The sequence below is a fragment of the Semicossyphus pulcher genome, unplaced genomic scaffold, assembly GCF_022749685.1.
Source record: "Semicossyphus pulcher isolate SPU_LCO1_2020_fin unplaced genomic scaffold, fSemPul1.0.p SCAF_20, whole genome shotgun sequence".
NCBI lineage: Eukaryota > Metazoa > Chordata > Actinopteri > Labriformes > Labridae > Semicossyphus > Semicossyphus pulcher.
This window is the reverse complement of record NW_027211694.1, coordinates 12,910,006-13,054,184: the sequence shown is the minus strand read 5'-3', so window position 1 is coordinate 13,054,184 and position 144,179 is coordinate 12,910,006. Positions and strand designations below refer to the sequence as shown.

The 144,179-nt window shown below is 41.2% G+C and overlaps 5 protein-coding genes and 1 non-coding gene across 7 annotated transcripts; 4 read left to right on the top strand and 2 right to left on the bottom strand.

Annotated features, from left to right (window-relative positions):
* The first annotated feature begins 29,338 nt into the window (after positions 1-29,338).
* Positions 29,339-33,773, top strand: LOC138599561 (serine/threonine-protein kinase pim-3-like). Its single transcript, XM_069671286.1, has 6 exons — positions 29,339-29,802; positions 30,027-30,136; positions 30,292-30,342; positions 30,495-30,858; positions 31,744-31,920; positions 32,279-33,773. The coding sequence occupies exons 1-6, from the start codon at positions 29,715-29,717 to the stop codon at positions 32,482-32,484; spliced, it is 996 nt and encodes a 331-aa protein (XP_069527387.1). The 5' UTR covers positions 29,339-29,714; the 3' UTR covers positions 32,485-33,773.
* A 49,423-nt stretch (positions 33,774-83,196) lies between these two features.
* creld2 (cysteine-rich with EGF-like domains 2) lies at positions 83,197-88,024 on the bottom strand. The gene is made up of 10 exons (XM_069671313.1): positions 87,737-88,024; positions 87,485-87,567; positions 86,970-87,080; positions 86,758-86,849; positions 86,445-86,621; positions 86,216-86,314; positions 85,773-85,856; positions 84,476-84,571; positions 83,921-84,061; positions 83,197-83,571 (listed from the first exon to the last, which is right to left on the bottom strand). Exons 1-10 carry the CDS (start codon positions 87,878-87,880, stop codon positions 83,513-83,515), a joined length of 1,086 nt encoding a protein of 361 aa, XP_069527414.1. The 5' UTR covers positions 87,881-88,024; the 3' UTR covers positions 83,197-83,512.
* Positions 88,025-88,398: 374 nt separating this feature from the next.
* On the top strand, positions 88,399-92,143 carry alg12 (ALG12 alpha-1,6-mannosyltransferase). The gene is made up of 9 exons (XM_069671397.1): positions 88,399-88,557; positions 89,301-89,433; positions 89,556-89,729; positions 89,849-90,043; positions 90,130-90,235; positions 90,383-90,604; positions 90,896-91,065; positions 91,451-91,526; positions 91,615-92,143. Exons 1-9 carry the CDS (start codon positions 88,399-88,401, stop codon positions 91,850-91,852), a joined length of 1,473 nt encoding a protein of 490 aa, XP_069527498.1. The 3' UTR covers positions 91,853-92,143.
* Positions 92,144-92,271: 128 nt separating this feature from the next.
* Positions 92,272-99,658, bottom strand: zbed4 (zinc finger, BED-type containing 4). The gene is made up of 2 exons (XM_069671577.1): positions 99,545-99,658; positions 92,272-97,048 (listed from the first exon to the last, which is right to left on the bottom strand). The coding sequence occupies exon 2, from the start codon at positions 96,853-96,855 to the stop codon at positions 93,070-93,072; it is 3,786 nt and encodes a 1,261-aa protein (XP_069527678.1). The 5' UTR covers positions 96,856-97,048; positions 99,545-99,658; the 3' UTR covers positions 92,272-93,069.
* Positions 99,659-101,218: 1,560 nt separating this feature from the next.
* brd1a (bromodomain containing 1a) lies at positions 101,219-120,809 on the top strand. Of its 2 annotated transcripts, none has more exons than XM_069671102.1 (13): positions 101,219-101,322; positions 102,457-103,870; positions 104,899-105,055; positions 105,292-105,423; positions 107,209-107,337; positions 108,150-108,462; positions 108,565-108,915; positions 113,497-114,096; positions 114,455-114,596; positions 114,708-114,841; positions 116,695-116,804; positions 117,255-117,409; positions 119,162-120,809. In XM_069671102.1, the coding sequence occupies exons 2-13, from the start codon at positions 102,474-102,476 to the stop codon at positions 119,343-119,345; spliced, it is 3,804 nt and encodes a 1,267-aa protein (XP_069527203.1). In that variant the 5' UTR covers positions 101,219-101,322; positions 102,457-102,473; the 3' UTR covers positions 119,346-120,809. The 2 variants fall into 2 exon arrangements, with proteins under 2 accessions (XP_069527203.1, XP_069527202.1); XM_069671101.1 differs by having other exon boundaries at positions 104,899-105,067.
* trnak-cuu (transfer RNA lysine (anticodon CUU)) lies at positions 107,914-107,986 on the top strand. Its single transcript has one exon. It is a non-coding gene; the product is annotated as a tRNA-Lys (tRNA).
* Positions 120,810-144,179: the final 23,370 nt, after the last annotated feature.

The window sequence follows — 144,179 nt, the reverse complement described above, 5'->3', positions numbered from 1 at the left end:
TGGCAAAGGCCCAAGTGCCCAATGGCTTTGCCTTCTGGAGCCATTTGGGGTTCAGCATCTTGCCCAAGGACACATCGACATGCAACTGTATTAGTCAGGGATCAAACCACCAACCTTCCAATTGAGAGACGACCGACTCTACAACTGAGCCACAGGGTACAGACACCTGACACTCCACTTAAGTACGCCTGCAGTAAGACAGTATTGTAACATGATCAACATTGATCACTATGTTAATTTTGTCATTGTAAGCATGCTAGCAGGCATTAACAGAAAAAATAAAGCATCGCTACATGCCACAGCAAGAGCTCCAGGTTTATTCAGGGTCTTTCTGAGTTTACTTTAGATTGGAGTTAAAGATATTTTTTTGTATTTCATGTTAAAAATGAAAACTTTGAAGTCGTCTATAGGCTTCTACAGTCTCTCTTCAATAGAGGGTTTTTTCTCCATTGACTGCCTGTGCTGAAATATAGCGACCGGAGCAACAGAGTAGAATGTGAATGCCCCTTTAAAGTTTTAACATTTAATTTCCCTTGAAGGATTCCTTTGTTAACGTGTCAGTGTAGGGGTAGAATAAAACTTCTCTGCCCTTTCGAGGAAATACTCCAGGCAAAGGTAAAAGAAAAGCTTGTCTCTTCTGTTTAGTTGTGTTCTGCTCCACTGGATCTATTTTGTACGTTGTCTGTTTTCATCTTTTGTTTTATGCATCTGTTTTTGTCTTTTAGGGGCCTCTTCCTCTGTAATTCTCTTTGTATAACTTCTTCCCTCATTTTTCTCCTCTCTTGCTGCCTCCCTCCCTCAGCCTCTCCAGACAGTGGGCCGTGTGCTCTTTACTACATGTTGACACTCTTGCTCCGCCCTGCTTTGGCCATAATTGGCCGCATGGCTTCATCCTCATGCACCGCTCAAACACACACACATAAACATACGAGAGAGAGAGAGAGAGAGAGAGAGAATGCCAGACGCAGAGAGCGAGACAGAAAAGGCTAAACAAAAAGTGAGACAGGGTGAAAGGAAGGGGAGTGGTAGCTGCCGGCGCCTGGACCTGGTCAGCGTCTACTGTTGATATTGGTTGTAGTAATATTTAGTTTAAACACTAATAGCTAACCGCATGTAAATGTCAGGCAGCCTCAAACAAGTGGCCTGTAGCGTGAGGGCGGAGAAGTGTAGCCTGAAAGTTAGGTAGTAGCAGATGGATGCAGAGATACAGACACAAAGTGCAGCTACTGTACGTGCAGATGGAGGTAAAGATGCTGCCAGCTTTAGTCCCGTGCATTGCGCCGTTACGGTTGAAATAATGCCCATGTGCTATATTTGCTTTCCATAAAGATAGCAGTGGGCAAATAACACGACAGGCGAGCTTGTAATTGCAGAGGAAATGCAACATGACAGATGGTGCTTCCTTTTTACCATCTAAGCTCAATAAATTCAATTGTGCCATAAATGCTTTTTATTGGTAGGGACTTACCATGTAGAGCAAGGCACACATTATATTCAGCATGATATATAGAAATAATGGCTTCAAATTCCATTTTAATCATCTTATTCAAATAAATGTAACCTGAAGCCATCCAACCGTGAACCTTCTATTTAACTTGTTTTGCATTGTAATGCTTTGTTACCCTCCCAAAGTGGGTCCAAGTCCAAAAGCATTTATTCCTCCTGAATTGCTCATCTCCTCTGTGGAGTAGGAGGGCTGTTTGGCCTAGATTTATCTGCCCTGGATACACTAGGGGGCTTTAATGGGAACATAATGATATCAGTGCAGATTTACCTGGGCAGAGTCCTGCAGATAAATGGGTCAGAAGGATGAAAGGATGAGGGAGCTACTCAGTGGGAAAGAGACCCGAGATGAAGGGGGGGTTAAAGTTGGCGGGTGGGAGGGATTTAAAGTTCAGCTGAAATTATAAAGCTTCTTTTTTCGCTAAGAAATAAGTATGTATGAATGAATTGTTGAAACCCACCCTTTATTATAAATTACACATACAGTCCAAAGACATGCTCATTAGGTTCATTGGTGACTCTAAAACTTACCCATAAGTGTGAATGGGAGTGTGAAAAGTTGTCTGTCCCTGTGTGTTAGCCTTGGGATTGACCGGCGATCAGTCCAGGGTGTAACCCCGCCTCTCGCCCAATGACAGCTGGGATAGGCTCCAGCCCCCCTCGGCTAACGCAGCAAGCATTGTTATGAAGTTTTTTTGTGATCATGCACGCCACTTTATTCCTTCTCTGTATGCTTAATTTTAAGCTAGGAGTGCTTCCTGTTTGCAGACTATTTTATATTGCTTCCATTTGTAACCTCACTGGCTTTGTAGGTTATGCATGTTATGTCTTTCTAAGGTAACATACTTTGTTTCAGAGCAGCTGCTCTCACACTAGATTTCAAGTTACATAAACTTGATGGATCCCATTCTTTTATTTGCCCTCAGGCCAAAAAAGTTGATGTGACTTACATTTACACTTTATGCAAATATAGTATAGAAATTTCCACCATAGCCTGCTGACTAACTCCACTGCATGCACCTGCATGTCTGCTGTATGGAACAGTCAAGAAAAGCACTCAACGCTGACCTGATTTTCATCACATTTGTTTTAAAAGTGAGAAACTGAACCTGTTACTCACTTGTTGGCATTAATACATGGGGTCAGATCAATCTAACCAGCTCTAAGCCAGACATTCAGGCAACACAGAGACTTTGTAACAACATAATTGATATGGAAATTGCAATTTTATCCAATTGAGGTTTCACTGACACTTATTTAACTACATAATCTGGTTATGCCCTCTTCTTATGCAATGGTTTTATAGCCCGTGCCTGGACGCTAGCTGCTTTTTCAAGGAACCAACCAACCCATAATGCCACAAGAGTAGTGGATGGAAATGCACAGCAGTTATTTTTTGTTGACAATCGGAAATTTGGGCTTAATTGAATGGAAACCTGCCTTATGCTGGTATTAATAATTCAACTAGTGCAATTTATGTGTCGGCATTTACAAAAATAATAACTTACCTAATATCGCTACAGATCTAACGGCCAGCTGGTCAAAAAACCCACTAACACCAGCTCACGCGCAGCTTTTTTTGCTTAATGGGAATTCAGACCCGGGTCAAATGACTCTGCAGTAGACCCAGGTAATTATCGCCTCAGCTCCAATCGGCATTGAAAACCAAATCCATGTCAACACGTTAATCTCCGCCCCCTTTCCAGCGTGATGCTATGCTCCCTCGGTAACTTCAGTGACTCCTTGTCATCTCAGCTACAAATTCTGCCCATCTCTGTCCAAGCAGCGCTTGCACATTGTTCCAAATTTGTCGCGCAGACTTTGATAAACATTAGAGGTCTTCATGGGTCCAAAGTTTTGTGCCCAAACCCTAAGAGACCATTATTGTGCGATCCGGACCCGTCTATTATTTGAAAGCTGGGACCCGTGCAGAACCGAGAAATGCAAGACCCGTACCCGGACCGATCTATTATTTGAAAGTTTGGACCCGGACGGAGTTTTGTCTGACACCGACCTCGGCCGGACCAAACAGACCCGATCAGCACCAACTTCACAGATGATTAATATTAACAAGTTACCGTTAGTCAGCTGTCAAAACAAACCTTTTTGTCCTACCTGTGTGACACAGCCTTCTCCCCTGTGCCTGTCCATGCATATAATCCGTTCATAAAACACATCCAGGTATCCTCGTCTTGTTGATAAAAACAGAGATGCTAATCCACTAATTATTAAGTAAAAGTCCTCTTGCTGTCATGCAGACGGATGACAAACGCGCGGCTTCAGAAGCCACACAAGTGTTACACGTAACTGCGCTTACTTTCCCGCACATTCTCATGGGAATGACACATTGTTGTAATACATGGACCAGAACCTGTCTGGGTCCCGGGTTGGGTCCCGGGACCTCCATTTCCGGCAGACCCGTGAAGACCTCTAATAAAAAGACTGAATGAGTAATAGATACAATTAAATTAATTTTTGTCACACACTGAATGTGAGTATTGTGTACATTTGTCTGTATTAAATTTGAATTACGGAGTAATGCACAAAGTCACAGGACTACCTGTTGCTTGCCATCACATGAACAAACAGAGGCAGCTAACGTTAGCTAGAAAATACAAGTTCTCTTTCGTGTAACGCAGAATGTGTAAAAGCTGCTAAATACGATGCCACCTCTTGTGTTAAACAGCGTCAACTTTTGCTAGCCTCAACGTCCTGAGCGGAAAATTAGCTTAGCGTGCTAGTTCAGAAACATTATGTACAAGAACTGAACTTTAAAACAAAGTCTTCCCAACACAAAATACTTTTAGTAGTTTGATTGATTTAAAAGCTCATCTTTAAGTGAGTGAATTTAGTCGTAAGGTTTCTTAGCATTTGCTTCATATATCCACACCTCCACCCTGTATGAGGAAGCTTGATTTGAATTGATTCATTACGTTTGCATGCAAAACCTTGATTCAATCCAACTTTCACTCCAGTCCAGTCCAGTCCAACTGGACTTGATTTCATTATGTGCGATTCAGTTACGCAAAAATCAATTCCACCTTTGATGGCAGCCAGAGATAGCACTGCTATAGATTCAAGCTGTGGCACACGCACCATACTTTATGCAGTACAATCACTGCCTCTGACATGTTGGCACGCCTGTAATGCAGTCCGTCCATCTGTGCTTGGCCTAGTTTTGGTTCACATTGGTGGCATTCCAGACCTCATTCTCAAAGGGGACAGACAGAGACGCACAGTGTGCCTCGCACTGGATAATTATAGCCATGACATTCAAAGCGCCTGTAGTTTGGCAAGTCGATTCATTTTGGCAGGGGCAAGATAATCAGACGCCCCAACAGTGTGTAAACTCACAAAACCAACGAACAAAGTGCTTCAGTATGGTTGGTTGCATAACACATCTAGATTGAGAAACACACACACAGACACACACACACCACGAGGTGAATGCATGTGACTCACACACATTCAGGTATGGGCCTGCCTCAGAATCCAGGGAAAAGGCAGGAATTGTTGTTCTCACCGTAAAAAAAACGACATCCCCAAACCGCCTGCTCCACTACTCCAAAGCGTCAGATTATACAAGGGTGTGTGTGTGTGTGTGTGTGTTTTAATACCAGCCATCATCAATTTAGGCTCATTTGGCACAAGATGAGAGGGAACGTTTACATCAGAATTTACGAGACAAGCAGCGGGAACAGTACGAGTACGAATAAAAAGACACCTGATAGGAAAAGCATGGGAGAGATCCTCAGGGAGAATAGGGAGGGGGTGGAGCGCTGAATGGTTTCAAAGGCCATGCATGTCCTCTGACACACACTAATGAGTGAGTGTGTGTAAGAGCACATGCTGGATTTGCACAAGACCTGTGTAAAAGAAATAAATGCATGCTTTTACAGGGGGTTTTGCAGTCTGCAAACACTTTTCCAAAGACATTTTCTAGTGAATGCATTCGCACTGTTTACCTCCCATGTGGATTTGTACGGTGTATTTGGTGCTATTACGCTTCTAAAAGTTAATAAAAAGTTGTTTCTAATATTTGCTTTCGTAAAAGAAGATTAAAAGCAGCCCTGGAAAGGTTAAATTTCTGTTCTACAACTGGTTTAACTTCATGTTCTGTCAATTCAGAGCAACTTGAAATACGTTTGGCAACAATCCAGCTTCCCTTCACTCACCCAGTTACAAGCAGCACCTTGGGGAGTCATAAAACAGCGTATAAATCCTAATACTGATTCAACTTGTCAGCTTCCACATAAATCTCTGAGAAAAATGATCCTTACTTTTGCATTTGCACTTTTATGCATGGGATAAAACCGTCATTGACAAAGAATTCGGGTTAGTGTGCTTAGGTTAGTGGGTCCCCCCCCAGTAAGGCCCAACACCCTCTCTGTGCCTGACAGTGTGTTGGAGTAAGAGGTGCTGTGAATGAATGCGCAACGTGTAATGTGAGCGGTCTGCGCCGGATTGAAGCGGCTGAGTAGCGCATGAATAATGGAAGCTGATGCAGTCGAGCCACCGCTGTAAAAGCTACCGGTGTCAGTGCGGGCTCCTTTTGAGGATGGCCTGGCATTTCAAATTCCTTCAAAGCCTCTAAAACGTGTCCTTTTGCAAAGTTTTTATCTTCTTTAACTTTGAAATTGAATCGGATTTCTTCCTTTGAAATAGCAGCCAAGCATCCTGTTGACATTTGGAAATCATAGCTGATGGGATCTACTCCGTTTTGGGGATTTGCATAGCTCTCCAAAGTGTACAGTGGCGTGTCAGTGTTGGTAAAGCAATCATAGTTACTGTATATGAGTCACTATGTGTTTACCAAGCTTAGGCCAACACTAGACAGGGATATCCCCGGGAATCAGGACACTCCTTGGGCCAACTTCTCCCCACCTTATGGCTTGACAATCTTCACTTCATCTTTATTTAACTTTAAGGTTAACTGAGCACACCCTCCACACACACACACTGTAAACACACATTTACACCTACAGCCTGCTACAGTTCACTCAGGAGAGAAGAGCTTTATTTCAGAGAGATTGCACAATATAGCAAAGGAATGTATAATTGAGGCATCTTTGGCAATTTGACCATCTTATATAATCATGTTTAATGTGGGCAGTAAATCCATGAGTCATATAGGATTATTTCCCAATGAAGTCTAGACATGGGTGTTGGTGAGGATCTGCAGAGCATAAGTCTTCATCTAAAAATCTCCATGGATGTAACCAGGAACAGATTTCCTGGTAGTTGTATAAGACATAACCAATGCTGGGCTGGTTCGAAACTTCACATGGAAACACACAGAAACCCAACAAAGACCCAACAGTTAGTCTTTGATCTTCATCCTTTGACAAAATGCTTATCTCAAATTTTAGAATCGACTGATCGATTGATTCATTTTGCAGTTCTGTTGCAATTACAATGCAATCTACACCAATTCTTTATGCTTTAAAGTTGAGAAAAATGGATTACAACCATTTACAAGTCGATATATTATTACACGACTGTGTTTAATACTTTATTCTGATTGGTTAATTCGGCATTCAGAGGTCTGCTATCGATATTATGAAGAACAGACCGTTGCTAGGGATGCTCTCATCAAATAATCCGGAGAACTAACTGTTATCATGTCAATCCGCCGAAAGATGTCCGGTTAATTTGACTTCGGTCTGTTTACAGAGGGGGGGGAAAGAAAAGAGATGAAAGCAGCAGAGAGAAAGCAATAAAGTGAAAACTGAAGGCTACGACAGAGAGATCTACAAAACTGAAGATGGCACATGAAGTCAACATTAAACAGAACACAGTATGGGATACGGCTGTGTTTAAAGACAGTGAATGGAAAAGAAAATGTCAACAGACTCTGACAGTGATGAGACGGAAAAGCTCAATCAGATGCTGCACTGATTTCCTGCAGTCCCGTTCACCTTAGTTCACCATTAGTGGAAATGTTTCCATTTAATGTGAGTAATAACAGCTAGCTTAGCTCATTTTAAGATGGTTCAAGAGTTAACGTTGCTATGGACGCAGCTCTCACCATTAGTGTAATGGACTATTTTTAAATGGAAATATCATTTTTAAATTAATAAAATAATTTCCAAATCAATATTTTGTGTCAAATTATTGATTTCGTAAGTAAATAGCAGTGTGATTAGCAGAATAATGTACAGTGAGCCGGTTATTATCGCTGAATGGAGCTCATCCTGTCGGGGTTCCTCTGCGATAACAACCTGCTTACTGTACATTATCCATTACTTAATATAAGGTGTTTTTAATTCTGACCAAAAGAGATCTGACTTGGCCATAAAACCAAACAGCAAAAGGCAAGACTGTCCTCATAAAAAAAACAATAGCATAAATAATTTCAGAAAATAAGTTTAAAAAAAAGTACATTTGATTACATTTAATAGTTAAAGACCCTGACAAGCTTTGTTAATTTTGACTCCTGATGGAAGGACAACAATGGAAACAATGGAATTGACCATTGGAGAAGCCCGTTTCTTTCCCATTTCCTATCAACAGTCAATGGTTAGATTTCTTTTCACCATGACTGCGATCATAACCTGTCCAAAAATGTTACTATTGTATCTCTGGTGTCGAAGTACCCGGGACTTGATGAAGGAATCATTTCAAATCAAGCCAATTGTAAGATCATTAAAAGATATGATGATCTTAGCGATTGTGTTGGATCAGAAACACTTGTGCGTCTTTTCCGGACTTTTCTGGATAAAATGATTCTTGTTTTTGTTCAATCTGAAGGACATGTTGGACTAATAAATTGAAGGGATAGCTGAGAAGGAAACAAACTAATTAAAAAAAGAGAGCACTAATATGTAAAGCACTGGAGTTTCCCTGACTAAGCTTAACCTGCTCCATCTTCTAGGTCAGAGGGGTCAGAGGTCAAACACATTAACAGTAACTGCTAATGGAGGAGAGAGTGCTTCTCTTTCACTTCCCCAGTGTCCCTAATTTGTATTGGCAACCTTCCAATCCTGCTTGTCCTTTAACCTCTCAGCTGTCTGACTGTCATATCGCTCAGCTGATCTTGTGCTTGATTTGTTATAATTGCTTCGCTGTGCCGCTGATTTGCTAAAGAGGAGTTTGTTAGCAAACATAAAGGAAATATGATGCTGGAGTTTTTCCATTTGCATCCGTGCGTAATTCTGTACACAAGAACTATTATGGGTCCACTCAGCAGGTCACACGTGACTGCATCGGTTATCATACCCTACGCATATTCCCGCATGTGTTTGTTGCCATATCAGAGCGCGGACTGTGTCGTATTGACATTCAACAGAGCTTGTCGTGGGCACTTGTCAACAGTGGAAGATTCTTGGGAGGGCAAAGACAAGAACCAAGATCTGACTGTCATGTAACAGAAAGGTGACAGCTTGGATGTGTGTCTACCAACAGACACATGTCCTCTCAGAGCGTCCTTGAGGAAGACGCTGAGTGCAATGTAAATCTGTCTCTGATCTCTCTTGCTATTTTACCTCTCAGCACCTCTCCTGCTGTGTAATTTTTTTCTCGAGTTCCCTCCCCTTCTACTTCATTTCTCACCTCTATCTCTCCTCATGTGTCTCTCTTCTGGTACATTTTGTACTTTAGCGCGTGAGTACCATCCCTTGAGGGTGCAGGAGATAGCAGAGGCACGCCGCAGCAGTACATTGTCTTCCCCATAACACCGTTTTAGGTGCTTGGCGTTGTTCCACGGTTGTTCACACCTCCAGTGTAGGGGCTAATGATAGCTGTGAAAGGAGGCTATAGGTTAGTATTGAGGGAAAGCCTGTTATGGATGTCCAGTGTAGCTCTATAGTTAGACATCAGGATAGCCGTAGTAGGGAGGTCACACCTGCTGCTTCTAATGTAATCATTCAAATATAGTTTTTATTTTATAAAGATAATTTTTTTCCTGGGAAAAGCTCTAATTTCAAGTTAATTTTACATGAGAATGATTGAATTTAAAGCTTCAATTATGACCATTTTAGCCTGTTTGAGCTCGTTGTTTTGATTTTGTTGAAAGTTTTTATTCACTCTCACAAGTCTCATTATCAGCATAGTTTCTAGACACAACTGGCAGCTACCTTTAGTTAAAAAAAAAAAAAACTCATCCACTGAACACGACCAGCACAGCACACAATCAAAGGTAACTACCTATTTTAGGACTAGCTGTTAGCTGCTAAGAAGTTGGTGGAGACCAAAACAGAGCTAAAAAGACAGGAAATACTGGACTTGATCTATCAGATGGAGAGAAACATAAATAAAGAGATGACAATGTTTCTCCAGGGGGGTACACTACGAAGCAGGATTTGTGGTTATCGAGGTAACTTCAGGGTTAATCAGCGAATTGAAAGTTTGAGTCAGAACATTCCGGAGCAACTTACAGTATGGTGTACAAGCTAGCAGCAGCATAAACATGGCACCCCTAGATGGTCTTACTTCCCACTAAAGTAAAACTTTTTAGACAGAAAAGTTGTTTAATGTAGTATGAAAGGGGAAATAAGCAAAACACTTGAGGAAAATTGCAGCAAAACGTTGAATTAAACGATAAATCACTGAGTAAAAGTGAAGACACTGGCGACGGTGAGCTAGCTGAGCACAAGGATTTGGAGGCTATTCAAACATCATTGCCGAAATACAGGCGGTACTAGTGCAAATGTGATTAATGTTTAACTTTATCAAGTCTCAAGTGAAAAGGAATACATTTAAAAATAGATGATCTTTAGAAAAATGAGTCTTCATAATGACTGCTATGTCAGTACAACAGACAAGCATGTATCTATATTCTGCATGACACAAGCAATGACATCAAGTTGAACGAATTTATATAGCCTCAATGTAGGGAACTTTTGGCATTTCTCTTGAGTGGTGATACTCAGATGATACTTAGTAACTGGGTCTCATTGTTCCCGGCCTTAAGCATCACATGCAGACCGGGACTCCAAGATGCAAAAGTCCATGTGCTACTGGCATGAACCACGGTACAGATGCTTATGATGCACGTTTGCCAGGGGTCGCACACACACTCACACACACACACACACACACACACACACACACACACACACACACACTGATAAATAAATATATGAAGGGAAGGAGTGAACAAACTTGCCCAATCGCACGCATGAAGAGTTCCACTCAATGATAAGCAGAGCCACTCAAGATTTTCACACCTTGCCAGCATGAACTCTGCAACCCCGTCATGACAGCACCAGAGGGCTGAGGAGGGACACACTTAGAAAGACATAAAAAGGAAAGATAGAGTATGTGTGTCCTTATCATGTGTGTGTATGTGTATGCGTATGTGTATAAGAGAGAGGTGGTGAGGGAGAGAGGTGTGGCCATGTTCTGTCACATATGTTCACACCAATGATAGCAGAGGGACACAGGAGGTAAGCAGTGTCAGACTTGTGCTAGATCGCAAGTAGCATGTCACATCTGCACAACCAGAAAACAGAGTCCAGTGCTTATTTAAAAATATCATAGTATTTACATATCTTTGTTTATTTTGGAATAGAAATGTTAAAGCTTCAATACATTACCAGTCATATATTTCTAAATAAACAAAAGATAATACAGGGCTCCTACTTTGAAATTGGTTATCTAAGGTGGTAACTGTAAGGATTCAACTTTTAAGCTAGTTTTTAAGGAGGTTACATTTTTCACTCAAAGCAAGGGCGAAAATCTGATAAGAAGTTTGGGGGGGACATTTACATGACATTTTCTCAAGAGCAATTCCTGAGGGGGACATCAAAACGTGTGCTGTAACATATAGGGGCCTAGCCTATACATTGTAATGTGCTAAATGTAGCTATAATTTCCATTTCAGTCTTTCTTATGAACATTATTGAACATTGTCAACTAGTATTTGAGATTAGGGTTGCATTTTGGTGTCTTTTTTCTGCCATGCCATTTTGATCGACAGCTTTCGGCTCAGAAAGAAGTGGCACCGAAATAAGACAGCTAAATCCTTGTTCGTGATCGGGTCTGGTCGATACCGGTCGGTTAGGAACCCATCCCTAATGTAGAGTGGTAGAAGTGAAGGAATGAAGAACATATGTTTTGTTTGAAACACTTAGGGCCCGATCAGACAGAACGCGTTTTTGCAGCTGGGGGCTTTTTTGTCATTGTTTTCAATGAGAGGCTTTTTGTGAGCTGCTTTTGCGTTGCAGAGCGCCTCGCGTTTTTTCCGCTCTGTACACCTCTTGTTTTTGAGGACACTCTGAGCGGACATGTCCCACCTGTCCCCCCCCGGGATTTCCGCCTATAACTAAAAGACATGGGCAACTATAACATACTGAATATTTTTACACCTCAGTTCCTGGGTCAGTGCTCCCTCTAACTGTATTATTTTCACCAATGGTGCCTGTAAATATATCAGCACATAGCTTCATTTGTGGCCAGTAAGCATTAGCTGCTAATGCTGCTGGTGTTACTAGCTTATGCTGCTCATCTCTGTAGCTTTAGCTTCCTCAAACAACAGAGAGGCTTAAGATGCCATAAGAGATTATCTTATGTGATAAAATTGTGAGTTTGCTATTATATTGTATAAAGCATTGTCAATGGCTGTCCATTTCTTCAGAGATGGAACACTGGGATCTTTTGAACAGGCTTATAATTAGCTAAAGCTTCAAGCTAGCAGGTTAGCAGATTATCTCTAGTATATTCCTTTTTTCCTTCCTTTTTTATGTGGATAATTTAAATTAGAATTACAAAAAAACACAAACACAATCTTTCTTCCCAGTTCTTTACATTTAACATTTTACTTCAGTTCAAGCATGTGTGCGTGTGTGTGAGCAGCCGTGTTGGGACAATGCATGAAAAAAATACAATAAAGGAAACCGTAATTTAGAGGGAAAACTAGCCTACTCTTCCTGTTAGTTGTTCATGATGTCTTTTTTATCAACAGAAAAGCATTTAGCTCATCTCTCTTTCTCATTACATCATGACATCATTATCAGGCATCAGAAATAATCAGACAATAAGATAAAAGAAATGGCTCTTCATATCATTGGGATGCTTTGCTCCATTGTATGACCATTTCTCTGATGTATTAAGTCAGTAATTTCAATGAACATTAATTGAATCGCGGTGAGAAATGAAGGTGCAGTGGAACAGAACGAAGCATATGAATAATATTTCAAGAGCTAATTATGCCTAAGGAATATTATCTAACTGGACTTTACAGTTACCATTCAACCAAGTCAAATTAGTTCTCCATGCAAATTTGCTTCATTTTCAGGAGGAAAAAAAAAAATCATAAATGAGCAATTCAACGGTGGTTGGCACTTCAATTTCTGCCTCTAGTCTTCTCTGAAGATAAGGACTGGATTTTCCACATATTGAGGTTTTGTGGTTTGCATCATCTATGTTTGCCATTTAATGTAGCATATTAAAAAGAAGGTTTAAAAAGCAAAAATATGGTTTTCATGTAATGCTTAAACATAGTTTAGTAACACAAGAAGTCATGTGATGTGTCTAAAACCTATGGTAATGGTAAAAATACAACTTTGTCTTTCTTGCTGAAAATGAAATGAGAAGATTGATACCACACTTGTATTTGTTTTGTTAATATGAAAACATGAGCTAGTGGCCTGTTAGCTTAGCATAAAAGGGAACAGGGAGGGGGGAGGGGACAGTCAGCTTGACTAATTTGTTTTCTTCATTCTGTTTTTCATATGCGTTAAACAAATAAGACATTATATGTTGATAAGTGATCTTAAAAGACGCTGTCATGACAAATGTTGTTACTTTTGAACAAAAATGATATGCCTGTTTCCCCCTCTTTCCAGATTTTGTGCTAAGGACAGCTAATCGCCTGTAGCTTCATATTTAGCATACAGACTTAAAAGATATGTTCTCCTCTAATTCTTCGCAAGTAAGTGTATTCCCAATAAGTAATTTTCAACAGGTTTTTCTGCGAGGTAAAAACATACTCTATTACTCATGTTTTTAAAGTTGTAAAGTTTAAAATATATTGTAACTTCCCTAAGCTCTAGATTGCCTCCATTGTTTTTGAAAATTGAAAATGAGAACATGATTTATTCATTCACAGCTAAACTTGATGAAGTCGAGGCCGGACAATGGGGTCAAATGGCAAGGATATAATTTCTAAAATCACCTTTATTATAGAGAAAGAATGAAAACAAAGGTAATTGGAAGTGAGATACCATGACTTCTCATATCATAATTACAGCCTTTAGCAGTTTCAGCGTCGCAAGGAATGTCTATGTAACTGTTAGTATTCTTCCCAATGTTGTTGCAGTTTCCCTGCACAGCTTTAGCTCCTGATGTCCTTAGCCAAACCCAGACAGGCCAACAGGCTGGGAACTTCCAGGGTCCTGCCTGGGTCCCTCCCCCCCTGCCCACTGGACTGCAGAGGGAGTGGAGGCCTGGTCTTTTTTAAACTGAATGGATGAAGAAATCAAAACCTCAACAGGCTCTATTGTATCAGAGCATCAAAAGGAGCGGCGGCATGGCGGGGGCTTTGATCATAGCAAACACAGACGGGGAAAGGGGCTGGTGTGAGGGGGGAGAACACCCCTGCTCGTGACCTCATAAAAAAGACACTGACACACAGGTGCAAGGATATACAGTGCAAGCGCGTGGACATACTGTGCATGCACAATCACACTCTTAAACATAGGCATGCATTGTCGAATGAAGACCATGCAGCGGCGTTTTCTTTGATGCCGATCTGTGTTTGTACCTGAGGCAAAGTCACACGATCACACAATGTTCTGGTGGCATTACTGCAGTGTTAGGTTTCACCATTTAAGTGGATTTACTAGCACTAATGTTTGGCCGATTTAGCCGTTGTTTTTGTCTAACTTAACACCACACCCAATCAAGCTATTGTTCTGAAAAACCTCACAATAACTGAAGAATACCCAGAGTTTTTCCACATTCTCTTACCCTTCTTTCCTTGGTTAAAAACCTAATAAGAGTCTACATCCATTATAGCAGATCTGGTAGCCTGTGTGTAAGCACAGTCACAATACTAACTTGCTTACCAGTCAGTTAAGCATGTAAGCTAATTAGCGCTGAGGCTTATTTTGTATAAACCACACTAATGACTAATTTTTTTGTCGCCATCTTTTTTAAAAGATGGCAACAAAAAACACTAAATGTCAAAATAAAAATGACATGTATAAGCCACAATTTCTTGTATAAACATGGTATATTGTGTCTTTAAAGGATAGTCTTTGCGATGTAAGCCCTAGTCTAAGGCTTTGGCAAATTCCTATCAATCATCACCTATTTCCTAACAGCACAGTTCAAGTTTTAATCTGCCAGCAGATGATTTTGATTACTTTTCCCGGCCTGAAACCTTGTTATGGTATTTTCTTCAATCAACTTCCTGCACAACTCCAGTCTTTCCTGACCTTTTCCACACTGCTGTGCTAATCTGTGCCCAGATACATACTGTTTATGTTGCTATGTACCACGCTAGTGCACTGGAGTGTTTGACCAGCACTATTTCCATCAGGTTTTATTTCAGGGTGTGTGCCAATACTCAAAATAGATTAACACGGAATAAGTTTAAAATTCCAAGTGTGTTTTTCCACAGGCTTTTTAAAAGGTGAGGTGGCACTAGATCAAAGGAATTTCGGTTAATGATTTCACCCACGGAAGAAAGGGCAAAATACCTGTTGACAAATGAGACATTTTGTACTAAAGTGTGACCTGTTTCTGTTAAGCAGCGTGAACAGAGGTTACTTTACCTGCCCAGGTCACATGTGGCAGAGTTCCCAGTGGGGAAAGATCAGAGGGTCATGTGGACATCCATCGGCAAGCTGGCAGTCACCTTGGAACATGGACCTCAGAGTGGTCAAACAGTGGAAAGTCACAGCCTATCTTGATCCGGGGTTAATTCTGTATGCTGATAAGGGATTAAGGGAGTGGAACCAGTAAAATAAAGCATAAGTTTGTCAGAACACACTTCACTATTGGTGTTAGGACTAGATTTGGTCAGACAAACCCATTGCCTAAAACTCAGGCTGCACTGTTTTTAGGGACTATATAAAAATTGTGGGGTAGGGATGTTTTACTTTGTAAAAACGCAACATCCTCCCAAATTCAACCCCTTTGCCCTCTGCTTGTAGCAAAATATGCATCATTGTGACATATGGCTCACATCAGTTCAACTATCTGTCCCCTTAAATGATACATTTTATAAAAATCTTTTTTTTTCAGATGATAAAGGGGTAAAAAGAAAATAAATATCATCATTTCACACGTAGGACACAAGTAGGACCACCTTTCCAGATAATTTGTGGACACTCCCTAAAATAGCTTTGCAATTAAATCTTAATTAAAACTGAACCTGTGTTTGTTCCTTCATCATAGCTGCAAGTCTCAGTCCAAACAAACACAAGAAGCAGCAATGGCCTGTGCTGTTTATATTTATTTTTAATTTATCAAAGCTTAGGAAAAGATTCCCTGTCTGTATTGAAACTCATAGCAGTGGTTGGACTGTTTTGGTGTTTCATGTTTGAAATGGAAAAGTGGACGGAGAAATGTGAGTTGGGGACTATTTACACACCAGCAGGGTGTTGATGAAGGACAAACACAGGTCGTTGAAAGTCAAGGTGTTCTCCGTTGTGGAAAGTTTGCGATAACCTTAATCATAGTTTCCTAATCAGCTGACAGGGAGGAGGCCTCTGGAAAAAGTGGACCCCAGACAGTACGGTCACACACCCCTACCGGTTTTGATGTGTTTGTGTGAGGGAGTGTGTGAGTATATGTTCATGTTTGCATGCGAATGTGGATTTGTGTTTGAGTTTGTCTGTGTGTGTGTGTGTGTGTGTGTGTGTGTGTGTGTGTATTCTGGGGTTTTGGACAAACAAAGGCAGGGGTCCTGTTGACGAACCAATTAAAGAGCAGGAAGAATGGGGGAGGACACACCGGCCCAGCATGCTTTGCCCATCACTCAAATTAGAGGTGGCAAGTGGAGTAAAAACAATCAGGTTGTTATGAAGCTGTTTCATGTTTTTAGGGAGCGCTAACAAATGTTCCAGGAAAATTATTAGGCGTTCATCCAGGCATGTAAATACCTTTGTGATTTTATCAGCTGTTTATTCACTCACATTTATTCAAGCCTTAAGTCCAGAGAAAACATTTTCCACTTGAAAGTTTTTTTTATTTGATTACTTTCAGTCACAGTGTTTGCCATGTGAAATTGTAATACCCCCACAAGTTTGTTGTTGCATTGTAAAAAGTTTGAACTTTACCGAGGAAAACCTTCAAAGATATTCAAGTCGTGTATTAAGACAAACCATAATAGAACACAGAAAAATATATGAAACTCCTACTATTTTGTTTGTCAAATACTACATTACCCATAAGCTTTAGAGCACTCCACTACACCTGCACACTATTTTTTGGAGATGTTACTTTTGACTTCAACGACTCTTTTAACTTTTGTCTTTTTCTGTAAGGTTCAAGTGTTAGCAGTGTTCAAACACATTATTCTTAATTCCATAATATTATAACTTCTTTTATATATAATCTCAAGATTTTAATCAAATACATGCCTGTTAAGTCACTATCAATTGGCGAATAAGATAACACAGAGCAGGCCCTGACCAAGTTGGTGCCCTAGGCAAGATTTCAGTTGGTGCCCACCCACCCCAGCAGTTGATTTTTGATGGAGGAGGTGTGGACAAAAAATCTGACGACTCTGCGCCAAATGAGGAAATGCCCTGGCAGGGAAAAAATACCATTCCTGGCAAAAAAACGCCCAAAGACTTTGCCCAAAACAATGGGCATAACTCATGAGCAGAAGCTTCAAATCACTTCTGCACTACTTCTTTTTAAAAAAAACACACTTTTATAGGCTGATATCCCCTATTATAGTGTAGTGAACTCTCTGTAAAGTGACATATACACATATACAGTTAGCTGAGGTTGTGCTGATTCTGGGGATGTGTGACACTTGATGATACTGTAAAAAATGATAACTTTATGAGGCGGCTGTGCGGCGCCCCATATGGATGGATGCGCCCTTAGCATTTGCCTATACTGTCTATGCCTCGGACCGGCCCCGAACACAATGCTGATTGAGCCTATGGCCCACTGATGAAAGCCTTTGCATTTGCAGTATTAGGGACTGGCCGTCTGTGACGACTGAAAAAATCACAAGTGGTTGGTCGGTCAGAGATGGTTGGCGGAGCTAACGCTTTTCCGGTCCCTGCAAGTGTTGCGAGTAAACAGTAATCTACTATGGTTGAACAAACAAAGAAAGATCGATGACTACAAATACAACTGCAAATTTCATCACACATGCAACTGAATATCTGGAACGCGTGCTCCTGCAATTACCATTTTTTCGCCATGGGTGCCGCCCAAAGAGAACAAAAGTGAGATCTTCGAGATTACCACTTTAACAAATGGTGGTTGGCTTGATTAAAATGTTGACAATGTTCATGTGGGATTTCCCAAAATTTTTATGGTGAACATTTGTGGTAGATTATAGGTACTTCCAGAAGGGCTTCTGCAGAATTTAACTTGTATTAAAATAAAATACCACAGTGTTTATCTAGTAAACAGGAACTTTAGAGACCTTGGAGCATTTTTAGAAGCACCGAAACTTCACCTTCATTTCAGAATCAGAAACCATATAACTTGCAGTTTGCCAAAAGTACACACTCCAGGGGGAGTATTCATGGCTGACATTGGTCAAAAACAAGCCTCAACACTGCTACAACCTGCTACCAGTTTTTTGGGGTTAAGGGTGTAACTTTGTTGACTTGCATTGTTGCAACTCTTATTTCACAAAATGTCTTTATTGTACCAAATAAACCTTTTTCTCAAGGCAGAATTGTTGATGCTCTGCAAGTAATATTCAAAAGAAAATTTTATTTTCGAGATGTTCTTAATTCCCTTCCCTGGATTGATTTAAAACAGGTTTCTTAGTTTGTTTAGTTTTGGTCAAAAGAGGCCAATAAGTATTTAAAAGCTCAAAGATACAAGGCACGTAGTCTAAGTTTTGTAGGATTATAGGAAAGAAGAAGTTTTAACGATTATAGGAAAGAATGTATGACACACAGTAAAATGGGTAAGACGAGGCCTCAGAGGTTAGGAATGAAGGAAATTAGAAGTGGCGACTTGAGTGAGGAACTCAAGGAAAAATGGCTGCACAAACTACAGGGACCTGTCAAAGAACTAGATGAGAGGAAAGAGCGCGGCAATAAAAGAAGAAGGTGTTTGTGTTGTGTGTGTGTGTGTGTGGTGGGTTGCTTCTACTCACAGGTGTTTCTTCCCTTTGAAGAGGGGATTCCTCCCTCGCCTTTAAAGAAGAAAATAATTAACACCTTCGCGGTTGCCATGCCAATTCGCAGTCTCTCACTCTGCTCTCAGCTGTGAGCATTCCTGGCCGTAATTACCCACAGTTCAAGGGCCCTCCATAATTACCCACAATCCATCTGCACTTCCATCTGAAGAGAAGAATGAGGAGAAGAGAGGTACAGGCTTTTATTTGCATATTATGTCCCTTAAGACGTCATAGCTTTGAAAGGTCACATGTATTCAACAGAAGGAGTCACTGCGAGCCTTAACATGACCTTTCCTTTAAAGATATGAACCTGTTACCTCAATGTGTTTCTTCATTTGCCTCCCACTACTCATTTTTTCAACACCAGCTCAAAATAAATTCAGTTTTGCTTCTTGGGAGCTAACATCAAGTCAAGCTAGGTTGTGGATCATTTTAACCAAATAAGCCTTATTAAACTTGTTTTTATATGTGAAGATAAAGGCACTGCCCCCCCAAGTGGTTCATACGTCTTCTGCCTTTGCATTCAGCAAAAGGCCAAGAAGGAAACACAGTAATTATTTCTTCACCTCTGAACACATGTAAAAGGATTGGCTAATTCTCTAGCCGGTGTGTACTTGCAGGTATAATTGGCATTAAACAAACACACATTTGGATTTTTTTCTTTGATCATCAAACAATGCAGCCATATTGTCCTCCCCATCATCCAGAGTGATAAATATTTGAATACTCTGCCGTAGCATCCTCACCGCATTATAATGAAATTACACATGCCAATATTGACATGAGAGGGGAAAGCTTATTATATTCAGAGGAAATAATTGGACATGTTGCATATAATTATTCAATAAGCACTCTGTGTTATCTTCGACAGGCACCGGCTTCGGTTGGGGAAGTTGTGATTACAACGCAAAAGCTAACCAATTACGGCTGAGGACGGGATTCTTGTATTTCAAACTGCTGAGCGTGCAAAGCCTATTGACATGCAATTAGTCGGGCCATCGTTAGGAGGGATTTCACCGCTGACGCTTCTCGATTAATTCTCATTACCCTCTATTTGTGTGTGCGTCTGTGTGTGTTTATGTGCGGTTTCACAAGGATAGGACAGAGTGGACTGTGACTTTTCAATGCAGAAGGTCATTATGCTAATCGATATCATTACCGAAGCCCCAAATGGAGGGTTTTTCGGAGACAAGGACTCCCGTCTGTTACTTTTGGATTTATCAGATGCTGTCGGGTTCTTTAAAGGGGTGATCCACTAATTTGACAGGGGGTTTTAAGTATTATCAGCCTAAGTAAAACAGTTGGATAAAGTCTTCTGTGGCGCTAAAGGGAGAGCTCCAAAATTTGAAAAATAACAATGTCATGATGATGTCATCAGGGTTGTCTCGGATGGGCTTGAGACTGAAACAGAAACCTGTTAACAAATTGGATGAGTGAGGTTTGAAAGTAATTAGCATTTTGAATGAAAGATGGTTCTTGTAATCGAGCCTTTCATATGAGGACTGTAGGATGATGGGAAATGTTACATTAAGTGTTTGTTGTGATTCTCTTTGTCTTTAAGAGGCGCAACATTCCTGCTTCGTGTTTCTTTAGGCTGAGAAAAGCAGTTAGCTTATTTCGTTCAAAAAAAGGATGGCACAGGAAGTCCACGGTGTCAGCCAGGATCAGCTCCAACCCTCCCGCGACCCTCTTAGGATAAGCGGTAAAGCTAATGGATGGTGAAAACTTTAAGGCACAAACAAGCTTTCCTCTCCTTTAACACCTTCTATCTTCTTGTTTGATAGATCACATTACCATTCATTAGACATGACATGCACGCCTGCACACACACACAAGTTATCTAACAGGGAATTGGCCTGCTGATTGTCCATTAGAGGCTAAACCTGCGCCTTTGCCTTAGACGGTAATGGTGATGAACTGCCAATCACAATCCCACCTTACACCTTTTAATTACCCTGATCATGTAAACCCGAACAGAGCCAATTGGAGTTTGAAGACCTGATAATGCGGATTCCCGTTTCCATTCTCCTCTCGGCGTTTAGTTCACTTCATTGGGCGCGCTCAGGTGTGAAGGATTTGAGCGTCGGGGGCGGGGCGGGAGGGACCTTTTTATTGTACTGGTGTCATAGGTGTCGTGGCGAGGGGGTCTGCAGCTGCTTTGCTGGCTATTGTCACTGTGTCATAACATCAGGACCCGTGGATTAGGGCCTCCTGAGGGTTCAGTTTCTGTTCAGTGTGTCACAGCTCCACGCTGACATGTGGCTATTAGCAGCGCTGGTGAATAAGTAATGATGTGACCACAGCAAAGATGAAACATAAACACTCCCTGAACGGTATAGCTGCGTATACGTGCACGTCTTACGCATAGACATGTTTTCTTCTAAACCGCCGTGGGTGATGCAAAATGGATGCTAGTGTGTGTGTGTGTGTGTGTGTCTGTGTGTGTGTGTGTGTGTGTGTGTGTGTGTGTGTGTGTGTGTGTGGGCACAGACTGCTGACCACACAGCCTGTGCCAGAGCCCTGGCCCTCACAGACACACAGTCAGCACAATGCCTGTCACAGCAGCCAGCCAATCAGATCGCTCGGAGTGCGGGCCAAAGAGCAAACAGGAACCAATTGTCGTGATAAGATCCTCTGTGCAGAGTCACAACTTGTGCCTAAGTTTAATTAGAAATACTGATGCTCTATGATTTCTTGTCTCTGTTATACAACAAAATATCAAAGGAAGTCAATGAATCACCCGTTTCCCGAACAAGCACGTTGGTAACGGTCTGTCAGCACCTGGTTGTGTGCAAAAGAGAGGAAGGTTCACCATGAAAGCTTAAATTCGGTTTCTTTGCGGGCAGGACTAGACATTTATTTAAGGGTATGAATCATAACTCAAAGGTAATTTATTCAATTTAACCTCAAACATCATCTACTTTTCCTATAATTAGTACCATAGACCTGTTTCCAGGAACTTCCTCAAAATTTGTTCAGAAATTATGGAACATTAAATAACAAGCTCCAGTCATGTTTTAAGGCATAAATGCTCTGCTTGAAATGATTCATTGTGCCTGATATGTTTTTTCTGCAAAATACGTTTAACTACCTTGTAAAAATCCTCCCAAGGCCTCTCTTCCTTCTCCCTCATTAAAAATTCCAGAATCTACATAATCCCAACCCACTATGCAAATTTCCAGCCACCCCCCTCCGTCCCAAAACGAAACAAGTCTCTGCTGTCGTTTAGTGGCAACTTGTTCAAACTTAGCTAGCTTGAAATGTTTTAATTAGTAGTAGTAACGTTAACGCTAGTTGTCAGTAGTGAGTTTACAAAAATGACGATGACACTTACAGCTGGCTCGCGCCTCGCCAAAGTGGTTGCTATAGGTTGCACATAATGATATGCATAGCGTCACCCCGTCCATTAACAGGATTGTCTCCTTAGGTTTGTGACGTCTCAAACCTGCCAATCTGAAAACGTGTTGTTCAGCCTGTCCTTGGTACACTGCAGTTTAAAAGCAGACAGGCCCAGCCATGGAGATGCCTTCTTATGTTGTCCCTGATATGTCTTGTACATGAAAAACACCACATGGAGATGTTTACAAAGTTAAACACTTGATTTTGTCTGGAGGGGGTCTTTAACATGAAGCTTGAGCATTTAAATTTCTTATTTGGCTTTCATTGTAATATGGATGAAGCAATCTGTCAATTACAAAATATTGACTATAAGGTCAAGTATCAATAAAGGTTATTTGAGTTTTGTTCAAAGTGACTCTTTACTGGAGGTCTGACGGTGACGGTTTATACTCCAAAAATATGGTAACATCCACTCTCACAAACAACAAAATGTGTAATTGCAGTTACAATCTACAGCAGGCAAGTTAAAAACCTTTGTAAATAAAATGTTTGACTTTTTACTACCTTATTTTTAAGGACATGAATTCAGTACTCTTTAAGACAGTTGCAGATATCCTGAATCCCTTGTTATGTTTACTGTGTCTGAGGACGTTGCCCCAATGTTAGATTGCTAAATGAATAATCCGGGTTTTTAATTAAAATTAGATTGAGGCTCTGTATTTGGGGCTTGACCAGTAGGCTATATCTCTACAGAGAAAAATAAATGCTCATCTGTTTCTTTGTATCCACATTCCCCCCTCTGCAATAAATGACTAATGGGAAGCAGAAAATAGATAATGGCCTTTACCTGGAATCTTCTCATTAGTGCAAAAAGTAAAGAGCCCCTACATTTTCATCATGCAAGTTACAATCAGAGAGCTCCCTGGACCAGCTCAGACCCTGTTGCCCTCCCCTCCTGGGGTCCTGGGCCTGGGGGATTTAAGGCTTTGGTCTTCATATCCTCTTAAGACAGGGATGGGCAGTTAAATGGATCAAGTCACTGAAGGGAAGTGGAGCACTTAGCTGTAACTTTCATGTATACAGCATGAGGACGGTATATACTCCAGCTCTGCCGCTGAGGATTAACTACCAGCGCGGCTGCTTGGGGGGGAGGATTTCTTAAAATGGTTTGAGCAATAGACTTCGAAAGTGATTATTGACTGGGATATTACAATCTCTTAATAAGGATGAGAGGTGAAAACTTAATTTGAAATGTAAACCATTTATGTCAACTGTTAAGTCAAACACACAACGTTGCTTTGATAGCTCAAACTGAATCCATATGGTCGCCTAAGGACACCAATTAGAGGGAAAGTAGTGAAAACAGAGCACTTGTTTTAAATTATTTCCATCAAAAGTGTGCTAATCTTTCCTACTGCAAAATGTTTACTACTTCAATTCTGAGTTGGGCAGCTTGCCAATCTTTTTTACATGGTATATTCAAAGGCCAACATAAACTCAAAACCTAAACTGACGCAATAAAAGCTTGTTCCTATCCAAATGATCAAATGGGATTTGTTTTTTATAAAATCTCCTTCACTAGCCCTGCGGCCTGTTCTGTCCCCTCCTGCAGTATTTATTTAAACACTTCAAGCGCATACACACTAACCATGTGCACACAGAAGATAGAGAGCTCAGATACCAATGAGCTAGGCTAATGTGGATGTTTTTATAATGGCAAGAAAGATGCTTGGTCGCAGAACAGAGTGTGTGCATGTGTTATTGTGTACTTTTGTGCAGAATGTGTATGCATCATTAGTTTTAGGAATTATTTGCAAGTCATAGTTTTACTGAGGTCATCAATGAGCTGGCATATAAACTGTAGCAAAAATGAAACACTAGCTGAACATTAGATCACGCTTCATCTCTCTTTCACCAAAATAGTATGACAGTATAAGCCTCTTGAATTGTGTCCTGCATGTCCAGAATGACATAAGATATGCTTATAGAAATGCAATCCAAATTGGTTACTACTATGTTTCTGTCCTCACTCTGTCCTTCTTTGACTTCCTGGCTGGCTGGTTGTACAAAAATACACACACGCCCACACATGCACACAAGTGCTACATCGCTCTGTGTTAACAGTGGAGTACATCTAGGGTAAATATTAATCTGAACATTAACAGCTGCAGAATATTCTGTATAAAATATCAGGACAAACTGTATATTTGTAAGTGTGAAAAGTAAAGGTGTAGAAAGAGCTAATGCAGTTATGCAATGTGGCTGCCAGATTACGAGACTGACTAGGGACCTGACATTGTTACATAATGCTGAGTCCAGACAGTAATCCATAAAGGGACCTGGCCGGCATGTAGCACACATAACCCACAGCCGTAACCTGTCCTGGGCAGTTATCTCAAGTGGCCACTATGTTGTCTCTCAAAGGACTGCTGGACAAATGTGTTTTAATATATTATCCAAGTGTTTAACCATTTTACTGCTAGTGACATTGTATTTAGATATAAAACTAAAAGCGTGGACTCACCATAAAGTGGCATAGAGAAACTATCCAGGTGCAATTTTAATGCTAGCTAGCTGGGACATCCTAGCTCTCAGTCTCATAGTTTCACTTGCTCCTTTTTTATAATTCTGTACTGTCATTTTCTCCCCCCTGGCATTTTGTTCTTCATTCAAAAGTTTTACTGATGGAGGACAAAGGCTGAACTAGCTAACACGTTTGGCAATTGAATGATAAAAGACAGTTAGCTCGGTAGCTAAATAGGCTTTCAGTTTAGGTGTTTTGTTCAAAATGTAGCTTTAATGCAAGGTAGCTGGGATATCCTAGCTTTAGTCAGTCTAGTGGTTTCACTTGCTCCTTTTTTATGATTCTATACTGTCGTTTTCTGCCCCCTGGCATTTTGTTCTTCTTTCAAAAGTTTTATCGAAAGATAACAAAGGCTGAACTAGCTAACACGCTTCACAAGTGCTTGCTAATAGACAGGTAGCTAAAAGTCAGGTCGATCGCTTTTTAGCTTGGTAGCTAAAGAGACATTGGGTATTGAGATATATATCTACTCCTTTGTCATGAGTGTCTGTTAACCATTCCTCTTTTGTGACACATTTTCATACAGAGGCGTTTAAATAACAGCAAATGGTGAAGATTGTAAACTCAGTTTCCTCTTTTTAGACTTTCCTTTCTCTCAAATGTTAGCACAGTCAATATGGCTTGCTGTTGAGGAATGTCGTGAATTTGTGGGCCAGGGTTCACTTAAGTTCACTAAATTAGGGACTAGTTAGCTTAGCCACAATTTTTTTCTTGTTTTAAATGCTAATGCCAATGCATCATAAATATTCAGCAGCCTAGGTCTTGCTAGGCTATATTTCTTCAGCTGTATACTCTGGCTAAAATAATACTCGGCTGAATATCGGGTTATTTAACACTGTTAAATGTATCTTCATCCATAATATCCTCCACACTCAAATTTTGGAATTTTCGCTGTAATAAATCTAACTTGTTTGTAATCCAAGAAAGATTAAAACTTGAAATTAAAGCTGAACTAACCAGTAGTTCTTCCAGGCCACCAACGTATTTTACTGAACATCAAATATCAGAAATTGTGACAGAAAACCAACAGATTTTTCAGTTTCACCAAGCTGCTCATCAAAGATACAAAGAACACTAGCTCAAGCTATATCCCAGACTTCGCCAGATAGAGACAAGGTTTAATATTGGCAAACAAACCCTTCAACAACCTCCACCTTTTATTTGTTACACATGAGTCTTTTACAAGGCGATCTCTAAGGCAGAGCACCGTCACATGAAGACACTGCTCAAGTCAGCATGCCTGCAGGAAACATAATACATGTATATCCTGAACACATGTTGAGGAATCTAACCCCGGCACCATGCATGACAAATTCCGGCCCTCAGATTTCCCTGGCAGAGAGCACCAGCTTGACCAACCTGGATCGATTTCAATCGGCGGCTTACCAAAATGATGTGGCCGCCAACGGTCTAGCGTGATGGGGCTAAAAATAACCTCGGCCGACCCCGAGGCTCTGATGTGGCCACGTACCCTCTGGTGTGTCTGGTTTTATGTGTCCCCAATGAAACCCATCAAATTACAGATGCAAACGCAGCCGGACCCCTCATCAAAACTATTTCAGCTCGCTGACACAGTTTGCTAAGGCAGTAATTAGAGCAAAGGAAAATGGGAGGCATCCCAGGCACGCGGAGAAAGAAGAGAGACGGCAGAAATGAAGACAGAGAGGAGAAGAAGATGAAGGTGTACAGTGACAACTCATCAGTGGGCCACAAGCCATTTTTCTGCTCCGTCCTGCGCCCTCCCTGCGTCGATTCTCTCTACGTCCACGGATAAAAGGATTGGTGATCATAAATAAAAGCCCTGATTATGATTTCCCATGAGAGCTGTGAACAACTGCATAGCACGTGTTCATATGAAGCCACGGGAAAACAGCTGTCTGTGCAGTCAGCACGCCTGATTGGCAAACTGCCTGACTGCTTCACTTGCAACTCAACTGGTTCACACCATCAAGAGAAAAAAATGACACAATCATGAATGCTTACATAGCTTGACTGGTCCTTGTTTAGGGCAAAGACCTTTATTTATCTCTGTATAATACAGTCAATTACCATAGATAATAGCATTTGGAGAACCATTCTGTATTTAAAAACATTACTTGGCAATTTTTCTTGGCATTTTCTGTATTTATAATATTTTTTTTCACCTCACATACAAGCATGATTATGCTGCAATTAGCCATAGTAACAGTTGTAGGTGTTTTATAATATGTAAAAGATATGATTTATATCTTAAAGTATCTTTTTTCTATCCAGGATCATATGATTGCTGGATCCTTTCCCAGCATGAGGTGCAAGGCTGTAAACACCCTGCACAGGACACTAATCTATCACGGGGCTGACACTCAATATCATTCCAGCCACTACACCTTCGCACAATCCTCTCTACCTCCACTTGTATACTCGCATGAAGAACATACCATACTGAGGGTTACCCCAAATATGTTATTGGGCACACCTGTTGCATCTGTTTATGATACATAAAGGAAAGCACATACCATTTTCATACCTTTCATGGCGATACAGAGTGCTCTCCCCAGCTGACAGTGTGTCTCCATGTGGAGTGACACTCTATGTAGGAGTGCAAATGAGGAGAGGCTGGCTTAGTGTAAGAGATGCAGACATAGAAGCTCAATATAAGTGCAACAAGTTTTCTACTTCTAATTCACCTAGCGAGCGATTACTTATAAGTATGTGTCGGAGTGCATCTTAAAATAAACCCATGACCACAAAATTAACATTCAGGAGAGGTGGAAGGTCTTTCTGCAGGGAAAAGGCCGTTGCAAACACGGGTGCAGGGTTGACCACATTTTCTTTGAAGCATAGTCCAATAAGCTACTGAACTCTGTCATTTATGCAAATGTTTTATAAGATAAAAGCAAATCAACCTTGATGTTCTCCCATAAGCCCCAACACAATCTGCATCCACATGGTAGTGTATCACTTACATGCAAATACAACACGTGAGTAGATTCAAGTGTCCCATTTTTTTTGTGGGTAGCAAAAATCTTGGTTATTTTTTCAATCTATATGCAATGTGTCCATACAGTGTTGTTATGCTAAAAAAATAACATAAAGCAATGCACCAATGTGTTGATGGCATGCATTGTTCTCTGTATATGAACGACAACGCACCAGGAACATGAAGCGGTGTAAATTATCATATGGTAAATACAGAGAACCACTGCAGGTAAGCCCACAGGCTGTCACTCTACACTTATATGTAGCCTGTGTGCGCACATTTACATAACTTTGCAGTCGGCAGGCCTATAGCAAGATAAGGTTCCCTGGAACTCTCTGATGCTTCTGTTTGGTTAGTGGTCACACACACACACACACACATACACGCACACACACACTCGCATACACATACACACACAGGTTATCACAGGTAGCAGAAGATAAAGAGAGGAAAGTTCACAGTGAGCCAAGGTCATGTCAGATGTGTAATAGTGAAACTGCAGAGTTTACCTTTTGAAATGGGACAGCTGGCTCAACAAACCTATTGCTATCTGATAGTGTTATCATGTGCTATTTTTGTTTTCATGATATGGTGCATTATTGCTTGCATACTCAATGCATACCGCAAATGCTGCATGTAATGTAGCCTTTTGTAGCGCAAACCGTGGACATTCATTATCAGAATTTGGGACTCATGCTCATGCAGCAACATGCACTGTGTCCTATCTACTGGATGCTATGTTGTTGTTGTTTTTCAAAATAAAAATGTGTTGAATTCAATAATGCATTGTTTTAGATTTGCTGTATTGAGCTATCTTTATGTTTTGATGCAGCCTAGGGGCTCTTTAAGGTGCCATTTAGATTAATTTAGGAGAATTAGTTTTTGTATAATCAATTATTTTATTTTAATTATTATTATATTTCTTGTTTGCTCTATTTTGGTATATTGTCATATGTTGTTATAAAAGTTACGATCAAAGAAATGTAAACAAAAATATAGAATTAATTGTCACCTTGTTTGATTTAAAGATCTTAAATTATAATAATGACGTTAAAGTGCTTATGTTTAGTGTAGGAATTACTGAGGGCAGTATACTCTAAGGTAAACAATAACACAAGTGGGTTAAGTCGACACAGAACCACTTGAAAGAGGTGATCAGTCGTTTGTGTTGGTTTACACTCTAAACTGAACTCCTCCCACCAGCCATAAACCCTGTGTCCGTCTCTCACTGCAGGGCTGCAGAGGAAAAGGGAGGAGAGAGGACGGCTCCGAATTGCCGCCACGTGCGCTCAAATGCCTGCTTTATTATAACAACTTTTTCTGGATTGGTCCAGATACGCAACACAGTATTTATATACGACATCCAATTGGTCGTCGCCTCCTAGTCGGTAGTGAACACAGCGCAAAGCTTCCAGACAGGGATTCTTGGGCGTCTCGTACTATGACAAAGTAGTGCACGGGGAAAAGGATCATATTAGCGATATTTTGGAATAAAAGTGTGATAGAATTACAATGTCTGCCCAGTAGATTCACGTTTATATTTAGGTAGTATTAAGATACGGATTTACACTGGAGTTAAGCAAACGTGTCGACTTGTAGTGGTGGCGGAGGGATACTTACTTCCTACTGCGCGTCAAAATATTGGCTTGGGGAGACCGCGCCAAAGCTCAGACAGCGGCCACTCTTCAGGATAACAACACACTGCGGAGGGCATTTAAACGCACTCTACTGTTGATACGGCTACCCTACACATCGGAGCGTTGAGTTTTTATTACTTAAGCGGACTGTTTTCATCTGAGGTGCTTGAGTCAAGACACAGAAGTCATTTTTCATGCCGGTTTTCGGGAAACGTTGTACGACTCCATGGTCGTGACACGACTTTGACGGGCGCGGTGCGGCGGAGTTGGCGCACTGCTGGACTGGATATATTATTCGCTTGAAGCCAAGACGGTCTGCACCATTTATACTGCGCTCGAGTTCACTTCTTCACTTACTGCATTGGTTCTTCTGACTCTTCTGGGGTGAATAGGAATCGTCTACGCCGGCTTTTCAGCTTGAATATGTTGCTGTCAAAGTTTGGTTCTTTTTCGCATATTTGCAATCCTTCAAGTATGGACCATCTACCAGTGAAAATACAGCTCCAGCCGGGTAGGTTATCGTCACTGAACGATGCTTTTTCACCGCTTTTACATTGGATTTGATACATTCACAATTGATAAGTGGTTTAGGAAACATATTTACTCGGTTGGCTTCATTACGAGTAAGCTACTACTGCTGGAGCTGACCGGCTTGTAAAGTCAACTTCACGTTGCACTAAGCAGCAGCTTGTTGTTAGAATACTGCATCTTAACATTTTTCACTTTTTCTTACAGTTAAAGCGGAAAAGGAGCCTTTCGAAAAGGTTTACCAAGTGGGATCTGTGCTTGGCAGCGGAGGATTTGGAACAGTGTACGCCGGCAGCCGGATCTCTGATGGCGCACCGGTAAGAATGTGAACGGGGATCGGGGTCTGTGTTTTGATCTTGCATGTGCCGCCATCAAAGCCGGGGCGTCCTTATTTCGTCTTTAGGCAACATAAAAGTGATTCTACCACAATTTTTGAAGCGTTTTCTAACGAATTTTCTTTTTCTTATTTCAGGTTGCTGTGAAACATGTTGCAAAGGAGAGGGTGACCGAGTGGGGCACAATTGTAAGTACTCTTCCCCGATATGTGTGCATGTTTTGTTTTGGTCCCCCCCTCCTCCCATGCCCGCTGCTGGGTGGGGGTGTTGTGATGTTAATGGATGAATAGCTGAGTATTTTCCCAACATACTTAATGATAATCCTTTATTATTTTTATAGAATGGAGCTATGGTGCCTTTGGAGATCCTGCTGCTAAAGAAGGTCAGCTCGTCGTTCCGCGGAGTTATCAAATTGCTGGACTATTATGAGCGCGCGGACGGCTGGCTGATCGTTATGGAGAGGCCGGAGCATGTGAAGGACCTCTTCGACTTCATCACGGAGAAGGGCGCCCTGGACGAGGACACTGCTCGGGGCTTTTTCCGCCAGGTTTTGGAGGCGGTCCGACACTGCTATAGCTGCGGTGTAGTACACAGAGACATCAAAGATGAAAACCTGCTTGTGGATCTACGCACCGGGGAGCTCAAGCTTATTGACTTTGGCTCAGGGGCGATTCTCAAGGACACAGTCTACACCGATTTCGATGGTAAGCAGCCGCCACCTCCCTTTGTTATTACTTTAATTGCTATTATAAGATGGTAGGATGCTGGATGTGTAATTTGTTTTGATAAATTCATATCCGTGTGGGCTGGTTGTGTTTGCCCTTGATGCTCCGCTGTGCTATATTCAGATATGGAGGCGTTCACGAGGCTGTGACGCAGTGGTCTGTTTTTGGTCGAGGGTTTTCCTTGCCTGGGGTCTCGCGGCTTATCATTACTATGGATATAAATTATTGCAGATAAATAAAAGCTTCCAGTCTTTTCGCGGGATTAGTGACGCGCATGTTATGTTTTCAGGATATGACTCACTGTTTTTTTAATCCTATATAAGGCCCTTTTTTATTGCTTATTCCTCCTCGCCATGTGAGATGGAGTGTACTTTTATGTTTCCGGTTGTTATTTTGTTGCTAAAGTTTGACTCACAGTCGCAGTTTGTGGGTATTAGGTCAGTGCCACGTAACATCTGTTTGTTGTGAAACCCGAGTCGGCGATTCACGTGATGGGCTCACATTGCCTTTTTTTGTTTGGTATCCAAGTTCCTCCTTCCAGGAGGGAGGGGGGAGGAAAAAGAAAGAAAGGAGGGAGGGAGGAGACGCAGGCAGGTCACCCAGTTTGTGTTTTGTGGCTTAGAGAAGATGGAAAGCATTTCTACCATGACTCAGCCATTTTAGATGCAGACACATGAATTATTTTCAGCTTATTTTTATTCAGAGTCTCTTTGCTGTTCCCATATTTTGAGCACCGAAGCCCTGTTTATTCCTGTGATGAATCACTTAACCCTTAAAATAAAAGATGTGTACTATTACATACAATTATCAGAACCACAATGCTCATCACTCACCTTCCCTTTTTTCTCTTCCTATTTCTTTTAGGTACAAGAGTGTACAGCCCCCCAGAGTGGATCCGCTTCCATAGATACCATGGACGCTCGGCGACGGTGTGGTCGCTAGGCGTGCTGCTGTACGACATGGTGTGTGGAGACATCCCCTTTGAGCAGGACGAGGAGATCCTCAGGGGTCGGCTCTACTTCAGGAGGAGAATTTCAGCCGGTAAGTCAACCACAACAACACACACAACACATACGTTGACTCTGTTGCCCTCTAGCCACCGTAACTGGTACAGCCCTGATTCCACCTCCCAGTTTGACTCCATAATGAGTCAGTTTAGATCTGAATAACAACTTACAATCATAATGGACTACCTGCTGAACTGGCTGGTAGATGAATCCATGATTATTAAAATTGAAATCTGGCTGTTATGATTTCCCTCAATGACAGGATGTGACCTCTCATTCTATTGGCTGTCTGTGGCCTACACACTAGGATTCAGACGAACCCCACATTAGTATATTCTCTCTTTGACTTCAGAGCCTCTTATCCTCAACCTTGTCTCTGTCTCATCCTTCAGAGTGCCAACAGCTGATCAAATGGTGCCTGGCCCTGCGGCCGTCAGACCGGCCCACCCTGGAGCAGATTTGCGACCACCCCTGGATGAGGGCGACGACGACCGAGTCTCCCAAGTCACCAGAGGAGCCGGTCACGGGCGAGATCCGCCTCAGGACCATCGACACAGACTCATCGTCAAGCACAAGCTCGAGCAAGGAGAGCCTCTGATGGCTTTGATGGACTTGAAAGACTTTCTGGGGAAAGAAGGGGTTTGGATGGAGGGAGTGAAATGTACTCATGGCCAGCAGCCTGTAGCCAAACCGGCCCGTCAGCGGCTGGGCGCTTCACTCAGCTGGTCCAGCTAGAAAATGTACTTTAATTTTCCTCTTTTGTAGGGAATTTCTAATTTATTACTTTTTGTTGATCTTATTCCCCCCCATCCCCTCTTTTTTTCTTTCAGTCGATTATATTTGTTTCCTAATCGGGAACATTTTTCTGTTTGGGCGGTCTTACCAGCACTATTTATTTCCCCCCTTTTTAACTTTATTTCACTCGTTTTGTTACTAGGCTGGTATATGCAGCTGGCAAGGCCCTCCTATTCAGACATGGCTGCTCTCATAGAGCTTGGAGAAAAACCTTTTTATTTAAATGTTTTAATTTTGATTTTGTAGTGCCTTTTTTTGGAAGCTGCTTTTCTGGGGGCTTTTGTCAACAACTCTGTTTTTTTGGATCAGCCCGTGGCCTGGTGGTGATGTTGCCTGTGCTGTGATGGAAGGAGGGTTAGGCTGTTTCCCCCCCCCCTCCTTTCCATTACTGTAGGCCAACCAGCCCCAAGCCAAGAGGGTAAGATAGCATTAGATAGGAGAGAAGGAGGTGGGGGCTCTTCCTGACAATGGAATACTTGAAAAACACTCGACTCAACTCTGTGTCGCTCTCTTTAACGCTGCTCACTCACTCTATAGCCTGAACAGGTGTTTGGAAACTGGATCCTGTCTTTTCTGAATGTCTACAAAATGTCAACACCCCCCCCCCCCCACCTTTTTCTCCCTCTCGTCTCTCATGCCTGTTGCAGGGTGTGTGGCCCTCCACACTTTTCTTTTTGCCTCCCACCATCTCACTGCTTGACACTACATGGCCCCCGCCCCTGGCCTCCCTCAGGGTTTGGGGTGTGAAATGCACAATCAATGCAATATTCATGGACTCAAATGTGTTTTTTTTTTTTCAACAAATATTGTACAGCGTGTATTTTTTTCTCTTTTTGTGTGTACATTTTTTTTTCTCCCCATTTAATTTATTTGTAAACATGTAGACATTCCACACTCTGTGGCTATTTATTTATTTATTGTCTATGCTTAAAAGCCCCCCTCAAATTTGCATATCCTACTTAGTCTTTGGTTTGCATTCCTATAACTTATTTTTACATTTCGACATGGGTTCTTTTTTTTTTTTTTTTGAGATGTGGAGGATGCACTGAAGCAGTTGTCGATGTAAAGCAGAATAAAACAAGTTTACTTAAATTTGAAAAGAGCATTTGAATGTTATTTAACTACTTTAAAAAAGTCTGTTGGTAATGTTGAATGGCTAAGTATCAGAGAAATCCATCTGATTTCTGTACTGTCAAGATTAATTTAAGTTCTATGGAAAGCTAAACAACGGGTGGAACAGCTTTCGTAGTTGTCACATAGCCTCATAATGGAGATCTTTCATTTTAGCTGTGTGATTTGTGGCTGTGAAGGATGGATATTGCTATTTTTTGATACAAAAGTTTCAATTAAACTCCCATTTTTATGTACAGAAATAAGTCTCGTGTCTTGATCATTTTGAAAATGGTGTGTTTTTGTCACATGGTTCACAACATTCAAAATTGGATGAAAGCAACACATTCATTAGCGACATTTTTAAGGTTCCTGGTGAAAACATTTAAACATATAGGTTTGAAAATATACACGTTAATGAATTCCGTGCCAATATTCTTCATCAGCCTGACGGCGCTCCCTCGGGACAGCAGCCTGGGCGAGGCTAATATACATGTCTGATGTGGCACGTGCTTCATTTACACTTCCTATAGTAATAATAGCAAGCGTCACGACTGACAGCGTGGCTGAGGAGAAACATCACAGGAGCCATTAACTGTATGACAACCTACAGCAACCACGGGGCTAATAAGAGACAGATGTGTCGAGGGGAGGGGAGGGGAGCGAGTGATGCTGGCGTGACAGAGGAGAAGAGAGAGAGGGGTGAGGATGTTGTGCATCACCACACCCATGCAGCATCTTAAATATAACCAACTTATACCTCATGCTTGCTTACCTAGTGTACATTAACATAACTCATTTTCTTATTGGATACAGGAGGGCTATGAGTAATAGGCTGATTATATTGTGTGTCTGTTTATGCGTGTGTGTCAGAGGGGTTTACAGGAAGCAGAACTGAGCAATGGGAAAGTGTGTTTTTTTTGGGTAGGTGCTGCCCCCTTTGGTAAGTCAATACCATTAGACTTTATCTGTAGTTCTTTTTCATTGATTATCTTTGAAACAGAATTACTGATACTACATCTTGTAAAGCCTCAATCATGATTATATGTAGCCTAAAAAGTTGAGTCTATAAAATGACACATTTTATATCTACAGGATAGACAGACAGATGTAGATTATTCACTTTTATGGCGGACGTCACAAACTCCAGTCGCTCATGAAAACAGCACTTTTCAGATCTCACGACTGAAATTCTCATCCTTGTGAAAAAAAAAGATATCTCAATAGTTCATCCAGAAGTCTATAAATATTCAACCGTTTTTGACTGGCTGCTTCCAATTTGAGTGGAGACATATGGTCCCTAAATCTTCTCAGTGATCTACCTCATGATGAAGAAACTGATTTAGATGCTTGGGAAGAGGAGAAGGCTTATTTTTTCAATTACCCCTCGGAATATGTGGATAAGAGTTAAGTTAAGACATTCACAGCAGCAATCCATCTTTAGAGTAAATACGTTCTCAAACAATTTGGTTTTAAAATGTAGCATTATTACAACTTTATTTGAGACTACATGCATGTCAGAATGAAGAGAATCACAATAACTCCTTACATTCTACCATCTTCAATAAAAGTGTATCAATAGCAACTTAATGTGAATTGAGACCTGTTCCTTTAATTTTAAAGGAATTGTTTAATATCTCGATATAAACTGTTTCTTTCTTTGTTTGTCAAAGATTCTTTTGCTGTGCATATGTGGCTGGAGTCAGCAGCCTTTTAGTCTAGCATAGCATAAACACTGCAAAGGGGGAAACAGGTAGCCTGTTTGTGGCCCAAACAGTTAAAAGGAACATGTGATGTTTTGCGGCAAACTAGTTCTTAGCTGGCACCAGTAACATCTTACAGTCTCAGTGGGTTGCTGGTCCTGTCTAGGACAGAGCAAAGCAGAGAACCCAGATTAATACAATAAATTGTGGTATTTACCTTTATTGTTGTATGTATAAAAAAAAAATAAAATATAAAATAAAACATATCATGTCTGAAGCTTTGGAGGTGCCAAAAGGCAGATTTTGTTACATTTAGTTATAGCAAAAGAAGCAATTTCCCTGTTTTCAGTATTTGTGCTAAGCTAAGCTAGCCATCTGCTGAAACCAGCTTTTTATTCACCACACATGTGTGGTATCAATCTTCTCAGGTAACTCTGAGCAAAACTTTATTAAGCATGTCCCAACATATGGAAGTGTTCCTGTAATGTTGTAAAGTGGATCACAAGTCTAAAAAATATCACTCAGCTCTCAGTGAATGAAAAGGGGAATCTAAGAACTGTGGATGCCTCTTTTAATCAATCTAACACTTCATTCATAAGCACCCCTGCACCACTGTTTATTAAAACACAGAGCTATAAATGATCGCTAGTGTCAGACTCAATACGTTGACATCTGTGTCCATTTACGTGCCTGTTAAATCATCTATTGTCTTTCGTGTCTCCAGGCTTTTAGACATGCAAATGACCAGCAACTTGTCTTCATCAGAATCCCTTCTGCTCATACTAAAGTCTATAGCGAGGCCTCACCCACTCTCAACGTGAAATCCTCATTAAATGTTACGGGGCATATGCCACACTGTTGTCTCCTTCAGTTGAAGTCTGACCCCAAAGGCTGGTTTATATCATCCATCACTGCCACTTAGTGTGACTCTATAAAGATTCCACTGAGATCAAATGGTATGTGTTAAGAGGACATTTAAATCCTTTGTGGCAAAAACCTGAAAAGAAAAATCTTATATCAATATTGAACATCTCTTTATATTCAATCCCAAGTTTTTGTAGTGTTTTGTCTTGTTTGAATCTACTGTAAGCTCATTTTTGGGGGTCAAGCTCCTTTAGTGGTGGAAATGCCTACAGTATATGTACCACCATACACAAGCTTACGGCTGCTTAGAGCTAGCAGGTTGTTAAATTTGCTTTGCATTTTAAGTGGGGGAAACCTAGCTTGGCGCTGTTTAATTTGGTTAATTTTGGTCGTATTAGCAATCTCCAAAGCTCGCTGCTGTACAGTTCATCTATTGTTTGCTTTCAAAATTCTTTCAAAAAATGAAACAATCAAAATTTGTTGTGGTTTTTAAAACGATCACAGACTACAACTGCTCCTATGGTTAGCTTACCGTATGACAGAACCAAGCTAGCTGTTTTGCAGTGTTTAAAATAGGCTAAGCTTCCTTCTGGCTCTAGCTTTATATTTAGCGTAAAGACATAGAGTGGGGTGTGAATCCTTTGATCTAACTCTTGTTAAGAAAGCAGACACGTGTATTTCCCAAAATGTGAAACTATTCTTTTAACTAACAGCATGTCACCGAGTAATTATGTAACCTCTTGAAAAGTTGATCTGTGAAACAAGCATCAGTGGTGCTAGACAGATATGTTTAGATTAAAAGCTGGACAAATAAAGACATTGGTGGGTTATTTTCTTCAGTGTCATTAAAGAGCAGCTTCGTAAAGAGTTTAATAATTGTTTTCACTTCAAGTAGGTAATTTGTAAAGTTCATCCGAGGTCACTGCACTCAGAACTTTTATCTCTCTTACTCTCTATTCTGTGAGCTAAAGTGCTGGCACGTTAAGTCTGTCGATGGTGGCCGGCATAGGTGACAACTCGACAGACACAGAGGAAGATGCCAGATGGACTCCGGGCCTGAGGGCCCCGATGGGCACAGATGGGCGGGTGGGTGGCACCCACACAGGCAGCACAGGCAGCAGCGCCAGCACCAACACAAGTGAAGGGAGAGAGAGATCACACCACCGCTAGTGATACTACACTTCACACTACTTCTTTCTGAGTGTGTGTCCATTCAACTGACCCTTAAATAAGGACATGTAGTTATTTGTATGCATGAGTTTGCATTTAAGTGCATGTTGAATGAAGGCATTTAAGTGCACATGTTTGCATGCTGTCTCTGTGTTTGAGTTGGTGCATGCTCTCACACAACTTCAGTCTGTCTGCTCCTCTAACATCTAACACACAAAATCAGTGCATCACAGCTTTGACTCACCTGGTCAGTGTACTGGACAGTAACAACAGTTCAACAATGTTTTTTTCCTGCACAATGGGGGATTTTTACTGACATGTTCCCACACAAAAAGGGTGTAGATTATCTAGTTAAAATATCTTTCTTACCACTACTGTGTCCATATGTATGTAAGCCCTGTATACTTACTCAGCCATGCACGGAGATCAATTGTTCGGATCAGCTGACTTGAAAGTAGGTCCTCTTGTGAAAACGATTGAGGCTTACATCTTTCATCTCTCATTTTTTAAGATAAAAAAGACATACACATATGACGTTTGATCATGCACTGATTCTGTCTTTCATTTACTTTACAAGCTCTGCCCTGAGGTGTCTTTTTGATCTTGCACGACATCATTAACACATTTGACAGTTTACCCTGCAGATGATGTTTATGGCTTAAATTGGATCTTGATGCAAGGTTGGCATCTTGCATGGCAGACTTCACCATCAGTGTATGAATGTTTGTGTGAAAGGATGAATGTGGCATGTAGAGTAGAGAGGTCAGAAGACACACCTGCACATCATGATCCAATCGAAGCCATAAACACAAACACTCTCACACTGATGGCTATGCGTCCAGGAGCAATTTGAGGTTTGGTTATTTGCCCAAAGACACTTTTACATGTAGACTGCAGCAGCCAGGAATCAAACTGCCAACCTTCCAATAAAAGACAACCGACTTTCCAATAAAAAGACAACCTACAACCTACCACTGAGCAGAGATGTGAACTCAAGTTAGGTTGACTTGGACTTGAGTTGACTCGAGTCACTGTTTTGATGACTTGCGACTTGATTTGACAAGAAATAAATGAATTGACACGTGACTTGAGGCATGATGACTCAAATAACTTGCGTGTGTTCATAAGTTTGAATGTTCGCTGATAAATATAAAATGATAGAATTCAATGTTGTCAAGTTTCTGTTTCCCCAAAGAGAAGCCTCATCAGTCGTACTCATTACTACTCAATGCGGTCTCAGACCAGACCATCATCATGGCTGCGTCTGTGCCAAGATAATACAGATACAATTCAGTGTCATACTTTTTGAACAGGTTATATAAATTGGCCAATAATATCATTATTAGACGGGCTACTAATACCTTGTCTTTTCTCTTTATAAAGACCGGATACTACAGGTAAGAGTGCTGGATCTTGGGTGGAAAAAAAATGACTTGACTTGACATAACAAAGGACGCGACTCGACTTAACTTGACTTGGACCAAATGACTTGAGACTTACTTGAGACTTGGACCAAATAACTTGAGACTTACTTGAGACTTGGACCAAATAACTTGAGACTTACTTGAGACTTGGACCAAATGACTTGAGACTTACTTGAGACTTGGACCAATTGACTTGAGACTTACTTGAGATTTGGACCAAATAATTTGAGACTTACTTCAGACTTGGACCAAATGACTTGAGACTTACTTGAGACTTGGACCAAATAACTTGAGACTTACTTGAGAATTGGACCAAATGACTTGAGACTTACTTGGGACTTGAGCAAAGATGACTTGGTCACAACACTGCCACTGAGTCACAGCCACCCCTTTGACATGTGGACTGGAGGAGTTTGGGATTTAACTGCCAATATTGCAATAAGTGGACAACCCGTTCTACCTCTGAGCCACAACCGCCCCAGATGTATGGGCATTTCTTTTGCACTGTTTGTTCAGGGACAAATATTTATATCTCTTGCCAAGGGAAGCTTTATTACCAGGGTTTAATAAGGTTTAATTGTTTGAAAACATTACATTTCTTCAATGAAAATGTGAGTAGAATACAATCTTACTTGGAATTACTATTAATTTATACTGTACTTTGAACCATCTTTATGCACTTGAGTTGTATATGCTCTATCTTGTTCAAAACCTGAGGGTTGCAGGATGCCTGACTGAAGGCCTCCTTTTCTCTGTAACCCAGCCGCCACAGGGACTTTCCACTGGTCTGGCTCCGCGTTCATTAAAAGCTGCGCCCCTGCCAGAGAGGAGTACCTGGCTGCCTGGATGGTGGGAACCTGCTGCCTTCACCAAGCACCTTAAAGGAACTCATTGTTCTGGGTTGACGGTACAGGCTGTAAACATAAGACCTCTGTGTTTTAGGAGACGTGAAAAGAAACACATGCAGACAAGCAAAACACACACACACAGTTGTATAAAGACATGAGATATACACACAAGCACCCAAACAGATCCCTGACATTAAATAGCAGCAGAATTACAAAGCTTCAATCAGTGCTGTGCACCGAGCTGCTGTTGCCAGGCTCCCGAAACAACATCAACAACTGCAGATCCCGGCAGGTGAACTGAGGTGACGGCAGCAGCTTAATATTCCCCAGTCAGAACTGTTTGTCCATTACGTCTACGAGAGCGTGTGAGAGACAGAAACGTGGTTGGAGGGGCAGATGGGAAAAACAAAACGTGAGAGGAAGGTCAGAAGAAAGGAGGGATTTCGAAAGAGGGTATGAAGAGAGTGAGTGTGCAGAGAGGGAGAGAAAGAGTTAGTGATCTTAGTTGTTACAGTCTTTTTTATAAGCATGTAATTTGATCAAAGAAATCATTGACCTCATGTTCATTTTGCCCTGCGGCTGTGATCTTGTTTCTCCAGCATGATGAGAAGAGTCCTTTCTGCTGATGAAACAGGACACTGTTTTGGAGAAATATCTGCCCAACATTTCTTGTACAGTAGAAAGTTGCTGAATCATGTTGTGCTGTAAACAAAACAGTTGCATAGTTACAGGTGTACTGTAGCAAGATGAAGTGATATGTTGTTATCATGATTGTTAAAAGGAAAATAATGATGATATGAAAGTATCATCTAATATTAAGAAACAATTTTGACAATTTGTGGGGGTTTTTCTCAGGATGAATGTTTTGCTTAAGAGTATTTTAATAGTTTTCCATTGAAAGTAATTTGAATGCCTCCTCAAGCCTTAACTCATTTAAACTAATTTCCTTTAATGAAAATGTAGAACTATGCTAAAAAAACATCTTAGGACTGGATGTGATCTGTGGTAGAGATCTGGACACAGAGGCCTTCTTCAAGCCAAGTACTCAATGCCATGTTAATGTTGATGTCAAGTCAGAGTTGATGGTAAATGTAGTCAATTAAAGCAATAAATTCCTCAGTACGTGTCCAAAGTCCAAAGACAGGATACAAGATAAGCAGTATGGATGGATGGATGGATGGATGGAGTTCTCCTGCTCTCTAACCTGTGCAAGCAACGCCTACATGTACCAGGATGCATCGAGCACAGGCAGTCTGGGCCTCGCTCCAAAGCATTATACTATTGCTTAAAAACAAAACATGGTTGGATATCCAAGACAGCCAAATGTATTCTCATCAATAACATCCTCTGTGCTACATGAGACACAATTTACACTTTTGGAAGCATAGCTATTTTGCAATTAAAGCGAATGCTGAGACTAGATCATCAAGCTGGAGTTCTTCTTGGGCACCAACTGTACCTATAAGCAATACAGATTTTGCAGTTGCACTAAGCTGAACCCCAGTGACACAGAGATAATTGACAACATCTACAGGCGATGGTCACATTGACTGTAGCCCTGTCATGACTCTCCTATGATGTCAGTTAATATTGGCTTTCAATACCTTAACACCTCTTGGATGGATTGCCATGAAAGTTCATTTATGTACAGACATTCATGGTTCAAGAGAATGAGTCCTCAGTTGTCCTACCATCAGGTAAATGTTTACATTTATCCTTTTAAATATCTCCACACCTACTGGACAAATTGCCACAGACTTCTTTGAAAACATTATGGTTCCTAGACAATACATCCTGAGGACTTTGGTGGTGTAACGTCTCATTTTGTGACACAATGAAGTTGACATTTGTAGTTTTAAATAACATGAAAAGCTATTGAATGGTCCATGAGAAAATAACAGCAAAAAATTCCCATCAGCCTCGGCTGGTCTTTCAGTACTATTTATACATAACTAGCAAATGCTAGCATGCTAACAAATGGAGTTGGTGAAGATGATGAACATTACACCTGCTAAAGACCTATCCTGCTAAACATTAGCATGCTAGCATTGACATTGTGAGAAAGGGCTCCAGCCCAGCAGAGCCACTATCAAGGCAGTAGACTCTTTGTTTGGTTTCATTTAAAGAGGTCTAAGGGAGGGTTACAAGTTCAACAATGGGCAGATTGGATAATCCACTAGATAACACTCAGACTTAAGTGCAAACATAAAAAATATTCAAACTGGAGTTACTCAGTTCTCACATGGTGACACTGATATGTTGTCTTAGTAAGACTGCACAGTGACCCAGTGGTTATCATTGTGGACACACAGCAAGGAGTTTCCAAAGCGTTCGTTCTTGGTTTAAATTCTCACTTGCTGCTCAGGTTTCTTTCCCACAATCCAAAGACATCCATGTCAAGGAAAAGTAAGCCAAGTGATGGATGACGCTAAGTCTCTAGTGTTTCCATTTGGCACAATGCATGGTGGGACAGGCTCCTACCCCCTGTGCCCTCATAATAAACAGGTGGAGAGAGTGAATGACTGAAAGTTTCCATGGTTGAGAGCGCGGCAGGACTACCTGTCAGTCAGGTTCTGTTACAGGACCCCGGCTCTCAAGCCTTCCCTTCAACTCAAGACAAACATGGCCCCTACAGATATCAAAAATTCATTGGCCCAGAGAGACAGATCTTGTATACAGAGTCTTTGAAAGTGTAAAAATCGGATGAGTGACTGCATTCTTTCACTGACGCATCTGCACTGAGGTGTGGTTGTGGATCTGTGGTGTCAGCTGCTCTTGGTATGCTTTCATAGCTCAGGGCACTGAGGACATGCAGGATTTCAAAGTTCAGGAGGGATCCAGAGAAATGGAAAAACTTGCATTTCTAATCTAAGTTGCTCTAATCAATGTTTTTATATGAATTTTTTTGTCTAATGTGAACACCGTTGGATCAAAAACCTCTAAAATTCCACTGCATGCCACCTTCCCAGCAGACTGAAAAAGCTAGCAAGCTAGCTAGAGAACATAGCAAGTATTTAGCTGCTAAAGAGCCAAATATTTCCTTGAGCAGTTGGTTGGGAGCAAAACACAGCTAGAAGGAGAGTGAATATTAGACTGCCATTCACAAGCTGGTCAGTAAAATTAGTCCAAATAAATTCTAACCTTGTGCTGTGTTAGCGCTTTGGGTGTCAAGACAACTATTTGCTTGCTACTTTTAGCCAAAAACAATCTTTTACAGTAGCATTGAAGTTAAGCAAACATTGTTTGCGGTCTGTATTAGCAGTAGTAGTTTAGCACAAAACACAGCTATAAGGAGAATGCATATTAAACTGCTGTTCACTAGCTGGCCAGTAAAATTACTACAAATGAATGCTAACCTTGTGCTGTGTTGGTCTTTTGTGTGTCAAAGCAAATGTTTGCTAGCTACTTTTTTAGCCAAAAACAATCTGTTACAGCTTTGAAGTTAAGCAAATATAGTTTGCGGTCTGTATATTAGCAATAGCAGTTTAGCACTTTAACTGTTGAATTTCTGTAATCAGTTGAAGATCATGCCAATTGAACTTTGCGCACACCCATGTTAAACAAACTACCAAAGGTCATGAAACCATTTAACCTAGAACAAATTAGTACCCAATGTTCCAACTCTATCAGGGACTTAAAGCTATTTGAGGTCAAAGGGAGCTTCTTAAGGAGACATAAAAACATCTTTGTAAGTTTTAATAAACATTTTTTTGTACACTCTTACTTCTAAAAGCATGATTATTAATTTGTAACAGCGTTATTTTTTTCACACATTACATTTTCCAAACATCTCATGTTCCTTAATTTAGATGTTCTGTGGCATAGCCTTTACAGTCAAGTGACTATCTGTAGGTCAGTTAACTTAAAACTAGGACAAGGCTGAAAAGGAACTACAAGGACTATTGTATTGAAGTAGAAAATGGGGTAATTGACTTTGATTGCTACTTATTAAAACATTTTACTCCTGTATCTGAAAATGAGGGCACTGAGAGTGGTGACACTGAGCAAAAACAGTTGTGGTGCTGCTGTCAAACTAAAACAATTACTCTAAAAGATGTTAAAAGAAAGCTTGAACTTCAATAATAATAAGTGCAAAGTCTTTAAACTCCATTAAGACTTGGAAGACGCTCTTCATGCAAAAAAAGAAAAGAAAAGTTGTGTGACAAGTCCAGACACGCATTAGGGAAAACAATATTTGGAATGGAAATGGGGCAGCCGAGACGTGAGACTACAGAATGAGACTCAGAGGAAGACGTCTAGACTATCCCTCCTTCTCAGAAAGAGAGGACACATGGCAACACTGAAGTCCAGTTTGTGGAGACCTACATTTCAAGAAGTACTTTTGTTATGACTCACAGTTCTTTTATACAGCAATTATGCTAAATTTATCACGCTGCAGACTCACTAATCTTAAGCTCATGTTTTTGTTCCTGCATTACCTCATCTCTAAATTTCAAAGTAGATTTGCAATTCCTTCAAAATAATTTCAACATTTATTCTCTCATGACCCACTTCTGTGCCCAGGCTGTCTCTTTAAAGATAAACAAGAAAAGTGGCACACTTAAAGGTTATATCAGAGCATAAAAAAAATGGACTTCCCTTTTATTTCAGCTGAGTAAATATCGCTACGTGGAAGAAGAGTTTACACAAGCAAGGCTACGATTACAAGCTGTGAGAATGGCAGGGCCTTCAACCTCCCATTCAGGACTGTCGCGAAAGCTGGCGTGTCTCCTCGATGACGATGATTAAAGGGTGCATTTTTACCGCAGGTATGTAACAACCACTTCAGGCTCAGCTTAGCTCCCCTCATGCTACCAGGAATGTATGGGAGCTGCTGGGAGAAGAGAGAAAACTACCACTGTGTGGGAAAAGCGCTGCCCCTCCTCATGGCTTCTCGCTCAGCCACAGTAGGTGCACGATGGAGCTGCACTTTCACCACCCTTTCAGCCTGAGAATATACAGCTTGGACGCTGGGAATCAGTGGGAACTGAAAGTGGAGAATTATGGGTGTTTCTTTGCTTTCTAAGAAGTGAATGTGCCGAGAAACAAAACAGAGAGCTTTTGATGAAGCCTGTATAACTTTGATTGCTTTGAAGGCCGAAAACAATTTCCCATCTCAGAAAAGACTGAATTTCTAACACAATATAACATAGATTCTTCCTGAAATATTATATTAGTACAAGGGATTTCATGAGTGGATTTAGATCTTCCGCCTTGTATGCTCATTCCAATCAACTCCAGCTCGGGCCTTGTTTAAGCACACTGGACACAGATTCACAAAGGGTTCAGTATACTTCAAAGGAAGCATTTCATTAAAAAGTTCATTAAAAATCATCGAAAGGTAAATGTTTTTTAAAGCTGTTTTAATGACCAGTAAAAGTTAAAGGAACGGCTTAGAATGCTTTTGGGTAGCCTCCCCTATTAAATATTCATGGTGTTCTTAAGCCTACGTATTTACATGTCATTCACTAATAAGACCTCGCCATAGTTATGGTGTAAAAGTGGTTTATTTGGAATATGCTAAAGGGTCAAAGTAAGGTGGGATGAGAGGGGGGTTGAGGTAAGGCGGAATGAGAGGGGGGTTGAAGTAGGGTGGGATGAGAAGGGGGTCTAAAGGAGTCGAGTCAGCTGGAGGTGTCAGGAACCTTGGGGTCAAGACTCAGGGTGCGGGCAGGTCTTGACACACTTTCTGATTCAGCATCCCCCTGTGATTCCTGTTTTGAGATAGGAGAGGGGAGAGGAATGAGATGTGAAGGGGTCGAAGTAGTGTGGTTGAAAAGGGGGTCGAAGTAAGGTTGGATGAGAAGGTGTTGAAGTAGGGTGAGATGAGAAGGGGTCGAAGTAAGGTGGGATGAGAGGGGGGTCAAGGTAAGGTGGGATGAGAGGGGGTGGAGGTAAGGTGGGATGGGAAGGGGTCGAAGTAGGGTGAGATGAGAAGGGGTCGAAGTAAGGTGGGATGAGAAGGTGTTGAAGTAGGGTGAGATGAGAAGGGGTCGAAGTAAGGTGGGATGAGAGGGGGGTTGAGGTAAGGCGGGATGAGAGGGGGGTCGAGATAAGGTGGTATGAGAGGTGGTCGAGGTAAGGCGGGATGGGAAGGGGTTGAAGTAGGGTGGGATGAGAAGGGGTTGAAGTAAGGTGGGGTCAGAGGGGGTCGAGGTCAGGTGGGATGACAAGGGGTCGAAGTAAGGTGGGATCAGAGGGGGTCGAAGTAAGGTGGGATGACAAGGGGTCACATTAGGGTGTGTATGAGAAGGGGTCGAAGTAGTGCGGGATGAAAGGGGGTCTAAAGGAGTCGAGTCAGCTGGAGGTGTCAGGAACCTGGGGGTCAAGACTCAGGGTGCGGGCAGGTCTTGACACACTTTCTGATTCAGCATCCCCCTGTGATTCCTGTTTTGAGATAGGAGAGGGGAGAGGAATGAGATTTGGAGGGTGGGTTTTGAGAACTGAGACAAACGGGAGAGAACAGGTTAGGCAGGCCTATATGTGTACGCACAGGTAATTGCATTAGGGAGGCACAGGTGTGAGAGCTAACGAGACACAGGTGATGGAGTTAGTGAGAGAGGCATGGTCCTGTTCTTGAACTTATTTTATAATAACTTAATTAAAAACATGTTTAGAGCATGTCAAAAAAAAGTAAAGAAAAAAAAAGATGTGCTAGCTAAAATGCTAACCCGCCATCTTCAAAACAAGTCTTTGCTTTAATCGATACTGGATTGAAACCCTTTCCAAATACAGAATGCTCTGTTTAAAATATAGTGTGACAACATCACCCTACTAAACTTGTACATCTAAGATACAACGTATTATATAATAATGCCACAGTGAGTTTCATGGCCTAGTAAACTGAAGTTGACATATTCAGAACAAACGAAAGCAACATTTTGTTCGGATGACTGTCTGCAACAGGACAAGATTCTTGATGTATGTGTTTAAAGCAGCATCTTTGAATTCTTACAGATAATATGTCAACGGGTGTGGCAAGAAACACAAACATATTTTGCACTGAAGCAGACCAAAGTGAACAGAGGGGGGAAAGTCTGGAGATGAGTATCACTCCTTCTGTGGGGTTACAGGAGAAGACTCATGTTAACAGTGCGTGTGTGTGTGTAGTTGTGACCCAGTTAACTAAGGCCCATGTTTCCAGATGGTTGTGTCAGTGCTCCACTGCTGGTGTATGCTTCGGGGATCTCTCTCTCTCTCTCTCTTTCTCTCTGTCACAGTCCCCAACTGATACCGCTCATGTAACACTCTGCAATGCAGCACATAGCCTGGAAACATACAGGCAAAATAAATGAAATTAAAAAAACCAAAAGTTTTTTTTGTGTATTTTGACAGAAAAATTGTTGTATTTCCTATCAAATCTTAAGATGCCTTTGCCAAATGTTAATTTAACCAAACTCATTATGCATTTTTAGTATTATAATCAAGATATCAATTCTCATTGTCATATTGGATACAGTAAAAACATGTTGGTTTTAATGATTTTTTTTACCTGATAAAAAAAATGTTCCCCCAATTACTTTGAAGAATAAAATGTGATTTGTTTTCATTAAACAGTCAGGAGTTATCCATGTTGCCACTGGCATGTTGCCACGATTACCTTGTGACTCTTCTGCTACGTTCAAGGTGACCTTGAGAGCATCAGGCAATCCGTCATGCAAAACTCTGGAACACCGTGACCCCGATGCAGTGCCAACGTGTCACAAATAAAACCACCATCCATTTCCTGTTTACCTGACTCTACACCTCTCTGGCTGGAGGTCAACTTTCCCTCCCCATTGTGTCCCTCATTTTATCTTTTCTCTCCTCTTTTCCCTCATTTGCATAACATCTTCTCCTCCCTATTTTCAATTTTCTTGTCTGTTGTGTTTACATGTAACTCTATCCTTCTGCTTTATTCCTCTTTGTCATCCCCTCCTTCTTCTTCTTTCTCTTCCACTCCTCTTCACTCCACCTCCCCCTTGTTTACCTGCAGCTCTGTAGCCACAGTGACGGCCACGGTTGTCACAGTGATCATGTTACAACTAGGACAGCCAGTTCCGAGAAGGGGAAACAAGGGATTCCCAATAATCTGCCACTATTGTTCCCAAAAGGCTCACTCTCTCAGTGCCACTCCACTACAATAAAACACACACACAAGGACACACAGGTACGTGAGGAAAGGGACACCAGATACGCACTTGTACGTGGAGACACAAAATATGTACACACACTGGCAAATGCACAAACAAAGGGGTACTTAGTGAGATTATGTTCATTCACACAGTTTATAACAGCCTGGCAAGTAGAGGGTAAATGGAAGGTGCATGGACTTAGTAATTCTCGGAAGTGATGACTTGAGTCACGTGACATGGTCTCAAAATAGACTCACATTTCTGCAGACTTAAAACTTACTTTTTTTTTTTTAAATTAGCATAAAGAAAGGTCTTGGAACTTGACAGGCAATGACTTACTCATGATTTGCACCTCTGTTTTCATGGCTACCATTTACTTCCTGTTGGTAAAATGCTGCATCCTGGGATTCCCATAATCATACTTGTACATTAAATGCAGTGTCATACTTAATTGCTGTTTTGTATCACATGGTAATAATAACTTTGTTTCTATAGCACACAACAAGATTATGAAGTTCTTCACAAAAAATGCAGACAGATATGAGAAATCATATCGTTCATTCAACCTACATGACCCGAAACTTCAAATTAAGAAGCTGTAGGTTCCCCTCTATTAGTGTTTCTGGGTGCTGCCCTAGCTTATTATTTTGATGTGACATTAAAGTCAGGTAAGGTAGTATGAAGAGCGCAAAAGTCCTCATGCGGTCGTAGTTTGGGGGATGACTGATCGTCAAACAAACACGCAACTTTCAACCAGGAGTGCACGGTTTGATTCCCGTGAGGAAACCAATTGCCCATGTTGTCCTCTTCTTAGATGTTAACTTTTTAAATGTTTTTTATAATAATAATACCAGTGCAGCGGTGCAGCGGTTAGCGCTGTCACCTCACAGCTAGAAGGCTCCTGGTTGAATCCAGGTTTGGACATGGGGAGCCTTTCTGTTTGGAGTTTGCATGTACTACCCGTGCATGCATGGGTTCTCTCTGGGTACTCTGGCTTCCTCACACAGTCCAAAGACATGCTTGATATGTTGACTGGTGACTCTTTAATCGCTCATTGGTCTGAATGTGAGAGTTTACGGTTGTCTGTCTGTATGTGTCAGCCTTGTGATTGGCTATCAGTCCAGGGTGTACCCTGCCTCTCGCCCAATGGTAAATGGTAAACGGACTGATATATAGCGCTTTTCCAGTCTTCCAACTACTCAAAGTTTTACACTACGTGTCACATTCACCCATTCACATACTCATTCAAACACAAATGGCAAAGGCCAAAGTGCCAATTTCCAATCAGATCTATGCCCATCATATGTGATTGCTATGCCTTTGGGAGAGATTCGGGGTTCAGTGTCTTGCCCAATGACACTTGGACATGTGGCTGTAGCAGTCAGGGATCGAACACCCAGCCTTTCAAAGAGACGACCGACTCTACCACTGAGCCACAGTCGCCCCAATAAAAGCTGGGATAGGCTCCAGTCCCCCAAGACCCTGAACAGGATAAACGGTAGATATTGGATGGATGGAAGGATGGATTACATGTTACACATTACACAACTTCTTTTTAAGTTATGTAGTTTACTAAGAGAGCTTATGTACTATGATTAAGTAGGCTAGATATGTAACATACGCATCTTAGTTGTGTAGCCTCATATGTCTTAGTAACACAAGTATGTAACTATGTACATATGTTAGTATGTACATTAAAGCTCAAATATATGACCGTTTTCCTGAGCCTAACCAAGGAGCTTTTGTGGAATGTAATCAAACCTAGTGTTTCACAATGTTGGCTTTTTTAGCTCCAGAGGAAGATGGAATCCCGATTCTTAATCCCTCCCACTAAAGCTTAGACTGATTCATTGATTCAAGGAAACAACAGGCAGAGGGCACATCACCAGATCAATTTAAGTATCTGAAAAAAATCATACCAAAAGGAGGAGATTTAGAGGTCTGAAACCAGCATTAAACGTATTTAATGTTCTTTGTCGTTATTTTCTCAAAGCTTCTCTAGTACCACAGAAAAGATTACACAACTGATTCCACAGACTGTGTGGTACACCCCATTATGAGCTCATATTTTCATGTAAAAATAGTGCAGCGCAAGGTTTTCCGGTTATTCCCATTCAGTCAGCATTGCCACTGACTTCTTCTGTTTAATCAACTAAATACAAAATATTTTGTGGCCTTGTGACGTGTACATCTTAGTGTGCAACAATTGCAAATGTTTGACTTCAAGACAAGGTAGCGTGCTCCCACTCCACAGAGTTCCAACTTGTTATCAGAAATGTGTGAGTATGAATGAGTAGAAGTAGAGGGAGGACTTAAGTGTGTCAGATGAAGCAAAGGGAAGAAAACAACAGAGCTGAGGTCAGTGCTGAGCGCTGGATTTTCACTCACACGGCTGCGTAGAAGTCGCCGCTGTTCCTCCGGCTCCGCTGCAGCCGAGCACGAATCCCCACAGGCATTTTTTTTTTCTGCAATCCAGTGTACCACAAAAAACACAGAGCCGGGTAGCAAACGCTTTAGTTTTATGGGGAGCGAGTGATTGCAATGCAGTATAACCTGCAGCAGGGAACTCAGATGCTGGCCAAACAGAACTAGGTCACATCCAGCGTCATAACACACAACAGCAAAGTGGAATATGGTTGAGCAGTGAGGCCACTGATTACGCCCTAGTTTCTACCTCTTTCTGCAACATTGCAGTTTTTAAAAGTTATATGGCACACAAAAGATGTTTGACACGATAAAATATAGTTCAACTTTATTTTATGCACTCTAATATGCTGGCTTTTCCCGAAACCCAAACGACCGCACGTATTTTAAGACCAGATTATATTTTACAGCTCTCTGAATTTGTATTTCTTTCATTAAATGGTGATTAAGAAAGAATTTTCCTCTGAAAATCCTTAAGATTTTTGAGTACACAATGAACAAAACACAAGAGGTCAGGAAATCGATACAGCCTCCTCGAACAAAGGGATGCTTTTCTCTTTTTTCTTGTGATCTTTTGTGTTCCGTTTGGAGGTTGAGCGAGAGCACATAAACTCAAAATAACTTTCTACGAACCACCTTGCTCTCCTGTTCTCTGCCAAGAAGGAAAGAAAAACACAGAGAGCTGAAAGAAAAGAGGAAGAGTAACACAGGAAAACTCAAAAAGGTCATCCAGAGACAGATAACGTGTCTGCTCAGGTGGATGGCAAAAGTCCCAGGACACTTTGTTACTCAACAGTGATGATGCTGCCAGGACTGTGGACACTTCCAGAACTTTCTTTATAAGGAAGAAAACAGGCTATTAGCTTCATAGCTAAAAGAGTGCTTTAAGATAGTAAGAAGTGTTGGTTTGTTCCTGCTCCACTGTCTGTTATGCTCGTTTTCAGAGTGCAGAATCACAACATCATGTTTGAACAGGATCAGTCACTGTGTATGTGTATTTAAAACCCATAAATGCAACAGCAGTGGATATAAATGAGATTGCCCTGTGCATTCATACACGTGTTTGCACTCACTCTATTTACTCCTGATTATGACCGAGGCCGCGATGATGTCACCATCACGCCTCACCTCCTCAGTCTGTCAATATAAAAAGGTTACGTGGATCAGGTATCCCATCTGTTTTTGTGTTGCATCTATTTTTGGAGCTTTCTGCTGCGCAAAAACAACGTTGTTAAACAAGGCTTACGTAAGTCTATGTTTACAGAGACAATGTGTGACACGGATGAATGCACATGAAGAAGAAGCACAAATATACAGTATTTCTATGACATTTAGACAGAGAAGAAAAGAGACAAAAGTGCATGATGCCATTAACACGTGATTAGATTTTTTGTGGGCATGTGCACATTAATGATGCTTTCATGGCTCCTATAACAGTGAAACAGAACGGAGACCATTATAAAGCACTCAGATTATAAGCAAAAACTGTTACTTATCCCCGTATGGAATCTCACTTTATGGATTATAATTACATTTTACTGTTAAAAGCATCCTATGGAGTTTTAGATCTCTATGAGTGCTCTGGAGCAATGCCCTTGCGCCCATGTCCCTGATTTGTAATGTTTGTGTGACTACGACACAAACGTTTTGTAGCATGTTGAAGGCACCAGACATATTCTAGTTTCACTCTACTGCACATATTGATTGTTAGTGAAGGTAAAAGGGCCTAAAAACGTATCAGTGAGCTAACAGAGTCAGTTTGGAAGACTGCTAGCTAGCAAACATCAACGTAAACAATGAACGATATAAGAAATTAATTCACATTTACACATTTTCTGAAGGACACAAATGCATCTGACAGATTTGTTAGACACCGAGATACCACTCTCATATTTTTGTTTTAAATGTACATTGAGAGTCAGGAGGTGATTAGCTTAGCTTAGCTTAGCATAAAGACAAGAAACAGGGAGCCTGGCTGTTCAAAATCTGTCTATTAGCACTATTTAAGCTAATTTATAATAATAATAATAGTAATAAAAACTGTATTTATATAACTTAAGTTACAAAGTGCTTGAAAGAAAGGTAAAAGGAAAGCAGGTAAAAACAACTGAAAAAAGACATAAATTAAGAATTCATTAAAGCCTTCCTGTTAAAGACGGTTTTAAGAGAGGCTTTAAAAGAAAGCAAAGTGGTCTGTCTTATTGTAATTGGCAGAGAGTTCCACAGCCTGGGGGCTCTCACTACAAAAGCCCTGTCCCCAGTCGAGATTTGGGAACAACCAACAGAGCTGCATCCGCTGATCTTTATGAACACCCAGGCACATAAGGGGTCAAAAGATCTATAATATATTTTGGGGCAAGGCCATTTAAAGCTTTAAAAGTTATTAATCCAATCTAAAAATCAATACGATAAAAATGGGCAGTCAGTGTAAGCTGGCAAGCACATGAGTGATGTTCTGGTATTTGTGGGTGCCTGTTACATACGAACGGCGGCGTTCTGGACCGTTTGGAGTCAGTGGAGGGAGCTTTGACTGAAACCAGTATAAAGTGCATTACAGTAATCTAGGTGTGAAAAAATAATCAAAAATGATTACTCCAGATTTGTCTTGACTGAGCTTTAAAAAGTTTTGGGACATCCAGCATTTAACATCATTGAGGCACGAGTGTAAGTTATCTAAACTGTTGGAGTTATTGGATGGGAGGGGAACATACAGCTGTGTGTCATCTGCCTATAAATGATGGGAGATACCATGATTCTGAATGATCTGACTGAGTGGTAGCATGTAAACAGGGGGAACAACAGAGGGCCGAGAATAGATCCTTGAGGTCCACCACAGTTAAAATCAAAAACAGAAGAAGTGGTATTTGCTATGACAACTGAAAAGGTTCTAATGGACAGGTAGGAGTGTAGAAAATGTAAGGCCATCCCTCTGAGACCAACCCAGGTTTCAAGACGGTGTCGGAGGATGGAATGATTAACAGTATGTATCTGCGAGTGCTCTGTGACTTGCTGGTTATGACATTGCAGAGATCATTGTCATTATCTTAATGAAAGGACAGATTTTTCCAAGATTAGATATGATTACCATTGAGGGCGAGATAATGTGCCATGTGGTGCCATTACAGAGAGTGCGCATTACAGCTAAATGAAAGACAATAATATTGTAAACAGGTTGGGAATAAAAAGTGCACTTGATGAATTGCTCACTGAAAACCAACTTTCAGTCCTTTTATTTACTTCGTATCCTGGCTGCGAGTGGGTGACATCATTCCTGGTCAACCGTTGGCGACTTTGGCATGCAAATAGCCGTCTCTCAGGCCCGGAGTCACGGAGCGTACGGATGACATCATGGAGACGCAAATTTTGTGCTAGTGTGCATTCAGGACGATTGAGTGTGTCAACATTTCAACACAGCACATTTTTCTTCATTCCCTTGTCAGCCCTAGGCCCATACACACACATGCACTTTTAACCGCCCACCTAAAATGCACATACACTCTCTCTCTGTGTTTCTCTCTTTTATCCTTCGTCTCTCCTCGATGTGATATTCTACATGAACTCTTAAAAAAAAAACTCTCCGCAGCAGGATGATAAGACGTGATATGACAGCATGGACCGTGCTGGTTAGTGAAGCGGAGAGGACAAATGCAAGGCATGGGTGAATAAAAAAAAAAACAGTGGTCAGCAACTTGATTACACTGAGCTAAGAAATCTATATATATTTAAAAACTATATATACTCTATCTACGCTGTGAAGGCAGCCAATCCCAGCCTGTCGCAGTCTAGCTGCTGCGACGGATGCTTACCCAGCAGGCTTTGGGGGTTCAATGTTAGGCCAGAGCACAAATGCAGGTCATAAGAAGCTTGAGGGGAAAGGATATGTTCTTTCCCCATATATGCTCAGTTCTACATACGTATGCATATGCATATTATCTTTATAATACAGTGATTTCTAGCCTGTTACGGTTTAATGTGCATCTTTGAAAATTGTGCACCCATGCATGAATAAAGCCCTGTGATATCATGCAGAGTGATTCAGTGCAGAGGATTTAAAGTGCATATGTAGGTTAAGGTGTTTCGAGGGATTCACTGAAGATAGAAAATGAAAAGGCTTTTGTTTTGTATCCTGCCCTTTATTAGGGACAACATACTGGATATAAGGTTTGGGTTATTGTCATTTTGTACCTCTCTGGCTTTATCCCAAGTTTCTTAAATTAAAATTGTGTCTTTCTTGCGTCTTTGTCCCTCCCACGTGAATGCATGGAGGGACGCAAGGAAACCATACAAAGAGTGAAGAAAGGAGGAAATATGTTATTACAGAGATGACACATCCTTTCCCATCAATCGTCACAATGTGACGTAGGATTGATGATGGAAGCAGCTATCACAGCTGGATCAGATGTCTTATTACTAAAAAAATGTATACTTTTGCTGGCAGAGAAGCAATGTTTTCTCTCTGTAGCCTTTTACATGTTAAACAAACGCCTGCTCATGATGACATCACAAAATGAATCAATTATTCAACAACCCACAATACAGTTATGATGTCATATGAACACTTAAATGGCAAAAGGTTTGAGGGGAAAATGGAAATGTTATAAATAATATCAAACCTGACGCTCAGGAATCAGCCTCAAATTTGTTTCTCCACCTGCTCACCCGTTTCCACCTTACCGAAATACCCTCAATCATTCCCAGTGCCACCCCCTTTTCCCCGGGACAGTTTTAATATAGTCAATGTTGAGTTTGTGCCTTGCTTTCCAATCATCTGAATGCGTCTCTTATCCACTGGTATTGCCAGGAGTTAGAGAAAAGATCATAACCACCCTCATCCCTGTACATCTAGTGGCCTAGCATAAAGACTTGAAACAGGGGAAAAAGGTTGCTATACTGGTGATAAATTCCCATATCAGAACCTCTAAACCACACTAAACAATAATTTATATCTTGATTGATTGTTTTGTACAAAAATGAACATGACTTGTCTCCTCCATTTTTAGTCTTTGTACTAGTTTAAGCTAACATACTGCAGCTGCATAGTTAGCATACAGACATTGGCTGTGTTTGAAATCACATGCTATACAAGCGTACGTACAGATTTGCAAACAAAAACAAAATTTACAGTATGCCAAAAATACCTGGATGTCGCTGACGTGCGGTGTCGTTTTTTAAAGTATAGCGATTTCGTTCACAGCCCTTGATCCAATCTGCTCATTTAGCTTAGCACAAATGTAAATTGGCTTATGCTGCTTCAGTTTCAGGATCTTGGTATTGTTATGATAAGCTGTAGTGGGTTATTGATGAAGGACTTCTATACATCAGGTGTGGTTTAGGTAGGTAGGAGGCACACTTGGGGGTGGTGGCTTTGACTCATTAGCCGATTTCAGTCGCATCTGGGGTGAGCGAGGTTTGGTGTGGTCTGGACGGAGAACAAAGAATACGCCCAAGGCGAGACATCTCTGAAAACGAAGACTGAGAAAGCGGACTTTAACACGCACACGCCACCACCATCATTTTATACACACTTTTTAAAACTGAACTACAAAGAAGAGTGGGCTGGCGAGGAGTCGCCAGGGCTGTGTGAGCTGGTCGCAGGAAATACGAAACGGGGGGCCTGGCGGTGAGTCAAATGCAAATGACCCCAGGTTCAAAAAGCCCGATCTGGAATTCTGACTCCCCTCGTTTGTACACAATGCTTTTATTTTGAAGTGTTTCCCATTGTTATTTTTTTAACTTTATTTTTAACTTATCCAGGAAGTTATTTGATCGATAAAGCCACTCACAGGCTCACAGGCTGTGTGTTGATTAAAGTCCTATTTCTAAGGTAATTTAGATCGTTTTCTGTTAAGACCAACCCACGGAAACCTTTAAAACAAAGACCCGAAACTATACATCTGGATATGCGTGCTGCGGACATAGGTGAGGACAGCGGACGAGCAGCCCCGCCTACGCCCTGAACAAAGTATCCAGAGCCATGTAGAGAGAGAGAGTTGCGTCAGTGGAGGTCCACTATGCTCCATGATCCGCCATTGCGAGGTCTTTTTTATTTGTTACTATCAATGCTTTGTAGACCATAAACAAAATTATATTCACTTATAATGTATTATATGTATGTGTGCAGGAGGATTTAGGAGCTTGTTCTTGATATGTTTGATGCTTGGCTCATTGTTTTGGCCAGAGGCACAAAGCTGTGTGCGTGTTAGTGCACACCAAATATGAAGGCGAGGAGAGAACAAGCATGTGTACCAAACAAAAACATGACGAGGTTTCCATGTGTGTATGTTTATGTGAGCATCCATACGTCAGCATGTTTGTCTGCATGCTTGGTTGAGCTCCACCTCTTACGTTTTAATAAGTCACGACCAGCCAGCGTTGGCTCATGCTGACTAAAATTAGACTTTTAGTTATCTGCTCAGTGAACTGCTCAGTACTGCTTAATTATTCAAGACCTGGAAAAGGCTGATGACTGCCATTTCCTCCCTCTCTCTCTCTCTGTCTCTCTCTCTCGCTGTGTTTTCGTTTCCAGGACATGAAGTGGAAGACGGATGAAAGCTCCTGCGTCACACCGAGTGCGTGTCACTGTGTCATTCAATGGCCGCGGGATGATAATAATATCTTGTAGGCTTTTCCCCTCATCGTGCTCTGTGTGCACATCCACGTTCACCCTGTTTCGTAAATAACGTCCAACGTCAGAGGAGTGGGAGGTGTATGGTCACATGCTCAATCACAGGAACATTAACACACACAGACACACACACACACACACACACACAGTGATTTATTCCCTTTTTCCTCTCTAATGCCTCAAACTGACTGTGACGTATGACTCTTGCTCTTCACAAAGCATTAGTTTAATCACATTTCTGATCCTATCAGGAAGTCCCTGGTACTAAAACGAGCAACAATGAGATCCCTCCCTGCTTTTGGGAAGATACCCTCTGTATGGCATTTTGTAATCCGGTTGCAATTTTGGTTTTTCTCATGAGGATGTCTTGTTTCCAGGGACAATTGTTACTTTGCCCAATATTGAAATTAAAGATAAGGCAAGCAATATTCCAGATTGTATTTATCATTAGACATTATTACACAGCCCGGTTAATACTTGATTCTGATTGGTTAAATACGGCATTCCGAGGTCGGCTATTTCTTCAGCTCTAACCACAGACTCTTGAGGACTTCCTGTAAACATATAAATCCACTAAAGAAGTCTGGTAAATGAAGTAAACACTAGATACAACAGTGTTTTAGGATGGTGAATGGGAAAACTGTATCAACAGACATTGGCTGTGACGAGGCAGAAAACTTCAATCAGGTGGCGAGGTGATTCATGCGGTCCAGTTCACCTTATCTTACTTCATCATCAGTGGAAATTATAGATTTAATGCGTAATTACTCACATTTTAAGAAGGCTACAGAGTTGACAGTGGCTACGAGGCTCGTACTGTACATGGTTCCATTCCACTATAATAACCAGCTGACTATACATTATCACTTTGACTGGACAAAGGGCATTCCATGAGTGCTAATATAGAGTATAACAGCACTGGGATTTTTAACTATAAGTAGCATTCACTTCAGTTTGAATATCGTTAATGAAAGTCGCATAATTATTCTTCGGAATCACACAGCAATCAAAGCAACTGTCAACAGATTCTCATTTCACTGGTAGTATAAATCTAAACACACAGATAAAAGTAGATTATACAAAAAAGCTTTTATATAAGAACACGTTAATGCACACAAAGTAGCAGGAGTGGAGGAAATGTTTATGTATATTCCAGGCATGTTGTTGAACTAGTTGTGTTGGGGGAGCAAAATGAATGTTAAACAACAAAAAAATGAATTGTTGCTTATTACTGTTTATTAATAGATGCTGCTTAGAAAACTGTTGTATTAATTCAGTATCACACAAGAGGGTGTGCTGTTATACTGAATATCAGCACGGCTGTAGTTACATAATTCCCAAAATTAGCAATGGCCCCATACATTTTCCCCAATGCAAATATACAGTACACGCAAGCAAACCACATGTACATTAGTCTGCCTGCTATTTCAGTGTCACAGTTGTATAAGGAAACATCATTTATAGTGCAGGGCCTTGATTGAGACTTGACGTCACTTGTCCGCATCTTTATCTGTGCCAGGCACCAAGGTCAGAGGTTACTGTCTGGGTTGTCGATTGTGTGTTTTTATGCTTGTGTGTGCACCTACACGTCATGTCCACCTCCTCCGTAACACCTTTTGTTCCCTGGCTGTCACCTCGTGTATGTCTAACACTTCCTCCATCACGACACACTCTCACTTTCTCACTTATTTCCTCCTCTCTACAGCCTCTGTATCTTTTCATTGTTCTCTCTATTATCAATGGTCAAGCCCAATTTGGTGTCAGTCTTTGTCATTTTAAAATTAATAGGTATGATTCATCAAAAGCATTTCCAGGTTAGGACATAAAGGCACAGATAAACATATGGCTTTCAATAGATTATTTTTTCATATTTGAATCTCTTCCAGCCTAGTAACAGTTTTTCCAACTATCGGATCTTCATACTTTGGCCAGTTAAGAGTGTGATTATGACTAATAATGCTTGATTTAAGGGTTCAGTACACACACACCAAGCAAGCAAGCAAAGATTTATACTATTCCAAATGGCAAAAATCTACAGCAGGAACTTTGGTCATTTTTGTAGTCTGTGTGTCTTTTTAGTCCTAAGACAAGAATCCATAAAAACAGGTATAGCCCCTCTCAAAACTCTACTCACGCAAGTACATGTGTGAAGTATGGAAAAAGTTAGGTTGCCTTGTTGTTACACCACCTAACACCTTGTCAACTGCTGCATAAATTGACAATGTTACAATTGCATTTAACAGTCTCTTTTGTCCAAACGCACATCTAAGAGTAAGCGGCTAGACAGGAGGGAACAACATTAGTAAGTTCGAACAAACAGCTTCAAGTGCGATCAGACACAGGCAGCGACAGGCAGTGCACAGAGGCAATGCACAGGGTGTATAGAAGCAAACATTTTTGAGAGGCTGTGTTGCATGCTTTGACAGGTAGGGTCTCATCTTCCTGATGTTGTACAGGGCAAGCCGACATGACTGAGCAGTCGAAGCCACATGAACCTTTAAGGTTAGCTGGTTGTCAGTCATGACACTCAAATTCCAAGCAGACTTTGTGGGCATGGGTTTGATTGGCGGAAGTTGGATATTGATCTGTGGTTGCATAGAGGGATTAGCTGGGATGACAAGAAGCTCAGTCTTGGATAAGTTGAGCTTTAGTGGCGTTCTTTCATCAATTTGGAGATATCGGCAAGGCATGACGAGATCCGTGCCCTGACTGTAATGTAATCTTGAGCGAATGACAAGAAGAGTTGGGTATCGCCCGCGTAGCAATGATATGAGAAACCATGGGATTGAATGATTGCGTGGTCATAGTGAGTTGGTGTATATTGAGAAGAGAAGGGGACCGAGCACAGACCCTTGAGGCACCCCTGTGGCTAAGCAGTGCGGTTTGGACGCTTCTCCTTTCCAAAATACTCTAAAAGATTGAAAATTGAGCATTGGTTCTCAAATTTTATATTATGTTAGATGCTCTTAGCTGATGGTTGAAGAATACCAAGGCCCTTTGACTGAAAGACCCTTGCCTGTGTGTACCTCAAATCCAATTTTTATCTCAATAAAAACATTATTTTGTACATCTGACACAGTAGAAAAAAGTCACAGTTCATTGATTGTCCAAAGGAGAAGGAAGAAAGAAGAAGGTATACTTTATTTATCCCTGAGGGGAAATTCAATCTTTTCACTCTGTTTTTAAAAACATGCTACACATACAAATGGTAAATGGACTGTACTTATATAGCGCTTTTCTAGTCTTTGCGACCACTCAAAGCTGCTTTTACACTAAATGTCACATTCACCCATTCACACACACATTTACACACTAATGGCAGAGGTTGCTACGTAAAGTGACCAACTGTCCATCAGTAATCACATTCATACCAGTTGGCTATGCCGCCGGGAACAATTTGGGGTTCAGTGTCTTGCCCAAGGACACTTCAACATGTAGGATGAGTAGACCGACTCACTGAGCCACAGCCACCCCAAAGGCCCGAAATACTGACATGTATTAACAGGATCCCATGGACATGCACTAATGGAGAAATGTCAGAGTGAGGGGGCTGCACATGGACAAGCACCCTGAGCAGTGGGGGGATTCGGTGCCTTGCTCAAGGACACCTCGACGGAGCCCAGTAAAGGAACTGGCACCTCTCAAGCTACCAGCCCCAATGCCATGCGTACCGGGATTTGAACCGGCCACCCTCCGGTTCCCTAACCACGTCCCTACAGACTGAACTACCGCCTACCCAAAGCTGACAAAATACTGAAAAGACCAAGTGAACACTTACAGTAGATTTAAGACCAATGGGAGAAGCTCTCCATCACCATCATCAAAACATGAAAACGTTAATATATATAGAATGGTGTTCATCCTTTGGATAGAATCCCACAAACTTGAGAATTGAATGAATGAGTTTCGAAGGAAATCTGGTGGCTTCAAGGCCCAACATCTTACTAAAAAACTGGCATAGCTGAACAGTAAAAGATGCTTTGTGCAACCTCCACCATGTTGATCCAACTAATGGCCATTGAAACCTCAAAGAGAAAAGACAAAGCACTCCGCGCTGACCAATCAGAGACATCAGAGGACTCTGTATGGAGCTGCCACACATACAGTTGGTCGTGCAACAACTCGTGTGAAAAGCGTTATTCAGTCATAGAGTTCACTCAGGCCATTTGCTGGCAATGTCCAAACAGCACGCTTGCCCTCAGTCTCACACACACACACACACACACACACACACACACACACACACACACACACAAATGCATGAACCCCCCTGAACCCCCTAGCCATATAAACAGGCAGGCATGTTAGGAATGCCCACGTGCATTTACAGACATGTTTTGTGCCACCGGTGGCATTTGTTTGGTTAATCGGTCTGAGCGGGCAGCGGAGGTCTTTTGTTATTGGCTGGGGCACAGGGCGGGGCCTGCTGGCTCAAAGAACCTATGAGCATCAGCAACATCCTGCTTCTTTCAGCAGGGATACAGGATGCATTCCTGTAACATGGCAGCATTGTCATCTCATATAATACCACAGAGAACAGAAGAACAGAGAGGAGAAGTGAAGTTCAATCACTTTTATCTATGAAGTGCCAAAAACAGAAGTTATCTCAGGGCATTTAAAGCAGGTCCAGACTGTACTCTTCATCATTTTATTTACAGTGACCCAAAAATCCCTCATACAACATAGACCAACATAGCTTTATAGAACAAAGAAGGACATTGTGAACTTTTTTGTGTTGTCTCTTGTGGTGGATAGGTCCATGATGTGCAACTACAAATGCACAGTAAGAAGAAGAGCGCTCTCTCAACTTAAGTGTGTGTTTTGGTTAGCGGAAGTAGCTACAGTGGCGCCACACGCCAATCTCTACTGCGCAGACTCTGGCTCCAAATGACGTCACCATCGCAAGATGGTAGCGCCAATCTATATATAAAGTCATTAGTTTCAACCCAACCTTAATTTCTCTTAAAGATTCGAAGTATGTACATCATACATTACAGTTCATTGATGCTTTTCTTCTGCAGATTTTAAGAGTGTGTTCTTACCTTCCAGACGACCACTTCACTCACTTCACTGTGGTTTCAAAATCAGGTTTGAGCGACCTCAAGTTTGCCCTAGAAAGCAATTTTCCCCAGTAAAAAATAGGTGCTTTAGTTGAAGCAGTTTACAAAAACTGATTGTCATCAGCATTTTCATTCATGCTTCACAATCACTGGCTCATTCACAGCTGTGCAGGCCACTTGTAATGTGCAATTGTCCCACAACCATTTTGCTAAATATAGTGTATTCCTTATATGTCTCTGATTGAACCGTATTTCTATGTAAAACAGAAATAGATTCAAATAAAAGTAAGTTGACGGCACTGTGATGGATTCCGTATCGCATACATGTTTCAAGACTGCAAGTTATATTTAGTATCAAAGAAATAGAAACCAACTGAGCCAAGGAAATTAAAGAAATTATATCCTTAAAAATGATCTATTAAGGATTGTTCAGGAGCTAAACATGTCAGAGAACTACTTTTGTCACAGGTGAATAAACCCAGGCACTTTTACACAACTCACATGACAGATTTTGTCCTTCAAATGCCCCTGTAACTAATCTGCCTCTCCTCATTTGCATGTCCTCATTTGGGATTAACATGAATCCAACAGAAATCAATGAGGTGTAATGAAGGGTCACAGAAAACTGGACCGACAGTTTAGCCTTTACAATGTTCTTCCCCTCAGCTGACTGACTTCCTTCACTGTCTACAGGGACCTGCTTGGCATGTCACCGTCTGCGGGTTATCATTGTTTGACACTTTGATGTCACATGAGAGTCATTGAGGTCAGATGTGAGTTGTTAAGGTCAGATGCCACTCATGAGAATCATCAGAGCGGTAAACCTCTTCCGGACCTAACAGCTGCCTTTAACTTAGGTGACCTATCTCTGTAGCTTAAGAGTTGTAACACAATCAGGATTTACCTCATAGAAAAAACTCTCTAAACTGTGGTGGACACTTTACATAGGTTGTATACCACACTGTAGAAATACAATGTAGGTAAATGTAGGAGGAAATGTAGGAAAAGTATTAAAAATAAGACTTCTTAATGCAGAAAAAATGTCCCAGTGACATCAATTGTTTTATATAACAATATGAGATTATTATTCAGTCATCAATGTGCAAACAGCATTTACACATATGGTTGATTCAGGTGGAGCTAATTGTAACTGTTATGTATATAATTTCAAGTAAATATTCTTTTCATTATGAATTAGTGCTAAATACAGCTAATCATTTTCGTAAATAATTGTCTCCCAGAGCTTAAAGGGCCAGCAGCACAATACTTCCTTTTATACTACATTGCCACCATGAAAAAGTACCAAAAAAGTTCATTCATTTTCTTAATATATACTGTATCAAGCACTTATTTTACCTCTACTTTTCTGTACTGTTTGGTAATTTTATTCATAACAAAGATTTATATCTAAGTAAGGGATCATGTATAGTGAGCTGGTTGTTAGTGCGGAATGCTAAGCAGACCGGGTTTTGTCTCACCCTGAAGGCATTCCTCCACAATAACAACCTGCTCACTAAACATTATCCCGCTTACTACATGGCTACCTACTTATGAAATCAATCATTTGACACAAATTACTTACTTTGGAAATTACTTAAAAATGATTATATTTACGTTTTCCATTTAAAAATAGTCACAGTGAGGGCTAAAATGAGCTAAGCTAGCTGTTTTTACTCACATTGAAATAAGCTTTCCTAGCTGTTGTTACTAACCTAGGTGTTATTAATCAAAGAAACATTTACACTGATAAGTAAGAGAACTTGAACTGGAGCGTTGGAATCAGCGCAGCACATGATTGAGGTTTCCTGTCTCGTCACTGTCAGAGTCTATTGACGTTTTCTTTTCCATTCACCATCTTTAAACACCACCGTATCCCGTACTGTGTTCCGTTTAATGTTTACTTCATGTGCCATCGAGGCATAGCAGACCCTGGAATGCTGTAATGAACCAATCAGAATCAAGTATTAAACACAGCTGTGTAATAAAAAAAAATCATAAGAACATATAATGTTTTGTATGCATACATCTTAATTTGTAAAGTAACTTAAGTCAAATCAAATTGTCAGTACGAGCAACAAAACAAAGATTAATCAAGTTAAAAGTACTTAAGTAATTTTACAAAGTTACCTTCCACTGCCATCTCTATACAGTTAATGTTAGTAGAGATGCAACATAAGGAACAGGCATCTGCCTTTGGCAGAAACCTCAACTAACCCCACAGCTTCTTATAAACAGGCTGCATTTAATTTAGTCCAGCAAGGCCAAATGTAACCCCCATGATCAGCATTTAGGGTTCTGATTCTTCACATCTAACTCTGAGCTGTAGGGAATTATAGCTTTATAAAGGAGCGATTGTTCTGATCGCGGTTAGCATTAGGGTTGATTGTAAAACACTCGTGGGAGGGGTGGGGGGAGGGGCAGGGACAAGAAGCGGGGTGTATGACAGCACAAACCTTGTACTTCCCTCCTAAGCAATAGTGCCACCACAACACGGCTATTGTGTTGCTGTTTGTGTGATGTGGCCAGGTGGGAAAGTTTGGGGAGAAAAACAGAGACAGGGAGGGAAAATCCACCTAAAACATCTCATCAACAACACATCATTGTTTAAGCTGCAGGCAGGTGAGAGAGAGGGTTAGTGACGCTGAAAAGGCATCCAAAACACTCTCCTTCTCCCACATACTTTCTCTCTAACTGTATTTCCCAGGTCTTGGTAGTTCTGGGGGAGCGGAGAATCACGTCCCCACCCCTGTAGACCCTCCTGCACCCAGACAGAGTGGCCTGTGTCCGGCGGAGGAGCAAGGTGACGCCAGTGGGCCACACTGAGCCTGTTGTTAAATCCTGCATGTTAAGATTGGGGGCAGGGGGTAAAAAGAGGGGATGGTGGGTAAAACGTGTTCGTGTTCAGGAAGAAATGTAAAAGAGGCGGGGAACAAAGAAAAAAAGGAAGGAGGAAAATATTGAAAACAAGGTCGGAGAGGAGGACACGAGTGAGGGAGCGATAGGGAGAGTATGATTAAGAGAAGCGTGTGTTCGTGGCAGAAGTTACATCTGTTCTCAGTTACCCCCCCCTTCACCTTCAACCCCCCCTTTTCCACCCCAGCTTGTAAATGGTAGCATTCTGCCAGCCATGTGGGGCCGTGAGGGGCAGGGGTCTCGCTGCTTGACGGGAGATGAGGCGAGATGCACTCGATTAACAGTCAAATCTTGTTCTCTCGAAGCCTCTAGTTGTGTAACCAGCTCCTTGACAGGGTGAAAGTTCGAAATCATTACAAATCTTGCTCTTTGCATTCAAATTAGAGACCAGTACGGAGTCAAACATTTGCTAAAGAGGTTTTAAAGAGTTATGGGAGTCAGTAAAGTCAGCTTAGTTAGACTTCTCTGTAGCTATTATGGATGCACACTGGGTTCTCATTAAGTGCTAAAAAATGATAGCTTCTAGGTTGTATGAAAAGGGATGGTTACAGTTGTCTAAGTGTTATGACTTTATGTATCTCCCTTTGGAAATTCCTTTTTTTCACTATGCCCAGATGAGTGGTTAAAAAAAAAGTGGTCTTATTTTTCTTGTTTTGGTCTTAAATTGGTACCGCAACAATATCTCTAAAGACAAGCTTGCAAGAAACATGAGTCATCAGATAATCACATAGCATATAAACCCCTAGTTAGCTGTTATTATTTGTATTAAAGTAAAATTCTAATCAGCCCTGTCTGCCGTAAACATCCATTATAACTTTCGACATAATCAAGGGGCTGGTACGAACAACAAAAGCCAGGGTCACTGCATAAACAAGCTAGGAATTCAGCAGTTAGTGATTGCCATGCTAGCTACCTAATTCCTTCCTCATTGTAGACTGATAAACAAATTTAGGGGTAGGGGTTTCTCAAATTGATAAATCTACTGTTTATCTGACAAGAATTAGCTCTACGTGCTATTTTATAGAAACGTATGCTCTAAGGAGACTATGAGCTGATACATGGGCCCATGGGCTGCAGTTTCCTTAGTGAATACAATTGCAGTAAACAAGCTAACAGATGTTGCTAACTAGCATTAGATCAAGCCAAGTTAGTAGGCTGTAGTAGGCTGTGTCTGCCATCATAGCTTACAAATCAACGCTCTTGATCAGCTTTAATGTTGCGCTGGCATATTGTGTTTATGCACTGCTCTGCTGTGCTGGATTTAAACCATTTTACTTGTGCAGTTCAAGTTTTATAGCTTTTAAACTTACTATAAAATTTGGTGTATAAGACGCACTTTTAATAAAAAAAATTTCATCTAAAAAGTGGGCTGCGTCCTACATGTGACCAATATACCAGTATAAAATGCAAAGGGAGGTATGTTATTGTGTTACAGTAATTTACCCAGACGATGGTGCTATCCGTTTATTAAGTGGTGACATCACATCTCCGCATTAAACTGTTTCCGGGTCCAAGCCGCTACAACGTCTCTGATATAAAATAAGCGGTATTGCTGTTTTCCTCACTGTTTTAAGTGAGTGTTGCTAACACTTTGTCACGGACATGCATCGTCATGATCGCCATTGCAGCTGCCACCCTCACAACAATCAACGTTACCATAGACTGCCAGCTACTGCTAGCTAGTAGCTAGCAGGATTGCAAAGTTGACTTGGGGAAAACCGATGGTCGGCTAATATGCGTGTTTTGAATGTGTTTTAAATGAAAATACACTGAAATAGTGTTGAAATAACTTGTATACACGTTTTTGTGAATAAATAGCTGCAGAAAACCTTTTTTCTTCTGGGATACCTCCAAAAACAGACTGCATCTTATATTCCCGTGCAATTTATATTCTGGATTTAACGGTAATTAACTGCACGTTTCTGACATGTCATACAATGTTTGAGCAATATCAGTATTACTAGATCAGAATTACTTTGGTTAGTATCATTATCATATTCATAATGAAAATCTGTTGCAGAATAGTAATATAAAGCCCAAGTTACAATAAACTGCATGCCAATAAATTCAATGTGCTGTTAAAAAGAATTTCAATGGTGGTATTTTTTTTTAATCCATGGTGAGTACTATCAAAAGATGGCAAACGCACTGATATGGAACAAAATCTTACTGCTGAAGTTAAAGTTTGTAGTTTGAAACAGGCCTTTGTTACATAATTCCTGCTCTGGTAGTAGTCCATCTGGGAGTACTCTACTGGCATGTACGAACGTGTGAGAGAGTGTCAGTGTGTAGGCGAGAGCAAGATGGAAAGAGTCAAGTGAGTGAGTGTGTATATGTGTGTGAGTGAGCAACGTGGGCGTGTGTGTGTGTATCCATCACATCCGCTTTTAATACTATCGATGAAATCAAATTCATTACAAAATTTAATTCAGCCATCTCTGTTTTTCCACCTGATGAACGAATAGAATGACTGATGGACTTCCTGCCAATATGCCAGAGCTCCTGTATGCACGAGTGTATTTGTGTGCATGTGCGTGCGTGTCTGTGTGTGGGGGCAGCAGCAGGCTGGTGAGTGGGCTGCTCACTGCCTTCCATTCTCTCGGCAGTCAGAGACACTTCCACGCCGTTTGCTACCAGAGCCATTCACAGCCATCGCTAAACAGTCCCAGAAACAGGATGTAGGCCAAGCCAGTGCTGCTATTGCTTGGCCGAGGCGAACCGACTGGGTTCCAGCATTATGTAAGCCTGCCAGATCAAGCTGTGTAGTCATTTGGTCACACGCTTAATTTACATTTTCAGCGATGGAATGAAACGCCGGAAGCCAATTTTCTTCTTCTTTTCTCCTGTTTTCTCTTCTTCAACTTTAGTGGGTTGTGAAAAGGGGGAAACACCTGTAAAAAGCCTGCAGCGGCTTGTTGTGTCACAATCAATTAGCCTCTTACTCATCAGCTTTGAGGCCAGAATAACCTGTCACATTGCCCGAATATCTTTCAGAATGGAAGAAAGGGATATGGTTGGAAGAAGGAATTTATTGATATTGATTGACCTGCAGTAAGAACACACTAGAAACCCTGAAATAATGATTGTGGATCCTACAGGTTGTGTACTATTTTGCACAAAAAAAAAAAGATTGATCTAACTCAAGATCATCACCTCAGGGTTTATTCTAACAGAGGAGAACATAATGGGCAGGCATGGTGTTTTCACGTAACTGCAGTGAGTAGCAATGTCTTCCACCAGTCGGTCGTAAACTAAGAGATTGAGGTCCTGAGGCGACCAGGCTCACGCAGGCACCATCTCAGGACAGTAAAACAAAGACAGGACGCCTGCAGGAAAACGCTCTGCTGGATGATTTCTGTCTACAGCTGTGTCCAGCCTTTGAATTGCCCGCCCATCCAGATGTTTCTGGCTATTATCTCAGTGCATGTGTGGGCCACAGTGGGGCGACTGACTGGTCGTCTCTTACAACAAGGTCGCCACCTAATGGCCGGAAGAGCAAGGACAGGAAAAGAGACATGAGTCAAGTGATACCCTGAGTGTAGTGTTGATTGTAATAGGAATTAATGTACTTCTTACTTTGCTTCAGTTATTTGACAACTACTATTTGACTAATTAATGCATAAACACCTGTATATATGTATAATACAGTAATAGAAATAAATAGCAATATAAAGCTGCAATGACTAGTTCTGCAGCATTATAACGACTTTAACACAATCATTCTTTTGTTGTTTGACTTATAAAAAAGTGCAGGACTTTTTATTGAGATGGGGAATTGGAATATTGCGGTACTGCTTCAATATGTTATGGATCTGTGCACCTGACTCACAGACAGGAAAGAAATGTAGTGTAAACTCTGTTGCAAAAATTTAAAGCAAATGCCATTTCTCAACATTTGTGACTGTACTCTGTTGATTTTACACATGTAGTACAGTTTACTCATCGGGGCACCCTCATTCTGTTTAATGTATTCTAAACCTCCTGAGGGGTCAAACCAAAGTAAGAGAAAATAACCCCTGATGATGTCATCAGGGTGATCTTGGACACCTGATAAATAAAGACTTAACAGGTAACAGATTACAAACTGACGGCGTACAGTTTGAAATATGTTTATATTTAAGAGCTAAAAAAAGTATGATGAGGGATGATATTAAGTTTGATCATGGGAAATGTAGGATTAAGAGTTTCTAGACGCACATTTGCACACATACACGTAATGCATGAGTTTTAAGGTTATGTCGAGAGTGCAAGTGTTATATCCTGACTATGATTAATGATGAGGGGAAGAAAAATAAAGCCATCGGAGAAGTACCATGTCATTCATTGGATATAATAGTCATCATTTTAATTTATTTTAATATCATTTATTATATGGGGCTGCACGGTGGCGCAGAGGTAAGCACCAGCGCTGTCGCCTCACAGCTAGAAGGTTACTGGTTCGAATCCCGGTTCTGATGTAGCGGGCTTTTCTGTATGGAGTTTGCGGGGTTCTCTCCAGGTACTCGAACTTCCTTCCACAGTCGAAAGACATGCTCATTTAATAGGTGACTCTAAAATTGCCCGTTGGCGTGAGTGTGAAAGGTAGTCTGTCTCTGTGTGTCAGCCCTGTGATTGACTGACGAACAGGCCAGGGTGTAACCCCGCCTCTTGCCCAATGACAGCTGGGATAGGCTCCAGCCCCCCACAACCCTGAACAGGACAAGCGGTATAGATAATGGATGGATTGATGTAATATTATATGCAAACCAATATGACCTACCTTAGCTTTTGATGCACATGAATCTGATGCATGTACAGACTCTTGTTTATCAGGCTGACAACTACTACAACTACACAAGACAAACATAGTCATCTCATGTTCTCTCCCTTTACAAAATGTTGTTAACTGTTAACTTGAGCAGCATTGTTTCATGGCTGCAGTTCTGATGATAAATTTGGCTCAGGTAATGGTGTTCCTAAAATAATATAATACACAGCGTGAATAATTGGATTTAGTTTAGAATTTTTGTGACACTGAAAAGTTATAGCAGGATGTAGGAAGTAAGAGGCTTTTCGCAGAGCGGGCTTCAGCAGGGAATGAGCGGCATGTCAGCGGCCCAGCGGCTCTACATGGCAGATATATGTCCAAAAGTGCTGAGCTGACAGAGAGGTGACAGGCCAGGCTTAGCTGACCCAGCAGTGCTGCTCTCTCTCCCCCTCACTCTGTCTGACTGCACACTCATCAGCATACACTCCAGCACAAAAATGCACTCTCTGTCCCGCAAACCTGACCATCAAATCCAAACTTTTGCAATAAAAAGAGCAGGTTTGAGTGGCGTTAATTTCCACCAAACCTTCAAACTAAAGTACGTTTCATTTCGGAACCTTCCATCATGACGACAGGATTTTGTTTTCAGCCTCAGATTGTTGAAGTGAACGTGAATCACCCCTTGCTCTGACCGAAAGTAGCCTTGTCAGTTGCATAACTGCAATCAGAGGGGTGGTCAGCACGGCTAAGCTGCTGAGCCCTCCTGTGATCGAGGCTCTCTCTTTTCTAGGGTTCCCGTCCAGAAAAAACAAAGCCATATGAACTGATAAGAGCCAGGAAATGAGTTCCATCGAGAATGACACAGAAGCCAGGGTCTGTTTCATATCCAGTCGATTATAATAAGGGGAAAATGGAATTGATGCCTGTTGTTGCTCTTGTTGCAGGCCGCTCTTTGCTTTCATGTGGCGGCAAGGCTTTGAAGGTTCATAAGGGACTCATGTCCTCTCTTATTACACTGCAATGAAACACATCCACTAAACTACCCAATAAAACGCGGATTAGACCGAGTCACGTTGAGGAAGCCGAACCAAGACGTGAGAATGTTTTGATGACCCAGCAGTAAAGGCTGTGTTTTGACTGTGCAGATGGCAGAATTGAGATGAAAAAACACCCTGTCTGCCATTAAGGTTAGTCTACCATGCATAGTGTGCACATTTGAAGCAACAAAAACAAATAGCACCAATCAGAGTTGGAGAGTAAAGCTATATATACACATATGTACTTGTTTGCAACCCACTCATGTGCCGAGAGCCAGTCTTTCACTTCAGCCCCCAGAGCAGCCTGCGAGTCTGTCACAGTCTACAACAAGGAGACAGGGTGGACTTCTCACGTACAGCCAGCCTTCTTAGTGCTTTAGAAACTTCAAAAAGTCCACTATTCTTCTTTGTTGGACCCATTTCTTTACTTCAGTATGCCATGCTTTTTCTAATTCCTACATTTGACTGGCCAAACTGAAATTTAATCAAATGTAAAATTCCCTGCATTGATGTTTCTGCTAAAACTGTACCTTTAAGACTTTCTTTGCACTGTGCAGGTGTGCAGACAGCAAGCCGATCACTAATGCAGCAACAAGGATAAATGGTAAATGGTGTATTGAATGTACTTATGTAGTCTTCAGACCGCTCAAAGTGTTCTTACACTACATGTCATATTCATTCTTTCACACACTGATGGCAGAGGCCGAAGTGCCAATCTCCAGTCAGGATCTATGCCCATTCAGACACAGAAGGGGGTATTTGTGGTTCAGTGTCTTGCCCAAGGACACTTAGACACGTGACTGTTGCAGTCAGGGATCGAACCCCCAACCTTCCGATTGACAGACAACTGATTCTACCACTGAGCCACAGCCAGATGAGGCTTCAAGTTTTTGTTCATTTTTTGTTTATTTAGAAAAGAGTTTGGGTCAGTCAATGGAACTTTAGTTGCAACTGAATTGTATCCACGTTGCATACAAATTAAATGTTTAAAATGTGTACCAAAAAATATCAGAGCCATGCAATCATAATACATCCATCCATTATCAATACCGCTTATCCTGTTCAGCCTATGACAGCTGTCACTGGGCGAGAGGTGGGGTACACCCTGGACAGGTTGCCAGGGTGTGTTAATCAGTGTTGGTGGAGACCAAAACTAGTGCAAAAACAGTAAGTGAATTAAGAGACTTACATTGGTCAGGTGGCAAAAACCTGACTCCAAATTAATACTAATGATGTTTAGCGTCTGCTGGATGTTTAAAAGGCAACTGTTTATTAGCATGTCTCAATTACTTTATAAGATGAATATCATGCTATTGTTTAAAACTTTCTTCCCCTACTGACGAAAAACTCAATTAACTACGTTTTATATATCTAGCCTATTAAAGCTTTTTTTGTTTGTTTCTTTTTGTTGTTTACTTTTTAGATAATAGTGTCCATGATACTCCTCTTAAAACCCAGTTTTCACTGTGTGATTGTTGAACGTCAATGCACATTTTTTCAAAACATGAGGTCCACTTGAAGCTGGGGTTGGAACAACCACATTGTTAAAGTGTTCAGATATCATCCATTCATCATTAGAATAAGAAGAAACGCATTAGAAAAATTAAAGTCTGATTCTTAATAGTGTTTGAGTGCAGATTTAGCGGAGTTACTGCACAGCTAACAGAAAAGGTACAAACAGAATCAAACCTGTGGCCCTCCACTCTCTAAACACTAATCCCCCCTGCCGCCCGGACTGTGCTGTGTCTGAGCCTGTGTGTGACCTCCTCTTTGCCCCACACTCCAGCACCTTGTTCCATCTCCTCCACGTCTGTTTACACCCTCCAGTGTCAACACCACCTGAGCGCCATGGCAACGCACGCGGCTACGAGGAGACGCGAACACGGGCCTACTCGTCCACCAGGGTTTTACAGCTGGTTAAAAAAAAGAGGTTCAGGAAAATATTCTGGAGTTGCGTCCAACTGTGAGAGAGAAATATGCCTTTGATGTGGAGAGCCAGCTAGTGTTTTATGTTACTGCAGGTGTTTAACCCTGTTAACAATATAAAATAGTGCCTATTCACGGCCACAATGCAGTTTTACAAGCCCATTGTGAAGTAGGTCATACAATCACCTATGTTTAATCTCCTAATTTAGACTTTAGAAATAGAAATAGGACTATGATTTGTTTTTAGCATGGTTCAGAACTCCAGAATCTGATTTTGGGGTCATGACATCAGGGTTTATCCAAGTGGTGTTGAATCAGGTTAGATTAACCTGTCCAAACTTCAAACTTCACTTCCAGCAATCACAGATTCTGTTCAGCATCAACATCTGGTTGGTTGGTGATGATGTGACTGGGTGGAGATGGTCGTGCAACCGAAAGACCAAAGGCTCGATTCATACAGCAGACTTGCAGCTGGGATTATACTCCAAATGAGTTCAAATTTGGCAAGTTCACACAGAAAACGTGATGAATTTATTGCAACCAAAAAAAGCCTAAGCCTGCCAGACAAGACTGCAGCTGCTGCAGCTGTTCATCAGCAGCATTTGGTTGGTTGCATGGTGTGTATTTGTTTTTAATATATAGAAAAATCCCAGTTTATGCATATATTTTTGAGATATTTGTGCCTAGTGCACCTATACCTTTAATTCTTTTAATTGTGACTCACAATATCCTTCATAATGTGGGACTATTTAACAAACACACCCAGAAACTGAGAATGCAAAACAAATCATAAACCCATTTAAAGGTCCATGTGAGCTCTACTTAATAAAAGTCACAGAAAGGTCCAATGACTGTATATAAAGATGGCCGACGCAACTCCATCTTCTCTCACTGTACAAAAGTGAAGCCAAAATACCACTGGAAGTGGGCGCTGCCATCTTGCACATTTGGAACCCGAGGCTTCGCAGTATAGATCGGCTGGTGGAGCTGCGGTATTGACGTCCCGCCCCTTCCGCTAACCAAAACACACATTTGACTTATACTGAAAAAATCGCAAAGATCCCTCACGTCAGCAGAGAAGCTTCTTGTGTTGGTATGAAGCAGATATTTACAGATATGGAAAATTAAATGAATGTATTGTTTTTGTTACGGAGCCACACTTGTCAACAGAACTGTCCATCATGCCGTTAGAGCCCTTTTTATACCGTCAAATAACTAATTACAACTAAACTTGTCTAAAATTGGACATAAATCATCATGATAAGAATGAGCTATAATTGCAGAAACCATGTTTGAGAAAAATTTATTTGGTGTGTATTTTGATTTTATAGTTTGACTCATGTCCCATTTGTTAACATGGAGGAGGCGGGCTTTGTGACCTATACTGCAGTCAGTCAGCAGGGGGCGCTCAAGGTGTTTTTGCTTCGCTTTTAGGGAGCTGTCATGTCGCCCATCTTTTTATACAGTCTATGGAATGTACAGTGTTGCTCTTAGCTTAATGCATCATCATCAACATCAGCAACATTATAACAATAAAAACGTTAATTAACCTACTGATGGTAAGCAGGTTTCATTTATCATGTTCACCTTCTTAGTGTAGCACCCTAGCATGCTAAAATTAGCTACTTAGCACAAATTACAAAGTACAACTGAGGCACAGCGCTCTCAGTTGCAAATAGTTTTTTGGACCACCACCACTATTGTCAGTGTCACTTCAAGCTCACAGGCCACTCAAAATCAAGAAGGGGCGGGACTTTCAATATCGACTTTGTCAACAACTAGGGATGCACCGATACTGATCCTAGTATCGGGTATTGGGCGGTATCGGAGCTTAAGTACTCATACTCGTAAAACTACAACAAGTACCACATCCGAATACCACTTGACCAGCTTGACGTTAGCCTCCCGTTAGTTAAGCAGGTAGGCGGAGAAGCAAAGTTGAGTGTTAAAATGTCAGCAACAGTTGCATCATTATGTCTATTTACTTCGTTACAGTCAGAAAGTGAGGAACATCTGATGAAAATGAAACATGTTTTTAAAGTCATTATGAGAACTGTAATGATATTATGAAGTACTTATATCTGTACTCGGTATCAGCAAGTACCAAAATGTGAGTACTTGTACTTGGTCTGAAAAAAAGTGGTATCGGTGCATCCCTATCAACAACAATAGCCGAAGAGAAGCTAATCCTTTTGGGGTTTTTTCCCAGGACTAGAGCTGCTGCTAATACCAGGACACCATTCTCCATTTCTCCAACAATTTCCATTGTTTTTATGATTACTTTGTAAAACATCCTTGAATAAAAGCAAATATTCAGCGTACAGAGCAATTTAAAACAGACTTAATGGTCACTGCCAAGGGAAGTGGTAATGTCGCCAGACAACTTTCGTAACCTAGCAACAGAAAGCATTGAACTAATTTAAAATGTTGACATGATGATGTTGCTAGATGAAAAGTCAGTAAAGCCATAAATCATCCAAAGATGGACACTAAGATCTGAACCAAATTTTAATGGCAATCGATCCAAGAGCTGTTAAAAACCACAGATGTCAACATAATGGTTATGCCAGGGTAAAGACAGGGGATAACTATTCATTAGGATACATCATCTGGGGACCATGAACATCTTTAACAAATTATATAACAATACTTCCAGTATTCAGAGAAGCTAAGGCCTGTAATTAAGTGTGTGTCATTTAAAATAAGAATAAAAAGGCTAGCATTGTACAACAGGAAGAGATTCATCCCAGTGCCATTTCTCTTCTGACTTCCCCAAACTGCCTGTCTACAAAAACAGGTTTTGTAAAAGACTGCTGCATCTCTTTAAGAGGGAGATCAAAGTCGCCCTCTCTGTCTCCTCTCATTCCTGATGGGTGTGAGAGACCAAAGGCCAGACGATGCAGTCACACTGCAGAGCTGCGCACATACGTAGACACACGCACACATGCCAAATCTCATCACACTGTCATGCAGGCATACACACAGATGCCTTTGCATGCAGACAGACACACACTCAGACATGGGTGCTGGCTTCAAGATCAAACAGAGGTGGGTAACATCAATCTGTCCTACCTGTCTGAGAAATCTCAGTACAGCAGAGAGCGTGCCAGCAAGCACCACGCCACTCCCTGTCTCCTACCCCCTCCCTCACCGCCTCCTCCTTCTCCTCCTCTTCCTCCTGCTCCCTTGAGAAATACAAGTACAAAATTTTTTTTTCCCCGGCATTGTTCCATCTGAGCAGTGCAAAAGTGGACTGTATATACTCATTCTATATTGATATAAAACACATGGAATTTCAAGTAAAAGCGCACACAATATGAGTCTTTAATGAAATCATCTACTCATGCGAAAAAGGAATTCAGTGTTGCGATGAAAACAGACACAGAAATGACTGTTTGGTCTTTTCCTTCACAGCACAATGAACCAACAGGGCCACAGCACATGCTGAATAATTAAAAGTGTTTGGATTGGTTTCACGCTCTTATCGAATCAAAATAGTCCCAGGTAGAATATCAATTTTACACATGAGAGGAAAACATTATGATGTTATTGAATCTGTAGAATGTGTAATTCTCTGCCGCTTCAGGAACATGTTGGCCAACACGTTGTGAAGACATGTATCGTGACCTCATCACATAAATAATTCAGATTTGCATTATCTTTACCAGTTAACTTCTATTAAAAAAAACGCCTCTAAATTGCAAAGACAGACACATTCATGAATCCAAATATACTCAGTAAATGCACACTGTGCAGTGAATCAGAGTGCAGAGAATCTATAGTCATAGAATGCACAACATACTTGCTTTTGGAAATGACAGACATAAATTGAGGTTTTTTCATTTTTAATAGAGCTGACATGAGCTGATAAGAGATCCTGTTTAAAGGGCAAAATCCACCAGTTGACCACAGGAGGCCAAAATAGCAAGTTCGTGAGCTGAAATTGAGCGACGCCGGCAAGCTAGTTCAGGCAGGCAACTCAAGCTGCACTAATTTAATTCATCATTCTCCACATTAACCTGAAAAACACTTCCTCCCAATTTGGCGGTCTATTTAAGCTGCAAGATTTCCGGTTTCTCCCTCTGCTCTGTCATTGCTGCCGCTGCCCTGCACCAGTACTGCGCTCATACTTTTAGCACCACCACCACACCAGCATCCACCAGTGGGCTCTGAAGATATTATGCCAAACACAAGCTATATTCTGCTGCTGCAATAAACATTTAAAACTATTACAAAAGTTGTCTGACAAAGAAATAAAAATAGATCTTTCCTACATGGATTGTGCACTGATTTTGCATAGATATGACAATTAACAGATACTCAGAAAGATGGTTTCGTTTTGTCAGTTTCATTCTCTTTGGCGGCACCTTATGGCGATAAACTGTAATTGTGGGGGTACACTTCCTGCACATCCAGACGTCTACAGTTGGCTCTGGTTGTAATGGTTGTAACTCTTGATTTTCCTCACTGATGGTCGCATTTCTTTTTAAACCGTTTGCCTTCATCTGAGCGTCGAATTTGTTTCTTTTTCTTTGGATTTTCACTTATTTTTGAAATTGTATCTGTAGTCATCCATCTTTTCTTTGTTTGTTCAGCCATAGTAGATTACTGTTTACTCGCAACACTTGCAGAGACTGGAAAAGCAGCCACTTTATGTTGCGGTAGTTATCCTCTCTGGCGGACCAACCACTGCTGGGTGATGAAAAACTGTGCGCCGCTTGGGATTTTTTCCGTGAAAGTCGCACTAGACATGCAGTCTGTAATACTGCAAATGCAAAGGCTTTCATCAGTGGGCCATAGGCTCAATCACCATTGTGTTACCTCATTCATTTGACTTAACAGACATTTATTTAAATGAAATTCTTTGAGATTGTCACTTTAATGTAGTTGAGCATGCAGCATCAGAGCAGCAATATATTTTCCTTGGTGGAGACCAAAACAAGAGGTAAAAGGAGAATATTGGATTTACATTTGAAAGGTGGCCAAAAACACAATTCTGTGTTACACGGCATAACATGTCCATGGGTTGTGCATTATTTTCTAACACATTTGCCAAATTGTGTTTGTCCAGTGATAACATTACAAGCCATGGCTCCGAAGTGGACGGAAAAAACATATTTTTCAAATTTCTACAAAATCCCACGTTGTTCTCTCACTCACTATGCTATTAAATTAAGATACAGTCCAATGCCTTTTAAACAAGTAAACTACATTGTGGCTTATCTGAACAATATAACCTGTGGAGAAAAGATCATACAGATTAATACAGAAAGATCTGCACTTCAATTCATCTACAGCCGTTGGTCAGATATGGAAGTGTGCATGTGTTCTTGTTTGATTGAATTTGAATCCAGCATCTCTATTTCAAGGGTCAAACTGACTGCATGTCAGTTATATCTCTTTAAACACAACAATGTCCAATTATCTCCTCTTAAACTCAGGCCAGTTGCTAATGCTACACATGCAGACCCAGCTGCTCCTCTGTCTGATGCTTTTACTTCCCACTGAAGTTTTTATGAAGCAGCTTGTAGTGTGAGTACTGGTGTCACTTCATTCACTGATTCTCCCTTCACCTCTTTCGCAGTGTCCTGGAACTATCCCCTAACAGCATCTCGAGGGTCTATATTTGAGTGTCTCTGCAGAGTTTACAATTTGTCTTGCTTAATAGTCGTCGATTTAGCATCCAGCTGGGTGAAAGGGAGGCAGATAACCGCATCAGAGAGGGCAGCAAGTTTAAGGAGTGCCTGACATTAGAGGCGGTGCAGGCCACTGAAAGCTGAACAAAAGCACATGGTGCCACATCTGGCTCCTAGTTTAGCATGCAGTTTCCCTCATCGTACCTCAGCACTATGATTATCTCTGTCCCGCTGCTTTAACAATGGAACAAAGAGGATTGTTGTTCAAGGATAGCTTTGGGAAAAGGCAGCCCTGAGATTTCACAGCTGATGAATGAGGATGAGGAGGAGAAAAAGTCACAATATATTGCCACTGAGCAGAGCAGGGTGACCTGGCCTGCTTAAAAAAGAGCCTTTCTGAAAGGAGGAGATTACAGTCCTATCAGCTCAGTGTCAGTGCCTTTTCTTGCTCCGCAGGTTTTCGCCGTTACCCTGTCAGTGTCCTCATAGTCACCCTGCTACAGCTGGACCATGTGCTCCACAGCTGAGGTTTACTGGCAGAAGAAAACCACTACAAAGTGAAGAGAAAAGAGCAGGCTGCCCCTCCAACCACAGAGTGTTCGTGCACATGCTGCTACAGTGAATGTCAACACAAGAATGGGCAACGCTGTGCGTGTGCACACACACAAACACAAACACAATCCACTTCTTGGTGCACGTTTAATGGAATTCAACCAGGGATCCACTACGCCACACGAAAGGGAAGACCAGCATGTGAAATTAACAATACTCTAATTTCAAGGGCAGGCAAGTGGTTAGAAGAGCCGTCTCCGGGAAGGTCACAAGTTCAATATGCACCAAATTGTAAGCAAGATCCTGAGGCCTTTTCTGCTCATTGAGTTCCTCTAAACTAAAGTTTCTGTATTCATTTTGTAAGAGCCCGGAACATTAAGGTTGGTCAGGGCCAAATGTAAAATCTTTTTTTAAAGTAGCTGTAGGCAAGGTAACATATTTGTGTCTGTTTTGCAAACATTTGAATTTCAAAGGTCAGCTGTTGGAGCTAAATGTTAAAATGATAATAAAAGACTGAACAATTGGGAGTAGACATTTCTCCCTATATTTCATTCTACAAGAAAATGTCTACCTGGGCCTTATTATCACAATCATATTGTATGTAAACACATTAATTGCCCACCTCAAATAGCTATTGTAGCTAATGTGTCATGCTAACTTGGCACTCTCCGCCTAAGTTATAGAGATTTAGGAAGCACAACCTCTGGCAAAACTAAAGAATCAAAAATCAAGGTGAGTATTTTAATCAAATCAAAAGGTTACACAGATGGTAGCCAACCTGGTTAAGGCCAATCAGAGCTAACTGCAGAAAGAGATACAGTATACTGCCAGGGCTAATTGTGCTGGAGTTTGCATCTCCTTAGCAAACATGGCAAATACTAAGGGAGAGTAATCAACTCATAATGAGCACATTTATATAAATATTAAAATTCTGGAAATACAGAAATTCTCCTTCAAGTTATAACCCCATAGTTAGACTAAACTGATGAAAAAAAGGTGTAAAATATCTGACTTACTGTGTGTAAATGTGACTGGTGGACTTCTGCGTTGTGTTGTGTGAATGAGGCTTTGACACCGGGACTCTTTCAGTGAATTTATTCTGCCACTGGTAAACAGAAAAACAGACAGAACCTCCGTTACATCTCCCAGCTCGCTCCAGCTCCTCTCTCCCACAAGGGAATTTTACAAAACATTAAACATAGCTAAAGAAAACTACATACAAAACAAAGCATACCTGGTAAACAGAAAAACAGACAGAACCTTCGTTAAATCTCCCAGCCCGCTCCAGCTCCTCTATAGACAATATTAAATCACATAAGTAAGCTTAAAATGGCGGCTCGCAATTTAGCTTAACGTACCACGCAAGTTAACTCACGGATGACAAATTCGACATTTACAGGACTTTATTAATTAAATGATCACATCGACAAGTAACAATAGACATGGTCAGACATTGTAGGAAATAAAAATATACAAAAAGAATACCATAAATAATACAATAGATAAAACAATAGCTTAAGCTAATGGACACTCACCTCTCCCACAAGGGAATTTTACAAAAGGGGAGAGGGGAGGGCGCCAAAAGGAATATAAAACAAAAACCAAAGAAGAAGAAACAGAGATAAAGGAGGAGCCATATATAACAGGACCAAATAGAGCGCTGAGGTACTCTCTTTCACACACTCAACACCAGGTATATTTTGTGTAATTATAAACAGCAACTGTGAAAATACAGGATATTCATGACCCTGTTACATAAACAGTAAAGCTACGTATAGATGAAACAGAACACTAGCCCCTGCAGCCTCACTTTGTGGTTGTGGGTGATTAGAATGGTGGAGTATATTTTGCTACACTAGCTTGAATCACCAAATCTCTGCTGCTACACTATGTGTGGAAAATAAAAAAGCCCTTGAGTGAAGGAAAAGCCAGGTAAATCTAAAGTGATTACTCATAGTACTCAGTTACTCATCAGCTTGCAGCAACATGATTGCAAATTTTTCCCAGTGGAGCCGTTTATCTCACTGAGGTGCGATCCTCTCCAAGCGATGAAGCATCATGTCAAATGTTTCTCCTCTAATAAAGGCTAAATTCACCTCGATACGTGTTGAAGTAGCATCAATAGGTGGAAAACTGAGTCATGTATTAGTCAGTATGCTGATTCATGCTAATGCCTGCTCCTGCTACTGTTTGGGCCCTCATCTTGCATAACCCTTCTCATATAGACAAACAACTTTCTCTTGAGCTATTGATGACACATGACTTTAACAGCTGACCAAGGAGTGTTTTGGGGTTTAATTTGCTACTTTACCATTGTTCTGTCTTTTCCTCACAATACTGAGCTAGTTTAGACAGTTTGAAGGAACAATTTTATATAATGAGAAATTTGTTAATTGCTTTCTTTCTGAGATTTAGGCAGGAGGACTGACATGGGTACTGGGTTAAATATGAAAGTCCTGTAGCCAGACAGTTAGCTTAACTTAGCAAAAAGACTGGAAAGTGGGGAAAAACAGCTAGCATGACTCTGTGTGAAGGTAACAAAAATCTGAAGCTTGCTTCATAAAATGTTTTCTCTTATTTTTTTTATGTTTCCAAAAAAAGTAATATAGTGCTTTTTCTTAGCTTTACAGTTGATAGTAGTTGGATTTTGTCACATTTGGACAAAGCTTTGCTAGCTAGCCTGAAGGTAACACAAATCATACAACCAGAACCCCCGTAGCTCGCTTATAAGAATGTATCCCTCATATTTCCTTCATAGCTTCATAGTTACGCTATAGATATGAGTGGTATCTACCTTCTAATGTTACTCACGTAAAGAAATTACTGAGCATATATCCCAAAAATGTCAAACTATTCTTTACAGTATGGAGATAGACAAATTTTGGGCTAAGCTAGGACTGCATGGTGGTGCGGTGGTTAGGGCTTTTGCCTCAAAGCCAGAGCGTTCCCAGATTGAACTCTGGTTTGGACGATGAGGGCCTTTCTGTGTGGAGTTTGTATGTTCTCACCATGCATGCGTCGGTTCCCTCTGGGTACTCTGGCTTCCTCCCACAGTCCAAAGACATGCTTGTGAGGTTCATTGGTGACTCTAAATAGCCCGTAGATGTGGGTGTGAGTGTGAAAGGTTGTGTGTCAGCCCTGTGATTGACTGGCAATGAGTCCAGGATGTACTTCACCTCTCGCCCAATGACAGCTGGGATAGGCTCCTGCCCCGACCCTGAACAGGATAAGCGGAGGAGAAAATGGATGGATGGGCTAAACTATTCTGGATGTGTTTCAACTGTATGATTTGATGCATATATTGAAATATTTATACTATTGTACATTTCCTGAAAAAAGTAATTTTAAGTAAATGTGTTTTATTGCTCAAATAATGTGTCATGCCTTGTATTCAGTCCTGTGTTATAGCCTACATGTGTTCCAGCAAATTGATAGAACTGCATATTTGGGAAAGACCATGAAAAAGAACAGAATCTGCTTTAGTGGTAAAGTATGTGTACTTATACAGGGAATTCAGCTCCAGATTTTAGTTGCTTTCAATATACTTGCAAAAATTTCCAAGATCACTTTACAGGAACTTTTCCATCCTTATAAAAGCTTTCCATGGAGTGAAGGTAACATCCAAGAGTGAAAAGTGAGGGGCTGCTGGGGGGAGTCTGTGGAATGATTGCATCTCTGCTGCCTCACTACCAGCTCAGACAGGTCTCAACTGGCCGCTTCTCCACCTTGGCAAGCCTGTCGAGTCAAAACAGCTGACATCATGCCACAGGAAGCTGGGGAGCCTTATTGCAAGGTGAGACCTGGGTTAGAAAAATATGCTTTGATCCAAATGGGGCCAGAGGAAGGTCTATCCAAAAAAAAAGTATACTAACACCTAAGTGGGGACAATGCTGCTGAACTGAAAGACCAAAAAAAGAGGCTAGTGAAGGAAAGGCTTTTTATAAGTCTAGGTCACATAGCAAATATGTGAATTGATAGTGTTGAGAAATATTCCAAGATTGAGGATACATAACATGTAGCTGTTCAGATATAAAATATACGGTGTGATATTCTATTTTAGAACAAATTCAAATCTCATGCATTAAAATGGCAATGAGGTCTGAGGAATAAGGGCGAGTAAAAACAGGGAGATACACTTTCTAGATCAATCTAAGTAAAGCACTCATCTTCATACAGCTGTGAGCTATCCCTCTTTCACATGACTAGACTGCCACCATGTGGCCATCCACGATCACTGCAACACAATGCTACACAACCTGTCAGCCAACTTCCACTGTGGATTGAATACATTCTACTACATTTTCTACTCTATAATAAAAGAAGAAAAATGTGCAAGGAAATGATCACATTTTGGTGATATGGCTTTGTTAAATTTTACATCATTCATCTTTATTGTAACACCTGCAATTTTAAAACCATACAACACATAAAGACAAGTGGTAGTTTGAGAACACCAGAGAAAATTAACAACGACCAGCACACTCAGAGCATGAAATGTCTCTTTTTGTCCTTTAATCCATGATTTGCTGCTGGAAAACCCCGTCTTGGCCGCTTCTGTTGGTCCGAAGTGCAGCTGGCGCATTAAGTGCATGTAGTCGACAATTTTAAAATTGGTTTGAGTTGGCCAGAAATTCCAACTGATCTTCCTGACCCGCTTCTGATGGTCCCAGTTTTTACATCAAAGTTCCTTGTGTTTAGTTGTTGTTGTATCGGATGCTTCTGAGTCCTTCTCATTGTCTGATGAGAATGGAAGCATGAATAAGTTTATTGATGAGAATGGAAGCATGGATATGTTTATTAATTAGAATAAGTCTAACACATTCACTTTTAATTTACACACTTTTATTTTAATAGGAATGTAACAGCTAAACTTCATGCCAAATTTTCATGTCATGAAATGTGAATTCGTATTTAAACAAAATATTTATTTTCCATTTGTTTCACAGGCTTAAACATCACTAAACTGTATAGTACTGAATGTAAACTTTCTGTACAAGAAATATTTTTTAAAAAGTCATGGTTTTTTTTGTATCTTTAGTGACAAAAACATATGAAACCTAGTCTTTAAACCAACAGTAATCCTCACCTTGCTGTGGTGTTTGGACACATTCTCCATCTTGCTCCTCATATCCTACCGAGCAGATGCATACATAGCTGCCTTTATTGTTAAGACACTGCTGGTGCTCTGCAGTACACACCGACTCTTGCTGGGTGCACTCGTCAATATCTGGAGAACACAACACAACATTTCACTGATCTAACTGAAACAGTTTTCTCTTCTGATGATGTCCACACAGACAGAAAACGTTAAGTTGGTAAGAACTATTTCTTACTCTTAATATAGACCATTAAAAAAGACCAAAATACCAACAAGTGTTGTCTGTGCATCTAAAGCCTGATATATCTTAATCCATATAACTGGGTAACGAGTATCTTCATTATGCTGAAGTCAGGCACTGTATTGTATTTTGTTACAATGCCTCGCTTATCCTTTAATCTCTTTAATAAAATGTAGCTTTTATTTGTACTGTGCATACTCTGTTTATGAGATAGTGTCCCTTGGGTCACAAACTAGAAATGTTAAACAACAGTATATTTTAAAGGCACAAACCCCTAAAGTAGTGAATAATAAACATCATACCTATGCAGGTGCCCTCTGTGTCTTGGTACCCACTGGCACAAGCCTGGCACTTATCAGGACCAGCTCCAGTGCAGCCAGAGCACACTGTGTCACAGGCTGTGAAGGACAGATGCACAAAAAAAAATCCTTTCTATTATTAAGTTTATGGCCCCTATTGATAGTGAAGTCAAATGTAAAAGAATCTTCGGAATATTATATCTTATATATGGAGTATATGGCAGCATAAATACACAGTACACTAGTTGTAATTGGACCCGCATATATACATAAGTGACGGCTGATATGTGCCTATGACATATATTAGTATCTGCGTAAAGCATGCACAAAAAAGTGCATTACCACAAAAATAAACAAAGGTCAAATAAATATATAAATGGCTCTTATAATCTGCATAGATGTTTTGCAATATGTGCTGATATTAAAACTTACAAAACATAATGCAATGATAGTGCAAAAAACAACGCTCTGGGCGATTTCACAAGCTCCTGTGAGGAACCTTCGATTTGTGTTGATTTTGGCGCCCCCTGTAGACAAAGCCGTACCTCTTATCTCTTTGCTGATTTTGTCCTGTGCATGGTTATGTGGTGATTTTAAACAACAAATCTCATCCTGCTTCCTTTAACAGTCATATGCATCACTCACTTAAAAATTTTGCCCTGAAATATATAAACAAAGCGGAAAACCCCCCCAAAAAAGTGACTGTAAAAAGATTGACGCCATGACAGCTCCCTAAAAGTGAAGCCAAGACATCTCCAACGCCCCCTGCTGACTGGCTGCAGTATAGGTCATAAAGCCCGCCTTCTCCATGTTAACACATAGGACATGAGTCAAACTATAAAATCATATTACACGTCAAATACATTTTTCTCAAACATGGTTTCTGTCATTATAGTTAGTTCTTAAAATGCTGATTTACGTCCAAGTGTCCATTTTTCCAAGAGGTTTAATTTAATTCGTTATTTGATGCTATAAAAAGAGCCTAACGCAATGATAGACAGCTCTGTTGACAAATACGGCTCCTGCAGCCGATCTGTTCCGGATAAGCAGAGTAGAGGTGGAACGGCGAGAGGATACGTAGCAGATTTGGTTAGCGGAATAGACTGGACATCGTTACTGCAGCTCCACCCACTGACCTCTACTGCGCAGTCTCTGGCTCCAAATAACACCAGTGCAAGATGGCAGCGCCTGTCTCGGGGGGTATTTTGGCTTGAGATAAGTACATTGAGAGGTGGTGGAGACACGTCATCCTTCTTTTTATACAGTCCATAGTTGACACCTACAGCATATGTCCTCTTACCCTTGCAGGTGTAGGAGCCTTCCGTGTTAAGGCAGTATTGATCTTCTTCACATGGAGAAACGTCTTTGGAGCACTCATTTACATCTGAAACACATCACATGGACTGCAGTGAGGTTAAGTGTTCACAGTTATAGTGTCCTCCACGTTTGTGTGTTTTATCACAAAGGAATGTGAACAGTCAGATAAAGGATTAGTCAGGTTTAAAACATGCTTCCATCTATGTTCTTTAGTACTAAAATGCAGGTATGTGTCACACCTCAACAGGCAGTCACGGCTGTGACATTGATATTTCTTTCCCTGCAACAAATCACCAGTTTTCATTCAGAGTCAAAATGCCAAAAAAGATCACAAGAGTTTGATTCAAATACACTGTGTTTACTGGTGTCTGCAATTGTCGGCAAGAGCATTTCATTACTCAGGTAAGCTGTAAAGCACATAATTACCAACACAAGCCTCCTGGTCATCCTCCTCCCAGCCTTCTTTGCACTCATCACAGTCCTGATTGGTTGCTCCATTACAGGTTTTGCAGGAGGAATGGCATTCTGGAGGATTCACAACATATTTTTAGCTCACTCTTTTCCTCATGTGTAACTGAACATACGTAATGTGTCACAGAAAAAACTGGTGGAGCAAAAGTGTCTGCTTGTTCAGTTTATGCGTGCTGAAGTGTACCTGTGCACAGAGAGAAGGTGTCGTTTCTCACTTCGTTGAAGAAGCCGTCTTCGCAGTCGAGGCAGAACTCCCCTTTATAACCTTGGTTACAGCTACAGTGTCCATTCCCTCCACGTGTTCCATCGCCGTCGCACTTTCCGTTTCCGTGACAAGGTGTGTCAGAGCCTCCAAAACAGGCTTCAATAAATAAAATCAGACAGGTTATTTGTTTGAAATATATTTGGGTTTTTTAAGCTACAGTATATCTAGTGTGCCAGAAACAGATTCAATGTACATAATTAGTGTACTTTGATTTATGGAAGGCTTTCCTCACCATTGCAGTCAGGTCCAAATGTTCCTTTTGGACAGCACACTTTGATAGTCTCAATGCAAAACCATTTATGCAGATCAGGATGTTTTGTTTTCCTGCATTGCAACAGGAAACAAAACAGGAAGAAATCAGGTCAGCCACGTTTTACTGACTCAAAAAAATTGGTCAATACACACAAAAAAAACAAGACAATATTTACATAAGCCAACACCCACCTCTTGAACCACCATGTCTCAAAATGATCTTCGTGCTCCTCTAGCATACGGTTGCATTCAAAGCTGCTGCTTTCACACAGCCCCTCCACAATCTCCATCAGACGAATCTCGCTGTCAAAGAAGCATGACACAAACAGAAACCATCAAAGAAGATAAATGGATAAAAGTTTAAAACTGATAGGTGTATTAATACATTTGTGAATGTGTCACCATGTAAACAGGTTGGATATAACAGGAAGTGTTGCATAAAAATAAAGTGTTACTTAAGGCATGCCTTGCAAGAGTAGGAATATTACACGCTTGAGCTGTCAATTGATTAAGTTTGAAAGTTTGCCTATGCTACAAGGCACTTTAGCACAGTCAGATAAAACATCTGCTTATCTGACACATTACAAAGCATCTTGACCAAGTTCAAGAGAACTGCAGCTCTAGTGCAAAGCAAACACATGCTCTGATGAGAGATTTTTGGGGCAGGGTGACCTGCAGTTTGGACAGAGCCGGATGCACTGTCTCACCTGGTCTCATATTTAGACAGTTTTCTCTCCTCCCAGGCGGTGTTGCCTCCACCAAAGTTCTGCTTTGCTGTTCTGTCAAACCCCTAAAATATAAAGATAGTATAATTTATTATGATAGAAACAGGGAAAACATTTCCGGCATATGGCACAATTAAAGGAAGCAGGAAACATATTAAAGCAATAGTAGAATAGAATATTACAACGAGATATCAATAACATGAAAAAAAACACACAGGAGAGGCTCCATCTTACCTTCTCGAAGTTATCAGTAATTTGCTTACACGTAGAACAGGCGCTTTTTGAATCCCTCTTAGTGTCAGTGACTTGAAAAAGTAAAACAAGAGTTATACAAGACACTAGCCGCAGTCGCCGCAGCTGTGGACCGTTGGACAGCATCTCAGCCGATCAATTAAGACACAGTTTCATATCAGGACACACGCTTTAGCCACTCGCAAGCAGGCTAACAACTAACATTAAAGCTCTTCGAGGTCCGAACACATCTGCATGAGCTGCTCTTGTCATTAAATCAAGTAAGCGTTATGTATGCAAAGCGCAACAAAGTAATATTTACATGCCGGGTGTTGAAAAAAACGATGCAATTTTAGATTTCCGCGTCAGCCTCTTGTTCGAATTGTGGCTTGCGATGATTGGCTTGGGTAGCCTGCCAATCAAGTGTAGAACCAATCATAAGCCGCCACGCGCGGGACAAAAAGCTCCTTTCCCCACGTGGAAAATTCAAGAATTCTAGTGGTAGTATTTGAAATAATTTAGATTTTACTTTTGAGTTAAGAGTTGGATGCAATTTCTAAACAATATCTTGATTTCACCCGTAGAATAATTTTAGCAACATTAAATCATGTTGTGCAGTCCGCTTCCTGCCTTGACCGGAAGTGATGACATATCTTTCAGCTGTCATGGCTGAAAAAAGGAATGTTTTGGGGCTACCACTGCTGTTTTTATTGATAGCTGTGTCTCTTTTGCATTTATTAATTTGTCCGTTTGCTAAAGTTGAGGAGAGCTTTAATTTACAAGCAACGCACGACATTCTGTATCACAGACTTAACTTTGACAAGGTAAGCAGATAGATAGATGCAGGTCCTAGATGTGCGAACAAGCTAACCATGCACAGCACTGTAGTGACTGAAGTAACAATAATACAACTTCTAAATCAAGCTTTTGTGAAAGCATTACGCATACTATACAAACAGCACTGACCTTAGCAGTGTTAATATGTATTTTAGAGGTTCATGGTTTCATAGCTTTGGAGAAATGTTTATAAATATTTGAGGATGTGAATGTGAAATTTCTAACTAACCTAACTATCCTAAATAGGGTACTTCGATGTATCTTTATGACTCCATATTATATTCTTACTTATTATATTAAAAACCATGATTAAGAATAAAAATGGAATATAATTAATCTTGTACTATTTTAAGATCCATTGTGTAGTCAGAGATTGCTGTCTACAGATGATTATTTTTGATCATTACTCAATTAGCTATAAAAAAGGTAAATATATTATTTGAAACTAAAAGATAGTGTCAGTTGAATTTGTAAAGCCCCCAATCAACACTTAAGTTGTTTTATAGAATCATTACATATAATATATTGTGGTATTAACTGTTAAAAAAAAATACAGATTTGTTGTCTTACACCTGTCATCATAATTATTAAAACGATTTCAGCTTATGATCCATGTAGTATCTATTTTGGAGTTTCTCTCCATGATGATCTTCATCAAAAGATAGCCCAGCTGTCTGTGATAGCTGCTTGTATTATTGTTGTTGAGACACAAGCCTGTCCTGTCTTTCAGTACGACCATCATGAGTTCCCTGGTGTTGTTCCACGGACTTTCCTTGGCCCCCTGTTCCTCTCCCTGCTCTGCTCCCCTGTTGTGTTTCTGTCCTCTCTGCTGGATGCGCCAAAATTCTACACTCAGCTGACAGGTAAACCACTCATATCTAGCTCGTATTGGTTCTTTCAAAACCACTGTTAAGTTATAAACATTGTTACGCCTGTGGTTTTAAACGGTTTTAACAAATCTGTTCTCTTGATGTGTTGTATGCAGTCCGAGCTTCCCTGGGAGTTTGTGTTATTGGAGCACTATGGCACATGCAAAGGGAGGTGAGGAGGCAGTTTGGCTCCACGGTTGCTGGGCTCTTCTGTCTGACATGTGCTTCTCAGTTTCACCTGATGTTCTACAGCACCAGGACACTACCTAATGTATTTGCACTGCCAATAGGTAAGTTTAATTTGTAATCATCATAATAATCCCTAGACTCTTGATTGAGCTTTTTCTTTTTATCAGTTTTCCTAAACAACTGAGTCAATTTCATGATGACTGTACATTTTTCTTCCCAGTTCTTGTTGCATTCACATCTTGGATGGCTCAGAAATATGGCCGCTTCATCAGCCTCTCTGCGTTAGTCATTATTGTGTTCCGATCAGAGCTCTGCATCTTGTTGGGTCTTATGTTACTGATATCACTGTTGAGCAGGAGGCTGGGACTGCTTCAACTGCTCTACTATGCTGTCCCTGCTGGGGTCTTGTCACTTGGTGAGTAGCGACAGAACAGGTTATAAAAGGTCCATACTCAATATATTGTTGTCCAAAAAGGTTTTGATATCCTCCGTCTTTTACAGCTTTGACGGTGGCCATTGATACCTTCTTTTGGGGGAAACTTTTGTGGCCTGAAGGACAGGTTCTGTGGTACAACACTGTTCTCAACAAAAGTTCCAACTGGGGAATATCCTTTTATTTACTCGAGTACACTCCCACTTTTCTTTTAACCATCACCTGTGAATTGACTTTAACTTTTTGTTAATTTTCTAAATCTGAATATTATCAAGAACGATCCACCCCGTGTCCTCCTTGACTTTCTTTTCCCCAGTAAACCTCTCCCTTTCTGTGGTACTTTTACTCTGCTGTGCCCCGTGCCTTGGGATGCACACTGCTTTTCGTCCCCCTCGGCCTCCTTGACAGGCGGATGAGGCTGCTGCTGCTTCCCACTGTGGGCTTCATCCTCATCTACTCGCTGCTGCCCCACAAGGAGATGCGCTTCATCTTATACACTTTCCCTGTGCTCAGCTTGGTGGCTGCCAGAGGCTGTTCTTTCATGTAAGTCAAAACATATTACCTCATGCCAATATACAAAAATACTGGGCACAATTCAACACAAACATGCACTTTCATTGATTCATAAGCCAAACATGACATACAGACTAAGGAAATATTTTAAAGATGAGTTTTCAAGTTATTAAGAGTTTCATTTATTTATTTTAAAATCAATTATTTATGAGAAAGATGTTTTGTAATGTGTAGCAGTGCAACAATAGATAAAATTATCTGCTTTTTAATGTGAAACACTGCTTAAGCTATTGCTCACTTTCTTATTTTTTTGGGTTTTAGTTTGTGCAACTACCAGAAATCCTGGATGTATAAACTGGGCTCTGCGGTTGTGGTTGGCCAGCTGCTAACCAATGCAGCATACACGAGTATTTGTCTCTACGTTTCCCACCACAACTACCCAGGGGGGCGGGGACTACAGGAACTACACAGTCAGTTGCCAGTCACAGCAGGTTGGAATAACTTTAAGCACATTTTACTCGCAGGGAGTTTTATTTATAAAACAACAATCAGAAACTCTATTAATCTAACCAACTTTTATAATGCACTATTATGTCAGTGCCTATTTAAGATGTATCACTGTGTCAGAATGTGAACATACTACATCATATTTGCATGTAGTATGACATTTTGTGGATACCACTGCCTTTGAGTTTTTGTTTTCCAAATTGTGCAAATATCTTAACTTGATCCATTTATTTGCCTGTGTTTTCTAATTATGCAAATGAATTGTAAAATAATGTATACCAGTTTAATTGATAATTTAAAACATACATAAAAGGTTTGTTCAGAGAACAGTGTCCTCACATTTGTTACACAATGCCTTTGTCCCTTCAGGTGTCTCTGTTCATATCGACACATATGCAGCTGAAACTGGAGTATCTCGCTTCTTGGAGCAGAACAGAAACTGGAGGTTAGTGTATTTTTCAGTTTTAGGCTAAAACTTAAAAAACAATGTACCCAACATTATGACTTTATAATGTTATGTTTTGTTTTAACAGATATGACAAACGTGAGGACCTGAGCCTCACACATCCTGAGATCAAATTGTACTCACACCTTCTAATGGAGGCAAATGTCACCAAGATACAGCTCCTCCAGGACACCCATCAGCCTCTGGCCTTCATTGAAGGTTATAGCAACATTGCCTTCAACTTGTTTCACTTCCCTCCTTTCAGCGTGCGTTTGGAAAGAAAAACTGTGCTGATGGAGAGAAAAACTGCAACTGTGCAACAATAACAGTTCCTTTTTATTAGGAATGATTATTTGAATTAAGGAGTCATGGTGGTTTTTTGTGACCAAAACATCAGACCAAATGTGAAAAAACAAGTGTTCAAGGTTGTTATGGCTTTGAATGAAATGTTTTTTTTCTAGGTATGAAATAAAGACATAATGCATTGTGCCAAATATTAAGGAGGAAAAGTCATGTTGCAGACAATAAAACTATTTTACAGACAGGTTTGTGTTCTTTACCTCAGGCTGTGATCTGACTTGTATGTTTCTGTAGATATATTTTGTAAGTTAATAAAATTGAGTGAAAGAAACCAGATTCGTCCATTAGACTCTCAAGCCTGCAAATGACACATAACCCTGTACACACAATGGCCTTTACATTAAAACAAATCTCTGATTAATGACCAATAATAAACTCTGCAATATTGCATAAGGAAAACCTTTATTTACAAATGACCACAAAATTTGCATGGTTCCAGTCTCAATGCTAAAACATTTATCAAATTAGGTTCAGAAGTCATTTAATATAAAAATGTACAGTACATCGTTTAACTCAATAAACCCATAATTTAATCCCCTGGACATAAACTTAAATTGTGCTTAAGAGACAAATTGTAGATTCCAAACAAACTCCTTAATCTGAAAATACAGCAATATCTTACAGGATCTTATTAAAAACATTTCAGCAAGTAAAAAAAGTCTATCTCTACTGACAGTACCATGAGCCACAAATTCACAATGAAAATTAAATAACATTAACTTAAAACATATTTCAGTCACAGCATTTATTTTTGGGCCATGTTTTCATTCAGAAAACAACTCTGCATCTATCTGTCATACATAATAATCAAAAAAAGCATCCTGATGTGATCTGCGCAATTTAACAAATTATTTACAGCATTTTGACCTGAAGTAGTTTTGGATAAGGCACAAGGAGAGAGTAGACACAGAAAACGAAAACATTGATTTACAAGCAAACACATTATCACCAACCCCTACAGCTAGAAAAACCCTCCCTCCCTGATACACTTTTGACTGAGACTTTTCATCACAACAGCTCCAAAGTGTTTAACAGTAGTACACAATACAATAAAACCTCAAAATCTGGCCTTGAGAATCAATCAGTGTATAAATCGATATTTTACATTTGCTCAACAACCCCATTTCACAGCTATGCAACTTGGTCCTTGGTAAAGGGTTTTCAAGTTAATGCTCAACAAAAATCAGTACTGAAAATAAATCAAAGGGAGGTTAACCTTGAGGAACAGCAGACCCTCCATGTTTTCCAATAAAGGCCTAGGCTGATTTAGAGCACAGTTGACACTAGCTGTGCTGAACAGTGTCTCTGCTGGGACGATGCTGGGAGGGCAGCCCACATAACGGGCGGCTACTTTGGCAAGATCGGGCCACAGGAACTTTTTGAGGTTCCAATAGTCGAGGGGGTCACAGCTTTGATCAAGTATGTCTTCCTCAAGGTACTCCAGCACTGCCAGCTCTGAGGACTTTGGCTTTTCCTCATGTTTTATCTTTTGTCGAATATCAGCCATTAGAGACCAGAGGTTGTCTTTGTTTGAGTTGGGGGTGTTCGATGAAACGGGGGCTTCATTGCAGCCATTGGGCAGTGGAGGCTTAGCTGCCGCTGAGGTAGAAGAGGATGAGTCCAGCTCCCGGATAAGGTCTTGTTTACATCGCTCAGCTTCCTCCTCTGTGAACAATGAAGTCTTGTATCGTGGGTCCAGCATTGTAGCCCAGGTGTATCGTGGGTCATGCAGAGTTGCAGACATCCTGCTCACCATGGCTTCCTTTAAAGACTTGAGCATGTTGTCTATGCCCACAGTTTCATCAAAAAGCAGGTCTATCTTTCTGTTGAGGATGTGTATAAGTGGTATCACTTGTCCCAGAGTGGCAGTGCGGTTGCTCATCTCTCTGTAGGCGACTTCAAAAGGTTTCAGTGCATTGCAGACTGACAGCATCACCTCCCACTGATCGCAGCTGATCATTTCCCTGAAATTGCACTCGATCGACATCTCATCGATGGCTTTTTTCTGTTCTACCAGCCGCTCCAGCATGAAAAAGGAGGTCCTCCATTTGGACGGAACATCCTGAATCAGTTGGTTCTCTGGCAGCTGATGGACCCTCTGGAGCTCAGCCAGTTTCTCCTTGGCCTTTGCCGAGCGGTGCACACGTTCACAGATCTTTCGTGCAATACTCAGAAGGTTCTGAACCATTCTCTGGCTCTTTATGGCTTCGCTTACAATGAGGTCAATAGTGTGTCCAAAACACTGCATGGTGACATGGCCGTGGTCCTCCAAGGTGTTTCTGACAGTGTTGTTATCAGTTACAGTGAACCCCTTTTTCAGCCCTGATGAGGTGATCCAAGAATCCCACAGATACTCAAGTTGCTTTGGGATGTTATGCATATCGTGATCACAGTCTATTTGAGAGACACTTAGGAGAGCGGAGCAGTGAAAGTCCTGACCTTGGGGTCTGACACTTGACTCGTATGTTGCCCAGTGGGCAGTTAGGGTCAGATATTCTCTTGTCTGGCTACTGACCCAAATACTAGTTGTGAAGTGGACAACACCACCTTCAGCCTCTTTCAGGTGGGTCAGCACAACATCTTTCACTCTTTCGTACATATCTGGTATGGCAGTGCTGGTAAAGTAAGAAGAAGGTGGCAGAGAATACTGAGGCTGGAGATACTCTAGTAGTCTGTTGAGTCCAGCATTCTCCACCAGAGCTGATGGCTGAAGATCCAGTGCGAGCATTTCTGCGATAAGTTTGGTGATTTTTTTGGCAACCGGGTGGTGTTCATCAAACCTCTCGTTGTTCTGTTCCGTTTCATAAACAGACGTGTCCATGAGCTCTTGTTTGACATGAATTTCAGCAGACGGCACATCACCTGAGATAGTATTGTTACTTTCAAGAACATGTCCATGAAACCTCTGCATGTGCCTGAAGAGGCAGCTTGTGCCGAGGTTCGTAGTCTTTTTGCCTCTGCTAATTGTGCGGCTACAGTGCAAACAAACCACCTTTGTGGGGTCAGCAGGGGAAATGGAGAAATGGTTCCACAGTTTTGACGTCTTTTTGCTGAAAACAGGCAGAGTTTGTGGCTTTTTCTCACTTGCAGGGCTCTCAGTTTCTTTGGTTGAAACTGCATCCGTTTCTGTGAGATTTGTGTAAGGATGAGGGGAGGATTCCTTCTCATCTGTGCTTTTTTGGTTTTTGAGGACGTCTGGATGGCGTCTCATAAGATGCCTCATCAGACAACTTGTACCAAAATCGCCCCGTTTTCCCCGACTGATGACGCATGGACAGTAACGGCACAGTGCTTTTAACTGGTCAACTGGCGAGACTATGAAATGGTGCCACACTTCAGATTTGACCCGTTTCATGATCTTCTTGTTTTGCTGGAAAACTGAATGATCCTGATTGAGGCTGGGGCCCTCTGAGAGGTCGCATGGTGAGGAAGTAAGGGGTGTATCCTCGCCTTGAGTTTTAAAGGAGAGATTGACAGAAGACTCCTGTCCTGAGAGATGCATAGCCTCATCAGATTCCTCTTTTATATCCATGCTTTCCTCCATGCTTTGGGGTAATTCATCCGATATGGTTTCTGGGGAGGATGGAAGAAGAGGTGATTCTTTTTTTAATTCCAGTGGATCTAGTAGTTGTGTGCGGGACAATAGTGAGGGTGGGTTTGTATATGGTGGGGGAATGTGATTGCCCTGTCCATTTTCCTCGATGACGACTTCTTTGTGGGCCCTCCACATATGACGAATAAGACAGCTAGTCCCTAGATCCTTTCCATTTTTCCCTCGACTGAATTCATTCATGCAATGGATGCATACTGCTTTGGAATTGTCAGCAGGTGACAGGTAGAAGTGTTTCCATACAGCTGATCTCCGACGGGAACTGGAGCTTTTAGGGGTCCCAGGAAGACGCTCTTGCCCTCCGTCTGACATGTCTTCTAGGATGTTTTCATTGGAATGTGAGGAGGACAGTGTGCTGCAAAGAGTGTCAGTGTTGGCATACGGTTCTAGTTTTGGTTCGACTTTGGGTAACACTTCTTTGGATGACAAATCTGAATTTTCAGCTGAGGAGGTGGACGGTGAAGTGTTCTTTGAGGCAGAAGAAATAACGCTATTAGTCAAGTCTCCATTTTTTGGTGAGTTTGGGGAAGGAGGTATCAAAGATGAGGCAAGAGAGTTATTCAGATTATTTGAAGATGCATCTGCACCGTCTTGTAAAAGCACAGTGGGGTGAGCCCTTCGCACGTGCCTCATTAAACAACTTGTACTGAGGTCTTTCTCATTCTTTCCCCGACTGAATTCTTTCATGCAGTATAAACAGATTGCTTTGGTACTGTCCCGTGGTGATATACAGAAATGATTCCATGCAGGAGATTTTTTCCTCGGGTTGGTATTACTCCTCATAGATGACAAAAGGCTCTGGGTGACAGCATCCATGGCAACGTCATAAAGGGTGCTTGTGTATCCACTTAGTAAATTACTATATTCATCACCATCTCTTGTTACAAAGGGACCGACTGAGCTACCAAATGCCAGCCTTTCATCATCCTGGGTTTCCTCCTCCATTCCATTTGCTTCCCCAATCTCCTCTTTGATATGTTGACTTTCTTCATTACCATTTTCATACACGTCACTCTCTGCATTTCCCTCAGTATCAGTGTTTAGGCATTTGTTTGAAAGAGCTGGGGAAGCTGGATCTAGCTCACTCGCTTGGTCTGACTCGAGCAGTTTTTCATCCTGAGAAGATAAATGGAAAGAAGGGGGAGAGTCTTTATCCAGTGTTAAAGAGGAGGAAGCAGGTGACTTTGTATCTGCAGTCTCGTGAGGGTTAATGCTGTAGGATTTGAACACGTAGCCATCTTGGCCCTCAATTTTCAGGCAGGTCCCTTTTGCCTCTCTTCTTTTATTTTCTACAGAGCCATTAGGTTCACTGACCATATCCTCCTCGCTCATGTGAGAGATCTCTTCCTCCCCATCCATGGCAACAGCCCAAGGGTTTTTGTGGAGTAGTCAGGTCTGCGTGGTCAAATGCGGTCTATTTTTTCAGGAGTAGTCATCGATACTGCAGCTCTTAAGCAGGTGTTGTATTGAGTGTGTGGCTGTAAGGGACACAGTGCGCCTGCCTGTCCCTCGCCATTTAGGACTTAAGGGGTTCGACCTCTCCACACACAACCTACAGAAAGGGAGACAGAAGAGATGTCAAAACACTTTTTATTCTTTGAACAAGACTCCAAAACAAGTTATAGGTATTCTGCAATTACACAATAAGTCATGTACATGACATTTTAATTACATTGACAGCTGCTTTTGAGGTACTAAACATGGAAATGTATGAATATGCAAATTGTTAAGCACCACCCAAACACAGCAATAATTTTGGTCTTTGTGAGGCTACACTGTCTCATTTGCATGTGCAGGTTAAGCCTGGCCTTCAAGACCTGTTGAAGACCCACCTTTAACATAGTGAATGAGGATCCTTGTCTATAGATGTTTTCATTAAACTGAAACACTTCAGCAGATGGCGGCACTTATAAGCACATGTTGAGGTACTACTGACTGAAATAGTTGAAAAGGGAACAACCTAGTGACTCACATTTTTAGAGACCCACAGCCATTTTCACATCCCACTGCTAGATTGATTGTCCTGTCATAACGCAGGTAGTTCTGTATGTAAGAGTATTACTTTCATTAATACACATTTTGAAATGGGCTAAAACATATAGGCTACATTCAGTGTCCTGTGTATTAGTTACACCTAGGTTAAACATTACACTAGTACAACAGCCTTGCAACATAACGTCCCTTAAAGATGTCACATTTTTGTTAAAACTGCTTGGATGAGGTGTTTCAAATATCAAGTCTCGCCTTACTGTTGTAATTACAGTGTCAAAATTGTCCACAATGACTAATACGAAAGAAAGATGAAACAGCACCACAAGCTAAAGCCTCCAAAGTGACCATTGAGTTGAGTCATCATCTCTGTAAATCATTTTCTTTTCTCTGGAAAGTAGGCTTCATTTCAGTGCTGTTACATCTAACTGCATTCATTTTGGCACGGTTTACAAAATAAACTGCCATTGGGTGAAAATAGTGTGTTTTTTTAATTAAATCTTTGTGTACCCTGCTCTATAAAGCAGGTACAACGCCAGCTGTGGGATGAAGGCAAAGGTGATTTATTAAGAATGACTTTTCATGCCAGTATGTATTGTTTAAATGGACCACTGCAATCAACATCGAGCATAGGGTATAGTAGGGATGCACAATATCCGATATTTTCCAACCCTTTTTGCCTACTGACGATTTTGATGCCGATATATTAGGCAAGTTTATTTTCCACCTGATTGCAGAGAACATCAAGTTTCCCTTTAAGTGGAATTTATATCATGCCTACTCTTATTGTAGTGGCCCACTGGCAGATGCAGAAATAACACAATACAGTGCTTTGTAAAATGTGCACATTCACAGGGCAATATAAGACAACTACTTAAACTTGGTTATTTACAAAATGTCGTATTTATTTTCTTATTTTGGGAATCATTGAGCATTTAGCCATAATTTAAATATCGGCAGAAAAATCACATATCTGCCAGTGCTGTTGTGTCATTTTCAAGCCATATCTGCTTGTGCCGATATGTCATTTTCAAGCCATAATCTGCAGATACCCATAATGTGCCGAAAATATCGTGCATCCCTAGTGTATAGTATAACATAACAAGTGGTAGTACTATAACTAATCTTCATAACTACCAAATTTAGGTTTAACTTTTTATATAATGAGTAAATAACACTGACAAGACCGAAAAAATGTACCTACAGATACACATCAGCTCAGAGAACATTAGCTTAAGTACACAAGATCACCCAAATGCCGTATAGCTTATAGCTATTTCTAACAAATGGTCAAAAAAATAATCATCCATTCTTATAAATCGACTCTCGTAGATTTGGTGACCATACCCAACTGAATATTTTAATCATTACAATTTGATTTCAATAGAGGCATTTAAAAATAAGTAATGGTAAACTATTGCCTAAGCGAGCAGTGACAGCCAGTTTTCCGGGTTTGGCTGAAGTGCGAGTCAGGAAGATGCGAGAGGACAGCAGGAAATTACCAAAGCTGACTCGCTTTCATCTTCACATTACAAACAAACTTGTTAATGGAGATATATACACAGGCTTCCAGATAGCCCTGGTTAAACATCAGCAAACACAAATTAAAAAAGTTATGCGACCCTCGTGCCTGTATTTATATTTCACGTTATAATGACACATTGCTGGCAGTTAGGCTACATCATCAGTAAACACCACGGTGGCTATCCTGGTGCTAACTGGGTTAGCCGCAAGGCTAATAAACACAAAAAACAACATTCAGGTACAACGCTTCTGACACATGGCTTTGAAGCACAAATATTCGAGGCAATGTAAGTTGTACAACCATACCATTAATGTAAAACGACGTGGGGAAGGCGTTTGTCGAACCACACCACGACTGCTAGCTGGTTAGCTGCCAGCTAGGCCACACACAGGACATACAAGCTAACCTGGCGAGGCAGAACCCAGCCGAGGCAACACACGAACCACACGGGATCCGAATCAGACCAGCTCTCACCACGACGTCCCGGTCACATAAAACCCTCCAATGACATATACATGCGCTTAGGATACTTACTGTGAAGTATGACCGTGTGATCACTGGGTTTCGGCTCCTAAACAGTTAAATATGACACATTTGATTGATCCGGAGGGGGGTTCACTTTGTTGCTTTTGTCTCCTGGTTTGCTCGCAGTTCACGTTCGGCCGGAGCAGCTCCACACAGCGTCGGACGGAAGGAACATGTTTTAATGATGTCACTGGTCGCGGGGTCTTCAGTAGGGCAAAGGATACTTTCAAGCAACATGTCACATAACACCGTATTACTAATTGATTTTTCACTTATTAAAATAGGCTATTAATGCTATTCAGACCTTTTTCTTTATTCATCATAAGGTAGGGCATTCTATACTAAAAGTGACGTTTTACACATTGACTTATTTTAACATGTAAGTACATTTGTACTGTATTACTATGATTATGATTATGATCTTATATATTTAGTTTTAGGACAGTTGCTTAATTAAAATAAGTTATACATTCAATTTAGTTCATCTTGCTGTGCAATAATTCTGTGCAATAACTTCTGCTAAACTATATAACAGCTATTTTCTATCTCATTCTGGTTTTAATCATAATAGTACACATGTGTGTTTTGATTTTTTTAATGATTGTACAATTTTCTTTGCAGAAAAATAACCACTGCAAATCTTTCGACAATGGAAAATGTGTACATATAGTGTGAATAGTCTTGTAATTATTTTGTTACTGTTATTATTTATATTGTCATACATTTTATCCTTTTATTGCCACCTGTACTTTTCGTCAGTCTTTATTTAATTTGCCTGTTTTATGAGCTGCTGTAAATTGTACATTTCCCCTGTGGAGGATCAAAAAAGCTTATCTTATATTATCTTAACCATCAAAGAATAGAAGAGCGATTTTCATTTATTGGAGGAAAAGAACACAAACAGTAACCTGTCACTACAAAATAATCATAATCAATGCTCAATGAATAAATGACTTCAGATGTTGCATTCACGGTCTGGGGCAACAGCTCGGAATTAAATGCGAACAGGAACATGCAATAACGTTCTATGGTTGAATCACCACAATGCGTTATCACGTTATTACTGCTTTAATGAGGCAGCGTTTTTCCTCCCCACAAGAATGCCGTCTAGAGGGAACTGGTCATCAGGATGGGCCATATCGAGTTGCTTTTCTTGTGTCCTGACTGTCCTCTATGTGTAGAAGAGAAATGCTGAATCAATAGCCCAGATCATAACAGATAGACATATCATTTTAGCTATGACAAGTCTGGAGAGCCAATGCAGACATAGGTCTCAGCTTTACTCAGACAGTGTACTGCCGCGATTTGTTTGGACCTTTGTTTGCGTGTGGCTAGTAAGGAGTGACAAAAGGCAAAGCATTGATTGTGTGACAGATGGGCTTTTGTGTGAAATCTACGACTCACCACCAACATGACCTCCAGCGTCACACGTAGTAGTGCGCGCGGGTGGGAGTTGTCTGGTGAAACGCATTGTTGTGTTGGGGGATGAGCCGTTGGTGCTGCTGCTGCTGTTACTGCTATTTGCTCCTGGTCGACTGTGGCTAGCGAGTTATTCCAGCCTATGAATGGTCCACAAAGCAAATAACTGTGTGTTCTCTGCAGAATTTATAATCGAAACTTAACAGGCACCAAGCAGGCCTCTTTGTCTTTTTATTAGTTATTGAAAAGACCCCAGTATCGCCCGTTGGATGAGAACACTGTGTGCGGAATTAGAGCCACTTAGCAGGCCGTGTCGCCATTGCTTTGTAGGGCTGCTGGCTAGCTACCGCAAAGCTGCTCGATCCGAGGTATGTGCTTTGGGTTTCTTTTCTTTTCTGTACTTTATCCCTGACAGGGATTATTCTCACAGTGCATGTGCAAAATGTGTGTTATGTGATACATATTGCGTATTATGGACTAAAGACGTTGTTTTACAGAGCTGTTGTACGCTTTGACGCCATTTGTTCTGTTTAGGGGGTGGCTAGCTCCTCTGGCTAGTTAGCTGGCTGGCTAATGTTATTGTTAGCAACTTGGCCACTTTGACTGTGAGTCGTAAGTGGAAAAAAAGCAATTGCATCCCTGCACCAAATGGGCAAGTGCTAACTCCTGCGCCGTCATGTTGTTAGTGCCCTGTGTGGCCGCCTCCCACCGCATTTAAATGCCCCAGCTCATTGACAAAAGTGTAACGTACAGCTGCTGCTACTACCACTTAACAGTTTACTCCAGAGATAGTCTCACCATAGACGCTACGGTAGTTTACAGAAGTTATATCAATTCAAGTTTCCCAATATTAAACCTTTCTATCTTTTGTTCCAGACTTTCTAAGTACAATACTCTGAGAACAAAAACGTTATCATTTCAGCTAGTTATAAATTATGGATGTTATTGCTATCATTCTATCATGTATTGAGGTCACACATTATTTTTTAAAGCCGTACTACCTTTTGAGCACAACATTTGCATAGAAAAGCAGAAGGAGTCTATGTCAAAGATAAATAAGAGTGATGCCACAAAGCACTGTTTCAATAAGTTATTATTGTCTTTATTCCTTACTGCTGAAACACAGCTACCTTGAAAAAAACCCATCCATCCACCTTCCCTCACCATGGTTTAATTTACCTAACCCTAACGCTATGACAGAGCTGCTTCATACTACACAACACCTTAATTTTTACTTCTACTTACTTTATATTGATTTCTTTGTTGTCAAGAAGTGTGATATTTGACAGTTAGGTTTCTGGCAGGATTTGTTAAGATAGCAGAGGCATACCTGTGGATTATACCACCCACTTGTATTAAAGTATGAGTGACTGACTACCTGCAGTGGGTGGAGAGGTTAAGTGTAGGCCTGACACTCGACACACACACACCGCATATGTAATATGTATGCTTACCTAACATACTAGCCAGATTTCTAACTGTTTCTTCCTGTGTCTCCTCAGGAACACGGAGCGGCAAGATGAAGAAGAAAGCTCGGCAGCACCGGGTTGCGGTGCCGCAGAGGCCACCGTCTCCCATCAAGCCTTCCCCAAACAAGCAGATCTTGACTTACGCCCAAGCGCAGCGAATGGTGGAGTTCGATATCGATGGCCGTGTTCATCGGATCAGCATATATGACAAGCTGGACGTGATCTCGGACGACGACCCCATGGTGCAGGAGATGATGGAGTGCACCAGCAATAAAGAGAATGCTGATAAACCACAGCAGCAGGTGCTCCTGAGGTCAGTCAGACTAAAAAACAACCAGGAAAAGAGAAACGCTGCACTGGGCATCACAGGCCCCGGAGAGGGTGTTGGACATAATCCCGGTGTAAACGCTGGTCCAAAGCTTCCAGAGCCTAAATTTCGTACAGTGGAATATAATCTCCCAGCAGTTCCTAAGCGCCCAGCTGCTTTTTATAAATTCATAGAGAAGACAGAGGAAGAGCTGGATGAGGAAACAGAGTATGACATGGATGAGGAAGATTATGCCTGGCTGGATTTGGTCAATGAAAAACGGCGAGGCGAAGGGGTCAGTCAGGTCTCTCATAATGTTTTTGAGTTTCTTATTGACCGCTTTGAGAAAGAGTTACACCTGGAGAGTTTGGATCAAGGCAGTGAAAAGCAAGCTGTTGATGAGGATGCTGTCTGCTGCATCTGCATGGATGGAGAGTGTCACAACAGTAACGCCATCCTGTTTTGTGATATGTGCAATTTGGCTGTGCACCAGGAGTGTTACGGTGTGCCCTACATTCCAGAGGGCCAGTGGCTCTGCAGACACTGCCTCCAGTCACCCGGCCAGCTCGCAGACTGCATACTTTGTCCTAATCAAGGTGGAGCAGTGAAAAAGACAGATGATGACCGCTGGGGTCATGTGGTGTGTGCACTCTGGGTCCCAGAGGTTGGCTTCTCAAACACCACCTTCATCGAACCCATCGATGGTGTCAGCCACATTCCTCCAGCACGCTGGAAGCTCACCTGCTACCTCTGCAAGGAAAAAGGTGTTGGGGCTTGCATCCAGTGCCACAAAGCCAACTGTTACACTGCCTTCCACGTTAGCTGCGCCCAAAAGGCTGGCCTCTTTATGAAGATGGAGCCAATCAAAGAGGTAACAGACTCAGGAGATCCCACATTCTCTGTGAAAAAGACAGCATACTGTGGAGCTCACACACCTCATGGGTGTGTAAGGAGGCCTCTTACCATCTATGATGACGCCAAACCCAGAAATGGACTATGTAAAAAAGGAGGAGGTGTCGGTAAAGGACAGTCAAAAGGAAAGCAAAAGAAGAAGAGCAAAAGTAAGAAGCCTGAGCCTGAACCTGAACCTGAAAGTGAAGCTGCAACACCTGCTACTGTGCCTACTTTTCCTGCTCACAGGTAAGAGTTGTATTAATGATGGGCGATTTAGTTACTGGAAGGGGTGTAACGATCCATATATCTAAATTGATGTATCCATTCAAAGGTCAGCGACCCAATATCATCAATGCAAAGTGAAGAAAAAAACGTCTTTATCACCATCTTTCATATCATACACCTTTATTTTGATATTCCCGTGGCACATCTTTATCATTGTTTTCTTATGTGCTGATTGTGTTAAACAGGCATATGATATAAGGCCCTTTAACAAGGCGGGTTTATTACGCCTCTGTTACCTTCCGTCTTCTTTGTAAAACACTCAGAGGCGTAATGGTGGGCGAAGTCGTTCCACCTCTGAGCCTTCATCGGAGGTAGTAACAGAGGCGAAACGCCGTAGCTGTGTAAACAGTGGAGACGGCAGGGCGGAACAGTGCCGTGTGTGTATTTCTAGCACACACTGCAACGCCAGAACGCTTAGTTAAAACCCACACGATGCTTGGTCCAATGGAAAATGGCAAAGGCTGTGCGGCGGCGAATGCTTAGTAACGGCGCTGAGGTGGAACTGCAGTGTGTAAAGGGCTATAGTCTCGTATCATTCTAAAGGGCCTAAATTATATTGAATAAAAATCTTAGCATTGCAGCAAATATCATGTTATTTTATATCATATCATGATAAAGCTTGAGATTAACACCCCTTGTATGTGGTCGGCTGGGATGGTATATCTAGTTATGTCCAAACATTAGCTGTTGCTGAATTTGAGCATGTGATGCTTGTGAATGTTTGCCTCTATATATAGAGACTTCAGTGATCTGCTTACATGCATTTGTTCTGTACCTAGTGCTCGTCAAACTCTGGTTAAAGTCTATTTTTAGCTGTTGGTCTGAAACCCCAAAGCAACATTCACCAGCCACTGTTCCCATGGTCTGTTTACTGAAAACAATACTTCTGATTTGTATCATCAAGCAGCTTAAGATTTTTGAGATGGGTTTGTTGTGGGTATCTCTCCCTGGCTGTAATGGTCTAATCCCTGTCTCCTTGACTCCTCTAGGTTACAAACCATTCTGAACCAGGTGTCAGTCCAGAAGAAGAAAGCATTTGTGGAGCTGGTCCTAAATTACTGGACACTAAAGAGGCAGTCCAGGAATGGCCTTCCCCTCATCAGACGCCTACAGACAAGCCTGCAGTCTCAGAAGAATGCGCAAGCGGTTTGTTCATCTGTCAGTCCACCACGGGAGACATTCAGTCTTCATTTTGCCTTTTACAAAAATATAGTAGCTCTTAGAAATTGAAAATGTGTGATTTTCGTTATACAGTCAATTTCACTGATTTTCTAAGCCTTTAATATTTTAATATTTTGCCCACTACGCTTTTCAAAACAAGTTTATCATTTTGGATTTTGTTCTGTTTTTAATAGATGTCTTTATTTCAATTTCCTCTCCAGAGGCAGAATGAGGAGGAGAGCAGGGCACTAAAGGACCAGTTGAAGGAATGGCATCGTCTCCGACACGACCTGGAGAGAGCCCGGCTGCTGCTGGAGCTGATCCGCAAGAGGGAGAAGCTAAAGAGGGAAGAGGTAGGCACGGAGGAATGGCGGGTAGATGGGTAGACTTTAGAGCAACCCCCTTAAAATCCATGAGTCTAATAATCAACGCAGAACACCTTGGGTTGACAAGCTTTTGTCAGTCGATATCTGCACTTTTGTCTTTTATCTGCATCATCGTAGAGAGTCAAACAAGAGCAACAGCATGGATGGCTTCAAAGTTTACAAAAACAGAGTCTCAAAATTACCCTTTAGTGTAGGGCTAAACGAAAAATCATGAACGATAAATCATAAATGATCGCAATTGCGATGTGCACGTGTGCAATAATCACATCGCAGGACGTGCGGTAGAGAGGCAAAGTAACCCCAACATGTCAAGCTGCTATTTTATTGTTGCTTGGGGCAAAAAGAAAACTCGCCATTTTCTGGTTTTACTTATCTACAGGAAAAGGCTGTCTGATATCACATAAGTGCTGCTCTTCATCAGAGCACAGAGTGAACTGGCTGCTGTGCATGCAGAGTCAGTGTTTCAGCTGACTGTAAACATGCATGCGATGCTGCTGCTGCAGCCACACGCAATGTCGACGGGATGATCAAGGCAGGCTTTCAGTAATGGACCGTTCATGGAGCAGATGTGCCGCGGCGTGTTTACTTTAAGCAGCTACACATGCATCACACACACACACATTTTTTTTTAATTGTATATGTGTAGACGAAAACACATCACCTTTATCTGGTATAATTTCCTGTATCTTTTAATAATGAGGAACAAAAAGTTGTAGTTTTATCCAAAATCGTGCAGCGCTACTTCGATGTTCATTGTTCACAAGGTTTTTACCGGGAGCCAAATTGTACGCAAATGTCTCCTCCTTACCCACACAAATGGACCTGGTGGTGAAAACTGATAAGAACGATAAAAAAACTGTTTCACGTAGAGTGTATTTCCAGAGCTCATTGCTGGATGTAAGCATGGGCTGCCAGCTGAGCTACTGCAAGCTTTTTTGCGAGTGCTTGTTTTCAGGTCACTTCACTGTTCAAAATTTGAAAAGATTTACCATGAGCGGAATTTTAGGCAGGGATTTTAGAGATGGCAAGTGTTCTGGTTTCCGTTTGTATTACGCTTATAGTCTGAGTGGTATTGACCAATCACGTATCAGTGGGCTCCGGCGTATGCAGAAAAAACAGTCCTTGTGGAGAGCAAAAGCAGGTGGAACGTAATGCAACATCCCGGCTCCCATCAGCAGTCATCTGACAACAATTTAGCCTGTTATTAATCTCTATAAACAAACATCTGCAGCAAGTGCAGCTAACAGACTATAGCCGATGGGATCCAAGATTGCTCCCATACAAACTGACACGGTAATAACAATTGCTAAAAGCACTGAATAAAGCAGATTCACGTTTAAAATCTGTGTCTCTCTGATGCCTGTGGCGGGGCTTTGGGGCTGCAAGTTGAGCTTCTGCCGACTTAAGTAAGGTCTCCAGCTGAACAGAATTTTATCTTTTTAAATGATATGAAAAATTACAGTGACAAAACATGAAACTCTAAGAAAGTAGTTGGCTGGGAGGTTTTAATATCTAGCCGACGGCTGCTGCCTTTAGAAAGTTCTGATTATCATGTGTCTTACAGGTAAAACATGAGGCTTATGTAGACTGATAAAGGACTTTGGTGTGCCGCTGAGCTGGAAAATGAGACGATAAAATACTTAGTCAGAGACAGCACTGGTAGACTTCTGATGTGTCATGTGGTTAGAGAAATTCTGCAAAATATTTGAACAATCTGATCTTGTAATGACTTCCTTCTGTGCTGTGTTGTAGATCAAACAGCAGGAAACCCTCCTGGAGATGCAGCTGACTCCCTTCAGTATTCTGCTCCGAGCCCTCTTGGACCAGCTCCAGGCAAAAGACCAGGCCAGGATCTTCACCCAGCCGGTTGATGTCACTGAGGTAAACTTCACTTAAGTACTGTTGTGTGGGTTGGAACAAAGACACGTTCCAGAGACTTCCTGTTAGGCCTCCAAACTGGACCTGCTGGTTCCTTTTTCAAAACATTTGCATTTTGTCTTTGTGCAATTGTCAGGCTAAAAGTCCAGTTGGTGCAGTTTCTGTTTTACCTGTTTTTAGCTTCATTAATGTTGAAATCTGTTTGTGTTTAACAAATCAAATCGTATTTTGGGTTCCATGTCTTATACAAGATTCCCAAATCTTTAAGAGATGCAACACACCAAATAGACCTAGAGAAACTACCATTTACAAAGGAAGACTAATCACAGCCTTTGCTTTCCCTTGTACTGCCTCCCATCTGTTAAAAACTGCACTTGAAAACACCACAAAGACTACAGCCAGCGGACAGCTGCTCGCTCCGTGTCACAGTATCTTGTCAGAGTGACTCGGATTATAAATCAACCTCGCCTCCCTGTGTAGACAGTGTTGAGTAATGTGACTTCCTGGTAAGAGGAATGTGTAACCTTAGAGTAGAGTTCACCGGCAGACATGAAAGGCTGAGGCTGCTTCCCTGTACAAGCCCGGCTAGCTCAGTCGGTAGAGCATGAGACTCTTAATCTCAGGGTCGTGGGTTCGAGCCCCACGTTGGGCGTAGTTTATGCCTCTGACTGTTACATGGCTGGTAGATTACTGAGCTACCTGGTTAGCTAAGCATGTATGTTGACTGTCTATATGTGCATGTTGACTTCTACATCTAAAATCACTGTTGTAATGTTGTAAAACATATTGTCTAATTAGTAACATGCTCTAATTAGGTGCCTGACTACCTCGACCACATCAAGCACCCAATGGACTTCTCCACCATGCGGCAGCGCATCGACGAACAGGGCTACAACAACTTGGAGCAATTCGAGAGCGACTTCAACCTCATTGTTGATAACTGCATGAAATATAACTCAAAAGACACCTATTTCTACCGGGCTGCTGTCCGCCTCCGAGACCAGGGCGGGGCTCTGCTGAGAAAGGCCCGAAAAGATGTGGAAAAGATCGGCTTTGACTCTGAAAGCGGCATGCATCTCACTGAGGCTCCTGAAATCAAAGCGACGCCGTCATTTTCTTGGGAGGATGGTAAGGCTGTTGTTAAAGACACATGCCTCCTTGACATGACATGAACAAAAAATATTCAGAAAATGTGTTAAGAAAAACTATTTTTATGTTTTATTTCCTTAGTTGACCGCCTCCTAGTGCCAGCCAGTCGGCAGCATCTGTCTCCAGACAAACAGCTGCAGCACCTCCTGGAGAAGTTTGACCTCACCTGTGCCATGAAGTCCAGCCCCTCCCGCAGCAAGCGCCTCAAGCTGCTCAAGAAGACCATCAACGACGTGCGCAATGAAATGAGCCTTAAGAGAGTCCTGCCCTCCCACCACCACCATCACCACCACCACCACCACCACCACCACCACCACTCCTCCTCAACTCCCTCTACATCAGCGTCATCGTCATCAGCTGCGGCACACTCAGAGCTGGGTAAACCTAAGGAAGAGAGAGTGAAGGCGAACGGACATTTTCCAGATGATGAGGGTATGTATGAATCTGGTTTGGCTTTATTAGAAAGTGAAGTTTCACCACAGACACCAAACAAAACTCATCAAGCAACCTTTTACACAGATCCACATGCCCTTAATATCCTGATGTGCAGGTCAGTTGTCAAAGATTAGCCCCTAACCTAAAGAGGTCTGAAACATGGTAGTAAAGTCAAGTTAGTTTATTAATAGAGAACATTTAAAATACGGCATTGACTGAAGTGTTTTACAGAAAAAGTAGAAACAACATAGGAACAATCAAATATAAATACACAAAAATAAGTATTTACGAGTAAACATTACAACAAGTCCTAACACAAACAAATGAAACATTTTTTTCGTCTGAAACCTGAAAAGGTTAAATCATGTTCATCTTTAGCTTTTAACTGAGTTTGTGGAATGTAGAGCAGTGATTGGTCCCCATGAGTGAAGCGCACCCGCTGGGCGTACCCCCGGGTGTAATGTTGCGTCCAGGATGGAACAGGTGTAAGTTTAGAGAGCCAGACTTTAATCCAAGATAAAACAAATGGTAAAAGTAGCGGTCCCAAAACTTAAAAGAAAAACACAATAGTAGCGTGTCTTGTTGTTTTACAGGATGATAAATAAAACGCCATTAAAACGAGAGAGAGTCATTGCTATTGGTCCAACCCAGTGGACATCTGCTCAGACAGTGAGCTGATCGAAATGTTTCGTCTTGGCAAGTCCTGTTTAAATTCATTGAAGCGCTCTGCCCTCAACCATGGCATGTGTCGGACAAAAATGCATCGCGGTCCCCACTCTCGGTTGCTGATTGAGCTCAGGCACTCACTTTTACGCCCAGCTGATGCACTCAGCTCCTGGTCTGTGAGGTTGGGAAATGTAATACTGGAAAGCAGGTCTGGGATGTAACCTGATGGCACTCCATTCAGAGCTTTAAAAACAAATAAAAGACTATTAAAATCAATTATGTATTCAAAGGCAAACAGTAGAGCAGTGGTTCTCAAACCTTTTCTGTCATGCCCCCCTTTGGAGAAAGAAAAATTTCCAGGCTCCCCCGCCCCAACAAAATAGTCACAAATGGGTCAAGTTTAACTTTTATTGAAAAAAAGTCAAGATTGTGACCATTCTTTAAACTTTTCTCTGAGTAATTTGCTGTGCCTCAGCCTTAATGTCGGTCGACGTCGTCTTGTTGGTATCTGACACGTAAGCTGTTTTTGTTTTCACCCCTGTAATATATTTGTCCATTGGCAATGCTTGACTTTTTCTCTGTGTGTGCCGGCGTGCCCCGCAGTACAGGGGAGGTGTGGCCTCTTTTCTGGGTACCAGTGTGCTGTCTCACTCTTTTATTTTAAACTAGCTGTAGCTGAGAAAGGGTTTACTGAATGATACATAAAGCTGAATTACAGTAGTTAAGGCAAGGTGGTAAAAGCTAATGTAACTACTGAATTGATTTGTTTATCAAATTTCAGATCAAGATAACACCCTGATTTCTTGTGTGAGACTTTACATCCAAGGATAGGGGACCATGATTTTTCAGAACATTGCCAGAAGACCGAAAAATTAGGAAACTTTTAACCTTTCAGTGTTTTACATTCTGAGTGCACTTAAAAAGGGAGTTTGCACTGCATGGATCACAAGTTTCAAGTGGGAGATACAACTAAGTGTCATAAGCATAACTGTAGTAGGAGTTATTATATTCATAGTAGAGTAATTTTTGCTGCTTCTGTTCTATTACACTTGCCTGGTTCAGACCTCTAAATTGCCTCCCACATATCAGATTTTTTAAAACCACTGTAAGATTTAAAAATCGGACTACTATTACAGGATATCATTATAAACAATGTCCTGTTCCATTTGAGGTAAGCATCTACTGCTTGTGGTCATTGCCATTGAGCAACTGCATGTTGTATCCCAGTGACTCTATAGACTTGAGTGTGATTCACTGGCTTCAAACTGTGTGAGAGAAGTATTATTTCAACATTAAAGCTCAGAACTCCTCCTCAACTATTTTAACAGCTTCTATATAACAGATTTTATAAAATGATATTTGTTCAAAGGCCTTGCTGACACACAAAACCTTTAGTGAACTCCTAACTTTAAATCAAGGAAGCAGACAGAAACAACTTTAGGATTATACAGATGTGATGGTTGTGCTCTGGAGGCGGAGAAATGGTGTTATTGGTAAATCTGCGTCTCTCTGTGGAACTGATCCCTGAATAGATAGTGTTATAATGAGCTCGCAGGGGAAAAAGAAAGAAAGGAACAAGTAATTTGCTCTCATTCTTTATTTATAAAAGTGTCTCAGTGTTATGCTAAACAGGGCCTTGTTTTACTTTTATGATAAACCCAAAGCCATACGAGAATGTGCGGTGTCAGCGTTTCCACAAACACGAGGACAAAGTGTGAGAGTTGCTGTGCATTAGTTGGTAATAGTGTTGGACTGTAGGTCGTATTTATTGTCTCTGTCATGACTGTACTTTTCTTTATATTGTTTATATTGGTACTTTTTTAGAAATACCTTTTGTTGTTTTATTCAGTTATTTTGCAAAAAAGGAAAGCCAACGACTTAATTTTGTTCTACTGTATGACTTATCCTATACCAAAGTAAAATGAATTATACTTTATTTCTATAGCAACATGAAGAATGATGAGAGAGGGAGGAACACTACATAAATATTAGAGATAGAACAATTAATTGGTTAATAGATTAGTCATCCATCCATCCATTATCTATACCGCTTATCCTGTTCAGGGGCACAGGGGGCTGGAGCCAATTCTAGCTGTCATTGGGCAAGAGGCAGGGTACACCCTGGACTGATCGCCAGCCAATCACAGGGCTGACACATAGAGGCAGATGACCTTTCATGCTCACACCCAAACCTGGGCAATTAAGAGTCACCAATTGACCTGACAAGCATTGCTGTCTACCAAACTGCATACTAACGTACTGCCTACTACATACTCAAACAGTATGTACTGCATACTGCCTACAAACCTGACTATTTGGATGCCGGTGGCATCATACTCAGAGCCGTCTTTTCCGTATCATGTGACTTAATCATTTGTGTATGTCCGGTCTGATCTCCAGTCCATCTCTGCCATAGTGGAAGCTGAATAGCCGCAATGCATTTTTGCATTTGGAGGTTGGGTACAACCAGTGAGCTCCCGTCTCATACTCAAATATCCGGGCCGATCTAGTATACATCCGGGCATTTCTCGCATACACAAAATTGCATACTATGAGATGGGAACGCATGACGTACTCAATTTTACGTCACGGTTAGTATGATTAGTATGAGATGTCTTTGTACTGTGGGAGGAGCTGGAGTACCTGAATAGAACCCACGCATGCACAGGGAGAACATGCAAACTCTACACAGAAAGGCCCCCTTTGTCCAAACCGTGGTTCGATAGATAAGTCAGTCGAAAGTAAATAAGTCGCCAACTATTCTAAGAAAACCATGAATCAATTCAGTCATTTTTTAAGCAGAAAGGTAAAAGATGGTTCCAGTCTCTGAGATCTGTAAGGATTTACTGCTTTTGTTTGGGTTTGTTTTGGGCTGTTGGTGTGACAAAGGTTTCATTTAAAGACGTCACTTTAAGCACTCAAAACTGTGATGAGCATTTTCACAATTGCTGTTGAGTGCTTCCTACTGGCAATATTCAATGATTATGAGCATCGAATTTGTTTATTTTCTTTGGTTTGTCACTTATTTTTGAAGTTGTATCTGTAGTCATCGGTCTTTTATTTGTTTGTTCAGCCATAGTAGATAACCGTATCCTCGCTATGCTTACAGAAACCGGAAGTGCCGCTGCTTAGCTCCGCCTACACTCTCTGACAGACCAGCCACTGCTGGGTGATGGAAAATGCGTCACTAACTGAAATACGATATACTGCAAATGCAAAGGCTTTCATGAGTGGGCCATAGGCTCAATCACCAACATTTATTTTAATGAAAACGTTCGAGATTATTACTTTAATTAATAGTGAAAATACTTGAAGCCCTGATAACCGTCAAATTCTGTGTATGAGACGGCTTAGATACCTTTTTTTTTTCATCTAAGAAGTGCTGCATCCTATAAACAGGTGTAACCAACATATATCAGTATAAAATGCAGAGAGAGGTTTTACCCAGACGATGGAGATATAATCTAGCTAAAGCTTCGTCATGGACACGCTGAATCATGATTGCAAGTGCAGCCGTCACCCTCACAACAATCAACGTTACTGTAGGCTGAGCTCAACTACCGCAGCGGTAACTAGCAGGACTGCAAACTCGACATAGCGAAAACATATAGTAGGCTGTAATTTTGAAGGTGTTTCAAATGGAAATATATCAAAAATAGTGTTGAAATAACTTACTATAGAAAAACTTTTTCCATTTGGTATACCCCCAAAAACAGACTGCCACTTGTATTCCAGATTTTACGGTATTAGAAATAATAAAGCACTGTAACCGGAAACCAAATGTGGTTCATAATCATCAAAGCTTTACAATAACTTCAAAAACAGCCTGAGAAATGTTAGTATTTTTGCATTCTTAATAAAAAAGTGTTGCCTGTATTAACAGTTTGTTTTTTCTCTTCCTTTCTCCTACAGCAGACAAGTCTCTTCCTCCTAAACTGGAGCTGTCAGACTCCATCCCTCCCCTCATTCACTCAGACGCAGACCCCGAGCCTCCCACCCTCAAACCAATCGACGCCGCCCCAGACTGTGAAGACAAGACGCACAGCAAGCGTGTCAAATTTGACGGGGAATTACCAGACCTCCTCTCCTCTGCTCCCCGCCTCAACGGCTTCTCCCATGACAGCCTCCAGAACTCCCTGTTGGACGGAGACGTGAGCGTGGTGGCCACGTCGACCCTCGCAGAGCCCTCAGGCACTGTTAGCCGCCGAACTGCTGTGCTCTTCCGCAAATCAAAGACCACCAGTCCTCACAAGCCTGCCAAGCCCGGAGAAGACGCGGCTGACGGAGTTGACGGAAAGGAGGGCGAGGAGGAGGAGGAGGAGGAGGAGGAGGAGGAGGAAGACGGCGCACAGCTTGGCTCGAAATCCTTCCTGTCGGTGGTCATTCCCCGGCTGGAGACGCTTCTTCACAGCAAGAAGAGGAAGCACAGCGGCAGCAGAGACAGCGAGGAGGAGGGAGGAGGAGGAGAGCATGAGGAGGAGGGAGAGTCTCCTGTGAAAAGACTTGACACTGGTGAGAAAAAACTTTGGCTGCAGTCTTTGTTTCTTTTTATGTTTGGTCATTTTAGTGCCATCAATATTTTCATCATCTGATAGAAGGTTGCAGTTTTTTTCAAGCATTTTCACAGTTTTCTGCATCACTTCACTGAGTCACCATTTGTTACAATTTGAGTGGGATTACTGGGATAATTGCTAATTAGCAATTAGCTGCTGAAAGAAGCAGTGTAAACATCAGCTGTTTCACTGCTTCCAAACAGCACAGTTGTAAGTACTGTGAATTCAGATTGTGGATTTTGGAGTATTTGTAATATTTATTAGTTGTGACAGGTTGTCAATCTCTCCGCCTCCCGTGGTGTTGTGTGTCCACTCAGGCTTGTCGAGTGGTTTTCTGGAGATGGAAGAGGAGAAGGAACTAGAACACTCCGGTAGAGCTAGTAGATCTGTGGAGCCACGAAGACGCTGTGCCTCGGAGTCCTCCATCTCATCATGTAGCAGTCTGCAAGGAAGCACCAGGTAATCCAGCAGATTCACGTGTCTAATCTAGTGCTTTTATTTTGCTTTGACTTAGAAGCAGGGCAAAAAAAATTGTTTCTTAAATTTACTTTTTTCTTGGTTTGTCTCTAGCAATATTCTCAGTCTTCCAAAATGTGGGAAGGGGAAACCCGCCCTGGTCCGGAGAAACACTGTGGACGATAAGAGTGAATTAATTGCCTGCATCGAAACAGGGAATTTTGCGAAAGCTGCACGAATCGCTGCAGGTGAGTGGGCTGACTGATGTGTTAAAAGAATCTGCATGCATATGTTAGTAGTACTTAAGACTTCCTTTTTTATTCACCATGTTTAAGATAAACGAGACTTTTTCACATTAAATCGATTTAAAGAGCAACTTGCAGGTTGGAGACCACAGTGAATCAATGTGTAGGGAAATGATTTAGTAATTATATTTTCAAATAAATATATGACTGACACTACAGTGACTTCTGGAATCACCACATGTGATGTAACAGAAGAGAGTCCCGCCCATTAATGACTGGTTTAACATGAATAAATATGCATCTAAATACCAGTCTTGTCATTGAAGATGAAATTGTTAATTCATATGCATCCAACGGACCGCAGGCTTATAATTATGAGCCTGTTAGGCATCAAAGAGACCAGGAACAGGCCAGGATGAGGAGAAATAACAGCCACAGGAGAGACAATGAGCTGTAGTGCATCAAGAACCAGTGAATAACTGGGCAGGTGTCGTGATGAGTGAGCAGCGTTAGCTACATCACAACATTGTAAAGTTTATCACAAACCAAAAGCTATAACAAATCATGAGTAGCAGCAAGTGGGAGCATTAATACTTACATATAACATGTTATGGGGGAGTGTCAGCTTGTATCTGCCTTCTGTAATGGTAAATCCGTACTACGTTTTACCGTGCCACAGTGGTGTGTGTGACAGAGACGGAGAGAGAGCGATGAATTTGTGTACCGGCACAAACGCAGAAATTACCCATCATAAGAACTGGTGAAATGCAATGTTAGACTAACAAGATAACATCTACACAATACGATACGACCGCTCAGACTCACTACCACCTACTTCTGCACGTTGAGCTAAAGCAGAGTCGGACACAGCGAGTCCCTCATGTTACGTAATGTGACGTGATGTTTTAGCAGCTTTACTTTGTCCTCTAAATTTGTGCCCTTTTATCTTGTGAATAATATGAAATCAAGGATTCACCTTCTCCACAGCCATTTCAGAAAAGACTGAGTATTAATGTAGTAAAAAATGTAACCTGCAAGTTGCTCTTTAAGGAAAATCTTTACTTCAGTGCAACATTATCCAATTACTATATCTTAAAACTAAAACTAATAAAATCAGAGCCTGAATCATACTACATTTTTAAGTTGATGCTGATACAGTAAACTTATGTAAAAAGCATGTAAGGACCCTCTCAATTTGTTAAGCATTATGACAAAGACGCATGCTTCGGCAAGAATTTAGGCAAGAAAACATTCCACTTTATTAAAGAAAACATTCAACATAAGAAAACAGAATGATCTCTATCTGTAAAGTCAGTGTCAGTAGCACACATTCAAAGAATTTAAAGTGATACACAACATTTATTTTTACATGTTGCGCTCAGTTTTGTTGAGTAATCAGTTTTGCCAGTGAGTGAGACAGTACAGAAAGAAGTTGTGTATAATTTGGGTGTCTGCAGGTCCTAAAATTAGAAATTCAATCTTAAAAGTTTAACTTCTCGCAGGCACCTGGTTTCATACACACATAAAAACCAGGGTTGGAAATTAACAGCACAGTCACAAGCCAACCTACTGTGACTTTTGGCAGTGACTGGTGAGCCTTCATACTTGCCTGCCATCATGGCGTTGAACCAGTCAGCATCTGGAGACTCATGAAATTCACATTTGGCTAATTAAAAGCTCAAAGTGGCTGGTAAATTTTAATATCTGTCGTTCACGTATGGCTCTGAAAGTTAATTTCCTGCCCTGATCCGCTGTGTGCTCTTGCCCTCACAGCACCGCTTTGTGCTTTGGAGATGTGTTTGTGTCTGTGTTTAAACCCTCTCATAACTTGTTTGGTGTTGTTCCTGCTTCCATAGAGGTTGGCAACAGCAATATTTGGATGCCCGCTAGTGCTGCAACAGTTGCATTGGAACCGCTAAAGCTAGTTTGGGCCAAATGTAGTGGATACCCTTCCTACCCTGCCTTGGTGAGTGTTTGTTGGAGAGAAAGCTCGACAATCATTGATTAAGTCTTCTTGCTCTGAATTTTCCTGACATCTCTTTACACTGGGACACATTGGAAACTAATTATGATTCTCTTGTCCAACAGAGTGAATAGTTTTGCTGCAGCTGTTCACTGGACAGTTGGAGAAAAGATAGATTGCCCATGTTTCACAAATCCCCCTGTTTGTCCTCTAGATGGCAGCGTTTCACTGTTCACAGGTTTAATTTGACCTTTGCATGAAAGGACAAATGAGGAAAAAGAGTCTTATCGCCACAAGCTGGTGGTGTGTGCATGCCTGCGTGTGTGTGTATATACATTATAGACATCTTTACAATATGCCTGAGTTATTCTGTGGGGTGAATGTATGTTTGCCATGCGTTTGCATTCATGAGCATGTGTTTAACTCCCTCTGGCATCCCCCCGCTGTGTGTAGATCATCGACCCCCACATGCCGCGCATGGGCTGCCAGCACAACGGGGTGTCCATCCCCATGCCCCCCATGGACGTGCTCCGCATTGGAGAGCAGATGCAGTACAAAGCCGAAGAGAAACTCTACCTCGTCCTCTTCTTCGACAACAAGCGCAGCTGGTGAGTGCTCTGCAGTGATCTGTGGGAGATTTTTTAAGCTGCTGCAGGTCTGTACGAAGGGTGAACCTGTCAACCTGTCTGTCAGCCCGTCATTATTCCCTTGTGTCAGCGTGACAACAAAAGAGCTCTCGGCTCAAGAGGCATCTGAAAAATTCACCTGGATTCCCATCAGTGGGAGAATGTTTTTCAGTCTTTACTGGTGATGATTGCACCTCTAGTCAGTGTCACTGGCTTTTATCTGCTGCTTGGAAAGAGGTGGAGCTCACAAAATGTTCTCAAGGAAGTTAAAAAAACACCCATACATAATATTTTAGTTAGATAATTGATATATAGTGTTAAAACAATTTTATACATCCATATTAGTTAGAAAAAAAAGTTTCAGCTGAAGAAAGACTAGTCTTTGCACACATTTAATCATTTGCCCTCCCTATTTTCCACATTATTGACAGAGTAGTATTTAGCGCTATTGTTACTTTTGTTCGCCTGCAAACAATAAGAATACTTTTAAATACCAGGAAACGAGGTAATTTAAATCAAACACAACCGTCCCCAAATAATTGTTAAAACAATCAATAGTCAGTTGACAGAAAGTTGAGTTTCAGTTAGTCATTAATCCAGATTTATTTCCAAACAGCTGTAGCAGCCTTTTCAGTTTTATGTTATAATACATTAAATACATTTTGGTGTGGGATGGGCGGTTGAATAAAACATGTGATGCACATGTGTTGGTTGTTCTTCAATATTTCCTGCTGGTTATATGAAAATCCCACCGTCCTTTTAACAAGATAGGCCTGTTTTTGTTAAGAGGGATCTTTTCTGTTATTCCTTTGTTTTACATTTTTGTTTTCATAGGTGTAGGGCTGTGATGGTAACCGCGTGCCCACACGACCTCGGTTATGTGACACCATCCACCCAGTGGATTTATTTAATATCATAGACACAGTGATGTTGCTAGGTATGCGCCCTACATCTCTGATGCATTAAAAACTAAAGGGACGCTGTAAACTCACTATACATGTGTCCCAGGGACGCACCTCATCTTTCCTGTACAGAACGATACATTGTGAACAAAAAACTCTTTTTAAAAATCACAGTAATCAGCAATAGAAACCTGGCTGTCAGAACACCGCTGTTTCAACCCTCTGCGCATCTAATTGGCGCAGACAAACCCGTGTGCAGACTCGCGACATGCTTGTTTAGCCGCTACAACAAGTAGCCCGTCACCACGGATTTCATTTGAACAATTTAAGGATATGAACTTAGCGGTTAATAAAGCGTTTCCATGCTCATGCTGTGTTCACTCTTGTCGATGATGTTTTACCGTCTCGGGGACGTGCTGTGGTTAAATAAACAAACATACTCCAGCAGTGGGCTGGGGCGGCAGTTAATCACCGAACTGGAAGGGGGCGTTAGTGTTTTACTGTGGTTAGAAAGATTCCCTAACGTCACAGCCCTACATAGTTTAAAAAGCTGCTGTGTGGGTAAATAAAGCTGTGTGAAAAATCTCTTGGCAAGTTATGCTGCAGCATGCTGTTTTTTAACTGCATTTTTTCCTCCTTATAACAAAAATATGTGATAAAAAAGCATTTTTACTTTTTATATGTATTTCTTTAAATTAAATCAAACTTAGTTTATTAAAGAAATCTCAGAGTGACATGACCCTGGAAGCAGTACTTTTAGAATCATGAACTCACACTTTACCCCAGCTGCAGTTCAGCTGTTGTAACACACATTCTATCCTTTCCCCTTCAGGCAGTGGCTTCCTAGATCCAAGATGGTTCCTCTGGGAATGGACAAGACCATAGACAAAATCAAAATGATGGAAGGACGCACATCCAGCATTCGAAAAGCTGTCCAGATCGCCTTCAGCCGGGCCATGAACCACCTGAGCATCGTGCAGGACGAGCCAGTCAGCGACCTCAGCGACGTGGACTGATGAGACTCGCTGACTTTCTCCCCTCACACACACTCACAGACACTTGTACCTCTCCTGAACCAAATACCTTCCTCCTCTCCCCTGCTCACTTTCTGCCTCTGCAGGAGACTCAAATGTTTACTGGGCACCTGCTGTAACAGGTGGTGTCTCTTCCTCATCCATTCCCACTCGCACACACTCCGACCATGTGCCGATGGGATACGGCTGCTGCTGAAATGAATGTGTTTCTATTCTCTCCACCTCCGGGCTTGTAACTGTGCTTAGAGGCTGCTCTTTTTGTCCACCCACCAATCATGACTTTCATTTCCCTTCATCAGTTCAAGGCAAAAAGTTAGCAATCATCTTGTTCCATTTTTGGTATCCATACCAAATGTGTACGTTTTTTAACATAGTCCATTATTTTAGCCAATCGTCATTTCCGTGGCACGTTATTTAAAAAGCATTTAGTAGCTGGTTAATTGGCTGTAATGGGAAATTGTACACGTCATGCGCATTTGTAGCCAAAGCCTGTGTTAATATCAAAGTCACAATTTACTTATTTGTCCTCTCCATTTGCAAAAACCTTCCTTTGTATTTAAACTGTAAATAATGTGTACAGTTGCCTGACACTAACTTATTTTGTAGTTTTGACATAAATGGATACTGTACAGGACTTTTTTTAGTATTTATACTTGACACATTCTCGGCACTAAGGAGTGAGTGCTATTTGACAGTTCTGTCTGATAAAAAAAAAAAGCCTTAGTATTAAGGAGATTAGGGCTAACACGTCGTGTTTCTGAAAAGAGTGAAAATATTCCCTTTTGAATTTTTTAAGTTATTGAAGTTTATAATCGTAAGCTTCCATTTGGCATTAATCCTTTTTGTATTAAAAATTCTTTTTGGTATATTTTTGTTCATATATATATTTATATGGTTTGAATACACGGTAATACAGTATGTAAGTCTCTGAAGCTCATACAGGCAGACTGATGTTTGTGGACACAGAACGTATATTGTTCTCAAGAAACCAAAAATGTTGCTACCCAGAATTTTTTCCGCTGATTCCTGATTTCCTGTGTGACGTGTGAAATTGTTGCCAAAAAAAGAAAAAAAGGTGTATTTTTTATGTGATACATTTGACTGTTACTTGGTTTTGCTGTAGTCATAGGGAGACGTGCCTGCGTTAACTTATTGTAAAGTACCTGCATTACTTTATATTCAAGGAAAGACGTTGCAAACTGATTGTGGTAAAGCGGCACATTTTGTGGTGGATACTTGCCTTCTTTTTAAGTAACCTTTTCTAACTTCTTTTGTAGTATTAGACTTCAAGACATTTCATTTTATACTATGCCTATTTTTTCTGGGTAGCATTTGGGTAGTTTTGGTATATTTCTTTTTGTACTTAACTGTAGTAGTTTTTTTAATCAGGTCATACAAAATATTGCTGGGACTGTTTTTTTGTAGTAAAGCAAAAATAAAAGATGCAAATATAAACACCTGAGATGTTAAAGCTCCTCTTTAATGCTTGAATAAATGTATGAAGCACCCACAAAATCCCTGCAAAAATCCATCCATCCGTTATCTACACCACCTACCCTGTTAAGGGTCGCTGGGGCTGGAGTCAACCCCAGCTGTCATTGGGTGAGAGGCGGGGTACACCCTGGACATGTCACCAGTCAATCACAGGGCTGACACACGTCGTCTCTCTCCTTCTCTTCCGTTCAGGATCGGTCTGTATTAAAAGTTTAAATGCAGTCTCCTTACTCCGATCCACATGATCGTTGCTGTGGATACGGGGAGAGTAGGTGGTGCTTAATGTGGCCCAGGACACGTGCGTACACACTTCCAGACGTGGATAAATGCGTCCCAGACCACCTCTGTATGTGGCCTGAGTGCATCCTCAATCCGTCCTGGGTGTGTTCAGACCTGTAGTTAAGGCTGTCCACTTGTGAACTGATCACGAAACAATGTGAACAGGGTCATAGAGACAGACAACCTTTCACACTCACACCTACAGGCAGTTTAGAGTCACCAATAAACCTAACGAGCATGTCTCCGGATTGTGGGAGGAAGCTCGAGTACCCAGAGGCAACCCACGCATGCACAGGGAGAGCATGCAAACTCCACACAGAGAAGCCCACTTCATCCGAACCAGGATTTGGACGAGGAACCTTATAGCTGCGAGGAGTCAGCACTAAACAGCGCACCACCATGCAGCCCCTCTCTGCAAAAATAACTGACTAACCCTACAAAAAAGTCCAAATTTGAATTAAATTAGTCATAAAATTAACATTTTTTAAACATTATCTGGGGTGCAAGAGGGACTCAAACTTAATGTTTCCTAAAGGATCTGTACCTCCCACATGGTTAGTAGGGAAAGACATTAATTCAACCTAAAACTTGCCATATGGCTCTGAACCCCGCTCATCCACTCAGCAGATGATTGTCTACTTAAATTGCAAATTGTGTCCTATAGGTTGCCAGCTACATAATGCGGGCAGCAGAGAAGGATGAGCTTATGAACTGGGACAGCTCGCTGCATGTGCTCATTTATGATCAGGGCAGAAACGTGTAAGAGCTGGCACAACGCCCCTACCCCACCGCCATTTTTGTTGAACATTATTTATATTCTGCCACTTTTTAGGCATTGCATTACTTCCACACAATTTGGAGCAATTAAATAATTAATATGAAATTGTGCAAGTCATTCAGCAGATGTTGGCCAATACTTTTCCCAGTGTATTTAAGCATTTTTTAAATGTACTTTTCAGTCATTATTTAAATATAAGTCTATAAGAGGAAAAATACAACTCTATTAAGACCGTCTTAACTTTGGCAGTAATCTGCTCAGACATACATTGCACCACAGAATCTTTTCAAAATTAAAAATGCTCACAATGTGTTGAGCTTTGAAATTTGTAATCTGGGTTAATCAAGGTTACTTATATAGTTTCAGAGTAATTTAAGTCAAAAGTGCCTGTTTGTACAGCTCTCATTTACTGACATATAAGCTCAGACTGACTCCCTCCTTACCTTCCCCTAAAAGATTATCTGACTGCAAGCATGCAGTATGTCCTCATATATTTAGTCTCAGAGTTATAATATTTTGTTTCTTGCAAGCAAACATTTTAAGAAACTGTGAACAGTGTATTTCAAGAATGCCTTCCAGCTCACAATGCTCTCCCACAAAGGGCTGAATGTCAGGCCATAAGGTTCAGAACCGGGGCAGAGCACTGTCAAGCATTCATCTACATCTGTACAAGCTGCAGGCAGACTTCTTTAATTTCCTCTTCTGATTTAAACACTGTGTGTACTTATGTATATCACCATGCTCAGCTTCTCCTGCTGCCTTTAATATTATACACATCTTACATCTACACGCCGTCTTAGCTCATTTGGTTTAGCTTGCACTTTACCAATTAGGCATTTAAAGTTAGAGTCCCAGCAGCGCCAGGGGATATAAGGTCTGAGATACTCTCTAATGTTCATAAGCCGTAATCTTGAACTGTAAGCAATCACACCTGCTTTTTTGCAGTAAGTGGAGCTTTTCTAGTGTCAATATGCGCTCTTCAAGCAACAGCGTGTGCTGCATCTTGCCAGCTCACACACTTCTTCTTCAGGAAATGTCTTCTCCGGTTACTTCTATGTATAATATTCAGAATTTTCCAAATTAGGCACAGGCTAAAAATAAATGAATGCCTACTTTAAGTTATGATTTAGAGTAAGAAAGTGTATACAGCCTCAGGAGCTGTATTAATGAGATAGTAACAGTCCTGCTTCTCCTATGCCAGCTGTATCTTTTTACTGCTTTTTAGGAGATAGTCAGCATTGACTGTAGGCTATCCTGCAGCTGACGAAGATAACCAGAGTATACTATCAATAATACAATCCAAGAAATAACAGAATAAGCCCCTCTAATAAATTCCCCAGGATTCCAAAAAGTATTATTAGTGAAATGCACTTAAAGTATTCATAGTAATAGCCTATTTATAAAGGAAAATGGCCGCCATGACTCAGCAACAGTTAAGTTCTCATCAGGTAGCCTGTGAGTTCTTCTGAAATGCAGTAGAATAGTAGAATAAAGTAAAGAAAATACAGCTAGAATCCCTCCTGCTTAAGTTTACTGAGAGAAACCAGTTTAATATCAGCTCAACAGAAGGAGGCGGCCATTCTCAGTCTGTCCACATAGGGGCGCTGTGTCTCCGCATCAAAGCCTGCCAGCCTTTTGCCAAGACGTCGTATCACAAACCCTGCGCACCTGAGTGTCCACCTGCTATATCAGCTCAGCTTCACTCATTCTTCCACTCAGGTAGGCATCAGTATTCAGCATATAGACCGTTTTCATCACTGTGTTCAAATGGCGAATGCACCGATTAGAGAGAATGTCAATTAATGCTAAATCAGTCTGAAGACATGGCTGCTGGTTTGGCGCCTTTCTCTCTCTCTCTCCTTCTCTCCTCGCGCTCAGCTAAAAGTCTGCTCATGCCAATCACTGCCCCCCCAACACGCTTCATTTTCTTTTTTTCACAGAGAGTGGGCAGACAATTCTCTTCTCTTAAGTGTTTTATTTGTTTATATGCTAAAAATTCAGATGAAAGTTAGCTAACAGAGATGGAAGGGTAGAAATGTAAACAGCGCTGTGTGGGCAGGAGTTGGACCTGCTCAGTGGGTTCATTCATAAGTGCATCACGAAAGGCCAAAGCGAGGCACGTCTTAGATGCAAATTTAGCCGAAAAACTGTTGAAATATGCATTTTACTTAAGCCAATCCCGCTTTTGTTATTTCAAGTTACTGACATTCAGAGAGGTAAAGCGGCATTATGGGGATTAAATGAGCCAGTAATGGCCCTGTTATAAAGAAAGCCACCTTCAAGCCACGTTGAAAGACATCTCCCATCTTTATAAACAATTGGGGCTAATGTAGTCGCACGAAAACACACCGCTGAGTCTGACTCCATCCCTCTCCTCTCTCTTTGTCTGTCTGTCTTCTCCAGATACTAATTGTGTGGGGAGGTAAACACAGCAGTCAAGTGGAGAGGACGGCGAGTCAAGCGTGAATATCAATCTTCCCACATCAGTGTCATCAGATGACTTTGACTGAGTTGAGGCGGGCTCATTAGAGAGGTGGAGCAGGGTGCCGCGGGCTGCAATAACATCCAGGTGGAGGGCTCTGAAGTTACGGAAGCCTGCTGAGCTCTTGTACGGAGGTCTGTGTGTGTGTTGGGGCTGTGGATTTATAATCCACCCCCTTACACCATCCACATAGGTGTCACCGGGGTTCAGGGAGGAAATGTCACGTTCCCACACAGATTCACTCCTCTGCATGTATTCCCGAGCAGGCAGCAGGCACATGGAACCGCACAACTTGTAAAGTGCGCGTGTTCCATATTCATGCATCTGATTATTATGAACTTGGGCCACCAGCAGTTCTTTGCCTCCCGTGTCAGGGGGTGACAGTAAAAATTGCCACGGTTGCATAGTAGTGTCAGACCTGGCAAGTAATTCCTGATGACTTTTGGCCATAAGAAGGAGGAAAAAAATCACCTTTTATTAGTTCTTCTTGACATTTTTGACTTTTTTTCACCGGGTTAATTTAAGTCATGAGCCTGCTTTTGCACCTGATGGTGTTGGTTTCCTGGAAACAAACCAAAGCATAGATGGAAAATCAGTTAAATGAAAGCTACACTTTCTCTAATTTCATCTTCACAAACGGAAGAATTTGCTACTTTGGTTTGGTTGTAATTTGATGTTTTGGGCTTTTGGTTAGACCAAATAAGAGATTTTAATTGGAATTTGTTTTCTTTTACATTTTACAGACTAAGTGCTCAGAAAGAACTTACTGATGATAAAAATATTTGCTGGAGAAATTACTTATTCTGTCTCTCTGATGTATATTTGAGTATCAGCTTGTTCCACCTCTTTATTGTAGCAACATGTTGTTTAAAACTAATACATTCCAACCCAAGAGTCAATGCTTTTTCTAGCTGGCAATATTTTGCACGCCTCGTGCATTACTTATACATGTTGCCTCCAAATTCAGCCCGACAGACTTTTTATCTTTGGAGACTTTGGGATTTCTACTTAAATAAAGTTCTGTGGGTTGAAACAAACTTTGAGTTTGTATTGACCTGTAAACCGATGGGGGGTGAGGAAGTTAAATGTTTTCACCTTCAATTTATGTCCAGAAATAGTTCTCTACACGCAGAAAAACTCTTAAAAATGCAGCCAAGACTGGTCTTATTTGTGACTGAAAGTTTTAAGTTGTGTGAGGTGACTCGCAAATGGAACCACACTCTGAACCCTGCCCTGATCCCTCTGCATTAAACATCACGCAAACTAGCTAATTTTCATTTTTGAACACGCACAAAAATATTATTCTCTACCGCTTCCCCACCATCTTTCCCTCTCTCTCTCTCTCTCTCTGCAGGTCCCTGATAGGCCCAATCTCCAGTGGCTATGTTCAAAACACTGGGCCAGAATAGCACAGGCCCTAGGTAGATACATATTTATGGGGTGCGTTTACTTCTTACCACAGAGGAAAAGTAGAAATAGTGTGTTTCCAAGGTGAGCAAAACAAACAACTTCAAAGGAATTTAAATGCAGTTCATGTAAATTTTCTCCCACAGTCACATGTTTCTGCAGAGATTATCGTTAGATTGTTAATGAGGGATTCACGCCTGATGCCAGATGACCTGATTATTGTCTGTTTGCAGAAACAAGAGCCCAGAGGCATCGCTGAGCGGGGGAGATGAAGAGAATGAAAGCATATGCACACAAATATATGCTATGTATTCACAGGCAGGCCATTAAGTCAGGGCTATTGGGCAGCAATCAAGTCAGCAGCCCATTGATCAGAGTGGACTGTGATCAGAAAGAGCACCGCTAATGGATGAGATGAAAGAGCTGCTCAGCACGCAGGAAGCCAAAAAAAAAAAAATCATCAATGGTCCCTTGGGGTGTCATTTATTTACAGCTAATCCGTAACAAACTATACAGCCTTTCACCCAGTGTGCAGCTTAACACCTGAGATCTAATAGCTACTGTAAATCTGTGTGGAATATATCTGCAGGTTCTCGCAGACGGCACCTCGTCACATGTGCCCCATCAACCGCTGCCAGGCGATCGTCTAATTATCTGTTAATGCCATGAATCAGCTGGCTCCGGAAATGTGGTGGTGAGTGTGTGTGTGTGTGTGCTTGAGGGGCGGTTGGTTGCTTGGGGGGGGGGGGGCAGCAGGGCTCAGAGCGAGGCCCTTTGATGTGAAAGATAATTACTTGAGTAGTTAAGATAATTAGCAAAAGTCCAGAATAAAAGTAAATAAGCTAACTGTCGCTTCCACTGTAGCCTGAATGAACTCAAGCAGGGAGCCAAACAGCATGCACTTTCCCTCTTTGCTGAGAGTTCAATTAAAATTTAGGATGTGCATTTTGGCACAGGTTTGCTATATATTTGAATGCGTTTGCTGTTTGGATGCATGTGGAGAGGTTTTCTCCTTCAATGTTTGAATACAGTTAAAGGGGGACTCCATCTATTTCCCACATCAAAGTCTGTTTACAGGTCTTTGGGAGTAGCTCAGCTTCCTGAGGCTCCAGGGGGAGCTCTGATAAATTGTCTCGAGTGATGTCACTTGAGTCAGCATCTTTTAGGGGCTGAGGACTTCAAATTTGTCAGATTAACAGACATCTTTAGCCCGCTCCTCCTCTGTTTTAGGTTAGCAGCTTAAGGTTACATTAGCCAATGATAGCACACACATCCTAATCTCAGACTGATCTGGTGGCGACGTCTGATTAGTTGGATTGTGGGTAATGATGGCACCTGAGTTTGTCAAAGAATGTGTGGAAAAAGACATCATATCTCGGGTAAATCAATGTTGATGTTTTATGATTGCAATGCCAAATTAGCGAGGTCAAAAATAGTGAAATATTTCAGATAAAAAAAATGTGCATCCTGGAGGCTGAAATTCAGTAGCCATACATTTAAATGTTGAATTTTTTAATAGAGTATAAGAATTCTTTTCTAAGTTTGACCCACAGCTGACCAAACTCAAGAGCCTGACTAATATATAACTCGACTGATATTATAGGCCGATATGGGCCTATTACCGATATATCAGTATCAGTGTACATAGTTTTTAATATGCCCCAATATGAATACTCTAAGCACTGTCTGCAGCACATGTAGCAAAGCATCACAACTGAGCAGATGGTGGTCTGCACTAGAATTTATGTTTATAATGTTAAATATTCTTTAATAAAGTTTTTTGTTTAATAAAAGAGAGGCCTTTAGATTACCTTTGCATTGTAATACTAAATCCACACAGAAAAGGCCAAATTTATTCCAGCTAAAAAAAAAATCACTATACCGGCCACCATGTATGAAATCAGTGAATTTTTACCATCTAAAATTGGTATGGGTATCAGTCTTTAAAATCCGATATTGGTCTGGCTATATCGTTCTCTGTATCTAATGAGAGTATTTGATTTATTATTATTAGCTTATTGCACATACTGTATATTGGCATTGGTTTATATGAACTAGTAATGGAAATACCAATCTAGGTTTTTTTTAGAATCAGTGTCAGTGTTAAATTGTTACATGTTAGCCAATATATTTATCACATTAAAATAAAACAAATCCCAGGTATTAACATTAGTATTGGCATTGCATCGTTCAGGTTGTACTGTATGAAAAGATGGTCGACATGACAGCTCCCTAAAAGTGAAGCCTAAACATTTCGGGCACCCCCTGCTGACTGGCTGCAGTATCGCTCATAAAGCCCGCCTCCTCCATGTTATCAGATGGGACACGAGTCAAACTATAAAATCAAAATACACGTCAAATCATTTTTTCTCAAACATGGTTTCTGTCATTATAGTTAGTAATTATGTTGCTGATTTATGTCGAAGTTTGTTCTGAGAAGTTTAGTTTTGATTGGTTATTTGATGCTGTAAAAATGGTCCAACACCATGATTGACAGCTGTGTTGACAAATACACAGTAGAGGAGGATCAGCGAGAGGAAATTTAACTAAAACAATCACTACAGTCATTGAAGTTCCCATATCTGTGAAGGTCTGCTTCAGACCAACATGAGAAGCCGTTCTGCTGTTAAATACGTCGACATGCGGGATCCTTGCTGTTTTTCGTTAAGTTAAATGTGTGTTGTGGTTAGCAGAAAGGCCATCGCTACCGTGGCTCCATCCGCCAATCTTTCCTGCACGGTCTCTGGCTCCAAACAATGTCACCAGCGCAGGATGGCAGAGCGCGCCTCGGTGGTATTTTGGCTTCAAAAAAGTACAATGAAAGTAGATGGAGACGCATCTTCCATCTTTATACAGTCATTGGTCATTATCAAGGATTTCAGAAAAAATAAGGTCCTCACAGTGCAACACAACCTGCTTTATAAATGCAACAAACACTAAAAGGTTATTAAAATCTTTAATTCATATAATTATTCAATTCTATTTTCTGTCAGTGTCCTGTGACAGTCTCCACACTGTAGCCTTCTTGTTCTTTACTTCCCTCTTTTTTGTTGACCTTAAAGCAATAAAACAAACATTGAGTTTAAAAATACTTGAGTTGAGATTGAGGCTTGTGGATCATGTCCTACAGTCGCATTTGTGCGTCTTTGTGAGTGTATGCGGGTTTAAATATGGGGGCCCCCTCAGGCTGTTGTGAGCTTTTGTGTGCGCCTGCACAGATGTGTGTCTTAAGTGGCTTCATCCCAGCTCTTGTGGAAAAAGAGACTCCCCCGCCGTTCTCATCACCATTCTGCCGCATTCCAAGGACACAGTTGTGATTGACGGGGCTTAATGTGTATCTTGCCAGAATTGGATTTTATCCTGGGGGCTCTGCCACAGGGCCCCTGTGTTAGATTTACACCCCCCGCCTTACTCCTATCTTCCCCTCCCTTTTCTCTGTTGAACAAACAGAAAGAGAATTACCTCTTGTGGAGCTCCTGCCGACTTCTTGCTGCATTGTGGTGAGATCATGTGCGGATCTGTGTCACTTGGTGATTGTGCCGCCTGTGTTTCTCCCAGCGATGGCAGGGATGAAGTGGAGGATTTATGTATGTGAAAGAGAGACAACAAAAAGAGCAGGTGCACTGTTTGAGCATGTTCTGATGCGTGCATATGTATTTTTATGTACAGGTGTGTGTTGTGGCACATGTGTCCACGCTTGTGAGGTTGTTTTTATGCCTGAGGATGAGAGAGGGTTGATTGTCGATGCACCTGCTGCCACAGAGCTGTAATTTCCCTCGCAGAATTTAGCTGAATAATCGCACTTCCCCCGCTGGCGCCTCGCGCTTCAAAGCACTGATGAGATGAAACAAAACAACGATTTGTGGCGGGCTTGTCAGAACCGCCACACCTCGCTCTGTCTGGGGTGAGGTGGTGTTGCAACTCCTAGTTGCATAAGAGGCAAAACTTTTCCCACCACGTATACATCAAGGCCTAATCACGTCCGCAAACGGCAGCATGGTGCCTGAAATAAAACTGGGCTTGAGTCTGAGCCAGTCTCCACAGTGACATTAGCTGTCAGCGTCTACATAAAGAGAGTGCATTTTACACCCAGCTACCATCAATCCCTAACACAGCCAGAATAAAGATACCTCGAGCTTGTCGTTACGCTGATATCATTCAGAAGTTTGAATGCCGTAGCATCAGTTCACCGTGCTGCATGCTGTGATGCTGTGAGCCTCATTCTCCCCGGCTTTTAGATAGCTGCCTCTTGTCTCCCACAGATCTGTGGCAGTAACATCCTTATCGCCGGCGAAAAGCCTGCCATCCAAGTTTATCCATTTGGCTGAAGACTGACATTACTGCAATAGCGTCCCCCCTTATCTCTGTCTGTTTTGGAGGCTTAGGAGGAGAATGCAGACCAAGACAGATTCCTATTTCAGCTAGAGGGAAACAATGGCTTTCTATCTTGGTTCCATGTGGAGGCACTGCTGAAGTGGCTTGTTTATCCATTCATACGTGTGTGGATGTGCACAACAAGCATTTTTGTTTGTGTCTTATAGGCTCCCTATCATTAACTTCTATATTCAAAGTGCTCCATACTTCATTTACATTGCTTAATCATATCTATTAGTTCCCCAAGGAGTCCTTAGCAATCGTTTAATTGCAATCTAGAATATTTTAAACATGAACCCTTTTTTCGGAATAACTGCAATTTTTCCTTATTCCTGTATTTTTTCACATTAATGTTCTGCACAGACCTAAAACTAACCCCCAAACACAACCTTAAAACTATCTTTTTGCTTTATTTAATCCATTTCTGACCATTACTCTGCCAGGCTAAATTAGACACGCTCTGTCTCTTTCCCACTTCCCACTGGGCTTATCTACTTGCAACACAAGACATGCTTGGATGCAGACAATTTGCACTGTCAGAGAGAAATACAGATATGAATTAATAAATTACATTCTGAAAATAACCAAACATGACCCGAGCCTGAAGCTTTACATGAACTAAAAAAGCCTGATCCCAACCTGAAACCCCATAACTTTGATACGGGTCAGATAGCAGAACGCTCAGTGTACACCTAAGAAATTAAATATAAAAAGAATCTAATTCAGAATCACTTTCATGAGCCAAAGGTCAAATAAAAATAAGGCTTTAGTCTCTACAAACACGTATTTCTTCAACTACAGTTGAAAGGATTTTTGCCTCTCCAGAACTTGTCTCCTCAGGCAGTGTCTGCCCCCGGCGATGTATCACTCCAACAAAGCTTTAGATAAAAGTGCACCATCGCTAATCTAATTCAACAGCCTAGAGCTGAAACAATTAGTCAATTAATTTGTTGACACAAACTTCATTAGCTACTTTTTTGGTGATCTCTATTTACATACAGGTTCTGCATCAAAATACAGTCGGTATAGAGAGCAAAATGGGCGGAACGCAATTGCTGTAATGCCATAATAGTAATGCACTTAACTGAAGACGATTTAGCTCTTTATTCATGTCTATAAACAGACATCTGCATGCAAGTGCAATAAACAATCCCTTCTTAGATGTCATATCTCCATTTAAACTCCATTCTCGCATCTCAAGTTGGTAGTCATACTGTAAACAATGCAGCACTCGGAATAGGAAGTCTTTACTGCTGCCTCAAAAAAGTATGCGGTCACTCCCAGAGGCTATCTCGTTGTCAGACGATAGCGGGTGGGTTCTCAGATTTCTATTTTGGTCATTTATTTATTGTTTTTAGCTAAGATCCTACAAATTCACATCAGTTTAACATGTGCATTAGCTGGTTTCCTTTCTCATCCACTGTGGAAAATTGAACATATTGCCATTGCGGTACGCTATAATTACAAAACATCACCTTGGACCTGAGACTCATGCAATTGTGATGCCTATTTTTTTAGCATTTACATCCAGTTTCTAGGAAATCCGATTAATGAATCAGTTGGGGAAATAATTGGCAGGAAAAATCAGTCATGAAAATTTGTTACAGCCCTACAACATACCATTTGGTTTATGACGCTGGTTGGCAGGCCTGTACAGGGTGGTGAGAAGCCCCAGGGTGACCTTAGACTTTGAAGTCAAGAAAAAGGAGTTAAAAAAACAGGTTTGGTCGGACAACAACACACTTTAATAGCAACACTATGCCCCAAGAAGGGGCATTCTTTAGATCCAAATCGCCTCTAAAATACACTGATCAGCCATAACATTATGACACTGACAGGTGAAGTGCAACACATTGATTATCTTGTTATAGTGGCCCCTGTCAGTCGGTGGGATATGTAAGGCAGCAAGTGGAAGTTGTGTCCCTGAAGTTGATGTGTTGGAAGCAGGAAAAATGGGCAAGCGTAAGGATATGAGCAACTTTGACAAGGGCTAAATTAAGATGGCTAGACGACTGGGTCAGAGCATCTCCAAAACTGCAGCTCTTGTAGGGTGTTCCCGGTCGGCAGTGGTCAGTACCTAAAAGTAAGTTGTCCAAGGAATGAAAACCAGTGAACCAGCGACAGGGTCATCGGTAGCCAAGGCTCATTGATGCGCATGGGGAGTGAAGGCAGTGCATTGCAGTTTTCTGCATACCACCTTCCTAAACATGACCAAGTACACCCCTTCATGTAGTGTTGTGCCCTGCAACACTGCAAAAATGGTTGAGGTATGGTTTCAGGAACACAATGAGTTCAAGGTGTTGACTTGGCCAACAAGTCCAATCCATGGAGGCCCCACCTCACAACTAACAGGCCTAAAGGATCTACAAAATAAAATCTTGGTGCCAGATACCTCAGCACACCTTCAGAGGTCTAGTGGAGTCCATGCCTTGATGGGTCAGGGTTGTTTTGGTCCTACACAATATTAGGCAGGTGTCTGTGAAGGTTCTCAGTCATCCAGGTCATGGTAATTCCAATTAATCCAAAAGGCAACTGGACTTGGTTGAAGTTCTTGAAGACGTTTCACCTCTCATCCGAAAGGCTTCTTCAGTTCTAACTGACTGGTGGACAGAGCTAGAAATATAAGCCTCTGTAGGTCATTAGTACACTAATAGATGTGTAATCAGGGGTAAGTCGGTAGCCTGAGCTGTGAACCCAAAGAGGTGTCATCTATGTTAAGCTGGAAAAACCATCCCTTAACAGAGGTGGTGGCCTAAGACACCACCTATAGTCCACTTACAATGCAGTGTTGAATTCTCTTTCCAAACAGCTGAGCTCACACTCTGGATCATGTGAGCTTAACATCAACACCAGTGGGTACTAACAACTCTCAGTGATACTGGGTTCACAACTCAGGCTAACGACTCACCCCTGATTACACATCTATTAGCATACTAATGACCTACAGAGGCTCTGTCCACCAGTCAGTTAGAACTGAAGAAGACTTGTGGAAGGAGGTAAAATGTCTTCAAGAACTTCAACCAAGTCCAGTTGCCTTTTGGATTAAGCTTAGAATTAGGCAGGTTGTCATAATGTTACGGCTGATCGGTGTATGTGATAACTTGTGTAAAATATCACAAAAATGGTTAAGAAAAGCTACCACAAATTCAGTCAGTGATCACAAGTATACTAAGCCAGCTTCCGGAGGCAAGAGATTGTTAAGAAAAAAAGGATTATCTGTCGAGCAGGTTGAATGAGAAGAAGTGATGCACTCTCCTTACTGCTCCCCTTCGTCTTTTACTGGATCTGGCACCATCAAATATACTCACTAAGTTATCTCGCTGGTTGGCAACAATAAAGTCACTGCTGTTTCTTTCCCTACAGATCACTGAATTAAGTAAAAGTGATTATTTTCTCTCTCTCCAGCCCTCTTCAGATCTTTTATTGTGCCTTCTCTTCCTTTGCAGGGCCTGGTCCCTGTTTTCCCTGCAGGGGCCTGTTAATGCCACCAGATATTTCCCTGTTGCACCTGACTACTTAAGTGTTTGTGTTCTACAGTGTTTTTTTTCCTCTCCCACCTGCCCACACTCATGCTGTTAAATGATTAATGCGGAATATAAGAACCCACCAAGTTTCTCGCTCTGTCTCTTGCCTTCGCTTCCTCCCTGTCTCTCTTCCTCGCTCCCACAACCTCCTCCGAGGCTATTGATTGTAGAACAAAGGGGAGGGACTTGGGCTGACCCCCAGATTACAAGTGTATGGAGTATAATTACCTGCAGTGCTCTCCCTCTGCTCTCTCCTCGCATCCCTTCACAGACTCCCTTTCTCTGTGAACAAAAACACAGGCGAGCCGATAAGGCCGGAATCTCAGCTAAATTAAACATGTCAGTTTTTTAATGGAGTTTGTTTACTTTGGTGTGTTTACCTATTAATGTCAGCTATGGTTTCATCTGCATACTGGGCCTCAGTCTGTGTGTGCAAGTGCTTCCCTGGAGGCTTAACCCTGCTCTGTTTAATGTAGAAGTGCCTGAATTTGAGGCTCCTGTCACTTGAAATAGGAAGTATTCCAGTGTGAGAACCTGCATTTGGACACAAGAAAGGGTTCACTGACAATTTCCATCATCGCATCCTTTAAAAAAGTAGAGGCCATTGTGAAAGTTCCCTAATGAAAAATCTTTACTTGAAATATTGATTCCTTAAGAGGGAAAAAAGCTAGTGGTTTTGCATGTTATAGCTCATTAGGTAGAAATACTTGCATAAAATTAATTAAGCTTGATTAAACTACTGCAAGTACCACGAAAAGGAATGAAAGCAGTCTTGGCTTCGAGGTCTCTTTGCTCATGGATTTATGGTGTTTTGTGTGGTGGTGTGAATTGGCTTGGCTGAAGTTTAAGGTGGCACACAGGGGGGTCTTGCTAGAATTTATATTAATGTCCCGCTGCGCAGAGATGAAGGAAAGCGTTCTTACTGACTTAATAAAAAAGTCATGATCACAGCCGGCGATTTCCATTACATTTACTGCTGCCCACCGACCTGAGAAACTGTAGCACGTAGCACAGCGGGCTGCTATTGAGAGTGCCTAATACTAGTTATTAAGGTAAAAGTCAGAATCATCAGTAATAGATAAATGGTTGCAATAGATGGATAAAAGCTATGGATGATTTTGGAATAGTTAATAATAAATATTGAACAAAATGCTGAAATAAAAATTATGGATAATAAAGGGATATGGTTGAAATGTCCAGCATCTAATTTAGCAACGTAACAAGAGAGGGAGTGCGGTTGTACTGAATATCGGCACAGCTGTGATTCTATTATAGGAACAAGGTTGCATGAAGAGTGCTGATATTCAGTAGAGTGTGATAATGCCTTTATTGAACAGTTCTACAAGCTGTAGTATCAAACAGTAAAAAGAAACAGCAGATTATTTTGTTTATTTAATCGTTCAATTGGCTCTGCCTACACAACTTGTTAGACAGCTTGAGGGGAACTGGACCAAGCAACGCTAAAAGAACAGCATGTTTTAAGACATATAAAATGCTCTGCTTGAAATAATAAATTGTGTCTGATGCTATTTCTGCAAAATACGTTTAATTACCTTGTAAAAAAAAAAAAGGCATCTCCTCCTTCTCCCTCACTAAAAATTCACGAATCCGTATAGTCCCTATCCACTATGCAAATGTCCAACCACCCCATCCGGCGCGAAAAACAAAACACGCCTCTGCCATCGTTTAGTGGCAAATGGTTGAAACTTAGCTAGCTTGAAATGTAGTAATTAGTTGTAGTAACGTTAACATTTGTAGTCAATAGCTGGCTCGCACATTGCCAAAGTGGTTGCCATAGGTTGCACATAATGATATGCATAGCGTCACCCCATCCATTAGCTTGATTGGCTCTTTATATTTGTGACGTCTTTAACCCTGCCACTCTGAAAATGTGTTGTTCAGCCTGTCCTTAGTACGCTGCAGTTTAAAAGCAGACAGGCCCAGCCATGGAGATGACTGCTTATGTTGTCCCTGATATGTCTTGTAGCACATGAAAACACCACATGTTGAGATGTTTACAAGGTTAAACACTTGATTTTCACTGGAGGGGGTCTTTAAATATTTTCATGACCAGCTACTTTGTATTATGTTATTCAATCCGTATATTTCTTTTAATCATCTAACCAGTGAAGCAAGAGTCTGTTGACAGTAGCTTTGTAGCATGTGTCAGTCTGAGGTATCAGCTTCATCAGTCTAGACAAAGACTGATAGCAGTTACATTATTTGAATATCTGGAAGGGAGTGATACTACCTAGTGCTGTTGTACTCTATATCAGCGCTCAATGAATGTTCCTTTTCCAGTCAAATTATGTGGTCGGAACTAACTGTTGTACAATGAGTGATATTGGACTAGACAGCTGCACTGTAAATCCACTGCGAAATTAAGCAGCTAGACACTTGCTAATGAGCACTGTTGTACCTATCTACCAGGACATACAGACTTACAAATGAAATGACTCAGCCAACAAGCGCAGAGGATTTCTCTCTCTATCGGCATGTTTCTGTCTGAAAAAGATATTCCTCTGTGTACTCTTGTACATAAATTATCCTCTTGTCTACCCGGTGAATGGCATTTCAATGGTACTGCAAGAAAGAATTTCATTGTATTCGTCTATTCCATAAACTGCAGCGTAATGCAGTATGCAACATTCATAGAAAGTAAGTTCTATGGAACAAAGGAAGTTGTACAGGCTTTCTGACAGTAAGGTAGATCAGTGAAAATATTCTCTATATAACATACACTGAGACTGAAACAGATTTTTTTTTTCCAGGTGGGCCTTTTAAGGTGGCTGAAATACAGTTGTTGCCGTTACTGTCCACAGCAATACGTTACGTTATGGTACGATACGGTACATAACATTATGTAATGTTATGCTACAATACGTTACGTTACGTCACATTACGTTACGCTACGCTACGATACGTTACGTTAGGGTACGATACGGTACATGACGTTATGTTATGCTACAATACGTTGCGTTACATTACGTTACGATACCTTGCGTTACATTATGATACGTTACAATACAATACAATACAATATGATACAATATGACATTCCTCTGGGTATCACTTGGGTAATTTGTCTTGATCTCGAATGATGCACATATATAATTATAAATGTACCTGATGGGTACTTAAACAGCCCCACTTATACGAATCTCTACTTTCCCTTTTAATATAATTTAAATAAAACACACCTAGGTGCCAACCTCACTACTGTGTTTCTTTGGTTATGAAACATAGCTCACTGCCCACCCGCCCACCCACAAAACCTTTCAGTGGAGAATTTTCTCTCCTTTACAAATGCTCTCTCTGACAGAGAGTGGCTTCTGGTGGCTGATGACTGCTCTGATCTGATGTGCTTATATGCTGCGAGGTAAAAAAGAGCGGAGCAGCTGTGGAAACATCAGCCAACTCAGAAGGCTAGACTTCAGGCCTTTCAGAATAAAAATCAATAACACAGAGACTGTCTGCTATTTTCATCATATGATTCTCGCTTCTTGGTGCCTCGATTTTTAAGAGTTGTTGCAAACAGTTGGCAGACAACATCGACAACCAATCCAAAAAAACATGTCTGCTGTGCCGTCCACTCTTGAAGATCCACTGTATGTCACATTGTGAAATGTGGAAAACGTGTGAAACTCATCACAGCCAGAGACAGTTTTATTGTTCAGTTTTTGTAGAAAGACATAAAAACAATCCATTCAGCCGGCCCTCCAAAGCTATCATAACAACAGAAATGTTTTTCCTCCCTTATCAGGGCTTCTCACAAACCACAGCATGGGATTTAGCGCTGTAGTTAGCACAGTGTAATACCGCACATGTCACCGGTGATGAAATATATTTAGAAACACTATGAAGGCTTTGTGATATAAAGACTACATTCCTGTTATTGAGCTGCATCATCCAATTTCAGGAAATGATGTCTCACTTGAGCTAAAAAAAAAAAAACCTTTCTCTTCTCTGCTTTCTACTCGCACTAAAGGAGGGAAGAAATAATGTCACATGGATGTTGATGGTCTGTTTTTTTTTCATTGGAAGATCAGAAGGAATTAATATTTTCAAGCCAGAGGTTTTAGGCTCTTTAAGTTCTCAATATTGCACCCTAAAATTCTTACTCATGCATATAATGCTTGTTCATTCATGCATTTTTTGTGCCGTGCAATCAAGTAATTAATAGTGAAAATCTTGTTGCATTAACATTTTAATTTAGTCCCAGACTGTTTGCCCCACTTAGCCTTCATGCGGCTCCCAAGTAGGCCGGACCAGTCTAGCCCGGACTGGGCCAGGGCAACAAGCATGTGGGTCCATCCATCTGCAGTGTGGCAGGGCCTGGCTTGCTCCCAGCCCTTTAGCACAGCCATTACAGCAACAGCCACCAAACGATGCCACATGCATGCCTCCTCAAGATACCAAGGGGAGCAGACTGCGGGCGGGTATGTGCGCATGTGTTTGTGTGTGTGTGTGGAGGGCACAAGCCCAAGTGTAATAGGTTGATAAATCACCCACAAGCTGCAAATTAATGAACAGCATATGGGAGCGAGTGCAAAATGCGCCGCCAAACTGAAACAATTGCACCGAATTACTTTATCTCGCAAAACAAAAATCAATTAAAGCCTGATATAAATCTCATGTTGCAAAGGAAAAACAGAAGGCAGGGAAAAGTGCAAAGCCGGCGCTTTTCAAGTGCTTATTTGCATTAGACGGAGAGAGGAGAGTAAAAGGTCTGCTGAAGGTCAGTGTAAATTGAGAAAGGCAGAAATTTCTTTCTGACTTGTTTGCCTGAAAAGCAAGTTAAATCAACAAGCGGGAGTTGATAGAAATTGGATAAAAACCTTCAGGGCTGCCTCTCAAGAGTATGAATTCCATATTCATTATGTTTGGACGTCGGCGGCCACTTTGGACCACCCCACTTTAAAACACATATAAAGAAAAGGAAAAGGAGGCATCAGGGTAATGGTATTTCACATTTTTCAATAGAGGGGACCTTCGGTGTGACAGCAGTGCACTGTGGTGAGATAGGAAGAGACAGGCGCAGGGAGGAGGGATGCGAAAGAATAAAGTGAAAAGAGTTAGTTAGGTGGTCAAGGCGCCACCTGTGATCCGCAGTAAAACTAAACCCTCTCATTCCCCATCCTCTCCTCTCCTCCTCATCCCTTTGTTTTTTAAGCTTCTCGGAGGATATTGCTGCCGTATTCTTTCAGTGGTAAAATGTCCCCAGGCACAAAGCTATTTCAGATGCTTTACCGGTGGGCCCAAAGTGATAGAAAAGGCGTAATTTGTTTTGACTTTGCCTCTCACACAAACCAATCTCCCAGTGTTATTTAAGTCCCCGCTCTTCTCTCGCTCTCAGCAGCATGTGACGACAAACAACAAATCTCAGGTTGCCATGGATCTCCGCTATTTATAGGCTGTTTGTGTGTGTTTGAGTGCGTGTTTGTTGCTCATGCACCTGCGTGTGTGCGTTTAATTGTCAATGCTTTTTCCCCTCCCTTGTTTGTTTCCGTCACGCAGTTGAAACACTGTCATAGCCCAAGTATCGCAATGCGGATTTAGCTGCAGCCTATTGTTGCAAGACTTTAAAAAAGCTTTGTAACTTTGTAACTTTGAATTAGACTTAAAAAATGTATTCATGCTGTATTCCCAGTGCTCTCATATCTGGGCTGGTATGATCCGAGGACGCAGAGAAGACGCAGGAGAGCCTAGGAATAGCGACAGGAAGCCTTAAAAAAACCTGATGGGCCCGAAATAGAGAGCTTCATTATGCCAGAGCGGGGAAGGATCCAGCCCCCGCCTGTTGATAATCAATTCCCTCTGGTGACTTCTGAACCGCGCTCTTCAGCCATGATGCAGGAAAAGAAAGCATGTCTAAAAGAAGCTTTCTAAACTTCTGCAGGTGAGCTGTGTTTGCTTTGCACAAACAGATTGATAACATGTTTCCTCGCTTTTACCTGTACTTGACTGCTCGTGCATTTTTACGACAACCAGATGCTTTGTCAGGAAGTAATTTGGTGTCCTTGATAAAACAAATAGTTAGAAATAGAGAAAGAAAATGTATTAGATTCGATGCCTTCTTCTACACAAAGAACTCTCTCCTTGGCACACTCTATCCTTATTTTTACCCTGCATTATGAAAACCTTTAAATCTTTAGTTTCTCACAGTCCTTTAAGGTGAGCTCAATTATCCCTTTGTCAACACCTCTTGATAAGTTCAGAATATGCTGTTTTCTTTTCAAGTCGATGTAACCTACACTTTATTATGCAAGTTAAAATACATTTTATTCAATCCTGGGGTATTGTGTTAAGGTCACATTTGTCAGGTTTTTCATTTTGTACTACTACCAATGATCTATTTGAGCATTTTTTATATTATGTATTTTATATTTATAGCTATTTTTTTTACTTTCACAGAGCTATTTGTACCATGTCTCTTTTAGCTAACTACTAAAGTACCACACATTTATTGATTTCTTTAGCTTACTATTTCAGACATTTGTTTAAAGCTCCTGTGAGGAACTTTCGGTTTGTATTGATTTTGGCGCCCCCTGTGGACAAAGCAGTACCTCTTATCTCTTTGCTGATTTTGTCCTGTACATGCTTAAGTGGTGATTTTTAATTTAAAAAATCTCATCCTGCTTTCTTTAACAGCCATATGTATCACTCACTTTAAATTTACCTACCCCCCGCCAGAAGCTTCAGGCGTTAAGAATAACTATATTATATAGAAATAATCAATCTTGCCACTGATGGTTTCGTTTACTTGACGTAGGTCATATAGAGAAATCACAATACATTTCAGCCTGTTTCATAACCAGTGAAAAACTCCACACAGGGGCTTTAATAACTTTTTCAAGCAGTTACATTACTTTTAACTATCTATTTCAACCCCTTATTTTCTATTAACTATTTTAACAATTCATTTTAGCACTTCCAGCCATGTGTCCATGACATTAATCCATGTATTGAATTAATGTATGCTTCACATGGCTTTCTTAATATGATTACTATTAGCTAACTATTCAAAACACTTTTTGATTACCTTAAGCTAACTATTTTGAAAATGTACCCATTATTCACAAACAACTATTTTTAACCTGCTAGTGATTGCTTTAGCTAACTATTGAAGCCATTAATCTAGCTACTTCTAGCTAACTACATTACTAACTTCATTAGCTGTAGCTAACTATTTCAACCATGTATTCATCACTTACAACCATTTATGAGTTTGATTGGCTATTTTTAACCAGCTATTGATTGTTTTGGCTTAACATTTTAGAACCTATTTATCTACTTCTAGCCAAATATTTCAAACACTTATTAGCCTTAGCTTTAAGCTTTATTTAGCTGAAGCTAACTATTTCAAACATGTATCCAATACTGTAATTTATCTATTACAAATGGACTGTACTTATATAGCGCTTTTCTAGTCTTTGCAACCACTCAAAGCTGCTTTTACACTACATGTCACATTCACCCATTCACACACTGATGGCCAACTGTCAATCAGATAACACATTCATACCCGTTGGCTATGCCACCGGGAGCAATTTGGGGTTCAGTGTCTTGCCCAAGGACACTTCGACATGTAGCCTGAGGGAGCTGGGGATTGAACCTCCGACCTTCCGATTGAAAGACGACCGACTCTACCACTGAGCCACAGCCGCCCCATTACAACCATTTATGCTTTTTCAGCTACTTTTTAACCAGCTAGTAATTGCTTTAGATAACTATTATAGTCATTTATCTACTCCTAGCTAACTTTTTCAAACACTTACGCCTAGTTATTAGCTGAAGCTAACTATTTCAATCATGTATCCATTATTTTAATTGATCTATTCAATGTTTAGCATTTTAACTATAATTGATTATTTTTAGCTAAATAATTTAGCCATTTGATTATTGTTTAAGCTAACCCTTTCAACCATTTCCCCACTACTTGTAGCATAACTCTGATCGGTGTGTTAATTATACTTTTCTACACAAATATGTGGATTTATTTTTTCAGTCAAATATTAATTTTTAATTTTCCAAATTGCTGAGCTACTCCAGATTCTCTCCACGTACTCCTTTGCAACTCTGCAATCAAAGTACCACCAGATGTACGGATACCCCTGTCTGGCAATCACTGATGTAAAACACTCTCACATTCTCGCACTGTAGCTGCTGCTGCTGCTGCTGCTGTCCCGTCTCAACACGAATTCTCGCAAATGAGGTTCTGCAGAGAAAAAGGGGAGGTGGTGCTGTACATGAAACCTATCATATATCCAGGGCTCTAATTACTTCCACGCTCCTCCCTCATGTCTTAGATGGATTCTCAGGAGTCAGAAGTGGAGGATCAGCACTTTCTATCCCTCCTACCTTCTCTATGTTCTTTTTCTCCTTTGTCACAGCAGGGCTGGTGTTATTAACCTTCTGTCTGCTCATGCAAATAGGACGCTATAGTCCTTTCTCCCCTGCTGGAAGCTCGTTTTTAGACAGTTGAGCTCCCTTTTGAAAATTTCCGGGTCTTGTTTCCTCTTATAGAAATCCTGCAGCGTGCGCCTGGGATCCAGAGCGGGAGGAAAGGCAAATAGTAGAGGAACGGGAGAAAGGAGGCTGATTGAGTGGCCCGTGCTGGTCAATTATTGTCACATTTCACTTGAGGATAAGAAAAAATAGAAAAGAAGGGAGTAATGCAGCGAGAAAGGAAGAGAAGAGAGAACAGATGTAGAAACGGTGAATAATAAAACAGACTATAAGTTCAAGCATTGCTCTGTTTGCTCTTCGTGTGTGCATTTTTTACTGAATATGCACCACTGCACAACACACAGGGGTCAGGGGTGTACTTAGTTTTGATGGCGAGAGACCTTCAATCCTAGGACTAGTCCCCCATCCTCTTATTGTGCTGCTCTCCAAGCATCATCGTTACAGCCTAAGCGCCTCTCAAGGTGCTTATTGTCCCTCTCATCAGCACAGAGCACCGATTGGGCAGCGACCAGCGATATGAAAGCCAGGCAGGGACGGCAATAATCATCAGATGTGTATCAAGCGTGAGCTGACATCTTTACACAGGGCCCTCACGTCTGATAAACGGACAGCTCGTGGCTAAAGGACTCACTAACATCCTCATTAGCTAGCCTCCCCCCACCTCCAGCACTGCCAACAGCTCATACCCCACATCTGCAATGACCAATGATGAGGGCTCCTGGTGCTGCACATAAAAGCCTGAATCATGTTCAGCTCTATGAGGGCACATAAAAATGACAGCTGCACTTTAAGGTGTTAGTGTGTGGTTTAACTGCAAACACAATGAGATACACGGTTGTTAAAGGCCTCTAATTTGGTTGTTATGGGGATGGAAGATGTGCCTGCAGATCCTCCTATCCATCCTGTGTATCTATCTATCTATCTATCTTTCTATCTATCTATCTGTTTGTCTGTCTGTCTGTCTCTGTCTGTCTATCTGTCTTAAAAAGATATATTTGCAGACTCTTGGTGCAATTACAGTATTTTTATGAGATAAATAGATGCACCTAATGCACTCATTCTGCATCACCACAAAGACATAATGTAACACAAAAACAATGAGAGCTTTTAAATTCATTCATCACTTGTCTTGTGTTACGTTATATACTCATGCTGCACCTTTTATGCCTGAGAGATGAATTGAAACCAATGGACATCAGAAAATGTTTACGTGTACAGCAAGCTTAAGATAAATCAGTTCCAGCTTCTGACTTCTGAGTATTTGATGCTTCACTTAGTTTTATGTCAAACTAAACTGACTTGGTTTTGGTTTTTGACTGTTGCCCGAAGACGTAACCTTGGGCTTTAGGAAATAATGACGTTTTCAGTATTTTAACTGACATTTTATGTACCTGGTATGTCTTCTAAGGAGCATCAAACTAAAATAGAACAAACCCATTTCAACTTCAATAAAAGCAGCTGATAATATGGAGAGAAAGCTTCAGAGCCGTTGTGCCCTTGATCCAAGAATGATCAGAACTGCTCGGGAGAGACTTAAAAATAATGGAACCTGAAGAAGGAAGAACTTCTTTTTCCTTGTTGCCTGAGCTCGGTACCCTCCTCCCCAGGACATAACTGGTTGGTTTGATGAAGATGAAAACAAAACAAACAGTGCGGTAGTTATCTCAGTCAGCAGACCTCTACCCATTTGGGCACATGTTGCACTATTTGAGTGTGTTTTGTTCTGATCAACAAAGCAAAAACTAATGGAATTTCTCCCTAATCTCTCTCCCTCTGAAACACTCTCCTCCTCTCACATACACGGGAGAGTTCAGCAGTTTCCACAGGCAGCAGCCACATGTGTCATGTCCCATCAAATTGCCCTTGACTAAGACACTGAATCCACACCTCCTCCTGCGCTGTTATCAGTCAGGATAAGAGTGTGGCTGAAAACAAAACACTATGAAGTACAGTATCTCAGTGTGTCCATTACAGGTGCTTTAATGATCTAACTCTATTGAGGATTTTAA

Bases quoted from the DNA above. Each gene is read 5' to 3' on its own strand.
- LOC138599561 (XM_069671286.1), top strand. From the start codon at position 29,715: ATGTTGCTGTCAAAGTTTGGTTCTTTTTCGCATATTTGCAATCCTTCA. The intron at 30,343-30,494 runs GTAAGTACTCTT...TTATTTTTATAG, and splicing joins TGACCGAGTGGGGCACAATT to AATGGAGCTATGGTGCCTTT. The intron at 30,859-31,743 runs GTAAGCAGCCGC...TATTTCTTTTAG, and splicing joins AGTCTACACCGATTTCGATG to GTACAAGAGTGTACAGCCCC.
- creld2 (XM_069671313.1), bottom strand. From the start codon at position 87,880: ATGCTGTCCAACGGTCCACAGCTGCGGCGACTGCGGCTAGTGTCTTGT. The intron at 85,857-86,215 runs GTAATTATGTGC...GATGTGTTTCAG, and splicing joins TGACCAGGAGGCTTGTGTTG to ATGTAAATGAGTGCTCCAAA. The intron at 84,572-85,772 runs GTAAGAGGACAT...TGTCCTTCACAG, and splicing joins AGGCTCCTACACCTGCAAGG to CCTGTGACACAGTGTGCTCT.
- alg12 (XM_069671397.1), top strand. From the start codon at position 88,399: ATGGCTGAAAAAAGGAATGTTTTGGGGCTACCACTGCTGTTTTTATTG. The intron at 90,044-90,129 runs GTGAGTAGCGAC...CGTCTTTTACAG, and splicing joins TGCTGGGGTCTTGTCACTTG to CTTTGACGGTGGCCATTGAT. The intron at 90,605-90,895 runs GTAAGTCAAAAC...TTTGGGTTTTAG, and splicing joins GCCAGAGGCTGTTCTTTCAT to TTTGTGCAACTACCAGAAAT.
- zbed4 (XM_069671577.1), bottom strand. From the start codon at position 96,855: ATGGATGGGGAGGAAGAGATCTCTCACATGAGCGAGGAGGATATGGTC.
- brd1a (XM_069671101.1), top strand. From the start codon at position 102,474: ATGAAGAAGAAAGCTCGGCAGCACCGGGTTGCGGTGCCGCAGAGGCCA. The intron at 105,068-105,291 runs GTCAGTCCACCA...TTTCCTCTCCAG, and splicing joins CGCAAGCGGTTTGTTCATCT to AGGCAGAATGAGGAGGAGAG. The intron at 117,410-119,161 runs GTGAGTGCTCTG...TTTCCCCTTCAG, and splicing joins TTCGACAACAAGCGCAGCTG to GCAGTGGCTTCCTAGATCCA.